Source organism: Bufo gargarizans, chromosome 6, assembly GCF_014858855.1.
Source record: "Bufo gargarizans isolate SCDJY-AF-19 chromosome 6, ASM1485885v1, whole genome shotgun sequence".
Taxonomy (NCBI): domain Eukaryota; kingdom Metazoa; phylum Chordata; class Amphibia; order Anura; family Bufonidae; genus Bufo; species Bufo gargarizans.
In genome coordinates, this window is record NC_058085.1 from 389,136,210 (window position 1) to 389,280,388 (window position 144,179).

The 144,179-nt window shown below is 46.9% G+C and overlaps 2 protein-coding genes across 3 annotated transcripts; one reads left to right on the top strand and one right to left on the bottom strand.

Annotated features, from left to right (window-relative positions):
* Nucleotides 1–316: 316 nt before the first annotated feature.
* On the bottom strand, nucleotides 317–41,267 carry LOC122942269 (M-phase inducer phosphatase 1-like). Its single transcript, XM_044299773.1, has 13 exons — nucleotides 41,101–41,267; nucleotides 36,720–36,826; nucleotides 29,782–30,029; nucleotides 13,700–13,788; nucleotides 10,904–10,934; nucleotides 10,730–10,795; nucleotides 10,143–10,295; nucleotides 9,332–9,397; nucleotides 7,886–7,948; nucleotides 5,600–5,698; nucleotides 4,516–4,640; nucleotides 1,602–1,713; nucleotides 317–576 (listed from the first exon to the last, which is right to left on the bottom strand). Exons 1-13 carry the CDS (start codon nucleotides 41,265–41,267, stop codon nucleotides 394–396), a joined length of 1,509 nt encoding a protein of 502 aa, XP_044155708.1. The 3' UTR covers nucleotides 317–393.
* Nucleotides 41,268–49,979: 8,712 nt separating this feature from the next.
* On the top strand, nucleotides 49,980–104,500 carry LOC122940158 (RRP12-like protein). Of its 2 annotated transcripts, none has more exons than XM_044296565.1 (34): nucleotides 49,980–50,180; nucleotides 60,587–60,810; nucleotides 62,199–62,282; nucleotides 62,404–62,480; nucleotides 62,570–62,675; nucleotides 63,776–63,892; nucleotides 63,990–64,128; nucleotides 64,851–64,978; nucleotides 66,188–66,286; nucleotides 66,403–66,494; nucleotides 67,753–67,864; nucleotides 68,002–68,102; nucleotides 69,715–69,829; nucleotides 69,923–70,065; nucleotides 70,141–70,265; nucleotides 74,267–74,331; nucleotides 75,537–75,699; nucleotides 77,520–77,674; nucleotides 77,792–77,853; nucleotides 80,238–80,331; nucleotides 81,226–81,384; nucleotides 85,209–85,289; nucleotides 88,143–88,248; nucleotides 88,479–88,586; nucleotides 90,954–91,111; nucleotides 92,066–92,157; nucleotides 92,466–92,627; nucleotides 94,725–94,891; nucleotides 95,373–95,480; nucleotides 100,248–100,297; nucleotides 101,547–101,625; nucleotides 102,572–102,639; nucleotides 102,980–103,062; nucleotides 104,086–104,500. In XM_044296565.1, exons 1-34 carry the CDS (start codon nucleotides 50,042–50,044, stop codon nucleotides 104,183–104,185), a joined length of 3,861 nt encoding a protein of 1,286 aa, XP_044152500.1. In that variant the 5' UTR covers nucleotides 49,980–50,041; the 3' UTR covers nucleotides 104,186–104,500. The 2 variants fall into 2 exon arrangements, with proteins under 2 accessions (XP_044152500.1, XP_044152501.1); XM_044296566.1 differs by having other exon boundaries at nucleotides 70,144–70,265.
* Nucleotides 104,501–144,179: the final 39,679 nt, after the last annotated feature.

The following is a 144,179-nucleotide window of genomic DNA, read 5'->3' on the forward strand; positions in this document are numbered from 1 at the left end:
CGCACAGACCTTCTGCAGACTATTGTGCCCATTAATATGACACCTTAAAAAAAAGTTTCCTGTAAGGTCTTCTTTTTAAGGCAGCAGGAGATAGATCTGGAGACACTAAGGTTGGGTATATGCAGCACCAGTTTCTAAAATGTAATAATTTATTTGTAATTGGACATACGCTTTATAGAGAAGAATAGACTAGAGTGGTCTCCTGAGGGAAGCCTGAGAGGCCAGCGGGAGATGGTGGGCACTACAGCAGATCCCCCACCGATAGTATCGTTTGACCCCTCTGTGATTGGTGACAACCATTTACAGTACTATGGTATAGCTTTATTTCCCTTGGTTGTCAGGTTGCCATGATTTCTGTCAGTGTAGGTCCATTCAGTCACTGTAGGCCATGCCTTACAATTTCAGTACGCTCTGCGTTGTAACAGGACTGAAGCTTTTACTGGAGGTCAGAGGCTTAAACAGCTCTTTACGGATCCTTTGGCCCGACAAGTTCTTCTTCTTTTTTTGGTAATTTTTTAATTGGTCTTGGAAATCCTTGTGAACCATTTTTATGTAACCTTGCGGTTCACACAGTTGCTGGAAGAAGAAAATAATGCATAAAAAAATCAATTGAGGGACCACAATCATCAAAAAGATTTGTAGGCAGCATTTCAGGATATAACTATTGCTGTGCAAATCCAGTCATTTGCATCAAGGAGCTTGGAAGCAGGGTTTTAAGTCTATGGCAGGGACAGACTGGGAACTTAAAGTGGCCCTGGAAAAAACTAAAAGTGGCCCCATGTTGTAGGGGGGTCCAAATTGACAGAAGGTGGAGCAACACAAGTAGGTGTGGAGCCTGCAATACCTTCAGTGGGGCTGAGCTGCAACTAGGCCATGAGACCAATGTACGGTGATGTCACATCGCCAAGGAAGAGGTCCCGGCACTCATGGAGCACCCAGCCTCTTCTAACAGCTGATCACCAGTGGTCCCGATGTCAGACCCCTGACAATCTGACATCGATGACCTATCCAGGGGATCGGTCACCAATATAAATTCCTGGATAACCCCTTTAGTGGTGGAGAATGAAGAATACCTTGGGGTCTGCACATCAGGGTAGCCGTCACTAACCTAAAAATAATTTTCTGCATTCCTGTCAAGCTTCTTCCAACGCCCTCCATTACAAATTTGTCACTTCTGTAGTGTTCCGTGAGCGCTTAGGTCTCTTCCTAGGCAAGTGACGTCACGTTTCTCGGTCACATGACCTAGACGCAGCTCAGCCCCATTCAAGTGCCACTATCAAATGTGCTTGGTGAGCGCCGTGGCTTCCTTAAATAGCTGATCGGTGGCAGTGCCGGCAGTTGGACCCCCACCAATCTTATAGTAATGACCTAGCCTAAGGATGGGCCATCAATATGAAAATCCTAGAGAACCTCTTTAAATAGTACAACCCAAGAAACCCTGGGACACTCCAGGAATATTTCAATCTGCCCCACGTGATTTATATTCCTGTTCACTATCTCTAAATTTACTCTTTTATCCCCCTGAGAATATTTTTTTAATGACCTATTCATCCTGTTTTCTGCACTCAGTCTTGTTCTCCCCTCCCCAATGAAATACTTACTTTATATGTTTCATAGAACTCCTTATAGCCACCCTTTAATAGATAGAGTTCAGGGTAGCAGAGATGTGGATACTGGTTTGCTTTCCTGTCCAGGTTTCTTAAAGTCCGACACCTTGAATGCAGAAAGAAAAGCTTTTAAAATGCAAAATAGTGATTTTATTTTTTTGCAAATAATATGCTTGGTGCACCCTGGGTGGTGCCACTGCAGTCTCGGTGCACCGGGCTTTCCCTGCATCATTGCTACCGGCTCTGAAATCACTGGGCATCTGTATGGCTGAGCGATGGTGCACCGAACAGAGCAGCCCCAACCAAGGTGCACCGAGCAGAGCAGCACCAACCAAGGTGCACCGAGCAGAGCAGCCCCAACCAAGGTGCACCGAGCAGAGCAGCCCCAACCAAGGTGCACCGAGCAGAGCAGGCCCAACCAAGGTGCATCGGAAAACTTATTTGCATAGTAAGTGGCGTAACTAGAAATGACTGGGCCCCACAGCAAATTTTTAAAGGGTCACCCCCACCCCCAGCCAGGCAAATTCTTTGCAACCCCCTCCTTCCATGAAACCCCCACTCCTGTGGGTAGTCAAGATCGCTCTCTCAGACGAGGCCCGGCAACCGCTCCGTCCGTTTTCCTACAGTGTCTCTGTATATCATGTTATTTTATAATACTGTTGAGGGGGCCCTAACAACAAAATCTTTTAGTCCTCCACCTGGGTGGACCTCTTCTGAGTTCAGGCCCCAAAGCAGCCGCTTCCCCTGCTTCCCCCATAGCTACGCCCCAGTCAGGAGTAGAAGACATAATTATGGTTATGTTTCAGGGCACCTAGCCTCCATGGTAGTAAGCTTAGTTTAAAAGCGATTTGGGAGGTGACAGACTCAATTTAAAGTGGTAGTTCAGCTTTTAGATCATTCGGATAGGTCAATATCAGATCTGTGGGGGTCTGACACCTGGCACTCCCACCGATCACCTGTCCTGGAAAATAACAGTGCATGAGGCAGAAGCAAAAGGCTCCATCCATTATGTAGTGGCTTGGTCCCGTGATGGCTGCAGCCAGTCACTGTGCTGAGGGGTCATGTGTGCTAGAATGGCACATCATTAGAAACAAGCCATTCCAGACTGCTGAGGCCATTGACTGGCTGCAGAGGTCATAAAACCAAATGGCTATGGTCTGGTGGGGACCCAAAGTACCTAAGAACATAGCCTGAGTGCGGGTACAGCAGTTCCTATAGAGACAGGTGGTGGCTCATAATTAATGTACTGGCAAAAACATTAGGGAAGGCCTAGAAGAGAACAGCGGGGGTCTCCAAAACAACATACAGGTTAGGCTACTTTCACACTGGCGTTTTAGCTTTCCGTTCAGGGCTCTCACAAGCGGTTCCAAAACGGATCAGTTTTTGCCCTAATACATTCTGAATGGAAAAGGATCCGCTCAGAACGCATCAGTTTGCCTCCGATCAGTCTCCATTTCGCTTTGGAGGCGGACACCAAAACGCTGCCTGCGAAACTGAGCCAAAACGGATCCGTCCTGGCACACAATGTAAGTCAATGGATCCGTTTTCTATGACACAATCTGGCACAATAGAAAACTGATCCGTCCTCCATTGACTTTCAGTGGTGTTCAAGACGCATCCGTCCTGGCTAAGGTAAAGATAATACAACCGGATCCGTTCTGAACGGACGCAGACGGCTGCATTATCTGAACGGATCCGTCTATGACGGATCCGCACAAAAACGCAAATGTGAAAGTAGCCTTAGCTGTCAGACAAATGCTTGTTGGCTCCAAGCTCTTCATCCAGATACCCCCATACATATGCACTCTTGTATTGGCCGAGCATGCATGTGCTCTCTGCTAGGCACCTCCAGCAGCAGCTTATCGCGCTTAGGGACCAGGTTGAATTCAAGATGTTGATCCTTCTTTCCTCTTGTTGTTGGGGGAAGAGGTCGGTGCACCACTATAAAACTTAGATGGTTGCCTATCCTGCCAAATTCTGTGAGTTCAGCTGACCTAATGTGTATGGTCATCTTCAGGTGACAATTTTCACCTCCGAACCAATTTTATTTAATCTAAACAGTTGCTGAATGCTTTCATAGGGGTCGTATATCTGTTTTTCTGAGCTCCAATACCTGCATTTATCTTCACACTTCCATAGAGCAAAGTGGTAACATTCTGTCTGTCTGCAGCCACAGATAGGGGGAGCTATGGAGCTTATTGAATGCAGCTTTATTATTGCTTTTAATAAATCCATGTCCCATGGCAATGCCCTCTGATCAAAGACAGAGAGAGAGGGGGAAATAGACAGAACTAGAGTAAGATTGGTTCTCCAAGCACTCCAAGCACTCCAAGCACTTTTTGTTTTGTTTTGTTTTTTACTAGCGCCTCACCGCCCAGAACATGGTGATGCATACACTTCATCATCTGTGGTTGAAGGCCATTCCAAAATTACTAAAGCAGAGACTGCTGCAGTCACAATAATGGTCACCATACACATTAGACAACTGTCAGCCGGGCATGCAGGTTTCAAGGTATCAGCCAACCATCTAATCTCTATGGGAGGGTCCTGACTCTACCGTCTCAACTGACTCAACTCTGCCATGACTCTACCATCATGGCAGATGTTGGGGGGGAAAAAGAATCGGGCATCTTGAATATTAGCATATCTGATTAGTTGACAGAGATGTATTGCACCGACGTATTCCCTTCTCCCCATGGAAAATACTTGCATGCTCATCTGCTATACTGTCGGCCACCAGCTATGTAAGGTGTGCGGCCACCTATAAGGCCCGAGCAGCACCTCACAACCAGGGGGCGCCTCTCCGGTGAGATCTGACTCCCAGTTTGAGAGGGGCTACCATAGAGAGTGTTGGTTTTCTTAAACGTTACGGATAATGGATAGAGGATTAATAATTGGTTATACGCACAGTTTGGGAGCTCTTTCAGAGGAGAATTCACAGTGAAAGATTACTAGTCTTCTGCCCCGGGGAAGTGATGGACTCTTAAAAAAATATTCCGAAATCTGGTCTTCTTTATATAAATTCAGGGCCCCCTGTTAAAAGCAAAGGCACATTAGAGAACATAAGGGGAGCATAGTAAAACATGTGACTGTCCACTGATCCAGCTCATTAGCACAGAAGCTCCAAAAAAATGGATATCTTTAAAATGACTATTAAAGGGTTCTTCCGCTCTTGTCACATGTATGATTAAAGGGGTTTTCTGGGAGTAAAATATTGATGACCTATCCTCAGTGGGTGTCCAACTCTCTGCAACTCCACCAATCGGTTACTTGAAGAGGCAGCTCTTTCTAGACCAATTTATGGCGCTGTGCTTGGTATGCTGTGAATAAGACGAGCTTAGTTGCCAACAGTCCCGAGTTTGCAGGGACTGTCCCTAATTTTCAGAGACGGTCCCGGAAAATCGGGGTTGTCCCAGGCCAAAAATGTGCATCACCTATGTAAGCCCTATCTATAAATGGGCGGTCCTGGTGGGTTTGGGGCTTTCCTGGGGGCCCCCCAAATTTACTAATTGCAATGTTGGAAAATATGCATGAGCACTGTGGCCCTTGGAGCAGGTGCCGGGAGTTGGACCCCCACCGATCTGATACTGAAGACCTATCCTGACGACAGATCATCAATATGGTACTCCCAGAAATCCCCTTTAATTTGATGTATCCTTCTAGAGATGCCACATCTTTATGCGCATGCCACTGGTAAATCCAATGCATTTTACAAATCCTTTGGGCCATCCTTTTGTAAAAATTTTCAAGAACTGTCTGAAGAGGTATAAAAAGTATGTAAAAAATATATATAAAAAATAAATCTGTCACGTGGCATGTACACAGGTGTTTGCTAAATCTCATCCAGACTTTCACAGCACAATGTTCTCTTCACTACTTGAATAGTGCATTCATCCATCCATCCATTCACTGTGTGAAAGCTATGTTGTATAAATGACTTTATGAATAAAATACATTATAATTTATGTCCTGTCAATGGGTCAGAATCATACCTTGATATGACCTCCAGCATATTCATAAGGATAGCGGCAGTCCACAAGATGGTACGTCTGTACAATCTCTATATATCCTCCTCCGAGTACATGCGCTAACTGTGGACAAAGCATCAAGAGTTAAAGGCTATGGACATCTTTTTTTCAATTGCAGTTTACTCATTTTGGGCTACAAATCATTTTTACTAAAAATTTTCAGCTGTTTCTTAGCCACATGGGTTAAAATTCAGTCTGTTTTGCAAACTGTGACTTTCTGTATTCTTTGAATCCGGTTATCTGCCGACTCATGCAGCTCTTATCACTGATCCACTGATCTCCTGACCTCATAAACACTTATATAAGCCATATACTTAACAGTTTGATAAGAACTGACCTATCATGAGTGTTTATGAGGTCAGAGATAAGAGCTACACATGAGCTGTACGATAACAGGATTCAAAGAAAACAGAAAGTGACAGCTTGCAAACAGACTGATTTTTAACCCCTGTATCTCAGAAACAGCTGAACATTTTTGATAAACACCAATATTTTTTAGCCCAAAAAGAGTAAAATGCAATCATATAAAATTCTCCTGAAGGTGTTATTATCGTGGATGATAGGTACGTCTCACCGAGGTTCCTGGCCTCTGTGGAGTGAGATCCGGTTTTTATGTGTCAGCAGCAGTTGCTGTTTGACACCTTAATACTTAGTATGGCTGTATAGCTGATCCGGGACGGCTCTTACTGGGAGTAGTCAAAGTGCTGGGTGGGTGACTACTCCCCATGCTCCAGGCCGGGTTTTGCCAGGCCTAAAAACCAGCCAGCACTGCCAGGTGAGGAGGATTACCTCAGTCTGACAGTGGAGCTCAGGAGGTGTGTGTGCTGGGATCTGAGGCTTGTGCCGTGCTGGAGGGCTGAGACCCGTCTGTGAGGGAAACGGGCCCCCTAAAAGCCTGCTATGGACTGCTAGAGGCAGAACTGCCAACAAGGTGATTTTTTCTATGTGGAATTTATATTGTGTGTGAACTAACACCAAGACTGCAAAGTGACGTTTTGTTTTTGCTTTATGTGTGAATAAACACGGAAGTTTGATTTAAGAACTGGTAATTTGCCTCTGTACTGTGTCCGCACACCCTGTCTACCAGATCGAATCCCCACATCCATAGCCTTTAAATGATGGACAGCAATATTGTATGATGAGCTATAGGGTGTTTTGAATGGGAATGTTTCATCAGAAAATGATCAATTTTTGTTTCATTTTCTGGGTCACTATGGTGAAAAAATCCTGACATCTTGCAGTTTGACTGTTCAGCCTCACAATTGGCTAACACGTCCTGTTCTATACAAGTCACTTCTCATTATCATCACAGGCAGGATTATAACAACAGGTAATACTGCCACAGCTCATCTCCTCCCCCTCCCTGCACAATGACCTCTTCACAGAGCATGCCGGCAACAGTCTCCCATACAAGGAAGTCAGTGAGTCATTTGCAGACTACAGGTTCCTGTGGTCCATGTGCTAAAAGCAGCTCAGGACCGATGGATGCTGTTCCATACAGAAAATAGAAAAAAAAAAAAAAAACTGTCTGGTTCTAATTAGTAAAATAAAAATATAGATAATACTTCCCCTTTAAGAGATTGAGATACAGTTATAGTACAATACACTGCATTGGAGCGGCATATACCCCCTGCCATTGAACAGCTTTAGCCTTATACATGGGATTGCTTGGCAGCACCTCCCTTGTAAACACCCGTAGGTAGTGACAATGTCCCTTGTCCAGGACTTCCGAGTCCCAAAGGTACCATCAACTAGGAGAACCTTTGCTATTAAAACCAGTAATGCCAGTACCGGTCAGACAGTACTAGTTTTGCCGGCTGCAGATATCATGGGGAGGTAATTTGTAGCTTCTCTGTGTCACTAAAAGAAGCAGAGGACACGCTATGGCGCTCACTGAGCACTGGTTGCCTCTAGGTGGCAGCATATGTCTCTGTGTGGACAAAGTATGTATGTAATATATGTGCACTGAAGTAAAGGCACCACATGGCACTCTCAGGGTATTGTGTGCACTGTATAGCGCATGTATTTAGGAACTATATGGCGGTATAGTCACATATAAATATGGCTGTTACCATGGCTGCTTTAAATATTGACTGCCCCTCTTTCTTCCCTCACAATCAGGTCAGGTCTTCATCTCATCAAAGGGCTGGCAGGACGTGTGAATGGACCCTTAATCTTCCTACCCTAGAAGTCAGGTTTTTGTACTGATAAGTGTATGTGAATATTAGCCTCACGAAGAGCATTACTTACCGTGCCGCATGTTATATATTTCAGGTCCTGATGGTTTCCCCGTTCTATAGGTAGGCTGTAAGGCTGTGAAGAGTACATTGACTCCTGTTACATTGTAATGTGTTCTGGTAACATTTAGATTTTTTGTTATTTATAAGTTATTCTACTTTATATAGAAGAGTAGAATTCCTCCCTGCTGACTGCTTCCAAAGATGAAAATTACTGTGTAAATATTAGTGTATTTTCAGCCAAACGCAGCAGACAAGCTAAGGGTACTTTCACACTAACGTTATTCTTTTCCGGTATTGAGTTCTGTCACAGGGGCTCAATACCGGAAAAAAACACTTCAGTTTTATCCTAATGCATTCTGAATGGAGAGCGATCCGTTCAGGATGAATCAGGATGTCTTCAGTTCAGTCTCTTTACGGTATTTGGCCTGCAGTATTTTCTCCGGCCAAAATTCCGGAACACTTTGCCGGAATGCCAGATCCGGCAGGAAAACCGGATCCGGTTTCCCGGTCTGCACATGCACAGACCTTTAAAAATGCTAAAAAAAAAACAAAAAAAAAACGGATCTGTTTTTCTGGATGACACCGGAGAGACGGGTCCGGAATTTCAATGCATTTGTCAGACGGATCCAGATCCATCTACAAATGATATCCGTTTGCATACGGATTTCCGGATCCGGCAGGCAGTTCCGACAACGCAAGTGTGAAAGTACCCTAAGGCTAGCTTCACACATGCAGCAGAACCGGATAGTGCTGCTTACCTGCCGGACCCCATTGGCTCTAATGGGAACCAGCGGGGATCCAGCCAGTCAAACATTGCTGCAAAAAGTCAAACGGTTTTCTGTCCGACCGAATCCCAGCATTTATGCCGGGGTGCAACCAGATCCCCGCCGGTTCCCATTATTGTCAATGGGGTCCAGCTGGCAAGCGGCACTATCCAGCTACGCCAGATCCAGAGAACTCCGGCTGCCAGAACAGCCTACCAGATCGCTGTGCTGCATGTGTGAAAGTAGCCTAAAGGACATATAATATACCCCAAAAATTGCTGATTGCTGATGATTTTGTTATGAATGAACAGCACAAACCATGACAAAAAAAGGCGTCAATTACATGTGAAAATTACTTTGGATATCACCCGGTCTATTGCAAAGGGTGACATCTGCAATTGACATGATGTGGATTTAATATCTGCACTGCAGGTCGGTTTATGCGATGTGTGGATGAAGGTTCTTAAAATCTTATCCGCTTTGTTGGCACTGTACAAGGCTGCGGATTTTCCTCAAGTTAGGTCATCAGTATCAGAAGTATGGGGGTCCGACACCCGGCACCACCACTGATCAACTGGTTTGGGCAGCCGCATTCACGGAAAGTCTACAGCGGACGGAAGTCATACTGCGGCTCTGTTCCTATTTGCTTTTATTTTGTGTTTTTCTCAATATTGTAACAGTTTATCGCCTACTTTTGAGAAGTCTCCAATGAGGTCCTCACTTTCATCTTCATTGAACGCTGGGCTGATGTCTCCCATCTAAAGAGAATAGCGGAGAAAAGGGCAAATGTTAAGATTTGTGACCATTTTTATATTTTGCATTTATTTTTCCAGTTTTTGTTTCATTTGTAAGCTGCCAGGGGTGTCCAGCAGCAACTTATTTCCCTCTTCCTATTGGCTAAACCCAGGGGATCGAAAGTAATAGCTGTTGGGCTATCTAAGGTGTATGTCCAGCTAAAAGAAGAGTTGTCACCTCGCCTGTCATGTCTGTTTTAGTAACTTGCATCCCCCTTGTAATAACATGTCATCAATGTTGTGCCATTCCTCTATTATTCATACCAGAATTTTATGCATGAAGGTCCATCCGGGTGTTACCAGTTGTGGGGGTGTCCCTGCAGAGTCTGACACTGGCAGCACTGATTGGATAGTGTCATACTGTGCAGGGACACACACCCAACTGATAACACCCAGCTGGACCTTTATTGCAAACCGCCAGCAATTCATTCATAACTTCTAGCAGGAATAATAGAGGAATGGCACAACATAGAGTCATAATAACAGATGCCCTAGAATTAATATTGCATGGGGACTGCATGTAATTACTAAAACAGGCATGACAGGGGAGGGGACAGGGACGTTTTAAAGAAGACACGTCTATTTTGTTAAATACTTGTATTCTCCAGAAAAATAATTATGGAGCACCTTTTCTTCCGACTCTACATTGTGCCATTCCTCTGTTATTCTTCCTAGAAATTTATGACATGCTAGTATAGAGATTTTTTACCGAAACCCTCTTGCTCTCAGAACATTGCGTATTTTCTATCTCGTTGCTTTCTCTGTGGACGTCTTTGTGATGTTTCTCCGGTCTCTGATCCTGGTGTCCTGTAACAAGCTCTGAGCTTTGGAACAAGTCTAGAAGCTTCAGGCGAGATTTTTTCTGGATAGACAAAGAAAAAATTAATAAAAAAAAATAGGGGGGTCATTTACAAACAGATACAGTATACGCCACTTTTGTGGCGTATATCTGTCGCACGCCATGTTGCGGCAGAATCTGCAACTTCTTCCCTGCTCACTCCAGGTCTAAAAAGGGGTCACAGCGTGGGGGCTGGGAAGGGGACGGGCCGGTAGGTCTCTCTCATTCATAATTTACTAGAAAATGGTCTACATGTAAGACAGCAAGGAAGCCGGCGTAGATTTAGAATCGGCGGTGGATACGCAGACGTTATGTAGAGGTTGGCGATCCACCGCCAATGTAGTGGCTTTATTAAGACCGGCGTCTAAAATTACGGTTTTAATAAAACGTGCCCCATAGTGATCAGTATAACCTGCACGGATCTTGGCCGCACACAGTTTGATAATTAACCATCGTACCTTTCTTGGGTCCTTACGACATTTGTTCTCATGGTCTCTCACATTGACTTTTCTAGCCGCCTTCTTCTAGATACAGAAATAAATGTTAAAAAAGTAACTTTGGATACAGGTCCCCCCCCCATCCCCCCTTCTATAATGGGTCATAGGATATTATCATAGACGGAGGACACTCACCGGCTTGTAGCTGGACTGGAAAGAAGAATCGCTGCAACATGAATGAATGAAAGAATGGATTATTGTAACATAACAAGACCCTTTAAGTGGCTTGTTTCCTCCTAAACTATCCCTTTAATCCGAGGGTGATGAAGTTGGCTCCTCGTTTTCTCTGCAATATGGCAACCATTCAGATAGATACATGGGCTGAATGAGCAGGAATAGCTGACTCCCTCTGGCTCATAGTGTGGGATGCCGAGCGGGGGATGCCCCAATAATAGGGCACCTGGACAGGGATAGTTCTGCCATGGGTTTAGGCCCATAGGTTTTATAATTGTGGGAGTTTACCAACCCCATCTCCTCTAACTATAGACATTTGCATGCACCCCACTACCCTCCAGGTTGGCAGACTTTCTAGGTCAGCTTCAGTGTCCCAGAAGACCAAGTGATCCCACAGTAAACTTTTTTTTTTTTTAGGTGGATCCCTTTACGTTGTCCTTGACTTTTATAAGAAATTGCTGTATAGAGCCCAGTACAGGACGTCAGGACATAACCCGACCACCAGCCTTGTGCGCTGGACTTTGGGGGGCGCTGCTGAATCTATGATGTCTTGCTGCTGACATCGCAACTGCACTGTAGCTTCTGCCAATGATATCCATGAATATATTTTCTTGATATCTACACTAAGTGATAAAAAGAGCATCTAAAAAACCTAATGTGATTGAGCTGAGATTGATAAATTATAAACTGCTAGTGGTGCCTGGGCAATGATCCCACAACCAAGGTGGTGCCCCCTTTATTTTTGGGTTCTGCAGCAGGGTATATATATGGAAGCAGGGTCACATTAATACTACATGCAATCCCCCTTTGCATGGTAGCGGTCATACAGATGCTGGATGTTCTCCTGTGGTATGTCACTATCAGGCACTATGCATGATGGCAGTAGGCGCTCTCCAGCCCTCCATCCTGCAAACTCTGATGCGGCCATTACCTACAGAACCTGCTTTCATCACTGAACCCAGTTGCTTTCCACGAGTCTGCAGGAGGGTGGGAGAGAACCTACTGCCATCGAGGGTGGATTGGCCATAGACCTTACAGGCAAATTTCCTGGTGGGCCGATGCCCATGGGGTCACCATCCCTCCTCTCTTCTGCTGGCCAGGTACATAATGAGCTCTCAGTGGTAATTAAAGGGCTTCTGTCACCCCACTAAACTCATGATTTTTTTTGGGGGGGGGGTACTTATAATCCCTATCCTGTGATATAGCTATACATTAGGTTATTAATCATTTTCGTTCTGTAGATATGTAAAAAAACGTACTTTTATAATATGCTAATTACCTGTCTTCCAGCAAGTAGGGCGTCTATTTTCTGGTAGCAGCTGCAAAAACCCGCCCCCTCCTCCTGTTGATTGACAGGGCCAGCCGCGATCTCCTCCTCCGGCTGACCCTGTCAGCATTTCAAAAATCCTGCGCCTGTGTTGATTTGGCGCAGGCGCTCTGAGATAAGGAGGCTCGCCTCCTCAGCACTCCCTCAGTGCGCCTGCGCCGATGACGTCTTCTCTTTCGGTGACGTCATCGGCGCAGGCGCACTGAGGGAGTGCTGAGGAGGCGAGCCTCCTTATCTTAGAGCGCCTGCGCCGAATCAATACAGGCGCGGGATTTTTGAAATGCTGACAGGGCCAGCCGGAGGAGGAGATCGCGGCTGGCCCTGTCAATCAACAAGAGGTGGGGGCGTTTTTTTGCGGCTGCTGGTAGACAGGTAATTAGCATATTATAAAAGTAAGTTTTTTTTACATATCTGCAGAACGAAAATGATTAATAACATAATGTATAGCTATATCTCAGGATAGGGATTATAAGTACCCCAAAAAAATAATAATGAGTTTAGTGGGGTGACAGAAGCCCTTTAACGTAGTGAGAATCAGAAACTCATGTATCCCACCAGCACCCCCTTAATCCATATTCTTGACCTAACCCCTTCCTTCCAGCCAGAGGTGTCACTTGACCGGCATGCACTTTCTATAATACTGGTGTCTTCTTATGCACCACAAGGGTCTTTGGGCCCCTTCAGGCTCCTGGGCCCGGTAGCGACTGCTACCTCTGCACCCCCTATAGCTACGCCCCTGCCACCAGCAACAGAACGTGCCCTCCTGAATTCAACTGATGTGGTCCACATCTCACCTCCTAAGACCCCTGCTCCATATCTTAATTAGAGACAAATGGAGGAGCACAGCAAATGGCATCTAATGATGGCCACAAGAGGAGGACAGCTTTTGGGGAAATATATTGTGCTGCACTGTGGTATATGGTTGTGCTGGGACAATATTTTGCACTATGGTATTGCTGACCCCTCCTATTTGTGTTGCCTCGCCTTCTGTCAATTTGGACACCACTATAACATGGGGCCACTTTTAGTTTTTTTTTGCAGGGCCACTTTAAGTTCCCAGTCCGCCCCTGACTGCCATCATGTATAGTGTCTCTTTAGTGACATACAACAGGAGGACATCCAGCATCTGTAGGACCGTCACCATGCCAGAGTGGACGCCTGTATCGCAGCAAGGGGAGATGCCACCCAGTATTAATGTGACCCTGCCCCAACATATGCCCAAAATATAGGGGGCACCACCTTGGTTGTGTGATCATTGACCAAGCAGCGCTAGCAGTCAGTCTCAACATATTAAGGTTTCCAAATGTTTATTTTTTCTTTTTCCACCTGTGTGTATATATATAACACAATTCCATTGTGCAAAAGTCACCCAAAAGAGGAGTTTCACTTTAAGGATAGGCATTCCCACCCGGAGTGGGTGTCCATCTTACCTTGTATTGCAGACGTGCGGTTTTAGGACAGGAGTCAGTTCACTTGGGAAATCTACAATGTAACAGTAAATATATAAAAATAGATGTAACTCCTCAATTAAAGTATAAATAGTCCCAAAGTGATGTAGATTTTAAACAACAGGAGACATAACTGATTATAAGCCGCTGCATTGCTAGCATAGACAGTGACCAACGTAGGTCAGAGCACCATAGAGATTAGTGGCGGTCACCCGCAACTTAGTAACCGCACATGCTAACAACATGGCAGTTTACAGAGCAGGGGTCAGCAACCTTCGGCACTCCAGCTCTTGTGAAACTACAATTCCCAGCATGCTCCATTTATTTCTATGTGAGTTTTTAGAAGAGCAGAGCAAGTACGGTATGCATGCTGGGAGTTGTAGTTTCACAACAGCTGGAGTTGTTAAGGGGGGGGGGGCACCTACCCCTGTTGTAGAGGACAACACCTGAAACTGTTGGATATGGACATCTGGCATTTTAAAGGCACAGAAGGTGTAAATCATCATCACCTGGAGGGGGGATAAGATGCTTTTAAGGCTACTTTCACACTAGTGGTAATATTTTCCGGTATTGAGATCCGTCATAGGGTCTCAATACCCCCAAAAAAACACTTCCGTTTTGTCCCCATTCATTGTCAATGAGGACAAAACGTAACGGAACAGAACGGAAGGCTCCAAAATGCATTCTGTTCCGTTCTCATACCGGAGAGCAAACCTGTTTTCTCTGACACAATCTGACACAATACTAAACTGATCCGTCCCCCATTGACTTTAAATGGAGTTCATGACGGATCCGTCTTGGCAATGTTACAGATAATACAACTGGATCCGTTCATAACCCTGCCGGATCCAGAAAAAACGCTAGTGTGAAAGTAGCCTTAGATCATTTAGGCCTCTTTCACACTTGCGTTGTCCGGATCCGGCGTGTACTCCACTTGCCGGAATTACACGCCGGATCCGGAAAAACGCAAGTGTACTGAAAGCGGTATACTTAAGTCCGCGCGGCTCCCGGGGCGCTCCAGAATGACGTCAGAGCGCCCCATGCGCATGGATGACGTGCCATGCAATCACGTCATCCATGCGCGTGGGGCGTCCTGACGTCACTCTGAAGCGCCCCGGGAGCCGCACGGACGGTAAGTATACTGCTCCCCCGCTCCCCGCTACACTTTACCATGGCTGCCAGGACTTTAGCGTCCCGGCAGCCATGGTAACCATTCAGAAAAAGCTAAACGTCGGATCCGGCAATGCGCCGAAACGACGTTTAGCTTATGGCCGGATCCAGATTAATGCCTTTCAATGGGCATTCATTCCGGATCCGGCCTTGCGGCAAGTCTTCAGGATTTTTGGCCAGAGCAAAAAGCGCAGCATGCTGCAATATTTTCTCCGGCCAAAAAACGTTCCGTTCCGGAACTGAAGACATCCTGATGCATCCTGAACGGATTTCTCTCCATTCAGAATGCATAGGGATATGCCTGATCAGGATTCTTCCGGCATAGAGCCCCGACGACGGAACTCTATGCCGGAAGACAAGAACGCAGGTGTGAAAGAGCCCTTACATGTATTTCGAGGGGATCAGATGACAATGACTACAATGTACCTATTTAAAAGAGTGATACATTGTTTTGCATTAGTTCTAATACATTTGTATCTTTTCCATCAACAGATCTCCTGAAGATAAGATGATCAGGAGGTGTGCACTGCATAAATTCCCTGCGATCGACTGCAATCTCCAATAAAACCTGGCAGTGAGTGTGCAGTTATCCTGCAGCGCCACCACAGGAGAAATTAGTCATTACACAGTGCCCATTAAAATCAATGGCCCAAGCCCTCCAGAACTAACATGAGCAGGTGATCCCTAGTGTGGTATTCGAGAAAATGTCGTCAAAACCAGGCATTTACCAGATTTACCCTGCCTTACCTGAAGGCAGCATAAAGTACTGAGAGAAAAACATGTGATTTATACTAAAATAAGCGCGCTGATTCCAAATATGAACTTGGAATTTGCCTGACACGTCTAGATTTTAAGTTATACATGCAAAGCCTATTAAGTTATAATATTAATGCATTATATTGGAGATATTCCGATGGACATGTCCGGACGTTCTCAGGCTGATGTCAGCAGTAAGTATATAAGGCAAGCTGGACAGATTTGGATAAAGTGATCTGTTATAGTGCTATCAGTTTTGAAACTTAAAGGGAGTCTTTCACCTAATCTGAGCGTTTTAGACCGCTCAGATCAGGTTATAGACTCTTTAACCCTCATTACGATCATACCCGTCTCTTATGTGTCCCTCGCCCAGATAATGAAAATAACACTTTTTAAACTTATGCAAATTACCTTCTGAAGGTGCCCAGGGGCGGCGTTACTGGGCGATGTGCCCAGAAAAACACACCTCCAGCCGGCGGACGTCACGAGCGGCACCAGAGGACGGCGGGCTGGGAACTGGCCCGCACCTGCGCACTGCTCTGCCCATTATGGGCAGAGGAACATCCTTTTATATTGCGCATGCGCCGGCCGGCTGTCTTTAGTTGGCCGGCGCATGCGCAATATGAAAAGCTGTTCATCTGCCCATAATGGGCAGAGCAGTGCGCAGGTGCGGGCCAGTTCCCAGCCCGTCGTCCTCTGGTGCCGCTCGTGACGTCCGCCGGCTGGAGGTGTGTTTTTCTGGGCACATCGCCCAGTAACACCGCCCCTGGGCACCTTCAGAAGGTAATTTGCATAAGTTTAAAAAGTGTTATTTTCATTATCTGGGCGAGGGACACATAAGAGAAAGGCATGATCGTAATGAGGGTTAAAGAGTCTATAACCTGATCTGAGCGGTCTAAAACGCTCAGATTAGGTGAAAGACTCCCTTTAAGATGGATAAACGCAAATGTGTTAACGATCAAGACAATTTCTGCTACATATGTGGCAAATACACTACTTATGATCAGCGCAAGAATCTGACAAAGTGAGTGCGTCTTGCTTACAAGTATTACTTGTAAAATTGGAGATCAAGATAAAAGCTGGGCACCTCATGTTTGTTGCACTGTGTGTTACTCTTGGCTAAAGCAGTGGTTGAATGGTAAAAGGAAAGGAATGGCTTTTGCAGTGCCTATGGTTTGTCGTGAGCAGAAAAATCACCATTCAGACTGTTACTTTTGCATGACTAAAATCGCCGGATATTGTCACGGGAAGTACGGGGAAGGAAAGACAACCAAAGAGAACCACAACTAAACAACAACAGACTAGGCCCCAAACCTAGGGAATAAAGAGGTCACCTCCTAGCATTCCCTGATACTCTCCCTAAGCTGCTAACAACATGTGCAAATCTCAATGGTAGAAATGTACATGCACAGGAACCTGAGACTGCTGAAACACTGCACCAAACCCTCAGCTTAGGGAACAGGGAAAGAGGCAACCTGCTCCTTCCAAACTGAAGGAGCTAGTGTCTCCCTGAGGCCTAGTCAGGACAGACACACCAAGAAAAGGGAAAGGACTTAGCTTGAGATGAAACTGGAACAGGAGAACAACCACACAAGCAGAGCACTCCACAGAAGAGCTATCAGCCGCAGGGAAACAAGTGAGAGTCAGAACATATAAAGAGCCACCTGACTGATAATGAGCAGCATCTGCGAAGGGGTGGAAACCTGTCAGCAACAATGAAAACAAGAGAGATCTGTCAAATAGACTCCTGAGCTTTCCGTCTATTTAAACTTCTAAGATCTCTCCCAGGGCCGGTGGTGACAGTACCCCCCTTCTACGGATGACCTCTGGGCACCCAGGACCATCTTTATCAGGGTGGGCTCTGTGAAAGGCCTTTAGAAGCCGACTGGCATTCACATCAGTTGCCGGGACCCACATTCTCACCTCTGGACCGTAACCCTTCCAATGAACGAGGTATTGAAGGGAACCCCGGAGGACACGAGAGTCAACAACTCTGGAAATATTCAACTCCAGATTCCCGTCAACCAAGACAGGTGGAGGTGGCAAGAAGATGGTACAGCAGGTTCACATAACTCTTTAACCAAGATTTATGGAAGACATTATGGATCTTCCAAACTTGCGGAAGTTCAAGGCGAAAAGAAACCGGATTAATAATATGCAGAGATCTTGTATGGACCAATAAATCTTGGACCTAACTTCCAGGATGGCACCTTCAACTTAATGTTCTTAGTAGACAACCACACCAAATCACCCACATTCAGGTCCGGACCAGACACACGTTTCTTGTCAGCCATACATTTATACCTATCGCCCATCTTTTTTAAATTGATTAGAATTTTCCGCCAGATAGATGATAAGGAAGAAGCAAATCTCTCCTCATTAGGTATACCAGAGGAACTATTCCCAGAGAACGTACCAAACTGAGGGTGAAACCCATATGCACCAAAAAATGGTGACTTATCAGTGGACTCCTGATGACAGTTATTCAAAGCAAATTCAGCCAAAGTAAAAAAAAAATGAGGACCGCTCCTCCTGATTCTCAGCAACAAAACACCTCAAATATGTTTCCAGATTCTGGTTAGTGCGTTCAGTTTGTCCGTTCGACTAAGGGTGAAAAGCCGAAGAGAAGGACAAACAAATCCCCAGGCGAGTACAAAAAGCCTTCCAGAATCTGGACACAAATTGAGTCCCTCTATCAGATACCACATCAGAGGGAATGACGTGTAATTTCACAATGTTATCAACAAATGTCCGAGCCAGAGTTTTGGCATTGGGTAAACCAGAAAATGGAATGAAGTGTGCCATCTTATTGAAGCGGTCGAACACCACCAAAATCACCGTCATCCCCGAAGAACTGAGCATCGGTAATAAAGTCCACGGACATGTGCGTCCAGGGACGGGATGGGATGGACAAAGGAAGGAGAGATCCTGAGGGCCGAGTATGAGTCACCTTGGCACGTGCCCAGGTCTCACAAGCTGCCGCATAGCCTCTTAACACTCTTATGTAAACCCGGCCACCAGACTCTCAGAGAAATAAGATCAACAGTGGATCTGCTCCCAGGGTGTCCAACAAAGACAGTATCATCATGTTCCTTAAACACCTTGTGACGAAGCTCAGAAGGAACAAACAACTTCACTGGGTAATCAGGTGCCTCTCCCTGAACTTCTAACACCTCCGCCTCCAGTTCAGGATGGAGGGCGGATGCAACCACCTCATCAGCCAAAATCGGACCAGGATCCTCAGTATCACGCCCAACCCCCATCCCCAGGAAAGCTACGCGACAAGGGATCCGCCTTGAGATTCTTGACCCCAGGGCGAAAAGTGACAATGAAATTAAATATGGTAAAAAACAAAGACCATCTGGCCTGCCTTGGGTTTAAACGTTTAGCCGACTCCAGGTAGGCCAGATTTTTATGATCGGTAAATACAGTAATGGGATGAATCACTCCTTCTAACCAATGACGCCATTCCTCAAAGGCCAACTTAATGGCCAGCAACTCTCTATTGCCAACATCATAATTTCTCTCGGCAGAAGAGAGTTTTTTTCGAAAAAAAGCACAAGGGCGCCATTTGCCAGGAGAAGGACCCTGCGACAGAACTGCACCAACTCCCACTTCTGATGCGTCCACCTCAACAATAAATGGCTGAGACACATCAGGCTGCACCAAAATGGGAGCAGAAGAAAAACATTTCTTTATAGTGGAAAAAGCATGTAACGCCTCTTCCGACCAGACAGAGAAATCCACCCCTTTCTTAGTCATGTCAGTCAGAGGTTTGACAACAGTGGAATAATTCAAGATACATTTTCTGTAGTAATTGGTAAACCCCAAAAACCTCATAAGTGCTTTCTGATTCTCGGGCAGATCCCATTCCAAGACCACACTGACTTTTTCGGGATCCATGCGACAGCCCGAAATCGGAAAGCGGGTATCCCAGAAAAGAAATCTCTTGAACAGCAAACACAAATTTTTCTATCTTGGCATATAACTTATTCTCCTGGAGGATCAGCAAGACTTGTATCAAATGATCCTGATGACTCTCCATGTTGGGCGAATAAATCAATATGTCATCCAGGTATACGACAACAAACCTTCCCACCAAATGATAAAAAATGTAATTGATGAAATGTTGAAATACTGCCGGAGCATTGGTCAACCCAAAAGGCATGACCAAGTTCTCAAAATGACCCAAAGGAGTAATAAAAGCTGTCTTCCATTCATCCCCCTCTCTGATCTTGACCAGATTATATGCCCCTCTTAGGTCTAATTAAGGCTACTTTCACACTTGCGCTTGATCGGATCCGTTCTGAACGGATCCGATCATATTAATGCAGACGGAGGCTCTGTTCAGTACGGATCCGTCTGCATTAATAACTTAGAAAAATTTCGCAAGTGCGCAAGTAGCCTGAGCGGATCCGTTCAGACTTTCAATGTAAAGTCAATGGGGGACGGATCCGCTTGAAGATTGAGCCATATGGTGACATCTTCAAGCGGATCCGTTCCCATTGACTTACATTGTAAGTCTGAACGGATCCGCACGCCTCCGCACGGCCAGGCGGACAGCTGAACGCTGCAAGCAGCGTTCAGCTGTCCGCCTGTCCGTGCGGAGGCGAGCGGAGCGGAGGCTGAACGCCGCCAGACTGATGCAGTCTGAGCGGATCCGCTCCATTCAGACTGCATCAGGGCTGGACGGCTGCGTTCGGGTCCGCTCGTGAGCCCCTTCAAACGGAGCTCACGAGCGGACCTATGAACGCTAGTGTGAAAGTAGCCTTAGAAAACACCTTAGCTCCAACAATCCGGTTGAACAAATCTGGGATCAGGGGAAGGGGATAAGGATCACGGATAGTGATGCGATTCAACTCTCGGAAATCTAGACACGGTCTCAATGTCCCATCTTTTTTCTTTACAAAAAAGAACCCCGCAGCCATAGGGGACTTAGCTGGTCTGATGTGTCCCTTTTCCAAACTCTAAGTAATATACTTTCGCATAGTAACTCTTTCGGGTTCAGACAGGTTATACAACCAAGACTTTGGCAACTTAGCTCCGGGAATCAGATTGACAGGGCAATCATATTCTCTATGAGGAGGTTACTCCTGATCCACACCCTCAGCGAACACATCAGAGAGAAATGGGGGCAACATCTTAGCGGATATCGGAGCAAGAGATGTGACGAGACAGTTGTCCATACAGTAATCACTCCAGCCTTTGATCTGTCTCGCTTGCCAATCAATGGTAGGGTTATGTTTGGTCAACCACGGCAACCCTAGCACCAGAGGAGCCGGCAGACCCTTCATTATAAAACAACCCTTAAATGGATATTCTGCACCATGCGAGTCAAAGATTTTTGAGAAAGGGGGGCAGAACCAATAGCGAAAACTGAGATCTCTTTCTCCAGTGCATTAGATTTAAACCCATGCATCAGGACAAACTAGTAATCCACAATGTTAACCCCTGCTCCGCTGTCCAAAAATACCTCCACATCAATATTTTTCAAATCTAGCGAACAAAACTTATTGGTAACTCCTTTTTTAAATTTTTTTATTCTCGCCTTGATATTTTACATAGGGACAAACATTAATAAAATGACCCTTTTTACCACAAAAAAAGCAGAGTCTCTTTTTAGCCCTGAAGTTTTTATCACCAGGGTCTGGAGAGAACCGTCCCAATTGCATAGGCTCATCTCCAAACATGGGCTCAGGTGTCTTCTTGTGCCTATGGAACAGTCGTGATGACAGCAATCATTACAAAATGAGACAGCGGCCTCTCAGAGTCGAGCACACAGTTGGTCAGTACAATGTACAACACAAATCCCTGGTCAATCCAGTTCAAGTTAATCTTCCACCACTTCACATTAAACTTGGTTTAACCACCTCCGGACCGCCTAACGCACATGTGCGTTCCGGAGGTGGCAGGCTGGCGCACAGTCACGCATATATGCGTCATCTCGCGAGACGCGAGATTTCCTGTGAACGCGCGCACACAGGCGCGCGCGCTCACAGGCGCGCGCGCTCACAGGAACGGAAGGTAAGCGAGTGGATCTCCAGCATGCCAGTGGCGATCGTTCGCTGGCAGGCTGGAGATCCAAATTTTTTAACCCCTAACAGGTATATTAGATGCTGTTTTCATAACAGCGTCTAATATACCTCCTACCTGGTCCTCTGGTGGTCCCTTTTGTTAGGATCGACCACCAGAGGACTCAGGTAGGTCAGTACAGTCGCACCAAACACCACACTACACTACACCCCCCCCCCCCCGTCACTTATTAACCCCTTATAAACCCCTGATCACCCATGATCACCCCATATAAACTCCCTGATCACCCCCCTGTCATTGATCACCGCCCTGTCATTGATCACCCCCCTGTCAGGCTCCGTTCAGACGTCCGTATGATTTTTACGGATCCACGGATACATGGATCGGATCCGCAAAACGCATACGGACGTCTAAATGGAGCCTTACAGGGGGGTGATCAATGACAGGGGGGTGATCACCCATATACACTCCCTGATCACCCCCTGTCATTGATCACCCCCCTGTAAGGCTCCATTCAGACGTCCGCATGATTTTTACGGATCCATGGATACATGGATCGGATCCGCAAAACGCATACGGACGTCTAAATGGAGCCTTACAGGGGGGTGATCAATGACAGGCGGGTGATCACCCATATACACTCCCTGATCACCCCCTGTCATTGATCACCCCCCTGTCATTGATCACCCCCCTGTAAGGCTCCATTCAGACGTCCGCATGATTTTTACGGATCCATGGATACATGGATCGGATCCGCAAAACGCATACGGACGTCTAAATGGAGCCTTACAGGGGGGTGATCAATGACAGGGGGGTGATCACCCATATACACTCCCTGATCACCCCCTGTCATTGATCACCCCCCTGTCATTGATCACCCCCCTGTAAGGCTCCATTCAGACGTCCGCATGATTTTTACGGATCCATGGATACATGGATCGGATCCGCAAAACACATGCGGACGTCTGAATGGAGCCTTACAGGGGGTGATCAATGACAGGCGGGTGATCACCCATATACACTCCCTGATCACCCCCCTGTAAGGCTCCATTCAGACGTCCGCATGTGTTTTGTGGATCCGATCCATGTATCCATGGATCCGTAAAAAATCATGCGGATGTCTGAATGGAGCCTTACAGGGGGGGTGATCAGTGACAGGTTGGGTGATCACCCTGATCACCCTGATCACCCCCTGTCATTGATAACCCCCCGGTAAGGCTCCATTCAGACGTCCGCGTGTGTTTTGTGGATCCGATCCATGTATCCATGGATCCGTAAAAAATCATGCGGATGTCTGAATGGAGCCTTACAGGGGGGGTGATCAGTGACAGGGGGGTGATCACCCTGATCACCCCCTGTCATTGATAACCCCCCTGTAAGGCTCCATTCAGACGTCCGCATGTGTTTTGTGGATCCAATCCATGTATCCATGGATCCGTAAAAAATCATGCGGATGTCTGAATGGAGCCTTACAGGGGGGGTGATCAGTGACAGGGGGGTGATCACCCTGATCACCCTGATCACCCCCTGTCATTGATAACCCCCCTGTAAGGCTCCATTCAGACGTCCGCATGTGTTTTGTGGATCCGATCCATGTATCCATGGATCCGTAAAAAATCATGCGGATGTCTGAATGGAGCCTTACAGGGGGGGTGATCAGTGACAGGGGGGTGATCACCCTGATCACCCCCTGTCATTGATAACCCCCCTGTAAGGCTCCATTCAGACGTCCGCATGTGTTTTGCGGATCCGATCCATGGATCCGTAAAAATTATACGGACATCTGAATGGAGCCTTACAAGGGGCGTGATCAATGACAGGGGGGTGATCCGGGAGTCTATATGGGTGATTACCCCCCTGTCATTGATCACCCCCCTGTCATTGATCACCCCCCTGTCATTGATCACCCCCCCTGTCATTGATCACCCCCCCCTGTAAGGCTCCATTCAGACATTTTTTTTGGCACAAGTTAGCGGAAATTTTTTGTTTGTTTTTGTTTTTGTTTTTTCTTACTAAGTCTCATATTCTACTAACTTGTGTCAAAAAATAAAATCTCCCATGAACTCACCATACCCCTCACGGAATCCAAATGCGTAAACATTTTTAGACATTTATATTCCAGACTTCTTCTCACGCTTTAGGGCCCCTAAAAAGCCAGGGCAGTATAAATACCCCACATGTGACCCCATTTCGGAAAGAAGACACCCCAAGGTATTCCGTGAGGGGCATATTGAGTCCATGAAAGATTGAAATTTTTGTCCTAAGTTAGCGGAAAGTGAGACTTTGTGAGAAAAAAACCAAAAAAAACAATTTCCGCTAACTTATGCAAAAAATAAAAAAATTTCTAGGAACTCGCCAGGCCCCTCATTGAATACCTTGGGGTGTCTTCTTTCCAAAGTGGGGTCACATGTGGGGTATTTATACTGCCCTGGCTTTTTAGGGGCCCGAAAGTGTGAGAAGAAGTCTGGGATCCAAATGTCTAAAAATGCCCTCCTAAAAGGAATTTGGGCCCCTTTGCGCATCTAGGCTGCAAAAAAGTGTCACACATCTGGTATCGCCGTACTCAGGAGAAGCTGGGGAATGTGTTTTGGGGTGTCATTTTACATATACCCATGCTGGGTGAGAAAAATATCTTGGTCAAATGCCAACTTTGTATAAAAAAATAGGAAAAGTTGTCTTTTGCCAAGATATTTCTCTCACCCAGCATGGGTATATGTAAAATGACAGCCCAAAACACATTCCCCAACTTCTCCTGAGTACGGCGATACCAGATGTGTGACACTTTTTTGCAGCCAAGGTGGGCAAAGGGGTACATATTCCAAAGTGCACCTTTCGGATTTCACCGGCTATTTTTTACAGATTTTGATTGCAAGGTACTTCTTACACATTTGGGCCCCTAAATTGCCAGGGCAGTATAACTACGCCACAAGTGACCCCATTTTGGAAAGAAGACACCCCAAGGTATTCCATGAGGGGCATGGCGAGTTCCTAGAATTTTTTATTTTTTGTCACAAGTTAGCGGAAAATGATGATTTTTCTTTTTTTTTCTTTTTTCCTTACAAAGTCTCATATTCCACTAACTTGCGACAAAAAAAAAAAATTCTAGGAACTCGCCATGCCCCTCACAGAATACCTTGGGGTGTCTTCTTTCCAAAATGGGGTCACTTGTGGCGTAGTTATACTGCCCTGGCAATTTAGGGGCCCAAATGTGTGAGAAGAACTTTGCAATCAAAATGTGTAAAAAATGACCGGTGAAATCCAAAAGGTGCACTTTGGAATATGTGCCCCTTTGCCCACCTTGGCAGCAAAAAAGTGTCACACATCTGGTATCGCCGTACTCAGGAGAAGTTGGGGAATGTGTTTTGGGGTGTCATTTTACATATACCCATGCTGGGTGAGAAAAATATCTTGGTCAAATGCCAACTTTGTATAAAAAAATGGGAAAAGTTGTCTTTTGCCAAGATATTTCTCTCATCCAGCATGGGTATATGTAAAATGACACCCCAAAACACATTCCCCAACTTCTCCTGAGTACGGCGATACCAGATGTGTGACACTTTTTTGCTGCCAAGGTGGGCAAAGGGGCACATATTCCAAAGTGCACCTTTCAGATTTTGCAGGCCATTTTTTACAGATTTTGATTGCAAGGTACTTCTCACACATTTGGGCCCCTAAATTGCCAGGGCAGTATAACTACGCCACAAGTGACCCCATTTTGGAAAGAAGACACCCCAAGGTATTCCGTGAGGGGCATGGCGAGTTCCTAGAATGTTTTATTTTTTGTCGCAAGTTAGTGGAATATGAGACTTTGTAAGGAAAAAAGAGAAAGAAAAAAAAATCATCATTTTCCGCTAACTTGTGACAAAAAATAAAAAATTCTAGGAACTCGCAGTGCCCCTCACGGAATACCTTGGGGTGTCTTCTTTCCAAAATGGGGTCACTTGTGGCGTAGTTATACTGCCCTGGCAATTTAGGGGCCCAAATGTGTGAGAAGTACCTTGCAATCAAAATGTGTAAAAAATGGCCTGCAAAATCTGAAAGGTGCACTTTGGAATATGTGCCCCTTTGCCCACCTTGGCAGCAAAAAAGTGTGACACATCTGGTATCGCCGTACTCAGGAGAAGTTGGGGAATGTGTTTTGGGGTGTCATTTTACATATACCCATGCTGGATGAGAGAAATATCTTGGCAAAAGACAACTTTTCCCATTTTTTTCTCATTCAAGAATTTATTGAGTTTTTCAAATAAGCATATGAAAATGCGAGGTAACATTTTGTGATGACATGCAATGCCAGATACATTAAAGAGTAATCTCCAGACAAAGGAGGTTAGAAGGTACAGCTTTCCACACGTAAAGGCAGCAAAAACATATGGCAACATATGAGTAAGAGGAATACAGTGTTTACATAAAGCAAAAAAGGCTATAAGAATCTAAGCCTAGCAAAACATGTACATAGGAAAAATAGAAATAGAGAGACAGACAAAGGGGGGGGGGGACATAACAGCAGATCACGGACAAAGAGGAGGGGTACAGGGGAAGGGGAGGATAGGGGAGTACAGGACTATAGACGGGCATTACGAAACTCATCTGATCCACGGAAAGTTTCCCAAGGGCCCCAGGTTTGGACAAATCGAGAGGTGTCCTGAGGAGAAACGCAGATGAGATCCTCCATCCGCTGATGTAGGGCAATTTCTTCAAACCATTCCTCCGGGGAGGGAGGCGTAGGTGATTTCCAGTGGCGAGGGACGACCGTTTTTGCGGCCTGTAACATATACTTAAGGAGCGAAACCTTGAAAGCAGGGATAGTTAGATCAAAAATAAACAGCAAGAGTGCTTCAGGAGCGTTGGGAATGGGTATTCCCGTCACTGCCCGCACAATGCGATGCACAAAATTCCAGTAAGGCCGCAGGACGGTGCAATGCCACCAAACGTGTAACAGGGTGCCTTCGTCAGTACCGCACCTCCAGCAACGGTCCGAAACCGATGGAAACCATCTGTGGAGCACAGACGGCACTCTATACCACCTAGAGAGGACTTTATAGTTCGTCTCCTGCGCCTTAGTGGAAATTACCGCTTTATGGGAAAGAAGAAAAGCCCGTTTCCATTGAGATGGGGTGAGGTCACTCCCCAGGTCACGATTCCAGGCATGGCAGAAGGAGGGAAGCTGGTCAGAGGTCTGGAGAGCAAGCAAGTTGTATATTGTGGAAATATCTCTGAAAACAGCTGAGGGGGCAAGACACATTTGTTCAAACACCGTAAGGCTCCTGCGTAAGGTGTGAGTGGCACGTATAGAGGAGTAAAAATGTTGGAGTTGGACATACTCAAAGTTATGCCTAGGGCGCACTAGAGAGGGCTCCATCAATTGGTTTAAGTGTTTCAATCCCGTGGTGGTGAGGACGTCGCAAAACCGGAGGGGGCGCAATTTAGTACCAGTAAGGAAGGGTTTCGAGGACAGTCCGGGGCGAAATGCCGGATTATCAGTAATCGGCGTTAGGGGGCCAGACGCATCAATGAGGAGTGTACGCCGATTAATGGATGCAATTGACGCAAGGGTATGATGGGCTGTGAAGGACAACGGGGGGATTTTAAAACCCGGTTTGCCAGCTAACCAGGGAAGGACCGTGAGCGCACATGAGGAAGAGGAGCGTGCAATATGGACCCACATTTTACCGGAATCTAAACGCAGCATATCCAAAAGTCTGGCGTATACCGCGGAGAAGTGATACAGCTTACAATCTGGCAAACCAACACCCCCAAGTTCTTTAGACCGGGTCAGAACCTCCCATTTAATCCGCGGCCTACCTGGGGCCCACACAAAACGCGTGAAACAGCGTCTGAGTTGTGACCAGAAATTGAGCGGTAATCGGATGGGTATGGTTTGCAAGAGGTAGAGCAGCTTGGGGAGCAGGTTCATTTTCAAAATGCTGACCCTGCCGAACCAAGAAAAGTCTCGGCGGTGCCAAGCATCTAGATCCTTCTGAAAACTTCGCAGAAGTGGGGCAAAGTTCAACTTAAAAAGGGCGGGCAGCTCCGCCGAGATTTTAACTCCAAGGTATTTAATCCCCGCCGTTGGCCACTTGAATGGGAACGTAGTTTTAAGCGATGAGGCTTGTGTTTGAGGTAAGGATACATTCAGCGCCTCCGACTTGGACATGTTGATCTTGAAATTTGTCCATTTACCGAAGAGTGCAATCTCTCGCAAGAGGGACGGGAGAGCGACATGGGGATTGGTGACATACAGCAAAAGGTCATCCGCAAAGGCCGCACACTTGTGTTCCACATCGCCAATCGTGACCCCTGAGATGTCCGGGTTAGCACGAATCGCGGAGAGGAGGTGCTCCATAACAAGAACGTATAGAAGAGGAGACAGGGGACATCCCTGGCGCGTGCCGTTGCGGATGAGAAAAGGCGGAGAAAGGGTGCCATTGATTCTAATTCTGGCCGAGGGCTGGTGATAAAGACTAAGTATTTTCCCTAGAAATTTTGGCCCAGACCCAGTTTAGACAGAACAGATCGAAGGGAATGCCAAGATATGCGATCGAAGGCTTTTTCCGCATCTAGGGACAAAATCATAAGAGGGGTGTTGGAGACTTTTGCATGGTGTATAATATCTAAGGTCCGGAGAGTGTTGTCGCGAGCCTCCCTTCTCGGGACAAAACCCACCTGGTCATTGTGTATTAGGGAGGGCAAGAAAGCGTTTAGTCTATTAGCTAATAATTTGGCGTATATTTTCAAATCTACATTTAACAAAGATATGGGACGGTAACTAGCACACACATGGGGGTCTTTGTCGGGCTTGGGGATAACCGCGATGTGGGCCACAGTGGATTGGGGAGGAAAGGGGACCTGGGGAGATACCGCATTGAAGACCTTCACCAAAAAGGGAGCAAGAATGGTGGAGAAAGATTTAAAGAAGCCAGCGGTGAACCCATCGGGCCCGGGCTCTTACCACCCGGAAGAGAAGCGATCACTTCCTTCAATTCCCCTTCCGAAAAAGGTGTCTCCAAGGTAGTAGCTTGTTCGGTGGACAATTTAGGGCAGTCGCTCAACGGGTAGGGTGAGCCGTCGGATTCCCTAGCAGAAAGGTCCGGAAGATTGTACAAGTCAGTATAAAAGGACTGAAAGGACGAGGCAATCTCCTCCGTCGTGTGCAATAACTGATCCCGGGAGTTTTTGACCGCTGGAATATGAGAGGCAGCAATATGACCCCTAAGCGCCCTAGCCAACAAGCGGCCACACTTATTACCATATTCGTAGAACTTACTACGACATTTCTGAACTATTCGTTTGTAGGAAGAGTCCAGTAACAAACGCGCGTCCATTCGTGCATTATGGAGGTCTCTGAGCACCGGTAGAGAGAGGGCACGCTTGTGGGCCAGTTCCAAGGAAGCCACTTTCTGCAAGGCGGCTCTAAGAGAGGCAGCTTTTTCTTTTTTAAGGCGAGAGCCATGTTTAATGAAAGTCCCCCTAAGAACACATTTGAGGGCCTCCCACTGCATAGGGAGGGACGTGGGGTCCGAGGCATGATCGGACAGAAAATTAGCAACAGTGTCAGAGAGATCCTGTGTGCATACAGTGTCGAGGAGGAGAGACTCATTTAGTCGCCATGTCCATTCACTTTTAGTTAAGAACGGAAGGGTGAGGGAGCAATACACCGGGGCATGGTCAGACCACAAAATGTTGCCAATGGATGTGGAGTCCAACCATGACAGGGCGGGTTGCTGGATTAGAATGTGGTCGATTCTACTATAAGAAGAGTGCGGAGCCGAGAAAAATGTGTAGTCTTTGTCCGAGGGATGTTGCAAACGCCACGGGTCGAGTAATTGTAGCTGCAACAATGCTCTTTTCACTTTTTTAATAGCCGTATAGGAAAGGGTTGCCCGTCCCGAGGAGTTATCAAGCGTGGGGTCAAAAGTGAGATTAAAATCCCCGCTAAAAATGACCGTTCCGCGAATTAGGGGCAAAGCCCTGTCAATTAAGTCAATTAGGAATGCAACCTGGTTTTGGTTTGGGGCATAGGCATTAATAATAGTGAATTCCCGCCCTCCCATCAGAAGCGTGAGGATAATATAACGAGCTCCGGGGTCGATTACACAGCCCAATACCTGGTGAGGGAGAGATTTATGTATCGCTATGGCGACACCTTTTGACTTAGTATCTGGATTGTCAGCAAAGTGCCAGGAGGTGTAATATTTATTACGAATGGCAGGAGCCTTACCGTGCTTGAAGTGGGTCTCTTGGAAACACACGATCTGGGCCCTTCGTCGGTGGAAATGGTAGAGCACCTGGGATCTCTTTTCTGGGGAGTTGAAGCCCTTCACATTGAACGATGCCAGCTTGAGCGACGTCATACCTGTGACAGGAGGGAGGGGAACACACCAGGAAAGAACACTAGGGAGAAGGACAAGGAGGGGAAGAAGAATCAACAAACAACAGGGAAAGAAAAAAGAAGTCAACTATCAGGGTCCAAGAGACCAAAGGAGGCAGTCGCTAGGGAGCTAAGATTCCCCAGAGGGTGCCTCAAACTACGTGGGAAGGGTGACAGCTTAGGAAGAGCAAACCAGCCACATTTCCTGACATAAAAAGATCAATGAACCAATAATAAGTCCCGCCATCCAGACGGGGTCCAGAAGAGAGAAGCAAGCATGGCTAAGCGTGGAACAAAAATGTCCAAGACCAGGAACGTAACAAAAGCCGCCTAAGGACAGTCAATCAGACGGCCCGACCAGTGTGATGTCCTCAATGACGGCCCACCTGCAAAACACTAGAACTATAATTCCTAAAACAGGGGGAGGAAACAAGGTTAAGCATTATTATCAGTGCCAATGGAAAGCAAATACAGGGCTCCAAAGGGCATTCAAGTGTCCCAATCAGCTGAGGATCTTCGGCGACGATTCATGGGGCGCCGTCTTCTTTGCCCAGGAGGAGGCAGCGTAGCTGCTATGGGCAGACCAGATCTGTTGGATTCAGGTGAACGGGGACGACCCAGTTGGGCAGGTTTAGGATTCAGTATGGTGGGCCAAGGCCCAATATTGACAGGCGGCAAGTCCAGAGCCAGCAGAAAGTCCGGCAAGTCCTCCGGGCCATGTAGAACCACCGCTTGTTTCCTGGGACCAGCAAAAAGGGCAAATGGATAGCCCCATCTGTAGGGAATTTCACGCTCCCTCAGGAGATCCAGTAAGGGTCGGAGCGCAGCCCTCTGTGCAAGGGTATGGCGAGAGAGGTCCTGTAACAGTTGCAGGGAGGATCCCTCATAGGACAAAGGCGACAACTGACGTGCGTAGTTCAAGATCCGATCTTTAAGAGCATAAAAGTGAACTCTGCAGATAACGTCTCTTGGCTTAGAGCTATCTGGATTGGGAGGTCTGAGAGCTCTGTGTACTCGATCAATTTCAATGTGAGTGCCCGGCGGTCGTCCCAGGATTTTATTGAACAGTCCGACCACAGTGGGCATGAGGTCAGGTGTCGTGACAGATTCAGAGAGGCCACGGATCCGCACATTATTGCGTCGGTTGCGATTCTCAATATCATCTAGGTGGTAATGAAGCGCGCTGAGTTGCTTGCTATGGGAATTGACCGCTTCTTGGAGAGAGGACACTGTGGCTGATAGGGCCTCATGGTCACGGACCGTGGAGTCGATTTTAGAGTCCAGTACTTTCATATCAGAGCGGACCTGAGAGAATTCTTGACGGCATTCTTGCAGTATGTTAGTAGCAAATGTTGATAAATCCTCCTTAGAGGGTAACGTGCTAATAAGAGTACGCAAGTCCGCCAGCGATGGAGGTCTGGTTTCCTCACTATGCATGGTCGCTGCTGACAACAGTTGCACGCCTAAAGGGGCAGGGGATGCAGCGTGAGAAGCGGGCCGAGCACTGGCCGAGGGACTGATTGCGGTCGCCTGCGCTCCCAGGTGGTGTTGGCGCGGACTGTCCCATGATGATCCAGAGGACCAGTGTGGTGAAGCGGCTAAGGAGTTCACTGGGGAGCGAGAGGGGATGCGGAATGGATCCGTGACCCCCCGGTGAGTGGCCTCCGGGGCGAAGGGAGTGGAGGGCAATGGAGGTGTCAGCCCATTAAGTAGCCCCATCACAGGAGGAGTTGTGGCTGCTGGCAAGCAAGATGGCACAGGGCCCGTCCCACCGTGAGTGGGCTCAATAGGGCCTAACAGAGGCTCATTCGGCCAGAAAGAAGGGGCTGTAGGCCTCAGGCCTAGTCCACATTTGGAGGCAGCTGTGTGCAGGACCAGGTCCTCATTAGGAGGCATTAACAGGTGGGTCGACGGCTGCGTTTGCGGCCCTGCAGCCGGGCCTGAGCTTCCGGTGGGGGTCCCCGATCCAGGGTCCCGGGCGGCGAGTGGGGAGGGCGCCTGGGTCAGCATAGGCGGGCGGGGAGACGAGCTCCGAGACCCACCGTTACCTGTTGCCGGCGAAGAGAGAGGGAGTGGAGGCACCGAGGAGGATCGCTGGCGGCATGAGGACCGAGTCGGGCTCTCCAGGGCGTCCGGGCGCACAGGCGGTGAGTGAAGCAGCGGCGCGGCGGCGCCATCTTGTAGGCCCATGCGGCGGTCTTGGCAGGCTGGAGACAGGGCGGCCGATTGCCTGGCAAAAAGAAGAGGTAGGTCTCCTTGGGAAGAAGCCAGGGGAGCCGATGGACGGGCTCTACCCTTTTTAACAGATTTCCCCATCAGGATGGCTGCGGATTTCAGCAGGAATGTGGCGGAGCTCACAGAGAGCACGTCCTCACTCTTCCATGGCTGGCCACGCCCCCCTTTTCCCATTTTTTTATACAAAGTTGGCATTTGACCAAGATATTTTTCTCACCCAGCATGGGTATATGTAAAATGACACCCCAAAACACATTTCCCAACTTCTCCTGAGTACGGCGATACCAGATGTGTCACACTTTTTTGCTGCCAAGGTGGGCAAAGGGGCACATATTCCAAAGTGCACCTTTTGGATTTCACCGGTCATTTTTTACACATTTTGATTGCAAAGTTCTTCTCACACATTTGGGCCCCTAAATTGCCAGGGCAGTATAACTACGCCACAAGTGACCCCATTTTGGAAAGAAGACACCCCAAGGTATTCCGTGAGGGGCATAGCGAGTTCCTAGAATTTTTTATTTTTTGTCGCAAGTTAGTGGAATATGAGACTTTGTAAGAAAAAAATAAAATAAAAATCATCATCATTTTCCGCTAACTTGTGACAAAAAATAAAAAGTTCTATGAACTCACTATGCCCATCAGCGAATACCGTAGGGTGTCTACTTTCCGAAATGGGGTCATTTGTGGGGGTTTTCTACTGTTTGGGCATTGTAGAACCTCAGGAAACATGACAGGTGCTCAGAAAGTCAGAGCTGTTTCAAAAAGCGGAAATTCACATTTTTGTACCATAGTTTGTAAATGCTATAACTTTTACCCAAACCATTATTTTTTTGCCCAAACATTTTTTTTTTATCAAAGACATGTAGAACAATAAATTTGGCGAAAAATTTATATATGGATGTCGTTTTTTTTGCAAAATTTTACAGCTGAAAGTGAAAAATGTCATTTTTTTGCAAAAAAATCGTTACATTTTGATTAATAACAAAAAAAGTAAAAATGTCAGCAGCAATAAAATACCACCAAATGAAAGCTCCATTAGTGAGAAGAAAAGGAGGTAAAATTCATTTGGGTGGTAAGTTGTATGACCGAGCGATAAACAGTGAAAGGAGTGTAGTGCCGAAGTGTAAAAAGTGCTCTGGTCATGAAGGGGGTTTCACCTAGCGGGGCTGAAGTGGTTAATGAAAATTTTTGTAATTGCACTTGATCGTGATGGAAATGGTTTCCAGTATTTGAAGGAGAAGTTTAGCACACTGAAAACTGATGCTAAAAAAAAGGCTGGAATTTTTATTGGCCCCGAAATCAACAAACGAATGCATGATGACACATTCAGAACAAAACTCAACCCTCTGGAACTCGCAGCTTGGGATGCATTAGTCCTTGTAGTGCAGAACTTCCCTTTTTCCCACCCAATTTGGGACACGTAAGTGACGAACATGGAGAGCGGTTCCATAAAGATATTTCTACAATGGAGAACAGGTATCAAGGCCACTGTAATCCCAACATAAAGGGGACTACTGCTGGTGTTTGCAACGGGAAAATATGACCGTTCACAAACGCAAAAGCAGAAGCCTGAAGCCCCTATAACAGTACTGGGCCTCGCTCAAGTAAGACTTTTAAACTGAAAAACAAAACTTTTAGAAATGTTGTTATTCCATTACATTTCCATACACTGTTTACTACGCAAACTTTGCTGTAGATCAGGTAATTGTTGGAGTAAAACTCGTTCTTTCATTTAGGTATACTTATTTCTTATGCATAGCAACATTTCGTGACGTGTTACAACAATTCTGACTTCGGATTTGTAATCCGCACACTCGATTTAGTATAGGGCAAAGGGTTTTTGCCCAGTAGCAGACGAAAAGTTTTTTTTGTTGCGTGCTGTACAGCGCTGGGTCATTTACTTCGATATGCAGCCATTTTCATGAAATTACCTTTCAGTGATAGGCACGTACAGTGTAGTCCTTGATATTGGTGAGTGATGGTCTTCCTCCACCCTCCCACCACTGATTGATAAATTGCTCCCTATTAGGGCTAATTTAGACAGCCGTATGCTGTCCACAAAAATGCGGATCCGTTTTCTTTTTTGCGGACAGTTCAGCATGTCCGCAAATAAGAAACGGAGTGTCGGAGGTTTCTGACCCCTGTTGTAGAGGACGACACCTGTTGGATATGGACATCTGGGATTTTTTAGGCACAGAAGGTATCAATCACCTGGAGTGGGATAAGATGCTTTTCAGATCATTTAGGCCTCTTTCACACTTGCGTTGTCCGGATTAAAGTCCTGGTTGCCATAGTAGGAGTGGGGGAGCGGGGGAGCGGTATACTTACCGTCCGTGCGGCTCCCGGGGCGCTCCAGAGTGACGTCAGAGCGCCCCATGCACATGGATGACGTGCCATGCGATCACGTCATCCATGCGCGTGGGGCGCCCTGACGTCATTCTGGAGCGCCCCGGGAGCCGCACGGACGGTAAGTATGCTGCTCCCCCGCTCCCCACTACACTTTACCATGGCTGACAGGACTTTAGCGTCCCGGCAGCCATGGTAACCATTCAGAAAAAGCTAAACGTTGGATCCGACAATGCGCCGAATCGACGTTTAGCTTAAGGCCGGATCCGGATTAATGCCTTTCAATGGGCATTAATTCCGAATCCAGCCTTGCGGCAAGTGTTCAGGATTTTTGGCCGGAGCAAAAAGCGCAGCATGCTGCGGTATTTTCTCCGGCCAAAAAACGTTCCGGTCCTGAACTGAAGACATCCTGATGCATCCTGAACGGATTTCTCTCCATTCAGAATGCATTAGGATAATCCTGATCAGGATTCTTCCGGCATAGAGCCCCGACGACGGAACTCTATGCCGGAACAGAACAACGCAGGTGTGAAAGGGCCCTTACATGTATTTCGAGGGGATCAGATGACAATCACTACAATGTACCTATTTAAAAGAGTGATACATTTTTTTGCATCAGTTTTGATACATTTGTATCTTTTCCATGAAGATAAGATGATCAGGAGGTGTGTGCACTGCAACTGCTGTGACAGGTGACATTCTCCACTTTAGACAAGGATCCATCATCTTTCATACATTTGTTTATCCCTCATTTATTGAAGTCGGTTGGGTTGACGTGATGTGACGGATAATAAGTGATGTCATCGGTCACCTCCCTGCTTACATCAGTGGTTGCAGATACACTATAAAGGAGTCTTTCCGCTGTCTGAAGTAATGGCATATCTGCAGAATATACCATTCACTTTGGCTTACTGGGCCCTGTTCTCGTGATCAGTGGAGGTTGCAGAGGTTGCAATAGACCTGTGGATGACCCCCTATAACCGCAGGACCCCTTTAGGCGTTGGAGCTCCTTCGCGGCATTATCCACCACAGCTACGGATACCGTCCGTGTTGCATCCCCTTTTTTTTGCGGACCCATCGACTTCAATAGGCCTGTGGTTGGCCTTTTGCTTCCAAGTGCAGGACACGTTCTACCCTTTTGCGGAATGCACATACAGATGCAGAAAGTACACGGATCATCCATTTGCTTTCCACATCCGTATGTCCGTTTGGCAAACACACAGAACATGTCCGCAAAATGCGGGCCACGGACTCATTGACGTCAGTGAGTCTGCATAAAATAATGTAGACGGTGCACAGACCACATCCGTATTTTGTGGATCCGCGATTTGCAGACCGCAAAATGGATGCGGTCGTGTGCATGAGGCCTTAGGATCATGGGAGCCCCGGAAATCAGATCCCTACTGATAATAAAGTGATATGAGATAGGCATACCCCTTTACATCTCTCATAGACTATGGGTTTCGATTCTTCACTGCTTGTAAGATCTCTGCTTGCTGTCAGTAAATGGGAACATTTTAGTTTCCATTCAGAATACAATGTGCAATCCCCCCCCCCCCCCAGTTTGTTACATTTGTATCTGGTCTAAACATTGTAATCTCCAGGCTCATGCCTTGGACCTGCGCTGATACATTGTAACAGTTCTCTGCTGCCAATGTACTTATCTCACTGAGGATTGCCTAGATTGGAGATAAACTGCAACCCCCTCAGATGTCACGACACGAGTATTAGATCTCTGCCGGATTTCAAACTCTGAACTTGTATGTCCCTGACAGCAAGCGGAGATCTTGAAAACGAGCAAGCGAAGGCGAATTCGAAAGCTGCATGACGTTTCATCATCCAGCGATTTATTTGCCGAAGACTGGACAATCCCTTTAAAGCCAATCAATCTGTAAAAAGAGGCAAGCACTTGACTGGAGAGCAGTAGCCGGGGCGTGCAGATCAGTGCCACCGCACGCTGGCAGTGCAGTCAATAGACGTGACAGCAACGCATTGATTGCTCCATGACGCCGGCGCTGTGACTCTGCACTGCCTGGTGACACAGTGTGTGCATTTCGTCGTCAGCCGGCTTTGTGTGGGAGTGATGCGGCTGACCTGAGAGCGCTGCAGTTCCCATGGCAGTCTGTTGCAGGCTTGGTGCCTCCGTCGGGCTTGATTGCTGGGAGTCTGGGGATAATTTCAGCTTCCTCCTTGGAGTGACACTGAGCAAAGAGAACAAAGGGAATTAAGCGTCTATTGTTGTGGCTTCAGCCCAAACCAATGGCAACCGATCAAACAGAAATGAATGCAGGCGTGAAACCACAAGATGTAGCCCGCGCAGAGTTTGTTTTACACAAAAAGGAAGTATTACAGCAATTTAATCCAATAAAAAAAATTAAAATCCAATGGATATAAATTCTCGAGTCGTCCTCTAATGCCTGCAAAATATTCCTTACTGTTATCTGCTTCTGGAAAAGCTGGGTGTCAACCAATATCTTGCATTGCAGCTCTCGGGGGTTGTCACCCAGCTTTCCGTGAGTCCTGATCAGCATGAGGCTACATGCACACGACCGTATTTGTTTTGCGGAACACAAATTGCGGATCCGCAAAAAAACTGATGACGTTCAGTATGGCATCCGTTTTTTTTGCGGATCCATTGTAATAATGCCTATCCTTGTCCGCAAACTATAAAAAAAATAGGACATGCACTATTTTTTTGCGGAGCAACGGAACGGACCTACGGATGCAGAGAGCACACTGTGTGCTGTACGCGTTTTTTGCATCCTATCCGCAAAAAAAGCGGATCGGACACGGAAACTAAATACGGTCGTGTGCATGAGGCCTGAATGATTAGTTGTGCAGTAATAAGGGAGTTCAGGATACACCACTTCTTAGCTAGGCAGGATTTCTTTTCAGGAGTCTGGGAAAGATAAGTGACAACCAGATTAGGAATTCTAATGACAACCATATTGGTTGTCACCCAGCTTTCCTTGAATCCTGAAAAGCAACTCTTCTTAGTCATACAGTAATAAGGGAACATATTGCTGCACACAAAGGCAGATTTGACATGGAGGGGATCTAGTAAAGCTATGTGACAACCCAGATTAGGAATTCTAATGGCAGCTACCGTATATTGGCTGTCACCCAGCTTTTCCTGAGTCCTGATCAGCATAAATGATTACTTATACAGTAATAAGTGTGTGCAGGAGGTACCTGGGAAACATGGGTGACAACCAGATTAGAAATTCTAATGGCAACCAAATTGGTTGTCACTCAGCTTTCCTTGAGACCCGAAGAGCAAATCTTTTTATTGAGCAGTAATAACTGATTTGGGGATATAGAGCTGTTTAAATAGGAAGATTTGCCATCCAGAAAGCTGGGAAAGTTGGGTGACAACCAGACTAGGCATTCTAATGGCAACCATATAGGTTGTCACCCAGCTTTCCTTCAGTCCTGATCAGCTAATCTTTGTTAGGGCTCGTTCACACGACCATGTGAAGCCCGTGCCCATTTTGCGGACCTCATTTGCGGATCCGCAATACACGGGTCCCTTTCCGTGGCCATTCCGCATCACGGATGCGGACCCATTCATTTCAATGGGTCCGCAAATCCGGAGATGCGGAACGGAACCATGGAACGGAACACTACAGAAGCAGTACGGAGTGCTTTCTGAGGTTCCGTGCTTCCGCACCGCAAAAAGATAGAGCTTTCTCTATCTTTTTGCGGAACGGAGGGATCGCAGACCCATTCAAGTGAATGGGGCCGCGATCCCTATGCGGCTGCCACACGACATGTGCCCGTGCTTAGCGGACAGCAATTTGCGGTCCACAGCACGGGCACGGGCTTTACACGGTCGTGTGAACGAGCCCTTAAGCAGTAATAAGAGAATTTTGGGGTATATGTCACTGCATAACTAGATATGCCATCCACCAGGCTGGGAAAGCTGGGTGACAACCAAATGGCTGTCACTTATCTTACCTTGAGTCCTGGATAGCAAACATAATTAGTTATGCAGTAAGGGAGCATAGGATGTATAACTTCATATTTCAGCAGATTTGACATTCTGGGAATGCTGAGTGACAACCGATATAAGAGTTCCCATATTGGTTGTCACCCAGCTTCCCTTGAACCCTGTAAGGTAAATCTGATTAGCTTTGCAGTGTGAATAGCGGGCAGGACACATCACTGCATAACCGGGGCGCAGACTGGTCATTCAGGAGTCTGGGAAAGATAATCCAAAGGATTGCAACCATATTGGCTGTCAGCCAGCCTTCCCAGAATGAAGTGTAACTAGACAGACGGTATTATTTAGCTACTGAATGGTAGTACTGTATGGGCTTTGTATGGCCATATAAACTTTAGGGCTCATGCACACGATCATATGTATTTTGCGGTCCGCAAATCATGGATCCGCAATACACACGGGTGACGTCGGTGTGCATTCTGTATTTTGCGGAACGGAACAGCTGGCCTCTAATAGAACATTCCTATCCTTACCCGTGATGGGGACAATAATAGGACATGTTCTATATTTTTGCGGAACAGACATAAAGAAACGGAATGCACACGCGGTAACTTCCATTGTTTTGGAATGGTTCTGCATACAGTCTTAAAAAAAAAAAAAACGAAAGGACATGGAAAGAAAACACGTTCCTGTACATGAACCCTTAGTGTCCGCAATGCACGGGCACCGACAGTGCGGCCGCCGTATGCGGTTCACAGACACATTCATTTGAATGGGGTCCGCGATCCGCATCCGATGGTCTGCATTGCAAAAAAAGTAGTGCACACACTAATCTTTTGCGGTGCGGAGGCACGAAGAGAAACCCCACGGAAGCGCTCCGTAGTGCTTCCGTGGGGTTCCTTTCCTCCATTCCGCACCGACCTTCTGGATTGTGGACTGTTTGCCCGGTCGTGTGCATGAGCCCTTAGGGTGACAGTTCAGGAGCAGTGGTTGGACCTAATATTAACATCCTATGTCATACTTCATTTACAAACTTCCCACTTGAATCCTATTGTTTACTAAACCAAAACCAGACGATACAACATAATACAATACAATGTAAGGCTACTTTCACACTGGCGTTTTGAATTCCGTTTGTGAGATCCGTTTCAGGGATCTCACAAACGGTTCAAAACGGATCAGTTCAGCCCCAATGCATTTTGAATGGATAAGGATCCGTTCAGAATGCATCAGTTTGGCTCCGTTCCACCTCCATTCCGCTCTGGATGCGGACACCAAAGCGCAGCTTGCAGCGTTTTGGTGTCCGCCTGGCGATGCGGAGCCAAACGGATCCGTCCTGACTTACAATGTAAGTCAATAGGGACGGATCCGTTTTCACTGACACAATATGGTGCAGTTGAAAACGGATCCGTCCCCCATTGACTTTCAATGTAAGTCAGGACGGATCCATTTTGACTTAGGGCTCTTTCACACTTGCGTTGTCCGGATCCGGCATGTACTCCACTTGCCGGAATTACACGCCGGATCCGGAAAAACGCAAGTGTACGGAAAGCATTTGAAGACGGATCCGTCTTTAAAATGCTTTCAGTGTTACTATGGCAGCCAGGACGCTATTAAAGTCCTGGTTGCCATAGTAGTAGTGGGGAGCGGGGGAGCGGTATACTTACAGTCCGCGCGGCTCCCGGGGCGCTCCAGAATGACGTCAGAGCGTGCCATGCGATCACGTCATCCATGTGCGTGGGGCGCCCTGACGTCACTCTGGAGCGCCCCGGGAGCCGCACGGACGGTAAGTATACTGCTCCCCCGCTCCCCGCTACACTTTACCATGGCTGCCAGGACTTTAGCGTCCCGGCAGCCATGGTAACCACTCTAAAAAAGCTAAACGTCAGATCCGGCAATGCGCCGAAACGACGTTTCGGTGCATTGCACGACGTTTCCGGGCATTCATTCCGGATCCGGCCTTGCGGCAAGTCTTCAGGATTTTTGGCCGGAGCAAAAAGCGCAGCATGCTGCGGTATTTTCTCCGGCCAAAAAACGTTCCGTTCCGGAACTGAAGACATCCTGATGCATCCTGAACGGATTTCTCTCCATTCAGAATGCATTAGGATAAAACTGATCAAGATTCTTCCGGCATAGAGCCCCGACGACGGAACTCTATGCCGGAAGAAAAGAACGCAAGTGTGAAAGAGGCCTTAGACTTTTTTTAAAAAGAATAATGCAAACGGATCCGTTCTGAATGGATACAAGTGTTTGCATTATAGGCGCGGATCCGTCTGTGCAGATACTTGACGGATCCGCACCGAACGCAGGTGTGAAAGTAGCCTAACATAACACAAAATCAGATGATGCAACATAATGCACAATACAGAACAAAATAATACATTACAACGTAACATAACACGAGAAAGGACAGGACAACATAACACCATACGCTACACAACGCAATACAATGTAACACAACATGAGATAGTACAACATGACACGATGCCATATAATACATCACAATACAATGTAACTTTCTCAGCCCGGTACCTGTCTCCGCAGTGTAGATGCCCCATGTTCCCAGAGAGGCAGGTGACAGGTGAGAGCCCCAGATCTGGAGAAAAGCTCAGCACTTCATCCAGGCTGCTGTCACAGCTGCCAGGGTCCTGGTCACTGCTGACCCTTGGCAGGACATCCACCTCCAGAGCACAGGACATTGCAGGGCTGATCTGCACAGACTGGATGGATGCAGGGCTGTTTATGTTTAGATGCCCTGCTCTAACAAAGGCTTTGATCTGCTGCTTGTTTGAATGTCCCTCTCTGTCACAGCATAATAGTGCCTGGTGATGGTATCTACAACAAGCAGCCAGAGAACAGCTGACTAGTCCTCAGGAGGCTTTGAGAAGCCAAGTGTCTCCCAGGTCCTGTTTGTGGGCAGAGCCGCCTCTTGTGAAGCTCTAACAGTCTGGATCTGATGCTTGTAATTAATTCTTGCACAGTTGATCACCGGCGACCTCATAGCTTCTGGTATTAAATGGAAAGCACCATATTTTTTTTTAATTATAGGGTTCATGGTAACATGACGTTGTTGCAAAATACTGGAAACCAAGTCCAAGCAACCCCTGGAAATATTGCAGTAGTTGAGATGCTACATGCCCCTTTTTTGTTCCCGTTGAAGTTGCACTGCCCCGGTGACTAAATGTCACATGAAAATGACCATAATTATATCAATTTTTGGCTAATATACAGTATCTCTATGTGTTTGTATAATAATTTTTTTTTCACCATAGGAAACTAATAAAGGGGTTGTCTGGTTTGCATTATTGATAACTGATCCTCAGTACAAGTCATCAATATCAGATTAGCGGGGTCCGACGCCGGGCACCCCTCAAGATCAGCTGTCTGAAGAGAACGCAGTGCTCCTGTGAGCGCCGCCTTCTCTTCGCTGTTTACCCGGTCACCGTCGGCATTGCAGCAGTGAGCAGGGTAATGACAGCGTAACACAACTGCTCCTGCCTATTGAAGTGAATGGGACGGATGTAGATGGCGAGCAGTAAAACAGTAAAAAGAACACATCGCTCACATAGGTGCATGCCGTCTCCTCATACGGCCGATCAGCGCTGCTGCCGGGTGTTGGACCTCCACTGATCTGAGATTGATGACCTATCCTAGGCCTAGTCAAAAAGATATGTAGGAGCAGCACACAAAGGTCTCAGCGACTGCACCAGCCACGCCGCAACCGCAGATCCTAGATAGATAAATAAGTAAAAGGCGACGGCAGCATCTCCGTCTCTTCTTTATTGATAGTACTTCAGTCATTTAAACTAGCCAATATACAACCAGATATATTCAAGTCTTTATTTACATAGCATTATATATTAATATGGGTGAGCTGGTGGTTATAAAGTATAAATGAATATGATCGGACTCAGTTATACAGCATCTATGTTTTTAGCCTTGTTTTAACTAGTCACTTTTTTCTCTCCCTCCTTTTTATAGATTCTGGGTATAATGCGATGGTGTGGACCGAGATACCTGGACTCCACTGCTATTAGATTGGGCATTTATACATACATTTATGTATGTGTTATTATCGATGTAGCCGAAACGTTGCATCTGTCGCTGTGTGTGCACATTTACTGAAGTACTATCAATAAAGAAGAGACCGGAGATTGCTGTCGCCTTTTACCTATTTATCTATCCTAGGCATAGGTCATCAATATTGGAAACCCATGATGTTAGATAGGCTCGTCACCGTCTGCCATTGGCTGCCCCCCCCCCCCCCCCCCTCGACACCAGAAATTTTCATCTGCGCATGGGGCACGGGGAGAAGCAGCTGCGGCCGTGCGAGGACCAGGAGCGGCACAGGGAGCGGGGAGCCAGGTAAGTAGATTCAGTTTGAGGGGCACGGGTATATGGGGGGCATTTTTTAGTCTCAGAGAACCCCTTTAAGCTGGGGCTGGGGATTTGGGCTGCGACACCCCTCACATGACCAAAGATTGCAGCGCAGCCATTGGGTCACAAGTTGTGACGACCATAACCCCAGAATTGCAAAAAATCCAGGATTGTTCCAGTGTCATAATTATGTAATTACAATTTTACAGAATAGCCAATGCAAATTGAAAAATAAATTTCCTACCCTAAGGGGTACGTGTCTCATCCACATGAATGTCAAGACCCAAGGTTACTTAGCAGAACATTGCCCAGAGCACCACACTGCCACCGCTGGCTTGTCTCCTTCCCATGGTGCTCCTGGTGCCATCTCTTCCCCAGGTAAGTGACCCTCACACCCCCGGCTGACCGCGTCATGTAAAAGAAAACGAGCAGTCTGCCTTCTTCCATTGCTTCATGGTCCAATTCTGATGTGTACTCATGTGTCCACTGTAGGCACTTTCGGCAGTGGTCAACATGGGCGATCTGACCGATCTGTGGCTATGGAGCCCCTTACACAGCAGGCTGTGACCCCCTGTGTGCTCTGACATCTTTCTATCATATGCAGCAGTAACTTTTTAGCAGTCTGTGCTATAGTATCTCTTCTGTGGGATTGGACCAGGCCGGCGCCTTCACCCCCCATGTGCATCAATGAGCCTTAGGCACTTGACTAAATGGATGTTGCCAGTCTTGTCCACCAGATCCCACCACCCCCAGCATGGCTACTTTTTAAATATAAAAAAAACCTTAAAATCTTGCAGCCAAAACAAACTCTAGGCATTACCCACCCAGCCCCAAGATGTCTAAATGAATGGAGCAGAAAGTAAAATTCATTTTATGACTTCACTTTACAGTAACTCAACCCTGGTAACAATTAAATGAGTAAAACTATTAATTTGTTACCTTTTTCTTCCCATTCTATGCTGAAAAAGCTTAAAAAAAAAAGTTTATTATATTAAAATGGGAGAGATATACAGTACTGTGTAAAGTCGTAGGCAGGTATGGAATACTGCAAAGTATGAAAAATGCTTTAAAAAAAATAGAAGTATTAATAATTAATTTTTATCAACATGCAAAGTGAATGAACAAAAGAGAAATCTGAATCCAATCAATATTTTATGTGAAGCCTTTGCCTTCAGAGCAGCATCAGGTCTTCCTGATGTACTTGGAGGAACTCGGCATGTAGGTTGTTCTAGACATCTTGGAGAACCAGTTACAGATCTTCTGTGGATGTAGGCTTGCTCCACAAGGCTGAAGTTGGTTTCTTATTCACATCATTTGTATTATTTTTTTGTTATAAATTTTGAGGAGACCTAATCCCAAGTAGTAGAAAAAGTTGCAGTGAGCTGTCCTTAAAGGGGTTGTCCAGGTTCAGAGCTGAACCCAGACATACCCACATTTTAACCCAGGCTACCCCCCTAATATGAGCATTTCATGCTCTAATGCTCTCCCTTGCCCTGTGCTAGATCGGCAGGCTTTAGGGAAGTGCTAAAGCCAGCCCATTAGTGGTGGTGACGTCATCGGGCTCACTGCTGGGTGGCTGCCTCCGCCTAGCAATCCCTATGGAGAGCCTGGTACGTCACTGGATCTCCTACAAATGCCTTCAAACGCCGGACAAAGGAGAGTATCGGAGCATAAAATGCTCTGATGCTCATATTAGGGGGCTGACTAGGTGAAAATGTGGGTATGTCTGGGTTCAGCTCTGAATCTGGACAACCCCCTTAAAGTAAATCAGTAGAAAGCGACATTAAAATACGAATGACGGGCACAAAAAGGGCATAAAAGTGGGCAAAAAAAGTGTGATTTAAAAAATCTATTGAATTTGGGCCAGTGATCTTACACTGCCAACATACCGAGGGTGATGCCCCTCATCAGATACAGTTCTTGTGCCAAGAACCTGTTCGGACCAGGCTTAACTCACATCTATCTAATGCCAGGCATTGCCCTCTGTATGTTGGCTTGGCGAGATCATTGGTCCGAATTCATTTAATTCTATAAATCACACTTTTTTGTACCCACTTTTATGCCCATTTTGTGCCCGTCATTTGTATTTTAATGCCGCTTTCAACTGATTTACGGTACTTTAAGGACAGTTCACTGCAACTTTTTCTATTACTTGGGATAAGGTCGCCTCAAAATTCATTAAAAAACAAAAATAAAAAAATACAAAGAAAGGCCTCATGCACACGACAGTTTTTTTTCACGGTCCGCAAAAACGGGGTCCGTGGGTCCGTGATCCGTGACCGTTTTTTCGTCCGTGGGTCTTCCTTGATTTTTGGAGGATCCACGGACATGAAAAAAAAGTAGTTTTGGTGTCCGCCTGGCCGTGCGGAGCCAAACGGATCCGTCCTGAATTACAATGCAAGTCAATGGGGACGGATCCGTTTGATGTTGACACAATATGGTGCCATTTCAAACGGATCCGTCCCCATTGACTTTCAATGTAAAGTCTGGAGTTCTTTTATACCATCGGATTGGAGTTTTCTCCAATCCGATGGTATATTTTAACTTGAAGCGTCCCCATCACCATGGGAACGCCTCTATGTTAGAATATACTGTCGGATATGAGCTACTTCGTGAACCTCAGATCCGACAGTATATTCTAACACAGAGGCGTTCCCATGGTGATGGGGACGCTTCAGGTTAGAATACACTACAAACTTTGTACAAGACTGCCCCCTGCTGCCTGGCAGCACCCGATCTCTTACAGGGGGATATGATAGCACAATTAACCCCTTCAGGTGCGGCACCTAAAGGGGTTAATTGTACTATCATATTCCCCTGTAAGAGATCAGGGCTGCCAGGCAGCAGGGGGCAGACCCCCCTCCCCAGTTTGAATATCGTTGGTGGCACAGTGTGCGCCCACCATCGCCCCCCCCTCCCTCCCTCTATTGTAATAAATCGTTGGTGGCACAGTGTGCCCCCACCATCGCCCCCCCCTCCCTCCCTCTATTGTATTAAATCGTTGGTGGCACAGTGTGCCAACCACCATCGCCCCCCCCCTCCCTCTATAGCAGTAACATTGGTGGCAGTGTGCCAACCACCATCGCCCCCCCCATCCCTCTATAGCAGTAACATTGGTGGCAGTGTGCGGTCTCCCATTCCCCCCCCCCATCATTGGTGGCAGCGGAGTTCCGATCGGAGTCCCAGTTTAATCGCTGGGGCTCCGATCGGTAACCATGGCAACCAGGACGCTACTGCAGCCCTGGTTGCCATGGTTACTTAGCAATAGTACAATTGTAGAAGATTCATACTTACCTGCTTGCTGCTGCGATGTCTGTGTCCGGCCGGGAGCTCCACCTACTGGTAAGTGAAAGGTCTGTGCGGCGCATTGCTAAAGAACTGTCACTTACCAGTAGGAGGAGCTCCCGGCCGTTCACAGACATCGCAGCAGCAAGCAGGTAAGTATGAATCTTCTACTGTTGTACTATTGCTAAGTAACCATGGCAACCAGGGCTGCAGTAGCTTCCTGGTTGCCATGGTTACCGATAGGAGCCCCAGCGATTAAACTGGGACTCCGATCGGAACTCCGCTGCCACCAATGATGGGGGGGGGGGGGAATGGGAGGCCGCACACTGCCACCAATGTTGTTACTGCTATAAAGGGAGGGGGGGGCGATGGTGGTTGGCACACTGTGCCACCAACGATTTAATACAATAGAGGGAGGGAGGGGGGGCGATGGTGGGGGCACACTGTGCCACCAACGATTTAATACAATAGAGGGAGGCAGGGGGGGCGATGGTGGGGGCACACTGTGCCACCAACGATTTAATACAATAGAGGGAGGGAGGGGGGGCGATGGTGGGCGCACACTGTGCCACCAACGATATTCAAACTGGGGAGGGGGGGGGGGTCTGCCCCCTGCTGCCTAGCAGCCCTGATCTCTTACAGGGGAATATGATAGTACAATTAACCCCTTTAGGTGCCGCACCTGAAGGGGTTAATTGTGCTATCATATCCCCCTGTAAGAGATCGGGTGCTGCCAGGCAGCAGGGGGCAGTCTTGTACAAAGTTTGTAGTGTATTCTAACCTGAAGCGTCCCCATCACCATGGGAACGCCTCTGTGTTAGAATATACTGTCGGATCTGAGGTTCACGAAGTAGCTCATATCCGACAGTATATTCTAACATAGAGGCGTTCCCATGGTGATGGGGACGCTTCAAGTTAAAATATACCATCGGATTGGAGAAAACTCCAATCCGATGGTATAAAAGAACTCCAGACTTTACATTGAAAGTCAATGGGGACGGATCCGTTTGAAATGGCACCATATTGTGTCAACATCAAACGGATCCGTCCCCATTGACTTGCATTGTAATTCAGGACGGATCCGTTTGGCTCCGCACGGCCAGGCGGACACCAAAACTACTTTTTTTTCATGTCCGTGGATCCTCCAAAAATCAAGGAAGACCCACGGACGAAAAAACGGTCACGGATCACGGATCACGGACCCCGTTTTTGCGGACCGTGAAAAAAAACTGTCGTGTGCATGAGGCCAAACTGACGAATAAGAAACCAACTTCAGCCTGGTGCTTCCTCCAATCCTTCTGTCTCTTCATCTAATCCCAGACTCCATGATGTTAAAGGGCTTCTGTCACCCCACTAAAGTCATTTTTTTTGGGGGGGGGGCTAGTTAAATTCCTTATACTGAGATATATGAAAATATAATGGTGTTACTTACTTTCCTTCAGCAGTTTCTTATAAAAACGATGACGTCTTCTCTTTCGGTGATGTCATCGGCGCAGGCGCACTGAGGGAGTGCTGAGGAGGCGAGCCTCCTCATCTCAGAGCGCCTGCGCCGAATGAACACAGGCGCGCAATTTTTGAAATGCTGACAGGGCCGGAGGAGGAGATCGCGGCTGGCCCTGTCAATCGACACGACGAGGGGGGCGGTTTTTTGCGGCGGCTACCAGCAAGTAGATGCCCTACTTGCTGGTAGAGACCTGATTTACATATTATAAAAGTTTGTTTTTATAAGAAACTGCTGAAGGAAAGTAAGTAACACCATTATATTTTCATATATCGCAGTATAAGGAATTTAACTAGCCCCCCCCAAAAAAAAAGACTTTAGTGGGGTGACAGAAGCTTTTTAAAATCAGAGCTGTGGGGGCCATATTATCACTTCCAGGACTCCTTGTTCTTCTTTACCCTGAAGATAGTTCTTAAAGGGGGTTTCTGATACTTTTATACTGATGACCCATCCTCTGGAGCGCCTTCTCCGTGCTCACCACACACAGCGCCGTACATTGTATAGCGGCTGTGCTTGGTATGGCAATCAGCTCCATTCACTTCTATGGGGCCGAGCTGCGCCTAGGCCATGTGACCAATGAACGTGACGTCACATGGCCTAGGAAAAGCTGCAAGAGGCCCCGACACTACTGTGAGTGCCGGTACCATCTCAAACAGTTGATCGTGGGGGTCCCAGCTGTCGGACCACTATCGATCAGATATTGATGACCTATGTATAAAATAAAATAATAATAATAAATAATAATAATATGACCAATATTAACGTCTCAGAAAACCCCTTTAATGACATTGGCCGTATGTTTGGGGCTGTTGTACTGTGGCAGAATAAATTGCAATTGTTTTTCACTTTGCGACAAAACTAAAAATATTTTAGAAATCATAACAAACATAAACAAAGATTTAACATATAAAATGTTTAAAGGGGTTGTCTCACGAAAAATATTCTACAGTTTTCAAATCAGCATCTGGATCTGAATACTTTTGTAATTGCATGTAATTAAAAAATTAGCATAGCCTCTGAGCTATTTAGTAAAATGTAGCTGTATAGCGCCACCTGCTGATTGTTGTTTGTTTTTTTTCTTAATTCTTTGGCTCACTGAGAAGGCCGCACATGCTCAGTTTCATCCATGAACTGCCTTCTGAGCTGTGATAGGGAGAGCATGGACACGCCCCCTAAGCTGTGATAGGGAGAGCATGGACATGCCCCCTGAGCTGTGATAGGGAGAGCATGGACACGCCCCCTGAGCTGTGATAGGGAGAGCATGGACATGCCCTCTGAGCTGTGATAGGGAGAGCATGGACATGCCCCCTGAACTGTGATAGGGAGAGCATGGACATGCCCCCTGAGCTGTGATAGGGAGAGCATGGACACGCCCCCTGAGCTGTGATAGGGAGAGCATGGACACGCCCCCTAAGCTGTGATAGGGAGAGCATGTACACGCCCCCTGAGCTGTGATAGGGAGAGCATGGACACGCCCCCTGAGCTGTGATAGGGAGAGCATGGACACGCCCTCTGAGCTGTGATAGGGAGAGCATGGACATGCCCCTTGAGCTGTGATAGGGAGAGCATGGACACGCCCCCTGAGCTGTGATAGGGAGAGCATAGACACGCCCCCTGAGCTGTGATAGGGAGAGCATGGACACGCCCTCTGAGCTGTGATAGGGAGAGCATGGACATGCCCCCTGAGCTGTGATAGGGAGAGCATGGACACGCCCCCTGAGCTGTGATAGGGAGAGCATGGACACGCCCCCTGAGCTGTGATAGGGAGAGCATGGACACGCCTCCTGAGCTGCAGCAGAATGGACACTCCCCTTGAGCTGTCAGCTTGATATAAATCTAGCAGATCAGTGAATGGGGAGATCTCTGGATCCATGTGAGGTACAGGGCTGGTTCTAGCTGTGTTAGAAAGAGATTGTCATTTACTATATGATGTCTGATTTTCATTTTTTACATTTGCCATGGGAGAACCTCTTTAAATCCTATAAAAGGGTTCATTTTCTTGATGCATTAAAAACACAATGCAAAACTCTGACTAAAAGAAAAATACTAAACTCAGGGTAAAAGACCTTGTATAATGTGAGGCTGTTGCGTTCTGTTTTTATTTATGTGTTTATTTTTGGGGGGATCCAATCCGTGCAGAATCTTCCAGGATGACCTCCCCCTGCAGTACCATTTCTGGCCACCAGAGGCCGCTGCTCCGCAGTCCCGTCTACTGGCCGCGCTGGCACCATAGAGCTGGTGCCCGGAAGTGAGCGCTGTGTGTTGGAGGCCGCACGTGGATACGGCGTGGACAGGTAGCCCTCAGAAATCATGGGGAAGACGGGGAAGCTCCGCTCCGGTACCGCCGGGAAAGTAAAGCGCTGGAAGAAGGGACACAGCAGCGAATCCAACCCACAGGCCAAGCGGCACCGGGAAGCTGCGAGAAGCCGGTTCTTCAGCCGCCCCTCAGGTGAGGACAGACAGCCGTGCTGGGACAGAGACTGGCACCGGTCCGCAAGATAGATGGGACTTTCGTCAGCTAATTTTCCAGATCACTGCTTACTGTCAGTGAATGGCAACATGGATTGTTTACATTCAGAGGTGCCCTGATGATCTCACGCTGGTACAGCTGGCACACAGAGGGTGCTTTGGGGATAACACTGGGGGTCTGATCACTGGGACTCTCCATGATCATGAGAATGGCGGTCCCATGTCCCCCCATTGGAGAGGCGGGTCAGGTCCAGCAAGCACACCACCGCTCTATGGCTCTGCTGGACATAGCCGGGGACAGCGCTCACAGATGTCCCATAATAGAGTGCATGCAGGTCTGTACCACCCCAGTCATACGTGGCATGTGAGACCTCCGAGGCGGTTGCATTGTTAGGACCCCCAGTGGTCCGGCAGGTATTTCCTATCCAGTGCATAGGGAGGAAACGGGTTATTGAAACACCCCTTTAAATGGTTTATCCCTCGTGGGGGATATGAATGCTAATGTGTGTGCTGGGGGTCTCCCGCTTGGGACCTGGTTCTGTTAGCGAGAGTGGACGTCTGTAGAAGACTGCGTCTGTTCATTCCTTTCTGTAGAGACTTAGGATCACCTGGAGTTCAGCATCCGGGCCCATAGCGCTTAGCAGCTCGAAGGAAGAGCGCAGACAGCTGGCGCATGCTGCCAGGACACCGCGCGGGCAGGACCAGTGTAACCAGGGAGCATGGGCAAGATTACAATGCACTGGAAGAAAAAAAAAATAAAGTGAGGAGATGAGTTAATAATTAAGAGAGGGGCGGTGCTGGGCTCCGAGATAATGGGCGCGGTTGGGCTCCAACGGACAGAGGGACAGCCCCTTGGGCTCCTTATAGAGGTAATTTGCATATTAATAAAAGCGATTTTTACCCTAAATGACAGGACAGATGGGAGTAAGACTAGTAGATTTTAAACTAAATCGTGGAGACTGATGTGATGGTGTGAAAATCGCTATCGCTAAAATCCAGGAGACAGAATCCCTTTAAAGGGGTTGTCTCATCTTGGACAATGGGGGCATATCGCTAGGATATGCCCCCATTGTCTTTTAGGTGCGGGTCCCACCGCTGGGACCTGCACCTATATCAAGAACAGAGCCCCGCAAGGTGGTGGCTGGAGGACTCCGATCTGGCCACCCCCAAGCCGGCTCCCCCTAGAAGTTTATAGGAGTGTACCGCGCATGCGTGGTCCACGCTCCCATTCATTTCTATGGCGTCGACGGAAATGGCCAAGCCAGTGTTTGTCTATTTTCGCCGGCCCCATAGAAAATAAATGGAGGCCGGCTGCTCATGCGCAGTGCTCCTTCCTTCACTTGCGGGGCTCCGTTTTCGATATAGGTGCGGGTCACAGCGGTGGGACCCACACCTATAAGACAGTGGGGGCATATCCTGGCGATATGCCCCCATTGACCATGATGAGACAACACCTTCAAGAGCTACACATGAGCTGTCGGATGACATGATTCTAAGAAAACACAGTCACAGCTTGCAAACGGACTGATTTTTAACCCCTGTATAGGGATGAGCGAACTTGTGTTTTCAAAATCATTTTTATTAAAAATATTCAGCTGTTTCTTAGAACAGGGGTAGTGTTGAGCGAACCTGCGTTTTCAAGTTCGGCGTACAATGGTCGGGTTATCTAAGAATTCTGTTATGGATTCCGCTACCACGGACCGTAACTTAGGGTCCGTGGTAGTGGAATCCGCAACAGAATTCTTAGATAACCCGACCGTGTATGCCGAACTTGAAAACGCAGGTTCGCTCAACACTACCCCTGTTCTAAGAAACTGCTGAATATTTTTAATAAAAATGATTTTAGTTCGAAATGAGTAAAATGTAATCCGATCAGAATGCCCCAGAAAGTTTTCATGGCCATTAAGGTGTAGCTATAGTTTACAAAAATATTTCCTTGTCGTAGTGACCTGTGAAAAGTTTTGATCAGTAAGGGTCCGCGTGTTGAGACCACCCCAGATTATTGAAGGAAGGAGGAGGAGTGCGTATTCACGAGCAGAAGATGGGTTTATAGACTTTCTCTGAGCCAGTCTTCAGCTAGCGCTTCTGCCACCGCGTTACGGTGCTCTGTGGGGGTCTCAGCAGCTGGACCTTTACCGATCAATGGTTTTGACGGGTCACTATGAAATGGCAAAGGTTTTTGAAGATGATAGTTAAAGGGGTCGTCTCTCACTTCGGCAAGTGGCATTTATCATGTAGAGAAAGTTAATACAAGGCACTTACTAATGTATTGTGATTGTCCATATTTTCTCCTTTGCTGGCTGGATTCATTTTTCCATCATGTTATACACTGCCCGTTTCCATGGTTACGACCACCCTGTAATCCAGCAGTGGTCGTGCTTGCACACTATAGGAAAAAGTGTTGGCCGACACTTGGAGCGCACATGGGCTGGTGCTTTTTCCTATAGTGTGCAAGTACGACCACCACTGATGGATTACAGGGTGGCCGTAGCCCCTGGAAAAAAGAGCAGTGTATAATGTGATGGAAAAATGAATCCAGTCAGCAAAGGAGGCAAAATGGACAATCACAATACATTAGTAAGCGTCTTGTATTAACTTTCTCTACTTAATAAATGCCACTTGCTGAAGTGAGAGACAACTCCTTTAAAGGGCTCCTGTCACCCCCCAAACAGCAATTTTCAGTATTGGACTTAATATAGTTGCTAATGTACGCAGAGTCCATATATACCCCTCTTACCTCTGGCTGTGCTTTAAATTCTTTAAAAAATAGTACTTTTGTGATATGCAAATTTCTTCACTACCAGCAAGTTGGGTGGACTTGCTGGTAGCCGCCGCATCCTCGGTCTAAAAAAACGCCCCCTCCTCCACTTGATTGACAGGGCCAATGAGCGCTCTCCTCATTCCGCTGGCCCTGTCTGCAGCTCAAATCCCGCGCCTTTGCCGTACTGGTCCTCATTCGGCGCAGGCGCTCTGAGAGAAGGACGCTTGCTTGCCTGCGCCGATGACGTCAGCCCTACACCCGGAAGACTCTGCGTACATTAGCAGTTATATTAAGTCCAATACTGAAAATTGCTGTTTGGCGGGTGACAGAAGCCCTTTAAACTTGAAGCCGCCCAGGTATCAACTGATTTACATGTCTGACTTCTCAGACCGCCTGATATCAGCTGTGATCTCTGGAAGGGGGGGCTTACAATTCTTTAAGAAGACATGATGTTACACAGCACCCGCTGGAGTAAATGATCACAGTGTGTCCTCCACACGGTGGAAGCTGCTCTTTCTAGCGGTTCTCCACTCTGACTAATAGAGGGGAGGTTTGTCTCCCTGTGACATCTATAGGCCCTGTACACTATATGTACACCGACAGGACCTTTTATGACATCCCCTTCTACATCTTTAGACCTTTTAATAAGGAGTTGGTTAATAAAGTTTTGGATGGCGTCTGTGGGAAATTTTGCCCATTCATCCAGAAGATCATTTGTGAGGTCGGACACTGATGTTGGAGGAGACGGTCGGGCTCGCAGTCTCTGTTCTGGCGTTAGATGGAGTTGAGGTCTGGGCTCTTTGAGGCCAGTCAAGTTCCTCCACACCAAACTCATCCAACCATGTCTATGGACCTCCCTTTGTACACTGGGGCGCAGTCATGCTGGAACAGAAAATAACCTTCCCCAAACTCTTCCCACAAAGTTGGCAGCAACAATTGCCCAAAATGCCTTGGTGCTGAAGTGTATGCTTAGTATGCCGACCCCTAAGAAACACCCCACAGCATTATCCCTACTCCACCAAACTTTACAGCCGGCACAATGCCGTCAGGCACATAAAGTTCTCCTGACATTCACCAAATCCAGACTCGTCCATCAGAACAAAGAAGTGCGATTGCTCAACGGAAGACGTTTCCACCAGTCCAGTGTCGACTTGCTTTACACCATTACATCTGACGCCTGGCATTGTGCTTGGTGATGTAAGGCTGGCATGCAGCTGCTCGGCCATGGAAACCCGTGCCATGAAGCTTCCGGCACAGCACACTTTGTGCCAGAGGGTGCACCTAATTTATGATGCACGCGCCGACCGGGGTAGATTTCCACCATCATTGACTCCTGTTTCCAGGTGTAAATGGTAAATTTGCCAGGGTCACGCTATTCCCCAGTGGCGAGGATGGCAAACAAAGGCCTATCCTTTTTTTTTTTTTTTATCGCAGAAAGGGGCCTTGCAACAATTTTTTATTTATTTTTTTGTTTACCAAATTGGCATTATTAAATGGCCCTCTTTTGTGTTGATGTTAAAAGGGGATTTATCCTCTAGATAAGTGATCAGTATCTGATCTGCGGGAATAAGACACCCAGAACCCCTGCTGATCAGCTGTTTGAGAAAGCTTCGGGGGTCCTGCGAGTGCCGCAACCGTGTCTCCGCTTTTTCTAGGCCGAGTGACACCTTCATCGGTCATGTGGCCTAGGAGCAGCTCAGCCCCATAGAAGTGAATGGGGCTGAGCGCGATACCAAGCACAGCTGCTATACAATGTACGGCGCTGAGAGAAGGCCGCCGCGCTCACAGAAAAGCTGGTGCCTTCCTAACAGCTGATCGGCGGGGGTCCCTGGTGTCGCACCCCCACCGATCAGATACTGATGATCATCAGTAAAAGAAGATCTCAGAAAACCCTTTTAATGACCGAGGAGTGTTGGACTCGACAGTTCTTGGGGGGGTTATTTACGAACATCCTTAAGACAGTTTTTGGCCTAAAAAAAAGATGTAAGTTGCAATTTTTGAAAAGCCTGTGCAACGATATTTAATTTATGATGGGGCCTGATCCTTGTCATAAACTAGGCGGCTCCTCTGGCGGTGCACAAACTATCAATGAGAAGAAAAAAAGAGGTTGTGGCGCTCGCCAGACCTGTTTCACACGGGAAGCACGGATTGCGCTGGGAACCAAGCGCCGATTCCAAACTATGGCAACAAAGATTTGTGCAGGTATCCAGCTTCCATACAGTGACAGCCTTTATTCTTAAAATACAGTGGATTCACATCTACGCGTTTCGGATCGATTACTTCTGATCCTTCCTCATGACAAAAGTGAACAGTTGCACTGTGGTTAAGGCCTCATGCACACGTTGTTGTGTTCCGTTCCGTGATCCGTTTTTGTTTCCATGTGTCTTCCTTTATTTTTGGAGGATCACCAGACATGAAGGAAAGTTAAAAAAAAATCTAAGACAGGTTTGTTACGCAAATGGTAGGAAAAAAACGGACACGGATGACAATCTTGTGTGCCTCCGTGTTTTTTAGCGGTCCCATTGACTTGAATGGGTCCGCAAACCGTTTTCCGCGAAAATAATGGGATAGGTTATATTTTTAAAAACAGCACAACGGACACGGAATAAAACAACGGTCGTGTGCATGAGGCCTTAAGTAGACGCAGCTACTGATTGCCAGATGAGCACAATTAATCTAGAACACGCCCAACGTCCATTCAGAAATCCATTGTTATAATACAAGACCATATAAAATGTATAATACAAAATAGTGCAATTTATGTAGAAATATAATATTTAACATATATATAAAAAAAATCAATAGTGCAGAGTCAGAGCATGTCTGCGATTTTAACCCTTGCGGAGCCGAAGTACCCATAGAAAAAATCCAAAAGACTTCCCTATTCAAAAGCTTACGTCTATGGTCCCCCCCCAAACAGGGGGATTAACCCTTTCCAGACCTTGTACTTGAAGGCCTACTACGTGGCCCTGGTGTACCGCAGCATAGTGGAGGCTAACAGCTGAGACATGGTATATCTGATAGATGCCTCCGAATTCTTGTCTTCAAGCTGTTAGTTGTGCAACCAACAACCTGCAGACGACAAACAGAGCATGTGGTGCAATATACAACGTAGCTGCTATTGCAATTGATATAGTGTTTAGGCACAAAAGAGCGTTGCATGGAAAAAGAAAAGATGGAGGAACCGACTTGAATGTAGCTACAGCACGTACAAATGTGATGGCCACACTTGTATGTGCCCTTATAGTTCAAACAGGTGGATACATTGTGGGTTTTTTCCTCTCAGTGTATAAACTAAGACTGAATTTCTGAGCCAAAATGGGCGAGCGGCGCGCAATACACTTGATACCAAGTCGGGCGATACCGGTCCATTGTTCATCAAAAGTTAAAACTGCATATTTCTTGATATTCAGGACTATAACTTGTAACAAAAGATACGGTATTCTCCTTTTTGCTGTCAGTGCGTCTCCGCTTGCTTCTGATAGGTAAGTGCCTATCAGGAACAACAAGATCAGTTCTGGACTTTGATGCAACAAATTTCTGTGCCCGATCTATAGTCCATGATGGATAATCTCGAGGCAACCAATGCCATCTCTTTGTTAAAGGCTTGATCACCAGAGCAATTGCGTCTCGCTCTGATATTGTATGTCACATGTGGCAAAAGGTAGCAAAAAAAGTAGTGTTGCCAGCGATATCCTTGCCATATGTATTTGACGAAACAGTACTGGTAATGACCTCTCCCGTTAAAGTGAGGTCCTTTAAAAGGGAATGGCGGAAGCATCACCAAAAAAAGAGAATTTTAGATGGCATTTATTATCATTGAGGAAATCGCCAAAAAGTGGGACGGCTGCCACACAAACAGTAGGTCGTCGATGTAGCGACCGTACCACCTCAGGCAAGTCCCCCAAGGGTTATGAGCTGAAAATAAGTAGTGATGCTCCCACCATGCCATGTATATATTCGCCATAGATAGCGAGAATTTAGCCCCCATGGACACAACAGTCCGTTGTAAAAAGAAGCACTGATCGAACATAAAAAAAAAAAGTTATGTTTTAGCAGAAAAGAAACCACCTGGCAGATTAATTCCTGAAACTCCATAGAAAAATTGCCATATATTTTAAGAAACCATTGCAAAGAATCTAAAGCCAGATTATGAGGGATAACCGTGTAGAGTGATAAGACATCGGCAGTAACCCATAAACGCAAGTCTCCCTTAGGCCCCTTTCACATGGGCGAGATTTCCGCGCGGGTGCAATGCGTGAGGTGACCGCATTGCACCCGCACTGAATCCAGACCCATTCATTTCTATGGGGCTGTTCACATGAGCAGTGATTTTCACGCATCACTTGTGCGTTGCGTGAAAATCGCAGCAAGCTCTATTTTGTGTGTTTTTAAAGCAACGCAGGCCCCATAGAAGTGAATGGGGCTGCGTGAAAATCACAAGCAAGTGCGGATGCGGTGCGATTTTCACGCACGGTTGCTAGGAGACGATCGGGATGGAGACCTGATCATTATTATTTTCCCTTATAACATGGTTATAAGGGAAAATAATAGCATTCTGAATACAGAATGCTTAGTACAATAGCGCTGGAGGGGTTAAAAAAAAATTTAACTCTCCTCGCCACTTGCTCGCGCAGCCGGCATCTCTTCTGTCTTCTTTGCTGTGCACAGGAAAAGGACCTGTGGTGATGTCACTGCGATCATCACATGGTCCGTCACATGGTCCATCACCATGGTAAAAGATCATGTGATGAGGGAAAATAATATAAAACGCATTACAGTGTTTTGCACTCGCGCAGAAAAATTGCTCATTTTCCCGCGACGCAACCGCATCTTATCCAGGCCAAAAACATGACGCCTGTGTGAAAGAGGTCTTATGTATTTTAGGAAGTGAATGGAATATAGGAGTGATGGGATATTTCACTATAATATAATCCAACTGTTTTTGGTTTATAAAACCTTTCTCCCGGCCATGAGACAATAGAGACAGAAGCTCCTGCTGGTAAAGGGGGGGTGGGGTCGCGATGCAATTTCATATAAGTATTTTTATCCTCTAACATGGATACATTTTGTTATATATTGATCTATCACGACCACAGACCCGCCCCCCCCCCCCCCGCTTTATCAGCCTGTTTAATGACAACATCCTGCTAATTCTTCAGTTCCCTTATAGCCTTGCGCTAACAGTGTGTAAAATTATCACATATCTTATTCTTATTTTTATTAGATATATATACTCTGCGTCATGCAAGGCAAAAAGGTATTTTTCAATTAAATCCTAAAAGCGGTCCAAAGCAATAGATCTAGATTGTATAGAGTAGAAATCGGGATAGGAAGTTTGGAAATCATAAGAAAAATCCCTCATAGGACTTGAGTCCTGTATGGGACAACATTGTTGCATGTAGGATAAATCGGATAACTCTTCAAAAGATAAAGAGACAATATTTTGTGGAACTGAAGACGCATCGTGAGAAACCGGTGCAATGTCCTCAGTCATCACAAGCTATCAATGACCAGTATATTAAGTCGATCTTTGACCCGCATTGAGTCTGCAGAATGTTGGTGACTTTTATCCAAATATGCGCCTCCGCACTCGGCGATCCTTCACTGGTACAAGCACGAGTCACGACACTGCTCCGTTGCTGCAAGCGAGACGATGCGCAGCGTAATATTGAGGAGGAAGTAAAGCTCGCACAAACAGCTGGCCATCAGGGGTGCCGGGAGTCAGACCCCCACCAATCAGATATAGGTGACCTATCCTGAGGATAATCCATCAGTATTACTGGCTGCACGACCCCTTTAAGAGGTGCGTCCCGGTACTTTCCTCCATACAGTAGATCTAGTCCTGCTCTCGGCTGAGAAGTGCGCACAATTATATCTAGTGTAGCAAAGGCTCAGTGCGCTGAACAGCCTGGACTCCATTGTACCAGTGAGATTTGTACAGTTGCGAGTCCCGAAGCAGTGAATGGAGAGGACACGGCACATGCCCAGCCGCCCCTCCATTCACTGGTATGGGACTTCCGAAAATAGCCAGACACGCTCACTCGTCTGTTTTCCAAAATCCCATAGCAATAAATGGAGAAAGTGGCACATGCACAGTAGGGTTGCATCGGGTATCAAACTTTCAATACCCAATCAGTACTTTTGTACCCAGATCGATCCGATACCAGGATTTGCTATTTTCCAATACTAGGCTGTGCTACTGCGCAGCCTAGTATCTTTGAGAGAACATGGCACGTCCCGCCCTCAGCGCGCACCCTGATCTCCTGAGCCGGCACAGTGGAGTAGGAGGGAGTCCCTTCCCACTGTGACGCGACTGCCGCTGCCACCAATGAAAGGATTAAGGGGATGGTGGGAGAGGCCACCGATGCATATAATTAACCTCTTAATCAAATGTACGCGGTGGGTGCCGGCTCTATCACACAGCCGGCACCTGCCCTCAATGACAGGGCGCGGTGATAGACACGGTTCGGCAGATTGCCGTGCCCTGTCATTCGGGGCAGGTGCTGGTTGTGTGATAGAGCCGGCACCCACCGCGTACATTTGATTAAGAGGTTAATAACGGATCCGTTTGCATTATTCATAAAAAAATAATCTAAGTTAAAACGGATCCGTCTTGACATATTGAAAGTCAATGGGGGACGGATCCGTTTTCAATTGCACCATATTGTGTCAGTGAAAAACGGATCCGTCCCCATTGACTTGCATTGTAAGTCTAGACGGATCCGTTTGGCTCTGCTTAGTCAGACGGTCACGAAAACGCTGCAATCTGTCTTAAAAAACGCAACGGAGACCAAACGCAGTCAATTTGATGCATTCTGAATGGATCCTTATCCGTTCAGAATGCATTGGGGCTGAACTGATCCGTTTTGGGACGCTTGTGAGAGCCCTGAAACGGATCTCGCAAGCGGACCAAGAAACGCCAGTGTGAAAGTAGCCTAAGGGGGGAAATAGTTATTAAATGAAACGAAAAAAAAAAGGAAAAAACAAAGCAAAATATTTAAAGTTTGAATCGCCCCCTTTCCCAATTTGACATATAAAATATATAAATAAATAAATTAACATATTGGGTATCGCTGCGTCCGAAAAAGTCTGAACTATTAAAATATTAAATATATCTCCTATGCGGTGAACACAGAAATAGAAAAAAATAAATTAATCACAATTTGCCTTCCCCCCCCCCCCCCCCCCCCCAAAAAAAAAAATATAGGATAGGACTGTTCTATTATGGGCCGGACGTTCCATGAAATGCACGCAGCCTTTTTGGTGTTTTATTTTTTTCGCGTGGTATCGAGTATCGCAGTACTTTTTTATGGTATGAAAATTGAATCAAAATTTTGGTATGGTGACAACCCTAATGCCCAATGTCCTCTCCCACTTTGGGACCCTTTTCTGGAGACAGGCGCAGGTTTCAGAGGCAGGACCATGTTTAGTTTTTCGATGCATTGGAGCAATGACGTTGCTTGTGAAGCCGTGCATTGCCCCCTCTAAATGTTCCAGCGCAGACTGTCCTGTTTTCAGCTCGCACAGTTTTAGGTTTGGGACGCGCGCATTTTTAAGCATGTGAAATCATCCGTCCATCTGTGTAGTCCTGACCTTGTTCTGATTTGCCGCCCTCCTTCCAGGTAAAAGTGACCTGACGGTAGACGCGCTCAAGCTCCACAATGATCTCCAGTCCGGGACGTTCTCCATACAGAAGAAACCTGATGAAGACATGGAGGAGGACGCCGAAATGGGTGTGACAGAAAAGTCAGGTGCCACCTTCCTGAGTGGCTTGTCCGACTGCACCAATGTTACTTTTGGCAAAGTGCAGAGGTACTGGGAGTCCAACTCGGCGGCTCATAAAGAGGTAGGAACGTCCTAGATGAGCTCTTTGTGGCCCACTAGCGGTTTCGTGCTGTATAAAAAGCCCTGCTCTGATTTTACTACACATGCGATAGGCCCTGAATGGAGAGATGCCTTGCTGACTCTCTCCATCAGGACAACCTTCTCCGTATGCATTTATAGGCCATATCCTGCTGTGGATCACTCTTTATCAGTGGCCTACACTTCTCACAGCTGAGGGTCTTCTACAGTAGTGTGAACAATCCTTTTGATTTAGGCCACGTGCACACAGATGTATCAGTTTTGCAGTCCACAAACCACGTATCCACAAATTTACGGATTTCAGCCACGTGCATGCTGCAATTTTCTCACTCCCTTCACTTGAAGTGGCTGTTCTTGTCTGCAAAATGGAACGGCAACTGCATGTGGACAGCACACAGATGACATCAATGTGCTGTCCGTATTTTTAGTGGCCCCATAGAAATGACTGGGTCTGTGCTCAAAAAATGCAGACCCAAAATACGGTTGTGTGCATGTGGCCTTATACGTACCAACAGCACAACCCTGACTCCTGTCCTGATAGTTTGTTGCAGTGTGTACGTCCTGAATGAATCTCAATGTAGGACAGTCTCTGCCTGGGTTATCCACGTTATGTCCAGTGAAAGGAATAACCTACGGACATCTCAGCACTGCTTTTTTTTTTTTTTTATGTTTATTTGCATCCTTAATGTGAAATTAAGCATTTGTCCCCATTTTGCTTCTTCAGAGTGTGTGTAAGTCCTTCAGCTAGCCGGCAGTGCTGCTGAATCTGGCAGACATCAGTGCTGTTTGACAAAACAGAGTGGGGGGGGGGGGGGAAGCAGAGAGCTGTCAATGTTAGAGATAGGTGCAGTACACAGCAGATCAGACTGTGAAGACAAGGCCGAGGATACAAGGAAAGCAAATCACACAGAATGTAAACGTGGAGGAAAGCACACACAAGGCAGTTTCAGGGAGAAGGCAGCAGCATCCTGGACACACAGATCTAGCATGTATTACTGGGAGGGACACAAAGTTTGAAACTTGAAGCAGGGTGCAAAAATGAATATTAGGGTGCCTGGAAATGAACAGCATGCCAAAATGTCTCAGTATTAAGTACTCAGATTACAAGAAAGTACCCCTGATGCTATGAGCATGCACTGTGCTGCCTGTTAAGATGGACACTGGTCAAGCACCACGTAGACATGTTGTGTGCCCCCTCGGGTGCATGTACTAAAGGTTGAAATTGCTAGCCCTTACAGCATCTAACTTGCATGCATAGTAATGTTTTCTCAGTCACTGCAGCGTGTCGATGGTACAGTGATAATGGCTGCGTCTGCGCCATGCGATGGTGGGTGACACTTTCCACTAACGTCTGATTTTTCCCTGCCTCAGATCTGCGCTGTGCTGGCAGCTGTGACTGAAGTGATCCGCTCCCAGGGAGGAAACGAGACAGAGACAGAATACTTTGCAGCCCTGGTGAGTCTTTTTCTCTTGCATCCATGAGGGGCGGGGGTCAGCTGTGTAACGTCTGGGTAATGTTGCAATGTGTCGGTGTGATGCAGAGGTGGTTCTGATCTGCTGTGTGTTTTGCTCATAGATGACCACCCTGGAAGCAGTCGAGTCCTCAGAGTCTTTGGCTGCCGTTGCCTATCTGCTCAATCTGGTTATGAAGAGGTCCGTGGGGTTATCCTTAAATCTTTGCGACACTATAATCCATTGCACCTCATCAATATTTTGTGCCTTGACGATATGTTGTCTATCAGGCTTCCAGGTCCGGTGCTGATCAAGAAGTTTTCCGACACATCCAAAGCTTTTATGGACATCTTGGCGTCCCAAACCAACACTGCCAGTGTCTCTGCTGTTAGATGGGTAAGTAGTAATATATACCAGATTCCGCACTGGTTTTCCCTGCACAGTGTTGCTTCTGGCCATTCAATTGAATAGTACCACTGTGCAGGGACCAACGATTGAGCGGACCCAGTGCTAAATCGGTGCGGCAGGCCTTTCCCAGGATTGCTGGGGGGTCCCAGCGGTTTGACAACTCCCACCGATCTTAATGATGGTAGTTCTATATCTGCTTCTAACGCTGGGTTCAGACCTGAGCGTTCTGAAACGAGCGCTCTGTATGCGCGATTGTACGGGCGTTTACAATCGCGCATACAGAGACTGGCGTTCACAAATTGTCGCGCGTTCCCGAATTTCTATGTGCGGGAACGCGCGACAAACGCCCAAAAAAAAGCTCAATCACTTGTTTAATCGTCGGGCGTTTTACAGCGCGATCGTACGCGCTGTAAAACGCCCAGGTGAGAACCATTCCCATAGGGAATCATTGGTTCTTGCCTGTTGTGCGTTTTACAGCGCGTAGGAACGCGCTGTAAAACGCTCAGGTGTGAACCCAGCCTAAGGGTAAGGACAGATGCAGTGACTATTTTCCACTGCAGATTTGCAGGCTTGGCAGCAGGTATTTTTTTTTTTAACCCCTCCAGCGCTATTGTACTATGTATTCTGTATTCAGAATGCTATTATTTTCCCTTATAACCATGTTATAAGGAAAAATAATAAAGATCGGGTCCCCATCTCGATCGTCACCTAGCAACCGTGCATGAAAATTGCACCGCATCCGCACTTGCTTGCGGATGCTTGCGATTTTCACGCAGCCCCATTCACTTCTATGGGGCCTGCGTTGCGTTAAAAACACACAAAATAGAGCATGCTGCGATTTTCACGCAACGCACAAGTGATGCATGAAAATCACCGCTCATGTGAACAGCCCCATAGAAATGAATGGGTCTTGATTCGGTGCGGATGCAATGCGTTCAACTCACGCATTGCACCCGCGCGGAAAACTCGCCCGTGTGAAAGGGGCCAAATACTCTGCTTTTGTGGCAGATGTGACACTGACGCCAAAGTATAATTTTACCGTTTCTGTTTGCAGCATAGGACTGACATGTTACATTTCTTGGTTGCAGATCATCTCTTGCCTGGCTGTATTGCTACGCAAGCAGGACCTCTCTGTGTGGAGTTACCCGTCCACTCTGCAGGTGTACCATGGGTTATTGAGCTTCACTGTCCATACAAAACCAAAGGTAAGATGATGCATAGGGTGACCGTGCTCTGTGACGCCAAAACAGGGGACAAGAATGTGTGTGGTTTACTAAGTTGTGTCTTTTGTGGATTTACTAGATTCGCAAGGCTGCCCAACTTGGTGTATGCTCCATCTTAAAGGGCAGCGAGTTCATGTTTTCCGATTCGGCCCCCGCTCACCACCCAGCCGCATCATCCACAGCTAAATTTTGTATCCAGGAAATTGAGAAGTCTGGAGGTAAGTGATCTGGAGAATGAGGGTTATGATTCCTAACTTTATCACAGGCGATAATGCAAAATAGGAACTGGGCGCAGCTGACGCCTGTCGTACATGACTCTCAGCTTTACTCATCTTTGAAACTCATTTAAAGGGGTTATCCAGGAATGGATGATGATGACCTATCCTCAGGATGGGTCACTATTATCACATCAGCAAAGGTCCGAATCCTGACAGCTCTCCAAGCACAGCGCTATACGTTGTGTAGTGGCTTTGCTTGGTATTGCAGCTCAGCCCCATTCACTTCAATGGGGCTGAGCTGCAACTAGTTAATGTGACCGATGTACAATGACGTCACATGGCCTAGGAAAAGGCTTCTAACACCTGATTGGTGGAGGACCCCTGCGCCAATCTGATATCGATGACCTATCCTGAGGGATAGGTCATCAGTATTTAATTATTGGATAACCACACTAAGGGTTGCCCGCAGACATTGCCGCTGAGCCATGGTGTGCTGCGAAAAGCTGTATAATTACATGGCAATTAGATTTAATGTACTGTAAAGAAGACGGTAAGGACGACATACTGGGACCTGGCATGCAGTTGGAAAGGACATTGGTACGCATTTTGAGAGGAGGGCAGCTGCTCCTGATCAGACGCCCTGGCTGCACTTTACGGCTCATCATCTCGCATTATAGAAGTTGCTGTGATAAACTTCAGCCTTAAATTTTCATTGTCTTCAGGCAGCAAAGAAGCCACCACCACCCTGCACATGCTGACCCTGCTGAAGGACGTGCTGCCGTGTTTCCCTGTCAGTTTAGTGAAGTCTTGTTGCGAGACCCTGCTGAAAGTCATGACCCTGAGTCACGTGGTGAGTCTCCTCCAGTTAAGCCTAGCCTATGACAATGGGTTCCCCCGGAGTCTTTCCGCAGGTGCCCACCCTTCTACTTGCGCACACAAAATAAGTTTCACAATACCCCAGCGCCGGACCCAGTGATGTGCAGTCTCCTTGCATGTTAGGGGGAAAACATTAACCCTTTCAGCCGTTTTCGGTTTTCACTCCCTGCCTTTCCAAGGCCATTTTTTTTATTTTTATTTTTCCGTTCACTTAGCCGTATGAGAGCTTGTTTTTTGCGGGACAAGTTGCACTTTGTAATGCCGTTATTTAATATTGCATATAGTGGGGAGCTGGAAAAAAATTCCAAATAGGGTGAAATTGGAGGGAAAAAAATGCAATTCCGCAACAGTCTTAACGGTTTGGTTTTTACGACGTTCCCTATACTGTAAATCCGACCTGTTAGGTCTCGTTCACACTTCAGTGTTTAGTCAGTGATTTCCATCAGTGATTTGTGAGCCAAAACCAGGTGCAACTCTAAACACAGAAAAGGAGCAGATCTTTCCCTTCTACCTCATGTCTGTGGAGGCTCCACTTCTGGTTTTGGCTCACAAATCACTGATGGAAATCACTGACCAAACACTAAAGTGTGAACGAGGCCTTACTTTCATTCTCTGGCTCAGTCTAATTACGACGATAACGCATATTTATAGTTTTCCTTGTGTTTTAATACTGAAAAAAAATAAAAACCTTGAAAAAAATTGGGGCTCATTTTTTGAGGGGCAATCTGTACTTTTTATTCATACCATTTTAGGGTGTGTACGACTTTCTGATAATTTTTTTTTTTTTTTGGGAGGTGAAGTGACCAATCTATCCATTTTGACATATTTTTTTGGGATAAATATTTTTATATTTTAATAGTATGTGCGTTTTAGCAGGCGGCGATGCCCGTGATATGTATTATTATTTTTATTGTTTACATAATTTTATTTACATTTTGGGGAATGGGGGGGTGATTTTAATTTTGAAACTGGGGAGACCTGGAAGTAACACATCAAATCCCTATTTACATTGTGTCCCTGTCAACGGCGTCCGGATGATATGAAGGGCCCGGGAATGTTCTTCTGTGGGAAGAATGAATGCTGACTGCTTGTGGGAGCCATTGTGTCTGCGTATTGCGGTATACAGTGTGGAGTATCCACACATTACTATAATATATGGTCTTTTATTTTCTCCATTTTGCAGTTCATCACCGCCTGTGCAATGCAAGCTTTCCATGCCCTCTTCAGCTCCAAGCCCAGCACCCAAGCACTGACTGCAGAGCTCAATGCCCAGATCATCACGGTCAGTATATTCAGTGCTCGCTCATCTCGTGTAACGCGTGCAGTTGTACAGAAGCTAATGGTGTGTGCTTATTATTATACAGCCTGATCTATAGGTTCATTTTACTTTTCTGACAGGCTCTGTATGACTACCTGCCCAATGAGAACGACTTGCAGCCCTTGCTTGCATGGCTGGCGGTAATGGAGCAAGCTCACGTAAACTTGTCTCGGTAAGGGGGCTAATTATGTATGCGGGATAGTCCCATAGATACCGATGGAAGACTAACATTAGGAAAAGCCATTAACTCCTTCCTGACATCCCCCGTTCATGTGCGCCGGATGTCTGATCTTTAAAGATGGCTCCCAGGGCAGAAAAAAATCCTAATTTATTCTCGTAGTTGTGTTGCTATCTAGTTAAATGTCACGTTCTGTAGTTTGGTGTTTCACCACTAGATGGCAGATACCACGTGCTGTTAATACACAGCAGTGGTGACCACGAGTCACATTTTGAATGATTCATCCCTCTTTGACAAAGGCAAACAGCATTTTATTTTTAGGGAGCAAATGGTTAAAATACTTGACACTGACTCAGTTACACACTTTAAAGGGTTTCTACCACTTAGGCGTCACATATTTGGCTGTCAGACACTAGCGATCCGCTAGTGTCTGCTCTGGCCAACCATTCTAATACAATTGCTTTTGGGACGGTGGTTTGGCTAAAAAAACTACTTTTATTAATATGCTAATGAGCCTCTAGGTGCTATGGGGGCGTCATTAGCACCTAGAGGCTCCGTCTACCTTTAGAAACTGCCGCCCCCAGCGCGTCCCTCCAGCCCGCCCATCTCCTCCTGAATGCGATCCTCGTATGTATTCTGCGCATGCGCAGTAAATGTCTGACAGCTTCCCTGCTCAGACATCTCCACTGCGCCTGTCCTCGGAGCACTATGGCGTCATCGCGCAGGCGCAGTGGAGATGTCTGAGCAAGGAAGCGATCAGACATTCACTGCGCATGCTCAGAATACATACGAGGATCGCATTCAGGAGGAGATGGGCGGGCTGGAGGGACGCGCTCGGCGGCGGCAGTTTCTGAAGGTAGACGGAGCCTCTAGGTGCTAATGACGCCCCCATAGCACCTAGAGGCTCATTAGCATATTAATAAAAGTAGTTTTTTTAGCCAAACCACCGCCCCAAAAGCAATTATATTAGGATGGTTGGCCAGAGCAGACACTAGCGGATCGCTAGTGTCTGACAGCCAAATATGTGACACCTAAGTGGTAGAAACCCTTTAAGACAACCACATGTGCCAAAATTTGCAGAAAGACTGTAGATCTTGGGGTACGGCGACACATGTAGCGACCTGGTCCGCACAGTAGCGGCGATCCCACAGGAATGAGGCCAGTCACAAGAAATGCAAAAAAAAGTGAGGTTGGACTGATGGATGTAGCATTTGAGCAATGTCTGCTGTGCTAATGTCTCATTTGTTTGCAGATTGCAGAGTGACTTGTGTTTTGGTCACCTTTCTCGTCTTTTCTCTACGTCCATGAATTGCCTCCTGTCCCCCCACAAGCAGGTCGTGTCAGCAGCTGCTGGCACATTGAAGGTATGTGCTCCGTCATAGTTTTGGGTTAATAACGCAAGCGGGTTCATGAGGAAGATTGTTTAACCGTTTGACTGCTGGTCAATAATGGTTCTGCCGTTTGCCTTTCATGAACTCTTCTGTGTTTGCCCTTTCCCCAGTCTCTTCTTACAGAATGTGTTGCGCCCCACATTGCAGAGATCGGAACGGTGTCTTCCTCTTCAGTAGCCGGACCTGCTGGGCACATCTATAAAATGTTTAAGTGAGTCCCCCAGCCCCATATAAGCCTGTTCTTCGTCTTTTTCACATCTGACTGTATATCGCTCCCTCTGCTCTTAGAGTGAGTTCACACATGAGGCAGGTTTGTTTGCTGAAGGTTCTGCAAATGACAGTTCAGCACATATTAATGGGGACCCATCGGGAAGAAAAAAAAGCTTGGAATATTTGCCATGGTTTTCGGTGGAAGTTTCACCTGTAAAAACTGCATTAATATAATGCAATATCTAATCGGAGGGCTCTAACTCCTGTTTGAAGAGGGTAACGGTGCTCTGGTGAGCGCTGGGGTCTGCTCACAGCATGGTAAGCACAGCGCCGTACATTGGACAGTGGCTGTGCTTAGTATTGCAGCCCAGTTCTATTTACTTGAATGGGACTGAGCTGCACCTAGGCCATGTGACCAATGAATGTGACGTCACCAGCCTGGTGAGCAACGTGGGCGATTGAATCGGGTGAGCGGCGGGGGGGCTTGTCATCTATTGATGAGATATAAGGATAAGTCATCAGTATCCTGCTCCCCTGAATATGCCTTCACTGCAGCTATACACCCATGTCAGTGAAATGTTCTGAATGTGAACAAGAACCGCTGTCCTTTACTGACAGCAAGCAGAGATGTTCAGGACTTCCAATGTTCTTAAAGGGGTGGTACAAGATTGGGAAAAACATGGCGTTTTTTTCCCTTCATAAACGGAACCGCAGCTGCAGGCTGTTTGTAGTATTGCAACTGAGACCTGTTTTCTTTAATGGGGTTGTCCGGGTTCAGAGCTGAATCCAGACGCAGCCCCTCTGTTATAAGCATCGTTGCATTTCACGCTCCGATGCTCTCTCTTGCCCTGCTAGGCGGAGGCTTCTGCCTAGCATTGTTCCTGGTGACATCACCGGCACTAATGGGTGGTCTTTAGTGCTTCCCTAGCGTGTTGCTGGTGGCTAGCCCACCCATTAGTGCCGGTGATGTCTTCTCCCTCACTGCTGCGGAAACCTCCACCTAGCATTCCCATGGTGAGACCCGGTACGTCACAGGATCTGCTGAAAAAGCCCCTGCGGACAGGGCAAGGAAGAGCACTCAGAGGGGCTGCCTGGGTGAAGGAGATATGTCCGGGTGAGGAGCTGATTCTGGTAGAAAGCAGCCATGTTTTTGGTACATTATTTCTTATTATACACCCCTCAGAGCCAACTGAACCTCATTTTAAAGACAAAGCAGGGACTTGGTTTCTATGTGAGTAGCTTGCTTCTTTAAAATGAGGATTTGCGGTGTGTAATATGCTGCCAGACACCATCTCCTTCCCCACAGTGTCAGTAATAGTCCACCTCCCCCATCCAATGGTCAACCAAAATTTCCATTTAATGTAAGCACAAATCGTCAGCCAAAGCCTTCCCATTGCATAGCCAGAAGCCCCCTCCGTTTTTGCTACAATGCCTCCCCTCCTATTGCACACAGCCGCAAGAAGTAACCTTCCCTGTGCTGCCTTCTCTATAAATATATAGTACAAGCCGTATACATTTCAAGATGGTCGCTACGTATAACGGGAGCCGCCGCTGTGACATGTGCTCTCTGAGATATGGAGTAGATCACTGGTTATCTGTGTGTATCTTTTCAGGTTTGTGGAAGAAGGCCTCTCGTACAAATTTCATGCCTCCTGGGCCTTCGTCCTCCAGGTCATGCAGACCTTTTTTGAGGTTGCTGGGAAGTTTTGCCACCCAATTATGAAGAAGGTAATCAGCGGTATCCAGTGACACGATGAGATGGCGATGCAGTAACATCTTCTCCCATGTGCTCGGTGACCATCTGACCATTGTCCATTGCAGTGTTTGCAGACGCTCGCTGACCTGCGGATATCTGCTCATTTCCCTCATACCGGAGAGCTGGATCGTGCGGTGGGAGCGGCCGTGGAGAGCATGGGACCCGAGGTGGTCCTGAGAGCCATCCCGCTGCAAATTGATGGCACCGAGTAAGCGTCTTCTTATGGTCTTGGGAGGGTTAACAGCAGAAATGAACTCCTGTGTATAAAGATCTGTTCTTTCAGCAGGGACAACTCCGACTTCCCGCGCAGCTGGCTGGTGCCCGTGATCCGGGACTACGTGAAGAACACGGAGCTGGATTTCTTCGCAAGATATTTCCTGCCCCTGGCTGAAAAACTAAAGAAACGAGGTGCTTCAGAAATGTCTTGATCTTGGTGCATGTTGAAAACTTGAACATTTTAAAATGTAATCATTGAATAATGGAAAATTTAGCAACTTTGGGGGGAATTTATGAAGCTCTGGACTCCAGAATTCTTTCTTTAAGAAGTGTTCAAAATAGGGCTTTGTGAAGTTTGGGGGGTTTATTTGTGCAGCGATGTTGGGGCATTTTTCTGCCTCTTGCTCCAGTTGGGAAAGTGAGGGGGGGAAAGTGAGGGGGTCCAGGTGACTTAAAAAGTTGTGGATGATAAATCTGGCTTCAAAGGGTCACATAAAGTGTCACAAAGTAAAGGAGTGTTGTAAGATCTGAAGACAGAAATGTTACACTTACAGATGCAACATACATTTGGTGCAAAGTACAGTAATGGAGACTCAAGCAAAACGCGCCTAAAAAAAATCCCCCTCATGATAAAGCTCCCTCCGTGGGTTTTAAAGGGGTTCTCTGAGTGTTAAATACCAATGATCTATCCCCCAGGATAGGTGATCAGTATTTGAATGGTGGGGGCCCAACTCCCGAAACTGGTGAGCTCTACTGCTTCTTCCTAAGCCGGTGTTGTCATGTTCACCGGTCACATGGCCTAGGCTCAACTGAGTCCCATTCAAGCGACTGGGCTGCAATACCAAGCACAGCCACTATACCATGTATGGCGCTGTGCTTGGTGCGCTGCAAGAAGGCCGTGGCGCTCACCTGAACACCACAGACTCTTTAAACAGGTGTCGGACCTCCACCGGTCACATACTGATGACCTATCCTGAAAATTATTAGTGTTAAACATTTGGACAACCCGTTTAATTTAGTCTCTACTTAAAGGGGTTGTCCCACTTTGCTTTTTTAATCTTACCAGCAGTAGATGTCCTGATAACTTCCTGGTTCGGCTCCTGTAGTTGAGTGAAGGCCGGCCACGCCTCCTCATGACTCACCCTGAGAGCTCAGTCCTTGCGTGCTCGTTCATGTGGATGAGTCATCCACATGGAGCCGTATGTGAGGTCCCGCCCCCCCCCCCCCCAGTATAATATACATTTAGTGCGCCCCCCCAGTATAATATACATTGAGTGCGCCCCCCCAGTATAATATACATTGAGTGCGCCCCCCCAGTATAATATACATTGAGTGCGCTCCCCCCAGTATAATATACATTGAGTGCGGCCACCCCCCCCCCCCAGTATAATATACATTGAGTGCGCCCCTCCCCCCCAGTATAATATACATTGAGTGCGGCCACCCCCCCCCCCCCCAGTATAATATACATTGAGTGCGCCCCTCCCCCCAGTATAATATACATTGAGTGCGGCCACCCCCCCCAGTATAATATACATTTAGTGCGGCCACCCCCCTCCCCAGTATAATATACATTGAGTGCGGCCCCCTCCCAGTATAATAAACATTGGTGGCGCAGTGGGAAGTGCCAATGAGGGTTAAAAAAATAAATAAAAAATTAACTCACCTCCACCTATTGATCGCGCAGCTGCCGGTCTCCTGTTCTTGCTTCAGGACCTGTGGTGACGTCACTGAGCTAATCACATGGTCCATTACCATGGTGATGGATCATATGATGTACCATGTGATGACCACAGTGATGTCACCAAAGGTCCTTTCACAGGTCCTAAAGAAAGAACAGGAGACCGGCATCTACGCGATCAATTGGAGGAGGTGAGTTAATTTTTTATTTATTTTTTTAACCCTCATTGGCACTTCCCACTGCGCCACCAATGTTTAGTATACTGGGAGGGGGCCGCACTCAATGTATATTATACTGGGGGGGGGGGGGGGGTGGCCGCACTCAATGTATATTATACTGGGGGGGGGGGGGGGGTGGCCGGCCGCACTCAATGTATATTATACTGGGGGGGGGGGGTGGCCGCACTCAATGTATATTATACTGGGGGGGGGGGGGTGGCCGCACTCAATGTATATTATACTGGGGGGGGGGGGGGGTGGCCGCACTCAATGTATATTATACTGGGGGGGGGGGGGCGGCCGCACTCAATGTATATTATACTGGGGGGGGGCGGCCGCACTCAATGTATATTATACTGGGGGGGGGGGGGGCGGCCGCACTCAATGTATATTATACTGGGGGGGGGGGTGGCCGCACTCAATGTATATTATACTGGGGGGGGGGGGGGGCGCACTGCGCCACCAATGTTAATACAAATGCAGGAGGTGGGTGCCGGAGTGAAATAGCCGGCACCCGACCTCTATGATAGGGGGCTGCGATCAGCGGCAGTTAACCCCTAAGGTCCCGCTCCCTGTCATAGAGGTCGGGTGCCGGCTATTTGATTCCGGCACCCGCCTGCTGTATTTGCGCATGCGCGGGCGTGCGCGTACTTGTAAGAATGGAGAGGCGGCCCGAGTACTTGTTCAGCTGTTGTGCGCAGGCGCGGCACAGCGATGCGGCCGGACGAAAGAGGCCGTATCCATGGGATACAGAAAACAACAAAGGAATCGCTTTACATGATTTTTTGAATGAAAGGTAGCTTTTGGATAATAACATGGATAGGAAGATATGTTGTGTGGGGGTAAATAGATTAGATAAAACCTGTTTTATGAAGTGGGACAACCCCTTTAAGTTCTGTGCTTGCTCTCAGTGATTGGTAACATTCTCGTTCATAGGCATAGGCTAGATTCTAGAACCAATATGTCTTACGTTGAGCATTTGCTACAATTGTATCCAGTCTAGACAATTATTTGTAAACTAAAGGGCTGCTACTTTCTACCTGCACTGATATATTGTAGCAAGGAAAGAGAAGGCCGTGTGTGTCTTCAGCTCAATGGATACAATTGTAGAAAATCTCAACTTTGAGCAGTGTTGGGTCAGGGTTAGTGTTCAGCCTTTGGATGAAAGAAGAATGTTCTTTTCTGTTGACAGCAAGCCGAGATCTTAGAAATGGCAAGAAATAGAAAAGCTTTGTTTATTTTCGATGATGTAGAAAACACCCCACGTGTTGGATTTCTTAGTATAGAGATGGTTGCAGGTCCCATACTACATGCCTAAAAGGGGTTGTCCAACAGTTTGTGAGTGAATAGTCTTATAAAAGAAAGGAAAAAGCTTAAAGGGGTATTCCAGTAGTTAAGTTATCCTCTATCCACAGGTCAAGGGATAACAGATTGGTGTAGCTCCTACCACTGGGACCACCACCAGTCATGAGAATGGGTACCCTTAGCGGGCTCTGAGGGGAATGGGGCCCCTGTTCGCTTGATCAGTGGGGATCCCAGCTGTTGGAGCTCCACCGATCTAATAATTATCCGGGATAACTTTTAACGATACAAATATAGGCTATAGGCAGAATCTGAGCTGCACCTGAGTGGTTAATTGCTGCAGATCACAGCGCTCTGTCATAGACGTTGGGTGCCGGCGGCAGAATCAGACGGCACCCAGCTTCTATGACAGAGCGCTGCGATCCTCGGCAATTAACCCCTCAGGTGCAGCTCAGATTGTGCCTATATTTGTATTGTCTCCTGTATTTGTGTTAAACGTTTGTTATCTTCATTGGTGGCGCAGTGGCCACAGCCCCTCCCCTCCTCCGCCCCTCTCTCGTCATTGGTAGCAGCGGCACACGGGGGAGGGTGAGAGACTGCTGAGGAAAACATGGCGTGCGCTGAGAGCAGCGGGCTCCATGTTCTCTGATACTAGGCTGCGCAGAAAAAGGCAAATCCTGGTATCAAATCGATCCGGGTACAAAAGTATCGATTGGGTATCGATAATTTGATACCCGGTGCACCCCTAGTCCAGTCGGACAATCCCTTTAAATTAAGGGGATCTAGCAGTTTGTGGAGCTCTTGTTTCATTAGTTGTAATGAGAAATCGGCAGAAATGATCCTCTGTGTTAATGTGGGACAGAGTATATACTATATCTGTATGTGACATTTTTGCTCTTAAAATGAATTTTGATGGTATATATTCCTTAGGAATTAATAAGGACCTGGTGTGACTAGCTCTAATGTGTATCTGCCCTGTTAACTCTTCATAGCCAGTGAACTTGCTGAGGCTGGGAGAAACCTCGAGGCCAAGATCTATGAGACACTACAGTGGCAAGTAAGTATGTGGATGCGCTGTGTACAACATGGCTGAAAATATAGAAGCCAGTGATTGCAGACTGAGAAGCCAGTGGGTATCTGATCAAGGTTATTGGATCGGGTCCCATTTGTGATTCCTTTTAAAGGGGTTGTTCACCCCTGGGGACCTTTTCTGCAGACCCCCCATGTGGGAATCATACTTGCCTGATTCCTCTGCTGGATTCCAGCTCCTTTCCATGTCACTACTGCGGATAGTCATTGGGTGCAGCCGCTGCATGACCCATGTCAACCTGGATGTTGACGCATGGAGGTCTGACACCTGCGGCGCCCAAGGAGGATTGATGGAGTCAGAACCTAGTGGTGGAACCAGTTAAAGGGGTTGTCCAAGTTATATTTATTGATGACCTATCCTCAGGATAGGTCATCAATATCAAATCTGCGGGGTCCGACACCCAGCACCCCCTCCGATCAGCTGTTTGAAGAGAAGGCGTGCGCGGTGTCAGCGCTGCCTCCTCTTTACTGTTTACCTTCTAGCCGTTGCATCTGCAGTGGTGAGCAGGTGTAATTACACCCAAGCCTTCCTAATGAAATGGCTTTGGTGTAATTATACCTGCTCACCACTGCAGATGCAACGGCTAGAAGGTAAACAGTGAAGAGGAGGCAGCGCTGACACCGCGCACGCCTTCTCTTCAAACAGCTGATCGGAGGGGGTGCCGGGTGTCGGACCCCCGCCGATCTGATATTGATGACCTATCCTGAGGATAGGTCATCAATTAATATAACTTGGACAACCCCTTTAAGTATGATTCCAACTGTCTCAATCATGCTGGGAGGGGGTGTGCAGAAAAGGTCTCCAGGGGGTGATCCACCGCTTTAAGGTGGATGTTATGGGATTGCTGCATGTGGCAGTGAATTCCCTTATAGGATAACTAAACGTGATCCTAGTCTAATCTGGTCTCATGGCTGCTTGTGTGGTAGGGATTTTCCAGCTTCACGCTAGTGATGGTCTATCATCGGGATAGTTCCTTAATATCAGATTGTGGGGGTCCAGCTCTCAGCACCCTCACGATCAGCTGTTTAAAGAGACCACAGCACCTGAGCAATCGTGGCAGCTTCTTCACTTCGGCATAGTGGCAGTGGTGCAGGGTACTTTCAGATTTGTCTCATTTAAGGGAATGGGACCCCAAACGATCTGATCCTTGAATTGCCCTGACTGTTTTCCAGATCTGGACAATGTTACCGGGGTTCTGCATCAGGCCCACAGATGTTGCTGCCTGCTTCAAGAACATTGCAAAGACTTTGGGAATGATCATCTTAGACCAGCCAGACCGCCGTCTCACCGCCTGTCAAGCTCTGCGCACCTTAATTAGCAAAGGATGCGAAGCAGGTACCAGAAGACTGACGCATATGTGTGATGTCTGTCTGTCCCAGATCGTCGCTTGTTCATGTAGCATCTCTGATGTGTTCGTAAAGAACTGTCACCTCTCCTGACATGCCTGTCTTGGCAACTACATGCAACCCCCCTGTAACAATTCTGGAGCTGTTGTGTGTTTCGTCATTCCTCTATTATCCCTACTAGAAGTTTATGAATGAATTGCCAGTGGTCTGCAATAAAGGCCTATTGGGGTGTTACCAGTTGGGGGGGGGGGGGGGTGTCCCTACACAGTATGACACTGGCAGCACTGATTGGATAGTGCCGGACTGTGCAGGGACACCCCCCCAATTTGTAACGGGTAATTCATTACGTCTAGCAGGAACAACAGAGGAACGAAACAACTTGGTCATAAAAATAGATGCTCCAGAATTGTTATTGCATGGAGAATGCAAATAGTTACTAAGGCCTCTTGCACACTAACGTGTTTTATTTTCCGTGTCCGTACTGTTTTTTGTTTTTTTTGCGGTCTGTATGCGGAACCATTCATTTCAATGGTTCCGCAAAAAAAGTGAAAGGTACTCTGTGTGCATTCCGTTTCCGTATATCCGTTTCGCTAAAAGATAGAACGTGTCCTATTATTGTCTGCATTACGGACAAGGATAGTACTGTTCTATTAGGGGCCATATGTTCTGTTGCACAAAATACGGAATGCACACGGACGTCATCCGTATTTTTTTCGGATACGTTTTTCGCGGACCTCAAAATACATACGGTCGCATGCAAGAGGCCTAAGACTAAGGAGAGAGGGCAGTTCTTTAAGGTGTCACATATTATGCCCTCTGTACATTGGGGATTACCCCTTTCTTTGACACTTGGACCTTCTCGTCTGTTGTCGTACCTTTCCATTGAAGTTAGTGTAATCCTCAAGCAGCTCTATTGACCTCAGTAAGAAAATCTGGTGATAGACTTTTAGGGTCCATTCACACATCTATATGTCCGCAAAACACTGACACCGGCAATGTGCGTTCTGCATTTTGCTGACCGCACATCATCGGCACTATAATAGAAACTGCCTAATCTTGTCCGCGGACAGGAACAGGACATGTTCTATTTTTTTCGGGAACGGAATTGCGGATCCGCATTTCCGGATAGCACATAGTGTGGCCTCAAAGAAATGAATGGGTCCGCAATTCCGTTCTGCAAAATGCAGAACAGAATTGCGGACGTGTGAATGGAGCCCTAGAGATGGGTAGGTCAGAAGAGCACTGCATAGTCTTGCATGTGTTGTATTGCAAAAAGCAGGAGGCGGTGTGTTTGTCCTGCCATATTGGCTCAGTGACTAAAGGGCCTTTTACACGGTGTGAGTACCAGCTGAACGCTTGGTCCTGTGTAGATAGCTATGCGATCCTCAAACACTTTTCAGCTGATGGCATCTTTTATACAACTAAACAGGGGATGTGCTGCCCATCATAATGGAAAGCAACAGCCGCGTGCACAATTGACATTACGAACAACTTGTCCAGCAAAAAAACAAGGCCTCATACTGCTAGGTGAACGAAAAAAATAAGTTATGGCTCCAGGAAGGCAAGGAATGAATAATGAAAGCGCAACAAGGGAAATCGCCATGTTCTTAAAGGGTTAAATGAACAGAGTAAACTCCCAGTTCGTCTTGATCTTTACATTGCTCATTCCCTATTGTCACTTTGCAGCGCGGTGTGGGGAAATTGCCAAATATGCTGAAATCCTCTCTGACTAATCCGCAGGGATTAAGCCTCATGCGGAACGCAGACAATCCGCCGCTCGAGCTAACAGTCATTTTTATTTTGGGACAGAGGCAGATAAAGCTGAAGTGAGCCGACTAGCCAAAAATTACCTTCCGATATTGTTCAACGTGTACATTAAAGCACCTGCGCCAGGAGAGGGCGCCGCACACAAGGCGCCTGTGATGGAAACCATCCGTGCTTATCTGACTGTGACAGACCAGCAGGTGAGGGGTTAATGTGTGTGGGGGGTTTATCATTGCACAGAAGGCTTTTTGCTTGGGGCGCGGGGGTTCTGATTTATGTCACCTGTTTTTACAATTTGTCTTGTGCTTCATTGACAGCTGGTCTGTGATTTATTAGCGAAAGCCAGTGCGAAGGTGGCGGAGAAGACGGAGGCCGAGAAGTGAGTGGCTGTTTTTATGGAGATTTTATTTGGTGCTTTTTAGGCTGGGTTCAGACCTGAGCGCTTTACAGCGCGTTCCTACGCGCTGTAAAACGCACAACAGGCAAGAACCAATGATTCCCTATGGGAATGGTTCTCACCTGAGCGTTTTACAGCGCGTACGATCGCGCTGTAAAACGCCCGACGCCCCAAGAAGTACATGAGCTTCTTTGGGGCGTCTTGTCACGCGTTCCCGTACATAGACTTCCGGGAACGCGCGAGAATGGGCGTTCGATTGTCTCTGCGCGATTGCAAACGCCGGTACAATCGCGCATACAGAGCGCTCCATCCCGAACGCTCAGGTCTGAACCCAGCGTTAAAGTGGATATTCCCCACTCATGGGTGATGGTAGGTATAAAGTTTTTGACATTTCGAGGACCCCACACTTCTCCTGACAGGTCTTTTTTAGTAACTGCTTGGCTTCTCTATGCAATAACAAGTCTGTGCCATTCCTCTTTTATTCCTACTAGACGATTAGGAATGAATTTTGAACTGGGTGTTGGGGGGTGTCCCCTCCTCCAAACTGGTGACACCCACTTGACAGTTTGGTCGAATGCAGTTGTTTATTAAAACAGACATGACAGGAGTGGTGACAGCTCTACCCTGGTCTATATCTCCTGTTTGGGCTATTTGGTCTCCCCACTCCCCCCCCCCCCCGCCCCCCCACTATGAGCTATACTATGCAGCCTCTGTGGCAGACACAGGTTGTCCATGTCTTGCTGGCCTCCCTCCCCAGCAAAATCATCTGGGGGTGTCTGCTATATGACTAGGGTTGACTGTGAGCAGGTAATTTCTTCAGCTTGCCTTCACCCTTTTTTTTTTTTTTTTTAGGGTTTTTAAACACTTGATAACAAATCCTCAAAAACGTTAAAGGGGTTTTCTCATCTCGCCGTTACTAAGGTAAGTTGAGACACATTCCTGACCACCTCCCGGCCAGGAACCACAGGGCGCTCTGCTGTTTCAGTAGCTCTCATTGCCGTGCATAAGCGCTACTGAAACGGTGTAGCAGCACAAGCGATGGTGTTTCTGAGTTAAGGAAACCGCATCGCTTGCCCTGCTGCACCGTTTCAGTAGCTCTGATGCACGGCAATGAGAGCTACTGAAACAGCAGAGCGCCCTGTTGTTCCTGGTCGGGACTGTGTCTCAACTTACCTTAGTAACGGCGAGATGAGACAACCCCTTTAAAAATAATATAAATATATATATATATATATATATATATATATATATATATATATATATATATATATATATATATGAATTTTATTTTAATTTTTTCATTGCATTTAAAACATGTATTTATTATTATTATAATTATTTTTTTTTGCTGTCAAAAGTTCTCTAGAGAAGCCTGTGTGAAACCCCTTAAAGTCAGATCCAGAACATGCTGGGTTTTTTTTAAAAATAATTCCAAACACAAAAAGGCTGTGTATGTGGACTTTGCAGTAATTGGCTATAGACATCTGACCGCAGCTGTTAAAAAATGAAAAAAAACAAAACATGAAAATGCAGTGAAAAACACTGTATGAATCCAGCCTTAAAGGGGTTGTCTCATTTCAGCAAGTGGCATTCATCATGTAGTAGAGAAAGTTTAATGAGGATCCCCACTTGTTAGACGGGTTCCTTGACAATGAAGTCCTCATAAACTGTCTTGCTGGGACCTCCAGTGGTCAGCTGTTGGGGGAACCTGACAGTCAGTGTTAAATTTCCCTACAGCGCCACCATAGGTTAAATCAAGCATCGCACAGTGTCCATTCTCATCAGTGGGATGTTTGTGTAACGCAGGACGGGTCCTCCAGAGGGAGAGACGCTCTCTAACCGCTCTCCACTCCGTCCAAGAGATGAGATTTCTGAACAGAGGACCCCGCTCGATTTACTCAGAATTCTCTAATAGGGTGTATGAAAATGGTTTTGTTTTTTTTAAACTGGACAACCCCTTTACAGTGGGGAAAAAATGTCCCAGACAACAACAGCAAAAGTCCACGATTCTGTGACTTCCTGGATTAGGATTGCAGTGAAACCACCCTCCATCCAGGCCTGATTTTCCTTTAACATATTCTCAGTTCCTCCATCTTCTGTGTATATCAGTCTCTTCTTTTAAGAAGCCCCCCCTATAGAAGACCATTTTTCGGTTTCAGTGAAAGAGAAGGCCTTTTGAAGAGGTTTCATTGTAATCCTATTCCAATTAGTCTCAAACTCTAGGACTTTTGGTCCTGTGGTCTAAGAGTTCCTGTAGGTTCCTGCTGGGCATATACAACGTCTTTCGTATTGTATGGCTGTACTAGTAAAGGCCGGCCTGATAATACTTAATGATTAACTTTTGGTCCTGTCCTTTGTTTTTGCAGGCTGTATGTTCTGGATCTCATATCAGCGATGGCACCTAATGCCGATGAACCATCAATGACCAAGGTGTATCAGACCATCCTGCCATTACTTGAGGTCAGTACGAAGTTATTACGCGTATAGACAATTTCCATTTTTGCATAATGACAGCGCAGTCCTTGTATTGGGAGAGTTTGTCATTTTCTGTCCAACTTTGAGGCAGGTTTGCGAACATTAGGGTTTCAAGAGTCGGTCTTGGTTAAAAGACTGCTGAAGTAGGGCTAGGGCTACGCGACAATTTTTATAATGATAGTCTTTTTGGTGAGCGCTCATCATTTAAGCCTTTTTGTTTCCTCCATAAAGTGGCATAAGAACATTAATAACTCTGCCCCATTGGTAAATTTCCTGTGCCAAATTTAATGGGGGTTGTCCAGGATTAGAAAAAACATGGTTTCTCTCTTCCAAAAATGGCCCCACTCCTGTCCATGGGTGCCGTTGGGTATGGTAGCACCGCTCTATTTACTTCAATGCAGCTGAGCTGCAGAACCAGACACAAACCATGGACAGGTGTGGCGCTGTTTTTGGAAGAAGGAAGCAATGTTTTTCTAATCCGTGACACCCCCTTTAATGTAAAATGCCAGAGTAAAAATGTGGCGTAGATTTTAGTTTCTGTTTGCACCAGATTCTCACCTAAATCTGTCTGGCTGTAGCCGGCCCTGCCCCCTCCCGCTAAATCCCACTTTTGAAAAGTGTTGAGGTGTAAAGCGTTGCAAATTATAGTGCAAATAGGCCGTGCCACAACTCACTGTGTTTTTTTTATTTATTTTTTATGGCACAAATGTGGTGGTAATGCTTTGGTAATTTGCCCCCTTTGTCCTCTACTTTCTCACTTGTTTGTAAGGTCTCTACTTGCAGACAGTGAATGGAAACTGTGAACGAGCAGCAGAGGTTCTCTCTGTTAGAAATCAATTAGCAGTGTCCTACAAAGTCTGTTTCATTTGATTACATCAGGAGAAAAACCACAGCATGCAGAAAAAGGCATACCGGATCCTGGAGGAGATCTGCGGAGGGGAGAGGTCCCCGTGCAAAGATTTTGTCAGCAACAACTTGGAGGAGCTGAAGACCACTCTGCTGGGTTCTCTGAAGAGCGCCTCGTCTCCTGCCAAGAGGGTGAGTCCATGCGTAGTGATACCTACACCTGTGTGAGGCAAAGCAATCCAGCCGGCTGTTCCAGCAGAGAAGAGCCCGCCGGTGTGCTCCGGATGGTGCCGCACGCCTGCCGGACCCCGTTAACTAGAATGGGATCTGAATAAATTCACGCAGCGGTTTTTGTCTGGTCAGGAGAGACGGATCCGTATGACAAATGCCTTCAGTTTGCATGTGTTTTGACGGATCCGGCAGGCAGTTCTGACGACGGAACTGCCTGCCGAATCATCTGCCGCAAGTGTGAAAGTAGCCTTATTGGGGAGAGGAGACACAGAGAGGGGAGTTCATGTGTCATTCTCATGGCTTTAACCTATGACTTGCTGGTTGCAGTCTCAAAATTGTAAAATGTTTGTAAGATGCGTACAGGGCGTTTCTAGATCCCTGAAGATAATGTCTGTAGATGGCTTTGTGCATACGTTTAGTACAAAACCAAAAAGGAAAGTTGTACTTATCTCATAGTGTTATCCATCAGGTCTACAGTATGGTCGGGTTCACATGTACCCGGCCATCCTTTTCAGTTTCCCTCCGGAGTACTACAGATACTCATTCCAGGACTTATTTCATTTTTCCACCATATTAACTGTGTAACTGATCCCTTAGATTTCTGTGGGATCATTTGTGGCGTCCAGTGCATCAGTTTTTACATTTCCTAATGACATTGCATGCAGAGGTTTTCTGCACTTTCAGGCTACGGACGCCAGACTGGTGCACTGAAGTGCACATACATCAGTTGTGTCTGGCTCCTACTGGCCAGAAACAACTAATCTCTGTGTGGACCCAGCCTGTGTTTGGATATCAAGCAGGCTTTAGTGTGGTATTTAGTAGGGATCGACCGATTATCGGTTTTACCTTTTATTATCGTCCGATATTCAGGATTTTCAAAGGTATCGGCATCTATTTTGCCGATAACGTATCGGGAACAAGGATGGCGCTGCTGTCAACGCTCTCCGTGTTCTCTCAGCAGCACAGGGGAGAAGGAAGCAGTGTCTACCTCCCCCTGTGCTGCTGCTGCCGCTGCCACCAATGTTGACTCATTCTATCAAATTCAACAGGAGGCAGGTGCTGGCTGCAGAATCATATATCCGCACCCCCTGCCGCACCTCAGGGGTTAACTGCCGCGGATCGCAGCTACCGCTCATAGAGGTCGGGTACGGCTATATGATTCTGCAGCCAGCTCCCGCCTCCTGTATATGAATTAATGGGTGAGTTATCTTCACTGGTGGCGCAGTGCACCCACCCCCCCAACCTCTTAGTATTAAAAACATTGGTGGTGCAGTGTGCCCCCCACCACCCCCCACCCAAGTCCCCCATCCAAGTCCCCCATTATTAGTCATTGGTGGCAGTGGCCACAGAGTCCCCTCCCCTCTTCTCATTGGTGGTGCAGTGGCAGTTCTGATCGGAGCCCCAGCAGTGTAATCCTGTGGCTCCGATCGGTTACCATGGCAGCCAGGACGCTACTGAAGCCCTGGCTGCCATGGTAACCTCCCTGCTGCTGTGTGTACTATGTACAGGGCAGCAGGGACAGTGTGAAGTCCTAGTCACCCTGATAGAGCTCTATTAGGAGGAATAGGACAAGGGTTCTAGCCCCCTAAGGGGGATAATAGTTAGTATAAAAATAAAATTAATATTAAGTATAAATAAAAAAGAAAGATTTACAAAAAAAAAAAGCTAAACGTTAACTATAAACATTTTCATTTTCAGCAGATTTGTATAGGAATTTTTCATTTTTTTAATAAAAATGAAAATGCACAGAATATCGGTATAAATTATCAGCTATCAGCCTGAAAGTTCACAGATTATCGGTATCGGCCCTAAAAAATCTATCTGTCGATCCCTAGTATTTAGCACCTTGCGTCTTGACCAGCAGTTTTACATAGGACTTGCGGGTAAACCGACTCTGCTCTTATGTTGTGCAAACATGACAGTCCCAATACAGCCCGGCCAACACAGTCCTGCTTTACTTAAAGGCAACCAGTCATCAACGTTATGCTGACCTCAATGAGGGCAGCATATAATAGTGACAGAAATGCTGATGTCAGCGGTGTGTCACACATCAGCTAAATGTAAGTGGTTGCTGAGAACCAGCATCATAATCATTGCAGCCCAGGCCTGGAAAAGAGTCACATCTACTTAAGTCCTGGTTATTCATAATCTTCTGCTCTCTCACCCATCTGCTGATGATTGGCAGTTCTCTCCTAGAGAGAAAGGGAGAAAACTAGGTATTAGACTGTCAGCCATCAGCAGGTGGGCAGGAGAGCAGGAAGTCATGAATAACCAGGACTCTTCTCAGGTGGCCGTGACTCTTTTCCAGGCCCAGTCTGCAATGATTGTGATGCTGGTTCTCGGCAACCACTTACTTTTAACTTATAAATGACAGATCGCTGAAATCAACTCACCTGTCTCTACTTTATTCTGCCGTCAGTATGGACAGCATACAGTTGATGACAGGTTCCCTTTAACTTCTGCTCTACGACATCTGCCCATTGTATTCTCCCTTTAATCTTGAGCAGTACCGCTTGAACTGCAGGGCACCCCATGGTACGTGATGAGGCGTATCATGTCTTGCCAGCTCCCCTCTTACTGCTGGACCATTCTGCTCTCCGAGGACATGATGTTTCTATCCCGCAGAGGTTCTCTCTCTGATTGCCCCTTCCCAAAAAAATCAGCCCAAGAACTGGAAGCTTTAAAGCTAGCCGTAGACACATTAGTCTTTTGTCACACTAAGGGTACTTTCACACCAGCATTGTTGGCAACGGAACTGCCTGCTGGATCCGGAAATCCGTATGCAAACGAATAGCATTTGTTTTTCCGGATCCAGATGCGGAGCTGTCTGACAAATGCATTGCAATACCGGATCCGTCTCTCTGGTGTCATCTGGAAAAACAGATCCGGTATTTATCTTTTTCACAGATTTAAAGGTCTGCGCATGCACAGACTGGGAAACCGGATCCATTTTTCCGAAACACTTTGGTACCGGATCCTGCAATCTGGCAAGTGTTCCGAAATTTTGGCCGGAGAAAACACTGCAGCATGCTGCGGTATTTTCTCTGGCCAAATACCGTAAAAGGGACTGAACTGAAGACATCCTGATGCATACTGAACGGATTGCTCTCCATTCAGAATGCATTGGGACAAATCTGAAGCGTTTTTCTCCGGTTTTGAGCCCCTAGGACGGAACTCGACACCGGAAAACTTTAACGCTAGTGTGAAAGTAGCCTAATGTGTTTGAGGAGCTCCCCACCCTCCCCTGAAGGATGACGTCATGGGAGACGAGGATGAAGCAAAATTTTTATTTTCACCCAATCCTTTTGTTCTTCCGGGAGGTAAGTCACCCCCAGAAGTGTGTGGCAGCGGTTTTCCTCAGTCTTAGGGGCACTGCTGGACCCCAGAAGCACATTATCCACACCACGTACACCTGTCCTCTTCCTGTCAAGGCCACAGAAGAGACGTTTAGAAGCTCTGATGATGGAGACATGTACCTCGCAGACTTTATTTTATTTAGATCTTTCACCCGAGCTGAAAGGTTTCTATTGATGCTGATTTCCCCAGAATGGACGTCCCCCTGTGGCTTCACTTTATTAAACAATTTCTTGTTTATTCCTGCCGCTGCTTTATTACGGCCGTCAATTGAGCTGTAATAATTGGGAGCATTTGCTTCTTCATTGTCGGAACAAGATGCAATTATTTCTGATTTGTGATGTCTGCGGCCGTCGGCCCAGGTCCTGTGTACACAGTAGAGAGATGTGATTTATGTGACTTTGAACTTTCTCTTTGCTCTTTTTTGGCAGCCGCGTCTGAAGTGCCTGATACATATCGTCAAGCAGCTCACAGCCGACCATGAGGAATTCTTGACATCTATTATTCCTGAGGTAGGGGCTGATTTTAATGTATTGGGTGTAGGGGCAGCAGCTTATTCTATAGACTGTCCTGGGACCCCTGGGATTGTCCGTCCACGGCTTTTTAAATTTTCATTACTGAGGGTTATGGTCCCAGCTTCTTTCTATAAATGGTATCTATTTTAATAAAAGCTTCTGCTTTTTAAAGGGCTTGTGTCCAGGATTTTTATATATAAGGACAGGCCATCGATATCAGTTTGAGTGTCTGATACCGCATTCCCCTGCTGATCACAAGTGGCTTTGGAACGACGCAGCTCCGTCCACCGTGTAGTGCATTGTGCCGTTCCTTTGTTACTACTCCTGGAAATGTATGAATACATTGACTCCTGAGCATTACCACTCCCCATGGTCAATCTGTTGTGTCCCTGACACAGTCAGCACTGATCAGAGGGAACCTCTTTCTAGGGCCTCTCTGCTCTGACATAGGGGTTGCCATAAGCAATGTACCCCAGTTTTTCACGCTGTCCTGGCCCTTGCCCCATAGAAATTAGTGGGATCTGTGTGAAAAACGCAGTTGCTAGATGTTGTGCGTTAGGGCTCACACACATGACTGCGATCGTCCCCGGAATCCTGGAACAGTGAGTCCAGTATAAGAGATCCGCTATCAGATATGAACTGACTCCAAAGGGATTGGACATCCCCTTTAAGTCATCCTCTTCCATCAGATTATTAAAGTGGTTTACAAAGATCGTAAACCAATGGGGAAAGAAGGGGATAAAATAATAACTGCTCACCTGCTAAATCCCCCCCCCAGCCATGACTGTGCTGCCACTCCCAGGCTGCAGCCAGTCACAGGCCACGGCGGTGTGCATCAAGAGACCGCAGATATCCATAATTGGCTGCAGTGGTAATGTGTGTAGACACGGTGATGCTTTAATAGCTGGGGATTTAACAGGTAAGTTACAATTCTTTTTGTCGTGTTATGCCTTTTCTCTTTGGCTAGTTTTAAGATGATATCAAAAAACCTCTGTAAATATTCTGTATATTCACAATTTTGTTGTGAAGATGGGGTGACGAGCCATATTGCTGTCGTTACTACTTGATTAATGGGAAGAAAGGGATGCAAATGAGCTCTTAACAAGCTCTGCTTCCAATGCCACCAGATGTAAGGTAGCTATCCTATAAGTCTATGTTCGACCCTTTTACCCTTAGGATACTGGAGGTTTTTTCGTTTTTGAGTTTAGATTTTTCTTTACCATCTTCCTTGAGACAACTTTTTTTTATATTTTTCCGTTCACATAGCTGTATCAGGGCAAATTTTTTGCATAAAGTTGTACTTTCTAATGCCACCATTAAATAGGGCATACAATGTAGTGGGAAGCGGGAAAAAAATTCAAAATGGGGTGTAAGGCTGCGTTCACACTTCAGTTATGTGATCAGTTATGTGATCTGGTTTTGGCTTACAATAACTGATCAAATGATTACACCTGATCTCTGGTTTTGGCTCACAATAACTGATCGAAATAACTGACCAAATAACTGAAGTGTGAACGCAGCCTGATCGGAGAAAAAACCCCACAATTCCTCCACTTTTTTACGAGTTTTGTTCCCACGGCGTTCCATTTGAGGCAAACTTTGAGAATTTTATTTTTTTACATCACCATATTCTGACCCCAAAACTTAGTTTGTAGTTATATCTACTGAGCTGTGTGGGGGCTCATTTTTTGAGGGACAATTTGTATTTTTTATTAATACCATTTTGAAGTGTGTGACTTTTTGATTACATTTTATAAAAAAAATTTGGGTAAGAAAAGTGATCAAAAAATGGCAAATTGGTGATTGACCCTTTTTCCATTATGCCATTCGCGGTGTTGAAAAAATATTAGTACAGGCTCTTCAGTCGCGGTGATACCCATGATATGTTTATTTTTTTATTCTAGGGAAAGTTTTTGTTTTGTTTTTTACTTTTAAAAATTATTTTAAAGCTTGTATTTGAGCCTACAAAATCCATTTTTTTTATTCTGAACAATCATGGATTTTTTACATCCATTAATTAAGAATTGCTAATTTTTTATGTTGGCCTGTAACCTGCTGGCTAAAATAAGAATTGCAGCTTAAATGCCCTTGGTCTCTTCAGCAAGATCCAGCGTATTAAAATCAATTACCGGCATCGACCGCAGAGATGCCATTAAGAAGCCCGGAAGCGCATATGCCATGATCTCACTTGATCACAGCATCTAAAGGCTTTAATGACCATGATCGGCATTATTGCCGGTCGCGGTCATTAGCTGTGGAGACCCGCCGACCATAACGCCCGCTACATGTGCGAGCGGGTGCCATGTTTGTACTTTGCTCCAGCGCCGTACATGTATGGCGCTGGAAGCGATGGAGTTAAATAGGACTTGAGACATGACTGATATTAAATAAGCCAGCACCTCATCTGCAGCCCGCTGTTTCGAGGTGATTGCCCCTGCTCAGTGCAGAGAGTACTGACTTAACTGGATGAGAGGCCTAAGTCAAGATTCGAGGGGTACTTTCTCTCCTTGGGGGAGAGAGCGCCTTAATAGGCGTGAGGAGACTTATAGGCCATACATGCTCCTCTGGAATTCTGGGAAGAAAGGGATGCAAACAGCTGTCTGCAGATGAGGTGCTGGCTTATTTATTATCAGTCATGTCTCAAGGCCTAATTAAAGGGTGGAACATTGACGTATAGGACAGCTGCCTGCCTTACATCTGGTGGCATTAGAGGCAGAGCTTGTTAAAAGCTCATTAGGCATGTATGGCCTATAGGTTACAGCTTGTGCCTTTCTAACAGGTCAGAGAACTACAAAATATTTTGTAGGAGTGCTTCTTTAAGCAGATGTTGTTATATTTTTTTGGTATAAGGTGATGATTTGTACCAAAGAAGCATCTGTGGCAGCGAGGAAGAATGCGTACACCCTTGTGGCGGAGATAGGTCATGCCTTCCTGCGTTTCTTCAGTGATCCAAAAGGTAAAACTGGTGACCAAAAATAATGTACTGTAATTGTACTATCGGAGTGCAATTCTCGTTGTATAGAAATGTAACACAGAGGGGTTACAGTGTAACTAGAGGAACCACCTCTAATGTCCGTCTGCTGCATCTAAAGCCTGCAGATTAAGGTGCTGGGAGCAGTATGGGTTGGTATGTATTTTAGTTTTTTTATATCTGATTACATCAGGAGCATTATTTTCCTCTTGCAGAAGCCCTGGAAAGATACCTAGCGGTTGTCTATGCTGGATTGGCTGGTTCCGTCACCATGATTACCTGCACAGTCCTCACCCTGACCAGACTCGTATTCGAATTTAAAGGTAAGCAATGGATCCTGGACATGTAAAATGTCTGGGCAAGTTTTTTACAAAGGTCTTTTATATGTTAATCACATGGCCTAAGTGTTACATTAGTGGGGATAGAGGTCGCAATAACACCTGCAAATACGTCCTAGACGACTATACAGGCAGTTTTACTCTTTGCAAACCGTTTCATGCCTCTCTCTACAGACAATATTGGGGTCCATTCACACGTCCGTAGTGTATTGCGGATCCGCAATACACCCGGCCGGCACCCCCATAGAACTGCCTATTCTTGTCCGCAATTGTGAACAAGAATAGGACATGTTCTGTTTTTTTTTCCCCAGAGCCGCGGACCAGAAGATCGTCGGCGCACTCCGGAAATGTGTACTGTCTGCATCCATTCCTGCCCATAGAGAATGAATGGGTCCGCACCCGTTCCACAATTTGTGGAACGGATGCGGACCCATTCTGCGGATGTGTGAATTGACCCTTAGTCTGGAGCGCTGTGTTAATGCAACCTGTGAGGTGTGTGCAGTCCTTGCCGACTGCAAAATTAATCCTGGTGCAGGTAGCAGGAACTGAAAAGAGCTCACTGGCTGCATGAATAGAGCTCTTTGCTTCACCATGGGACAAAATGGACAAGAATAGGACATGTTCTATTTTTTGCGGAACAGACCTATGGATGCAGACAGCATACGGGTGTGCTGTCCCATTGAGATGAACGGATCCGCATCTGATCTGCGAAAAATGCAGATCTGTTGTGGACCAAAACTACGGCTGTGTGCATGATCCCTAATAGGCTGTCACAGTTACAGTGGTAGGATATAATGCAGTGGTATACAAGGTGTACCACTGCATTATAAAAGCAATGTTCCCTAGTGGGCGTAAAAAATAAAATAAAGGGTAACAAAGCTTATTTACAAAATAAAACAATTTTTTCCATATTATGTCACACCATGCTTTCTGGAACCTGTTTAATAAAGAAACCATGTTATTTAAACCCGCCCGGTCAACAATGTAAAACAATAAATTAAAAAAAGCTGAAATTATAGAATTGTTTCTTTTCTAATTCACCCTTGCTCCAAAAAATACTAAAGATGAATCAATAACTCCCATGTGTCCATAATTATACTGACTCCGAGAATAACACATGCTAGTTATACAGCACAGTGAATGTTGTAACACTAGTTATGTCACACGGAGAACGTTGTAAATTTAAAGTGCAAAAAACACTGGCAGAACTATTAGCCGAATTACCACCCCCCAAAAAATAGTAATAAAAGTTAATGTTATATGTACCCCAAAATGGTGTCACTAAAAAAATTCACCTCACAAAAAAGCCCTCATACACCCACATCAACAAAAATAAGTTCTGGCCAGAAAGCAGGACCCCAACACAGGTTGTGAATGAGGGTAACCCTATCCTTATAGTAGATTAGTGATCATCAGATCTCCTCAACCTAAAGCTAGCCACACACACTAGATTAATATAGGCTGAGTTTGCCCGGATCGGACGACCATCTGACTTGTATGCGTACATCGAGGGGAAAGAAGAATCGGGCTGATCGATTTCAACATGCTCGATTCGAGTTGCTGCCAGAGGGATTTCACAGAGGCTTCGTCCTCTCTCCCCGTTCAGAACATATGCACACAACCAAGCGTATGGTTGGGGCTTAACGGGGTTGTCCGGGCTACAGATATCGGTGACCAATCCTTAGTATAGGATATCAATATCAGATTGGTGGGGGTCTGACAACTGGCACCCCCGCTGATCAGCTGTTACTGGCAGCCATGTCTCCGGAAGCTATACAGTGTACACATGGAGCAGAAGGCGGACAGCTCCATACACTGTGCAGTGGCCGTGCCGGGGTACTGCAGCTCAGCTGCCGATCCATGCACGGTATAGTTTCTGGCACCTGGCTGAAACAGCTGATTGGTAGGGGTTCCAGGTGTGAGGCTTTCATCAATTTGATATGGTTGACCTGTCCTTGAGGACATCAATATTTGTAACCCAAACAACCCCTTTAAGGGCTCATGCACATGACCGTATGTATTTTGCAGTCCCCAAAACACGGATACGCAAAAAAAAAATAAACACGGGTGACATCCGTATTACATTTGTTTTTTGTTTTTTTCCGGATCCAGTGTAACAATGCCTCCGCAAAACGGACAAGAATAGGACATGTTCTATTTTTTTTTGCAGAACTTGCACACGGAAACGAAATGCACAGTCAATTCATTTTTTATTTTTACGGGCTGCAAAAAAAAAAAAACGGAATGGAAACGGAAAAAAATAATTAGTTTGTGTGCATAAGCCCTAAGACTCTGGGTACTGTTGTGGAGTGGACGCGGTGACTGATGTAGGGTATAACTTTCCCATTCCAGATCACACGGGGGTGGCGGTGATCGAGCAGCTGCTGCAGAACGTCTGCCTCTTGTTAAGTGCTAAAACGAGGGAGGTCGTGAAGGCGGCCCTGGGCTTCATAAAGGTCATTATCTTTACCATGGAGCTGAAAGTTCTCACCAGGCACCTGCAGATGATGGTAAGTCATGTTGTAGTGCAGTAATTAAATGATACAGGCATTTCGCTGGAGTTGCGGGAAGACACATGGACCATGTGTTTCCCGGGCTGATCGCAGTCGTGTTCATGAGCCCTTATTCAGTTTTTCTTCACACCTGTGAAAAATGCATGCAAAAAAAACGCTAACTCTGAACACAAGACAAAACTGATTGAACTTGCGTGCAGAACTATCCGTTTTTTCTTGAACAGATCCTGAAACAATCCATATCGCTCCTGTGAAAGAGCCCTTAATGATAAAGTCTGCGAAATGACAGACCCTCGAAATACACAGAGAAATACGTAATAATGCAAACTATAAAGGCGCATGTGATGAATAAGTACGTCCGTACGATCTATATTACATGACAAGAGCACGTATAGAGGCCGCTGGGTCAGTATGGACCTCCCAGACTACATGGACGTATGTGTTAGAAGATGGTCCTGTTGTAGGGCTGTAGCAAGGGTGCCCATACCATAGAGGCAGACCATGCATATGGGTTCCTACTCTGATTAGTCGGGAGAAATTCCCGTAGGATTATGCACCTACAAAGAACAAAGTGGTGGGTGATGGGAAGTGCTGAATGCTCCAGACCTGGGAGGACAGGGTGCTGCGGTGTGAACAAGCACCAGCAAGAATTCGGATGTTGATATTGCTGTGGAACGCCTCTGCGCTTTATATATATATATATATATATATATATATATATATATATATATATATATATATATATATATATATATATATATATATATGAACTTGGGTAGGAGTCCAGATGAACTTCCTGCTGGAAGAACAAGTGGAATGTATTCTATGTATTCTATAGGTGTGTTTTACATGAGTAATCCGTTACCTAAGGAGCTGGACCTGGTTTATCATAGTGACCATGTGAACCTTTTTTTTCCTTATGAATCATTTTGTCTCCCGATCAATCTGTAGATAGAAGCCATCGGCAATATAAACAAGGACATGAGGCGCCATTTCCGCGTGAAACTGAAGAACATCTTCACAAAGTTCATCCGCAAGTTTGGGTAAGCTGACAGGATGCGGTAGAGGTGTATGGTGAGAATAGGTGTTATTGGTGGGGGGACATAAAGTATAGGAATACAGGGGAAAGGTACAGATCCATAGAAAGTGTATGGGATCTGTATTCCACACACTGGAAAAGCAGAGCCGATGGAAGCTGTTGCACCACCGTGGTTTCAGTAAAGGGTTAGTTACCCTTTAAGATGTTTGATAAGTTGTAAAACCGTTTCTTCAGTGGCCTCTTTGCTGGATTATCTGCACTTTTATGTCGTTCTTTCTGGCCTGCATTAACAGTATCATTCTTTACTGCCAGGTTTGAGTTGGTGAAGGACATGCTCCCAGCAGACTATCACAAGGTCCTCGTCAACATCCGGAAGGCTGAGGCTAAAAACAAGAAGCAAAAAGCACTAAAACAGGCCGCATCCAAGGAAGATGAAGATGATGAAGATGATGGCGCTAAGCCCAAGGGAAATGAGTAAGTAATAGAAGGTTACAGGGGGTGTTTGAGTAAAGTTAGGCCCCTTGCAGATGAGCGTTCCTCCCGCAGCGAGTCCACAACGCAGCACCCGGCCTGACCTCCCAGCACTGCAGGGGGTCACATAGCATTATATTGATTTTATGATGCTATGTAACCCTTATAGTTCTGGAATGTATTGGATAACACTGGCATAATGCTGCCACTGTTATCCAATACATTCCAGAACTGTAAGGGTTACATAGCATCATAAACCAATATAATGCTATGTGAATCCCGTCAGTGCTGGGAGGTCAGGCCGGGTGCTGCGATGTGGACTCACTGCGGGAGGAACGCTCGCCTTACACTCTCCTATTTTATTACCTGCCCAGTACTGCCGGTCTGATCCTGGCCACTGCTGCTATGACGTTATCTTCTTGGCTGTGGTGATGACTTGCCCATATACTTCTGGCTGCAACGGTCATGTATGGTATACAGGTGCGTTGTCACTGCAGCCAAACCCAGCATGGAGAACTGAAGCAGTAGCGCTGGTATATATTTTCTTCATGGTATACATTGTTTTATTAGGGCTCTTTCACACTTGCTTTGTTCTTTTCCGGCATAGAGTTCCGTCGTCGGGGCTCTATGCCGGAAGAATCCTGATCAGTTTTATCCTAATGCATTCTGAATGGAGTGAAATCCGTTCAGGATGTCTTTAGTTCAGGACCAGAACGTTTTTTGGCCGGAGAAAATACCGCAGCATGCTGCGCTTTTTGCTCCGGCCCAAAATCCTGAACACTTGCCGCAAGGCCGCATCCGGAATTAATGCCCATTGAAAGGCATTAATCCGGATACCACCTTAAGCTAAACATCGTTTCGGCGCATTACCGGATCCGACGTTTAGCTTTTTCTGAATGGTTACCATGGCTGCCAGGACGCTATAGTCCTGTTTGCCATGGTAAAGTGTAGTGGGGAGCGGGGGAGCAGTATACTTACCGTCCGTGCGGCTCCCGGGGCGCTACAGAATGACATCAGGGCGCCCCACGTGCATGGATGACGTGATCGCATGGATCACGTCATCCATGCGCATGGGGCGCTCTGATGTCATTCTGGAGCGCCCCGGGAGCCGCACAGGCGATAAGTATACTGCTCCCCGCTCCTACTATGGCAACCAGGACTTTAATAGCGTCCTGGCTGCCATAGTAACACTGAACGCATTTTGAAGACTGATCAGTCTTTAAATGCTTTCAGTTCACTTGCAGTGTTACGGATCCGGCGTGTAATTCCGGCAAATGGAGTACACGCCGGATCCGGACAACGCAAGTGTGAAAGAGGCCTTACTTTATTAAAATGCTGGGACATTTTTTTTAAACTTCTTTAATGAGCAATGAACACTAAGGGTGCTATTAAATATGCAGCCGGCCAAGCTAACCACACGCAGTTTACCAATGGTTACCGGGTTGGCACCTATACTTGAATCCGCAGCAAGAAGAGGCACAGCCTTTCAATTAGTGGTAATCCGCAGGTGCCTATAGTAGCTTGGCCGCAAACATGCTGGCACCCTAAATATTATCTTTAATCCATCCGCAATTGCCCTCAGTGACAATTGGACAATCAGACCTTTTGGTATCTGTAGTCTGCAGGTATTCAGAGAGTTTGGATGCCATGTAGCACTGCAGGCACATTGTAAAGTGAGTACAGTTTGGGCTGTAAGAATCTGTACACATGACTCATTATTAAACGTTGTTATTATTGTGTCCAACTTTATGTGCTGATTTAATTTAATTTTTTTTAAAGAAATTTTTTTAAAGACTGGACTGCAAAATCTGGATAGATAAATCCTAAGGTTCTGCAGCCACCACTAGGGGGAGCATGCTGCATTCGGTTTTACTGTAGAGTTCATTAATACATTATGCAGTAAGTTGATAAGCTCCCCCTAGTGGTGGCTGCTGGAATTTAGCATGCTATTCTTTTATTTGTTTATCCTATGCAGGGGATTTGCACTCCTCATAGAGGTATAATCGGTACAGAGTTTAAAAAACTTTAGAACATTTTTTTGGAATGGGAAGTGCACCTTGAAGAGCTGTGACTCACTCACTGGGATTCTTTCATTTTTAGCATAGAGGACATCTTGGCAGATACAGATGAGGAGGAGGAAGAGGATAAGAAGCAGACCAAGCAGCAGAAGAAACAAGTCAGGCAGATGAGCAAGGCCTGGCTCAAGGAAGGAGAAGGAGATGAGCCGCTAAATTTTCTCGATGCGAATGCTGCTCAGCGCGTACTAGGTGAGTTATAAAATGAAAATAACCTGTGGGGGGTCTGTCTGTGCATCGTAGGGTTATAACACGCTGTTATTTATGTGCTGTGGCCTAGATAGCCATCTGTCCTAGTTTAATGGCTATTGACACCGTTTGGATTTTTTTTGTAATGATTGCTTTTTATTCAGTTTGGGCTAAAGATCATTTTTTCAGCTGGTCTTTATTAAAAGTTTTCAGCAGTTTTTGTGATACGTGTGGTTAACAATCAGTCTATTTGCAGACTGCTTGCCCTGAGTTCCATCTGTCAAGCCTTATCTCTGCTATGGCTACTGATCGCCTGACCTCATAAACACTCATTTAAGCCGTATTCTTATCAGTTTAATAAGCAAGTTCTCTCCAAGAACACAGTGTACTAGCATTAGCGTGTCCTATTACTCTTCCATGGTCCGCACCATCAGAATAACTACGTATTATTGTACCTGACATATGAAGTATTTCTCTTTCACAGCCACAAAACCAGGTGTGAAGAACAGCAAGAAGAGCCACGACTTCAAAGTCACGTCAGACGGCCGGCTCATTATCAAGGACGATGAAGCTAAAGAGGAGAAGTCAAAAGGTACGTGCGCTACTTGTGTGACCTGGACACATACCAGAGGAGATGTCGCTAGACCTGCGGGGCATTGCCTATACCTGTATGTGAACTGTAGATGTCTCTAGCTGAAATACTGAAAGGGGTTGTTTCTCACTTCAGCAGATGACATTTATCATGTAGATTAAGTTAATACAAGGCACTTACTAATGTATTGTGATTGTCCGTATTGCTTCCTTTGCTGGCTGGATTCATTTTTCCATCACGTTATACACGGCTCGTTTCCAGGGATTACGGCCACTGCTGCAGCAGCAGCACAAATGCGAGCTTACGCCTATGTGCACGCCCCCGGCCCCGGCATCCAGAGAGTCTGGGGCTTTTTCCTATAGTGATCAAGCACGACCACCACTGGATTGCAGAACCCCAGGCGCCTAGATCTTAAAGGTGTTTTCTGGGAATAAAATATTGATGACCTATCCTCACGCTCAGTCATCAATATTGGATCTAGGATGATTGGCCACCTCTGCTGATCAGCTATGAAGAGGCTAGTGAGCGCTGCGGCCCCTTCCTAGGCCGGTGAAGTCACGTTGATCACGTGGCCTATGTGTTGCTCGGTTCCTTTCAAGTGAATGGGCTTGGGCTGTAATACCAAGCACAGCCACTATACAATGTATGGCGCTGTGAGGAGACTGCAGTGGCCACCTGTCTGCTGCAGTCTCTTCAAACAGCTGATTGGTGTCGGACACCTAACGATCACATATTCTAATCCTGGAAAACCCCTTTAACCACTTCAGCCCCGCTAGGTGAAACTTCCTTCATGACCAGAGCACTTTTTACACTTCGGCACTACACTACTTTCACCGTTTATCGCTCGGTCATGCAACTTACCACCCAAATGAATTTTACCTCCTTTTCTTCTCACTAATAGAGCTTTCATTGGGTGGTATTTTATTGCTGCTGGCATTTTTACTTTTTTTGTTATTAATCAAAATGTAACGATTTTTTTGCAAAAAAATGTCATTTTTCACTTTCAGCTGTAAAATTTTGCAAAAAAAACGATATCCATATATAAATTTTTCGCCAAATTTATTGTTCTACATGTCTTTGATAAAAAAAAAATGTTTGGGCAAAAAAAAAATGGTTTGGGTAAAAGTTATAGCATTTACAAACTATGGTACAAAAATGTGAATTTCCGCTTTTTGAAACAGCTCTGACTTTCTGAGCACCTGTCATGATTCCTGAGGTTCTACAATGCCCAAACAGTAGAAAAACCCCACAAATGACCCCATTTCGGAAAGTAGACACCCTAAGGTATTCGCTGATGGGCATAGTGAGTTCATAGAACTTTTTATTTTTTGTCACAAGTTAGCGGAAAATGATGATGATTTTTTATTTATTTTTTTTCCTTACAAAGTCTCATATTCCACTAACTTGCGACAAAAAAAAAAAAATTCTAGGAACTCGCCATGCCCCTCACGGAATACCTTGGGGTGTCTTATTTCTAAAATGGGGTCACTTGTGGCGTAGTTATACTGCCCTGGCAATTTAGGGGCCCAAATGTGTGAGAAGAACTTTGCAATCAAAATGTGTAAAAAATGACCGGTGAAATCCGAAAGGTGCACTTTGGAATATGTGCCCCTTTGCCCACCTTGGCATCAAAAAAGTGTCACACATCTGGTATCGCCGTACTCAGGAGAAGTTGGGGAATGTGATTTGGGGTGTCATTTTACATATACCCATGCTGGGTGAGAGAAATATCTTGGCAAAAGACAACTTTTCCCATTTTTTTATACAAAGTTGGCATTTGACCAAGATATTTTTCTCACCCAGCATGGGTATATGTAAAATGACACCCCAAAACACATTGCCCAACTTCTCCTGAGTACGGCGATACCAGATGTGTCACACTTTTTTGCTGCCAAGGTGGGCAAAGGGGCACATATTCCAAAGTGCACCTTTCGGATTTTGCAGGGCATTTTTTACACATTTTGATTGCAAAGTTCTTCTCACACATTTGGGCCCCTAAATTGCCAGGGCAATATAACTACCCCACAAGTGACCCCATTTTGGAAAGAAGACACCCCAAGGTATTCCGTGAGGGGCATGGCGAGTTCCTAGAATTTTTTATTTTTTGTCGCAAGTTAGTGGAATATGAGACTTTGTAAGGAAAAAAGAAAAAAAAAAGAAAAATCATAATTTTCCGCTAAATTGTGACAAAAAATAAAAAATTCTAGGAACTCGCCGTGCCCCCCACGGAATACCTTGGGGTGTCTTCTTTCCAAAATGGGGTCACTTGTGGCGTAGTTGTACTGCCCTGGCAATTTAGGGGCCCAAATGTGTAAGAAGTACCTTGCAATCAAAATGTGTAAAAAATGGCCTGCGAAATCCGAAAGGTGCCCCTTTGCCCACCTTGGCTGCAAAAAAGTGTCACACATGTGGTATCGCCGTACTCAGGAGAAGTTGGGCAATGTGTTTTGGGGGGTCATTTTACATATACCCATGCTGGGTGAGAGAAATATCTTGGCAAAAGACAACTTTTCCCATTTTTTTTATACAAAGTTGGCATTTGACCAAGATATTTTTCTCACCCAGCATGGGTATATGTAAAATGACACCCCAAAACACATTCCCCAACTTCTCCTGAGTACGGCGATACCAGATGTGTGACACTTTTTTGCAGCCTAGATGCGCAAAGGTGCCCAGATTCCTTTTAGGAGGGCATTTTTAGACATTTGGATCCCAGACTTCTTCTCACACTTTCGGGCCCCTAAAAAGCCAGGGCAGTATAAATACCCCACATGTGACCCCACTTTGGAAAGAAGACACCCCAAGGTATTCAATGAGGGGCATGGCGAGTTCCTAGAAATTTTTTTTTTTTGCATAAGTTAGCGGATATTGATTTTTTTTTTGTTTTTTTTCTCACAAAGTCTCACTTTCCGCTAACTTAGGACAAAAATTTCAATCTTTCATGGACTCAATATGCCCCTCACGGAATACCTTGGGGTGTCTTCTTTCCGAAATGGGGTCACATGTGGGGTATTTATACTGCCCTGGCTTTTTAGGGGCCCTAAAGCGTGGGAAGAAGTCTGGAATATAAATGTCTAAAAATGTTTACGCATTTGGATTCCGTGAGGGGTATGGTGAGTTCATGGGAGATTTTATTTTTTGACACAAGTTAGTGGAATATGAGACTTAGTAAGAAAAAACAAAAACAAACAAAAAATTTCCGCTAACTTGTGCCAAAAAAAATGTCTGAATGGAGCCTTACCAGGGGGGGGGGGGGTGATCAATGACAGGGGGGTGATCAATGACAGGGGGGTGATCAATGACAGGGGGGTGATCACCCATATAGGCTCCCTGATCACCCCCCTGTCACTGATCACCCCCCCTGTAAGGCTCCATTCAGACATCCGCATGATTTTTTACGGATCCATGGATACATGGATCGGATCCACAGAACGCATGCGGACGTCTGAATGGAGCCTTACAGGGGGGTTATCAATGACAGGGGGTGATCAGGGTAATCAGGGTGATCACCCCCCTGTCACTGATCACCCCCCCTGTAAGGCTCCATTCAGACATCCGCATGATTTTTTACGGATCCACGGATACATGGTTCGGATCCACAAAACGCATGCGGACGTCTGAATGGAGCCTTACAGGGGGGTTATCAATGACAGGGGATGATCAGGGTGATCACCCCCCTGTCACTGATCACCCCCCCTGTAAGGCTCCATTCAGACATCCGCATGATTTTTTACGGATCCATGGATACATGGATCGGATCCACAGAACGCATGCGGACGTCTGAATGGAGCCTTACAGGGGGGTTATCAATGACAGGGGGTGATCAGGGTAATCAGGGTGATCACCCCCCTGTCACTGATCACCCCCCCTGTAAGGCTCCATTCAGACGTCCGCATGATTTTTACGGATCCATGGATACATGGATCGGATCCGTAAAAATCATGCGGACGTCTGAATGGAGCCTTACAGGGGGGTGATCAATGACAGGGGGGTGATCAATGACAGGGGGTGATCAGGGAGTGTATATGGGTGATCACCCGCCTGTCATTGATCACCCCCCTGTAAGGCTCCATTCAGACGTCCGTATGCTTTTTGCGGATCCGATCCATGTATCCGTGGATCCGTAAAAATCATACGGACGTCTGAACGGAGCCTAACAGGGGGGTGATCAATGACAGAGGGGTGATCAGGGAGTTTATATGGGGTGATCATGGGTGATCAGGGGTTTATAAGGGGTTAATAAGTGACGGGGGGGGGGTGTAGTGTAGTGTGGTGTTTGGTGGGACTGTACTGACCTACCTGAGTCCTCTGGTGGTCGATCCTAACAAAAGGGACCACCAGAGGACCAGGTAGGAGGTATATTAGACGCTGTTATGAAAACAGCGTCTAATATACCTGTTAGGGGTTAAAAAATTCGGATCTCCAGCCTGCCAGCGAACGATCGCCGCTGGCAGGCTGGAGATCCACTCGCTTACCTTCCGTTCCTGTGAGCGCGCGCGTTCACAGGAAATCTCGCGTCTCGCGAGAAGACGCGTATATGCGTCCAGGAGGAATAAAGCAACCACCTCCCGGACGCATATACGCGTACAGCGGTCGGGAGGTGGTTAAGGAAGATTCTAATTTTCTCAAATCATATGTACTGCTGGGTCATGGGGGGGGGGAAGCACTTAACATAATATGGCATTGATACTTCAGACTCTTGTTGTACATCTGTAATCTTTATGGCCGAGGCTTTTTTTTTAAACTATTTGTGGTCTTGATTGACAGGCGTGGATGAGGAGATGGCAGATCTCATGGAAGAAGTTGGGCTTCGAACTGTAAGTTTTGGCACACAGTCACTTACCATTTATTGAACAGTAATGTGCAGGTATCGATTAGGTAACTCTACTAGCGGTGAGATCCACAACCACGTTCTCATATAATGTCGCCATTACGTTACATCTGGATGTGCTCAGATCAGGCCAACTAGAAATACGTCTGTGCATTAGATGCGGTTGTACTCACGATATGTGGGAACACAGTCTCCAGTAACATGTCGCGTCTAGGCTTGTGCCAAGTTTATATAGTATCTCGTATCCAAAGGATAGGCGATAAGTGTCCGGCTGCAGGGACCCTGGTCACAAGAATGGGAGTCCTGCGTGCCCCTGTATGATTGGAGCGATGGCCGAGCGTGCACACTCACTTCATCTCTATGGCACCGCCTGACATTGCCTAAGGCTACTTTCACACTTGCGTTCGTCGGTCCGCTCGTGAGCTCCGTTTGAAGGAGCTCACGAGCGGACCCGAACGCCTCCGTCCAGCCCTGATGCAGTCTGAATGGAGCGGGTCCGCTCAGACTGCATCAGTCTGGCGGCGTTCAGCCTCCGCTCCGCACGGCCAGGCGGACAGCTGAACGCTGCAGCGTTCAGCTGTCCGCCTGGCCGTGCGGAGGCGTGCGGATCCGTCCAGACTTACAATGTAAGTCAATGGGAACGGATCCGCTTGAAGATGACACCATATGGCTCAATCTTCAAGCGGATCCGTCCCCCATTGACTTTACATTGAAAGTCTGAACGGATCCGCTCAGGCTACTTGCGCACTTAGAAATTTTTCTAAGTTATTAATGCAGACGGATCCGTACTGAACGGAGCCTCCGTCTGCATTAATATGATCGGATCCGTTCAGAACGGATCCGATCAAGCGCAAGTGTGAAAGTAGCCTAATACTGTACCGAGCTTCTCTTCGTAGTTTCACAGAGCGTGTGCACTCTCTCTCGTCTCATTCATACAGGGGGTATCCCCGATCTCATGATTGGTGGGGGTCCCAGCAGTCAGTCTGCGTGGATCAAACGCCTACCCTTTGGTTAGGGGATACTTTTTTTCAAAAATGCAACACAACCCCTCTAAGGATGCAACATCACCGGTATCCTAGCACATGGTATAGGGCAGCGGGTCGCTTCCAGTACAGACGTAGCGTTAAGAAGGATGTTTGTTTGTGAAACGGATTAATGACCTGCTGCCTTTATCTCGACTCTGTTCCCGCTTTCTTTGGAATACTTGATGACCTATTTCTTATCGGTGTCCACAGAAAAAAGCGCAGAAGAAGAGATTCCGGGAAGATAATGATGAAGATGGCGAAACTGCAGAGAAGACGGCACAGTATAAAGGTAAACCGACCTAAAGATGGCTGCTGGTAATCCATGACACGCATGTATGTCCTCAGGACTAATGACATGTGAGATAGTCGCCATCAAGGGCTTTGTCATTCCATAGGGAAATCCTACTGAACCGACTGATAACGGGGAATAGTAGATTGGATTTCACGTCACACAAGAATTTAAAGGGTCTGTACCAGATTTTAAATGTATTTCCTATCCACCGTATGGGGGATAGGCTTCTGATAGGGTCCAACCACTGGGGCTCTTGGCTTTCACAAGAACAGGATCCTACTTCCTCCTGTATATATGGAGTGGCGGGCGAGCATGCACACTTGCGGGTTAGGGTCCCATTTTATCACCATCAGTCAGACACTTATCCATTTCAATGTGAACGTTCCTGTTTACACCCAGAGCCTCTACTTGCCCTGATACTTCTCACAGCTAAGGACTGGGGGCAATTCAATCCAGTCTAACTACATACAGCAGTAACAACAATCTGTTTCAATGCAGGTAAAATGTTGGACGTTGTAGTTTTTGCAACTTTTTATTGTTTTGAGACGACCATTGTATAGACCGTTGTCCATGTTTATTGCTTACAACTGTTACTGGTGAAGTTCTCCCCCCGGGAGCTCCATTCAGATCTATGTTCCTTGTCAGTTATGTGGAAGATTTGTCAGCGTAGGCGCTAGGATACATTTACTGTAGGAAATAGTGAATTTCATGCTGTGTTTAATCCTGTGCATTGATAGCACACATCATGCGGAAGACTTTTCCCCTGGGATTTAACTCGCTTGGCCTGACCTTCATTATATTACAGCTTTATGGTCTGGTAGATACAGATAATTTACCTATAAGCAGGGGATTACAGCTCCTTTCATGTCGCGTACCCGCTCTGTCATGTCATTGTATTCCGCATCAGCCATGATGATAAATTCTTGTTTCCTCTTCTCAACAGCTGGTGGTATGGGAATACACAGACCTCTTTCCAAAAAGCCTGAGTTCGGAAGAGCCTACAAGTCGAAGGTAACTTCCATAATGCAGCAGCTATCTAAATGTATAGGCTTATATTCAACCTCTAGTTTTATAAGTTTTTCCAGCAGAATTCCCTGGTGAGGAGGGGATTGCCATGCTCTATCACATTCCATATCATGGAGGTATTCTTCCCTAGATGCATTGCCCCCTCCCCCCAGGGAATAATATAGTCTATATCTTCATAGTTCTGTCCTGAATACTGTCCACGGGCCCTTTATGAATGCCCCTCGTGGCTCAGTATAATTTGTGGTTTGCTGTTGATTGCACTGTCTATGTTGAGGGTAGTAGTTCTCACTTTGGCTGTTTTTTTTATTTTTTTTTCTCTTTCCAGAAAGGAAAAGGTGACATAAAACAGAAAGGCAAACACGACCCTTACGCCTACATACCCCTGAACAAGTCCAAGCTCAACCGCAGGTGAGACACGCGTTACCTTTAAAGGGCAATGACCATATTGTATACCAGTATTGTGCATCGGATCGCCCCTTAGAAGCCAGGCTGCTGTGACTTTATGTACAGGTGAAACTCGAAAAATTAGAATATCGTGCAAAGTTCATTTATTTCAGTAATGCAACTTAAAAGGTGAAACTAACACATGAGACTCCTTACATGCAAAGCGAGATATTTCAAGCCTTTATTTGCTATAATTTGGATGATTATGGCTTACAGCTTCTGAAACCCCAAAGTCACAATCTCAGGTCCCCTTTGCTCAGGGGGTATGGATTAATTAGCTGACTAGAGGGTGACACTTGGAGCCTAGAATATTGAACCTTTTTGCAATATTCTAATTTTAAGTTGCATTACTGAAATAAATGAACTTTTGCACGATATTCTAATTTTTCGAGTTTCACCTGTATTTCTCGACATTCATGCTATTCACAATGCCAGTGTATGACCCAGTAAAGCCTATGTAACATGATATCTGAGTAGGGTTGGAAGCAGTGGATAAACCAAAATGCAACCCTTAATGAACTATACCAGTTATCCACAGACCTACAACTTCCAGCAGGCTGTGCTGTGGCTGTCATAGCATGCTGGGTGTTGTAGTTTTGCAACAGCTGGAGGGCCGCAGTTTGAGGATGCCTGCTTTACTCTCTTTATGTATATAAGAAGCATCGTAAACGAGTGTTATTCCATTCAGTTGTAATAATCTGGACTTGGAGATCTCTTCACACCAACTGTTGCAGAACTACAAGTCCAGATTATTACAACTGAATGGAATAACACTCGTTTACGATGCTTCTTATATACATAAAGAGAGTAAAGCAGGCATCCTCAAACTGCGGCCCTCCAGCTGTTGCAAAACTACAACTCCCAGCATGCCCAAACAGCCTACAGGGCATTGTGGGAGTTGTAGTTTTACAACAGCTGGAGGGCCGCAGTTTGAGGATGCCTGAAGTAAAGGGTTAATGATCATTGACTTTTTTTTGTCTCCTGCAGGAAAAAGGCAAAGATGCAGGGTCAGTTTAAAGGTCTGGTAAAAGCAGCACAGAAAGGAGCCCTGAGCGGGAAGAAAAAGAAGAATGCCAGGAGATCATGAGAGCATCACACCCATCATCTCCACAGCGCTGTATGGACTGTGTGCAATCGTCTGCCTGGTCTGGTGCCCTGTGTATGCGCGTTCTGCCCATGGACAGACAGTTATGGTTTGAGGTTGACTTGAGCGGTGATAGTTCCAGAGCATGAAAGGGACATCTTCATCACTGCTGTGAGGAGGAGCAGTGAGGGGAACTTAAGAGCGTTGGCAGAAGTTCCTCCCCTCTGCTCCTTTGCTCTTTGTTTTCAAGGGACACGATTTCATGTGGTTCAATAAGACTGTGCCGTTTGTTGTGCTGAATAAACCTTGATCACTATGGGACGTCTTCTTCAATGGATCCTTGCATTAACACCCGGCTGCCACATCCATTCCACTGCTGTGTTCCTGGAGGCAGGAGGATACTGCTTTAACAGCTAACTACAGACACTCATTTCTGCAGAAAACCATCACCATATGGCTGAAGTTTGTGGCTAACTTTTAATAATGTTTAGTACAGTATTTCTATGGAAGGTCTTGGTTGTCCTTGTGGGGACCGAGCAAGCATAGGAAGGTCTTACAGACAGCACTCTCTATTACAAGTACCCAAATTAGATTTCCCCCAGAAGTAAATGGTCTCGTTAAAGACACCTATGGCAGGGGACCACCATTCTCGTGATTGATGGAAGGTCCGGTCCCAGTTACCAGTGATCGGTGATAACTTGTAACCAGAATAACCCTTTAAGGCTCCATTACGGGTCAAACATGGACTTATGGGGTCGGCGGCACTAGAGTCAATTTTTTATCCTTCTATATAGTATATCATAGAGTATGTAAAAGATGTTTAGTTACAAAACAGGAGTTTTTTTTTTTTTTTTTTTTTTTTTTTTCCTTTTCTCTTTGACGTGAATACCTCCAGCTCAGTTCTTTTTATCTGAATCTATTAAATATTCTCTGCTAATAATTTCTTCATTTTTCTTTATATTGGGCAGAGCTACAATTCTCCTATATAAACCTTAAAGGGAACCTGTCACCAGGATTTTGGCCATAATTCTGGGGACATGGGCTGCTAGATGGCCGCTAGCACATCTGCAGTACCCAGGTCCCATAGCGCTCTGCGCTTTTATTGTGTTAAAAAAACATTTTGCTCCATATGCAAATGACCTGATATGAGTCCTGTATCCGGAGATGAGTCCAGCGGAAATGAGCCCAGCACCGCCCCGCGTCCTCCGAATCTCCTCCTTGCTGGCTGACGTCACAGAGCTGGAGCGCCTATGATCAAAACTTTTTTTTAACACCATAAAAGCACAGAGAACTATGGGGACTGGGTATTGCAGATGTGCTAGCGGCCATCTAGCAGTTCATGTCCCCAGCTCTATGGCCAAAATCCTGGTGACATGTTCCCTTTAAAGTTAAATCATATAATTCTTTCTGCCTGCAGCTGCCACTAGGGGGAGCTCACAGCGTACTGTGTTGTCATATGTCTGCATGCTGTGATAAAATAACAGCTCTGAGCTCTAAAGATATAAGGAAATAATCTAACCTCTAAAGGGAAGTTGAGAGCTGGACATTCACAAAAACGAGTGCTAGCATGCTGTATATTGTGGAGAGATTTTGCTGTGACATTACTAACTTTTACAATCCGCAATTTAGGGAAAAGAAGCCTAGATCTTATAGCTTCTCTGACACACCATGCACATTCTTGCTTAGTGCTACATCTTCTGCACTTTCAGGATTACAGCTTCAGACATTGCATGGTGAACTGACGTCCCCTGATCCCTAAAAGGAAAAATCTTTGAACATACTAAACTGCTACCAGCACTAGGTTGGCAGTTGGGAAAAGCTGGGCAGACATACCTTTTCTGGAGCTTATATTATCAGGAGTAGTGTTAATACACAGCTTTACTCTTCCAGATTCTGCCCATGCAAGTGCCCAGGTAGTGGAGCGTCACTGAGGAGTGCTCTCTGCCCTAAACTGCTTCACAGCCTCTTGCCTGTTGTGAATGCTGTAGCATCCAAGCAGGAGACCAGTACAGCTGAAACTTAGACCAGTGGGCACTTGCAGGAGCAGAATGAAAGTTCATATTCCCACTGCTCATGATAATGAACTTTTATTTTTGCAGATTCTGCTCCTGCAAGTGGCCAACCAGTCAAGTAATGATCTGATGCTCTCAAGAGTTAATTAAAGCTCGGAGCCCCAATACTTATGCACTTGGCTAGCAGCTGCAGGTTTCCTCTTCACTCCTGAATTAAACTTTATTGCCATCCTGAGGACACTGAAAGGACAAAACGTGCTAGCTGGAGCTGACCAACACCGAAGGGCAGCTTCTAGGGAGGTCTTTTGTTCTGCTTAGAAATTATTTTGTGATGCACTGCGGTATTTGACACTGCTGGGGCGGTATTTTGTCCCTCAATATTGTATTGTTGGCCCTAACTTCTTTCAATTTTGACCCGCTTACAACATGGGGCCACATTTAGTTTTTTGCCCCCCCCCCCCCCCCCGGCCCACTTTAAGTTCCCAGTCCGCCCCCTGATGTCAGTTTATGATGCTGTTTACTCCACAGATTTCACACTTTGCAATGCAGAGAATGAAATCTGTGGCAAACCAGGAGTGGAATTTCTGTTGCGTAATCATGGAAATTCTGGTGTGGAAAAATTGGCCCCCGTGACTGTTACCTTAAGGATGAATTCACCCAATGGGAGTCATTTTTCAATAAGTAAATCTACATGAAATTCCACAACAAAATCCACTTGTATTACATGTGGACTTCATTGAGGATTTCACTCTTTGCATGGTAATGAATGGAATCAGCAGTGAAACTGCAGCATTTTTCCATATGCCTCCCCAACGGCACTAAACAGGAGGGTACCCCGCCTCCCAGGGACAGGAAACAACATGGAGAACAGATTTAAAAGCCTCCTCCCCTTTACCTTCTGCAGTTGTTTCCTGTCTCTTGGGATGAAGTGGAGACAAGCAGGTGTTACCTCCTGCTTAGATACCGCTCAGCCTTTGGTAAGTTGTCCCTGGCTATGTTCAGGATGGCTGATGCAGAGCGGCGGCATCCGGGACAAGAGACTGCTCCCTCCGTCTGCTTTGGCCTAAGTCCTGTGCTGCAAGCAGCCCTGGGCAATTACGCTCCTGCAGGGTCTATGGGATGAAGGTATGCCGGCATTGCGTCTCTCCTGGAGGGGCGGAGTCTCGCAGGAACTGGTCATGTGGGCGCGGCTTGTGGAATGCACATCGGCATAGCGAGCAGCCGCGTACCACGTGACCCGGAAGTTCAAGTCTTGAGTTCAGAATCGGACGCATCCTGGATCCAGAAGGAAGCATGTCCCTGCCTCCAGAGAAGTCTGATGATCCTCCCAAGGTCCTCAGCCCGGTAAGCCGCCTCCTGGGTGAAATGATTGCTTTCTCGCCCAATTCCTTGGGGGACACAGGAACTCTTGGGTATAGCTTATCTCCATAGGAGGCGTGACACTAAGTAAAAGACTGTTAAGCCCCTCCTCCAGCAGCTATACCCTCAGCCTGGAGAGAGAGACTTCCAGTTTTTTGCTTAGTGTCAAGGAGGCAAGACACTCTCTGCACTGCAGAGTTGTCTTGTGAAGATTTTAGAGTTTTTAATTTTTTATTTTACTTTTTTTCACTTGGATTTTTCCACAGGGACAACAGAGTCGCAGTAGACTTCTCTGTTTTCCCGGGGTTGAGCTGCACCAGGGCCGGTTATCCGCCCTGCTGCCTCCCCCACAGAAGAAAAGGAGGACCAGGGCAGCTCATGCTCCCCTGCATCCCGCCAGCACTGGGTCGCCCACCTGCAAGCCCCTCTCCAGCTACTATCACTCTGTGCCAGTGGCTGAAGGGGCGTCCCAGCTGGATGGACTAGAGGGTGAAGACGTCGCAGGTGAGGTGGCTAGTGCAGCCGTTCCGCCCCCCTCCCCCTCCCTCCCTCCCCTCTCCTCTCCGGTTCACGGCTCCCCTTTACTGATGGCCTCGTTGCATAACGTTCTGTTGGCGCGATTCGGCGGCCTGGCGCCCTGTTTTGTACAGTCTGGGACAAGTCCCAGGAGAGCTGAGCGGCGCTCATGGGGGAGACTTGTTTGAGGGCGGCCGGGTATGCGACCGCTGTGCCGTTGCATGGCAGGACGCCGACACCCGGTCCTCCTCTTTGGGCTTCCTACCTCGCTTCCGCTGCGGCGGGGGCCATTGGGGAGACCTGTAATGGTCCTGATCCTGAGAAATAAGCGCGGGATTTGAATCGCGCGCGCGCGCGATTATGTTTTCGGTGGGGGGCGGAGTTTCGGACCGGCCCAGCGCTGGCTTGGTCTTCATTCAGGGGCCGGACGCCTTTCTTCCCGCGCCTCTTTAGTCCCGCCCACTCTCGTGCCTGCGTGCTTCTGGGAGCTCACTGCAGGACGGACCATTGCTCTGATTGCACACCGCCGTTCTTCTGCTGCTGCCGTTCAGCTTCCTTCTGTGACCTGGTAGGACTGTTGACCCTTCCTCACTGTAGCCCCCTGGCCTGGACTCGGGTTTTTTTCTTTGCTCCTACCAACATGTCTGACCCCTTAGTGCCGGTGGGACCTTGGTATCATACCTGCACCGCATGTAAGGCGCCCTTTCCTCAAGGGCAGTCTGACCCGCATTGCTCGCTTTGCAAAGACCCATCGCAGGGTCCGCCATCTGTTGTGTCACCCCCTGGCCTCTTGGATCCCCCTGACTGGGCTAGATCCCTCTCCCAGGCTGTGGTTAGTCTCACTAGCGTTGTGGGCCGACTTGCAGATGTGTTGCCCTTGTCGCAGCCGGATGATTCCCCTGCTGGGCCCTCCGGGTCCGCTGTCCTGGCCGACCCGTCTGAGTCTCTCTCTGCAGGCGATTCCTCTAGAGCCCGCCAATCCCAGAAGCGGTCTAGGGCGGATCACCGGTCATCCTCGGATGCTTCGGTATCCCCCCCAAGGGTGCGTTCTCAGTCGGGCCCTTCCTCCTTGCAGGATTTGCCCTCTGAAGGGGAGCTGGTTGATTCCGATTGGGATATGGATTCGGCGCTGCCTTCAAAGCTGGCTTCCGCTGTGGGCCACCTTATAAACAGTATCCGTGATACCTTTAAAATTCGCGATGATCCTCCTGATCCTGAGAAAACCAGTGTTTCCTTTTTTCGCCAGAAGCAGGCTTCTGCGGTTTTTCCCCTCCATGCTGACTTTTCGTCAGTGGTTTCTAAGGCCTGGGCCCGTCCTGATGCACGGTTTACCCCGCCAAAAAAGTTAGATGTTTGTTATCCGTTTCCGGCGGATTGCGTCACAAACTGGGCGTCTCCTCCTAAGGTCGACCCCCCTGTGGCCCGTTTGTCCAAGAGCACGGCTATTCCCATCGCAGATGGTTCTTCCTTACAATCCACTGAAGATCGCCGTATAGAGGCCCTTACAAAGGGTATCTTTTCGGCCTCCGGATCCGCGCTTAGGCCAGTCTTTGCTTCCGCTTGGTCGGGTAAAGCGGTTTCAGAATGGGCATCTCAGCTGGATCTGGAGCTTGAATCTGACGTCCCTATTCAAGACCTCCGTGCCCTGGCTCAACTTATCGTTCAGGCTGGAAAATTTGTATGTGAAGCATCCCTGGATGCAGGGGCTCTTATTGCCCGTTCGTCTGCTCTGGCCGTGTCGGCTAGGAGGGAGCTTTGGTTGAAGGTTTGGTCGGCGGACGCCGCGTCAAAGCGGTCTCTTACTAGCCTTCCTTTCTCTGGTGCTCGTTTGTTCGGAACCCGTTTGGATGAAATCATCTCGGAAGCCACGGGGGGGAAGAGTACCCATCTTCCCCAATCCAAGGCTAGGAGCTCCACTCGTGGTCGTCCCACCTTCTCCCGTTTCAGGTCTTCTCGTAGGGCTTCCGCTCCTCGCTCCGCCTCTGGTCCGTCCGCTAACCCTGTCCAGGACAGGCGTAAGAAACCCTTTTTTCGGACCCAGCCCTCCTGGCGCAAATCTCAACCTGCTCGCGCTCCCGCGACCAAGCAGCCCCCCGCCTGAAGGTGCGCCCCCACCCACCCGGGTGGGGGGACGTCTCCTCCTGTTCAGGGACTTCTGGCAGGCGCACGTCTCCGACGCCTGGGCTCTCGAGGTTGTGTCTTCCGGGTACAAACTCGAGCTTGCGTCCCTTCCCCCAGTTCGGTTCTTTCGCTCTCGGGTTCCCCGGGATTCCCGAGGGGCGGCCGATTTCTTTGCTGCCGTTCAGACTCTTCTAGACAAAGGAGTCATCACCCCGGTTCCTATGGGAGACAGGTTCAAGGGGTTCTATTCGAACCTTTTTGTGGTCCCCAAGAAGGAGGGTTCGGTGCGACCCATTCTGGATCTAAAACGGCTGAACCGCTTCCTTCGTCTTCAGCGTTTCCGGATGGAGTCTCTCAGGTCGGTGGTGGCCTCTCTGGAACAGGGGGAGTTCCTGGCCTCCATCGACATCCAAGACGCCTACCTTCACATTCCAATCGCACGGTGTCATCAGTGCTTTCTGCGTTTTGCAGTGGGGTCCGAACACTACCAGTTCGTTGCCCTTCCCTTCGGGCTGGCGACGGCCCCTCGTGTTTTCACGAAGGTCCTGGCCCCGGTCCTCGCCTTACTTCGTTCCAGGGGAGTTTTTCTGCTTCCATATCTAGACGACCTCCTAATCAAGGCGCCTTCTCTGTCACTGACTTCAGCCAGCGTGGATCTCTCGCTGCAGACCTTGCGCCGGTTCGGTTGGGTTATCAACCTACCCAAATCCTCTCTTGTTCCTTCCCGGCAGTTGGTCTTTCTGGGGATGCTGCTGGATACCGATTCAGCGGTGGTTCGACTTCCGTTGGAGAAGCGCCTGCTCCTCCATCGGTCGGTTCGGAGCCTTCTGTCCCACCGCCGTCCTTCTTTCCGGTTCAGCATGCGGGTCCTGGGTCAGATGGTGTCCTGCTTCGAGGCGATTCCTTACGCGCAGTACCACTCCCGCACCTTTCAGACGGCCATTCTGTCCGCTTGGGACAAGTCCCAGGAGAGTCTGGATCGGCATTTTCCCCTTTCCCCCCAGGTTCGTTCCTCTCTCCTCTGGTGGCTGCGGACCCCTCTTCAGGGGAAGTCTTTCCTGCCAATGACTTGGCTGGTGATTACCACCGATGCCAGTCTGCGGGGTTGGGGGGGAGTGTTTCCTCCTCGGTCCGTCCAGGGCACTTGGTCTCCGTCGGAGTCCAGACTGCCGATCAATGTTCTGGAGCTGAGGGCCATCCTCTTCTCGCTCCGACACTGGACTTCGTTGCTTCAGGGTCGCCCTGTTCGGGTCCAGTCGGACAATGCCACGGCTGTGGCGTACATAAATCACCAGGGGGGCACTCGCAGCGCGGCGGCGATGAGGGAGGTGTCTCTGATCCTTCGCTGGGCGGAGGTTCATGTTCCGGCCCTTTCGGCTATTTACATTCCGGGGGTGGACAATTGGGCGGCGGATTTCCTCAGTCGGACGACGATCGACCCGGGGGAGTGGTCTCTGCACCCCGACGTCTTCGAGTCTCTTTGTCTCCGTTGGGGTCGTCCGGACGTGGATCTCATGGCCTCCAGATTCAACTACAAACTTCCCATCTACGTGGCCAGGGCCAAAGATCCGGACGCTTACGGCGCGGACGCGCTCGTCCTCCCCTGGACGGAGTTTTCGCTCCTCTACGTGTTTCCGCCCCTGCCTCTTCTTCCGCGTGTCCTTCGGAAGATTGCGGCGGAGGGCACGCCAGCAATCCTAATCGCCCCGGACTGGCCGCGTCGTCCGTGGTACGCCGACCTTATGTTGCTTCTGGCAGACGCTCCCTTGCCTCTGCCTCTCAGAGAAGACCTCCTCTCTCAGGGGCCGATCTTCCACCAGCATTTAGGGTCGCTACGTTTGACGGCGTGGCTATTGAAACCGCGGTCCTGACGCGGCGGGGGTTTTCGGCTGACGTGGTCCGTACCATGATTCGTGCACGAAAACCGGCCTCGGCCAGGATTTATTATCGTACCTGGCGGGCCTATTTGGCTTTCTGTGAGGCCTTGGGGACTCCCCCTCTGAGGTTTTCCCTTCCTACGGTTTTATCCTTTTTGCAATCTGGTCTGGTTCTGGGCTTGGGTCTCGGTACCCTGAAGGGTCAGATTTCGGCTCTTTCGGTCTTTTTTCAGCGTCCACTGGCTCCGCTCGGTCCGGTTTAGACCTTTCTTCAGGGGGTTGCTCACTGTGCTCCCCCCTATCGCCCTCCTGTTCCTGCTTGGGATCTCAACGTTGTGTTGGCGGCTCTCCAATCTTCCCCTTTCGAGCCTCTGCGCAAGGTTTCCCCTCGCTTGTTGTCTTGCAAAGTTTTCTTTCTCGTCGCTATCACGTCTCTTCGGCGTGTGTCTGAGTTGGCGGCTCTTTCTTGCGTGGAGCCCTTCTTGGTTTTTCACCAGGACAAGGTGGTTCTCCGCCCTGTTCCGGAATTTCTTCCGAAGGTGGTGTCCGCCTTTCACCTGAATGAGGATATTGTCCTTCCTTCTCTGTGTCCGTCCCCGTCGCATCCTCGGGAGCGGGAGCTTCACCGTCTGGATGTTGTTCGGGCCCTCAGGATCTACCTGGATGTGACCAGACCCTTTCGACGCTCGGATTCTCTGTTTGTGATTCCGGAGGGTCCGCGCAGGGGGCTGGCGGCGTCTAAGGTGGTTGTTGCCCGCTTCCTCAAGATGGCTATCGTTGAGGCTTACCGTGCTCGGGGCAGGGATCCGCCCTTTGGTGTTACCGCTCATTCTACCAGAGCGGTCGGGGCTTCCTGGGCTCAGCGTAATCGTGCCTCGGCTGAACAACTGTGCAAGGCGGCCACCTGGTCTTCTTTGCACACGTTCACCAAGTTTTACAGGGTGAACACTTATGCCTCGGCGGATGCTGCTTTGGGCCGCTTGGTCTTGCAGGCGGCGGTGCCTTGATGTTTACGGTGCCTGGTTCGCTTTTGATTGTGGTCCCTCCCTGTTTGTGGACTGCTTTTGAACGTCCCAAGAGTTCCTGTGTCCCCCAAGGAATTGGGCGAGAAAACGAGATTTTTGTATAACTTACCAGTAAAATCTCTTTCTCGCTCTTCCTTGGGGGACACAGCGCCCGCCCATTGTTTTTTTGTTGGCCTTCGGGTGTTTTTTTCTGACTTGTTGGTATTGGTTTGGTTACTCCTTGCCTTTGTCTTGCACTACTTGGGCACATAACTGGAAGTCTCTCTCTCTCCAGGCTGAGGGTATAGCTGCTGGAGGAGGGGCTTAACAGTCTTTTACTTAGTGTCACGCCTCCTATGGAGATAAGCTATACCCAAGAGTTCCTGTGTCCCCCAAGGAAGAGCGAGAAAGAGATTTTACTGGTAAGTTATACAAAAATCTCGTTTTTTATATGCACAATTGGGTGATATATATTCACTTTTTTTCTCTCCCTGGTAAAGGTTCCCCATATAAAAATTAGCTCCTTACTAAGGAGTAATTCTTAATTTTCAGGGCAGGGATGTTGGTAAAAGCGGGGAACCTACACTAAAGAAGAAATGTGCTATCTGCAAGAAACAATTACCTGGTCATAGTAAAAAAAAAAACTTTGTCAGAAGTGAACAGAATAAAATGTCAGAAGAGGCACCTTCGCTGGTGGATAGCCTGAAAACTTTGATTAGAGAGAAAGCTAAAATAGCCACTATGCCACAGAAACCCTCTACATCCAGACCAAATCCAGAAATGCATATGGACTTGGATTTTGATTTTGACGAGAGAGAAAATTCTTCAGACTCTGACTCTGCCTCTTCTGAAGATGAGTCGGGAAGACCCTCATGTTCTATTGAGGAGACTGAATCGCTTCTCAGGACTATTAGGGCTACTATTAATCTTGAAGAATCTAAAGAAACTCATAAGATTCAGGACCAGATGTTCAGGGGGTTAGGAGACCAGAAAAGGCAATTGTTCCCGGTCCCTAATAACATAAAAACACTCATTGCTGAGGAGTGGAAAGACCCGGAAAAGAGATCGGGGTCTCAAAATTTTTAAAAGGAAATATCCTTTCAATGAGGCCGACTTAGCCCTCTAGGATAAAACCCCTAGAGTAGATGCCCCCATAGCTAGTATATCCCCAAAAAATTATTTACCATTCGGAGACGTGGGTTTGAGAGATGCCGTGGATAAAAAAAAATGTGAATCTGTTCTCAAGAGATCTTGGGAGGCGAATACATCTATGCTAAGACCCAGTATAGCTGCCACATACACTGCTAGAACCCTTTCCTTGTGGTTGTCCCAGCTTGAGGAACTTTTAGTATCTGGTACTCCTAGAGAAGACATTTTTTCCTTCTTGCCGGTCTTAAAACAGGCCTCAAATTTTCTATCTGACGCCTCGGCCGACTTAGTTCAACTTTCCGCTAGGTCTATGACTCTTTCCAATACTGCCAGAACGTCTGTATGGGTGAGATCCTGGTCAGGAGATGCTACTTCTAAGAGTAGGCTATGTGGCTTTCCCTGTGAAGAAGACAATTCGGTTTAGTATTGGACGATATATTAGAAAAGGTGTCTCGACGTTCCTTTCGGAATAAAAAAAAAAGGAACAGACCGGAGTAAAAGAAAATTCAGGTTCTTGGCAGCCCTCAAAAGGAAGAGGTAGGCGTTTCCTATTTAACCCAGATATATGGCCCCAATGACTCTAGCGATGTTTTTTATAGAGCAGTACTGGAGAGGTTGCTAGGGGACCAGATAGAAGACAAAATAGTGGGGGGGGGGGGGATTTAAATTTAGTAGCGGATTGGGGGGCGGACAGAAGGACAGATAGAAATGCTAACCCTCCTAAGCAACGCAATTCTCATATTTTACAGGATCTAATGGAGACTTTAGGTTTGGTGGATGTCTGGAGAACGTTGAATCCGGAGGGATGTGACTATACATATTACTCCTCAGTGCACAAATCGTGGTCGCGCATCGATTACTTGCTGGTTTCAAGGAGTATATTCAGGAGATGCAAGTCTTCCTCTATAGAAGACCTAGTGATTTCAGATCATGCGCCGATTGTTATTGGATTGCAGGACTATACGCCTAGGGGAACCGACTACATATGGCGCTTCCCTTCGGATTTATATGAAACTCCAGACTTCCACAAACTGCTGATAGGTTGGTGGGGTGAATACATTAGCAATAACGACCAGCCGGATAATGCTCAATTAACCTGGGATGCTGGGAAGGCGGTGCTGAGAGGGAAGTTAATTTCGTATGTGGCGGGTCTCAAAAAGAAAATAACAACTGAGTTGGAGTCGCATGGGACAAAACTCAGAGAGGCTTACAGAAACGTTACTTTAAATCCAACGGACAGGTCAGAAACGGCGTGGAAGGCAGAGAAGCGGGAGTATGAGTATTGGTTGCAGAGGAAGGAGCTTTTATACAGATCAAAAGCGGACGCGCAGCTTTCTAAGTATGGAAATAAAACGGGGAGATTATTAGCGAATCTGGCTAAGGGAAGCCAACATATGACCCCGATCCTAGCCTTAAAAGATAAAGATGGATTATTAAAATATGACCCCAGGGTTGTAAATGAAATCATCAGGGATTATTATAGCAGCCTGTATAAAAATGAGAAGGAGAATGTGGAAGTTGGAGAAAAATGACTAGATTCTGTCACCCTCCCGAGTATATCCCAAGAAGACTTGGACACCCTTAATGCCCCTATATCGGTTCAGGAAGTACAGACGACCATCTCAAATCTAAAATTAAGGAAAGCCCCAGGTCCAGACGGATATACGGGAGAATTTTATAAAATTCTGGGGGGGAAGAACCTCGGAGCTTTTGTCAAAAGTTTTTCATTCCCATACTTCCGGAAACTGCTAATACGGCCCATATAAAACTAATCCCGAAACTGGGTAAAGACCCCCTACAGGCCGCTTCATACAGGCCGGATGTCAAAATCCTTTCCAAGATATTAGCGGAAAGATTAGCACATATTCTCCCTTAGATCATATCGGATTCTCAAGTTGGTTTTATCAAAGGTCGCTCGGCAGTTACGAACATCTGGAAGGTATTAACTGTATTGGATGAGATAAAAATGAGGCCTGAATCGCCTCCATCCCCAGCTTTGCTAGGAATAGATGCGGAGAAAGCGTTTGATAATGTAAGCTTGGGATGGATGAACAGGGTTTTGGATAGGATAGGGCTAAAAGGGAATTTCAAAACGTTTATCCAAGTGTTATACGCTAATCCTTCAGCCAGGATACACACCCCGGGCTTTCTCTCATCGACATCTGCCATAGGCAAGGGAACTAGACAGGGATGCCCACTTTTGCCGTTACTTTTTAATATTGCCTTGGAACCTTTATCCCGTTATCTTACCATCACCAAGGAGATAGAGGGAATTAAGGTAGGCTCCAGGGAAGTAAGACACGCTTTATACGCAGATGATCTTTTAGTTTTCTTGGCAAATCCCCAGAGAGACTTGCAGCCCCTGATTAAGGGACTATCAGATTTTGGAAGCGCATCAGGCTTTAAAGTCAATGCGGACAAAAGTGAACTCCCAGACATGTCAGACCAGAGACTTAGACCATCGCAATTGTCCGGTTAAAATCGCCAAACATACGGTCCGTTATTTGGGAATCAATATAGGGAAAACCCCGGAGTCGATCTATTCATTAAATTACCCCCCTATGATGCAGAAGATTCAGAGAGACGTTGATAGGTGGTTGCACCTCCCACTTTCTCTAATGGGCAGATGATATTTATTGAAAATGGTCAGTTTTGCACGCCTATTATATCCTATGCAGACGATACCGCTGTTAATTAGACATGCAGACGTACAAACTTTAGAGTCGGCGTTACGCTACTTTATATGGAGAGGCAAGCGCCCGAGGATTTCTCTACGAAAGCTCCAGCTTCCAAGGGAAAAGGGAGGTGTGAATTTCCCTGACATCAGGAGATATAACCTAGCTAGCAACCTCAGACATGCCCTAGATTGGCTCTCAGGAAGAAATAGTTACTCCAACTATAATCTAGAGTCGGCACTAGCTGCTCCGTGGACTTTAGTAGCACTCCTCCACACGAAATACGCTAACTTGCCACCTTCTATGAAAAAGAGTCTTATAATAAGAGACACGGTAGCTACGTGGAAGGCGGTACGTAAGGAGTATGGGCTTCCGTTTACTCTATCGAAATATGACTATCTGGGACCACCCCGAATTTGTGGAAGGCAGGCATAATAGGCAATTCCGTGAATGGAGGATGCAGGGAATACAATCAGTAAATGATTTATTGCATAATACCGATCATCGATACCTTAGTTTTGAAGAAGTATGTAACAAGTTCACACTGACCTCAGGGCGCTATTTGGCGTATCTCCAGGTCTACAATTTTCTGAAACCTAGGTTGGAAGATCTTAGGAGAGAATTCCCCAAAAATAGGTTTGATCTGCTAAGAGGCACAGCTTCTACCCCATTGTCTTTATCGGATTTACAAGGTAGACTACATGAGACGCGACAGGAAATCTCCCCTCTACAGCCATTTATGGTGTGGGATAAAGAGCCTCCTGGGCAAGGGACTCATGAAGACATATTGAAGGGTTGGCTATATCTGAGGAAGGTCATGCCCCGCGAAGTTTGGAGGGAAACTCAGTTTAGAATTGCACACAGAGCCATATATGGGTTTTATAATTCGCAAGCGTCCATACTGGCAAAGAAATTAACGCAATGCCCAAAATGTGGTCTGGAGGATTCCAACTTACTCCACGGAATGTGGGCATGTCCAAAAATAGCGGAATTCTGGACAGCCTTTTCAGAATGGCTTAAAAAATACTTTAAACATCAAGATGACATTAGCCCTAGGGCTTATCTTGTTCCACTATTATCCCTAGGGCACGAGGCTAGCTCAAATCGTACATGTATGTATTCTAGTGGTAAAACGGTGCATACTCAAGAACTGGTTACAACAGATTACCCCCTCGATAGGGGAAGTAATCATTCAGGTAGAATGGTGCTTGCATAGGGAGCTTTATTCGGCAGAGCAAAACACAGATAAAGCTCTGCAGAGATTGATGACCAGGTGGAAGGGCTTTATTAACGTTTTAGATCCCACTGAGATTAAAAGGCTAATGGATCCTTTGAAACAAACATCCTGGTACTTACTGGAGCAAATGAAAGGCACTTTAGGTAAATTGGAACAGTAGGACTTTTATTAGCGTCAATTCAGTCTCTAGGGTGGAAGTTAAATTTGGACAAATCGGACATGGTTCCCAGCAAGAGAAAAATATTTCTGGGAATTTTGTTGGACTCATCAGATGACATCCTTTCTCCCAGAGCAAAAGAAGATAGACATGGTATCATTTTATAAAAGTATCTCTTCGAAAGATCGTGGTGATTTTAGGGCTGATGACTTCAGCAATAGTGATAGACAAACATCGGCCAAGACGATTCACGATCACATGTTCGCGAACTGCAAGTTCGCGGCAGGCCCATTTACTTTAATGGCAGGCAAACCTGAAAAACCGTTGGGTCATATTTGCAGCCGCCACATACTTACGAAGTGCAAAAATCGTCCCACAAGATGGACCGTGACATACCAGAGGGGGATCAATGGCAAAAATTCCCACAAAAAATGTATTTTAATCAGGGGCAATTTTTATGCATCTTAAAGGGGAAACTGTCAAAAATGTGCCATGCTGGAGCCTAGAAATTTTTTATTTTAGACCACGGGAGTACAGGCCCCAAACATTAGGCATTCACCGGACAGAAAAGAACTATTGATAATGTGGCTAGAGGTACCGTATTTTTCGCCCTATAAGACGCACCGGCCCATAAGACGCACCTAGGTTTTTGAGGAGGAAAATAAGAAAAAAAAAATTTGAACCAAAAGGTGTGCTTTTGGTGGGTTTTGAACTAATTGTGGTCTGTGGATGGCGCACTGTTATGGGGGATCTGTGGGTGACGCACTGTTATGGGGGATCTGTGGGTGGCTCTTATTGGGCTCTCTGGATGGCACTGTGTATGACAGTTATGGGGGGATCTGTGGATGACACATATATAGCATCTTATGCTATGTGTCATCCACAGATCCCCTCCATAAGTGTCCCTGTAGTGAATGACCCTCAATACACGCTGGGGGCCGGCATCTGCTTTTATAATGACAGCGGGGCCCGTGCAGTGACTGTATTCCACTACACGGGCCTAGCTCACTGTATAATCCTATGTCTTATAGTTAATTGTAATTGTATATAATCGCATAAGGAGCGCTGAGTATTACGGTACTTACAACTACAAGCGCTCGCCGCTCGGTAGGCAGAGAGGAGGGAGGAGGGAGGCCGGGAGGACAGGCGCTGGCAGCGTGAGTCATACGTCATGCGCCCACGCCGCCTGCTTCATTCATAAAGTGGGCGGCGCAGGTGCGTGACGTATGACTCACACTGCCAGCGCCTGTCCTCCCGGCCTGCCTCCTCCCTCCTCTCTGCCTACCGAGCGGCGAGCGCTTGTAGTTGTAAGTACCGTAATACACAGCGCTCCTTATGCGATTACATACAATTAACTATTAGACATAGGATTATACAGTGAGCAGGGCCCGTGTAGTAGAATACAGTCACTGCACGGGCCCCGCTGTCATTATAAAAACAGATGCCGGCCCCCAGCCCCTCCTCCCTCACAGCTGATACACCCGCCGCGCGGCATCGCGGCGGGTGTATCATTGAAAACGCAGCAAAATCAGCATTCGCCGTATAAGACGCAGTGCTATTTTCCCCCCACTTTTGTCTTATACGGCGAAAAATACGGTATATTAGATGGTCAATTGATATTAATTTTACTACAGGCCCCAAAAATTATTCATTCAACGTACGGAAAAGAACAAGTGACTATGTGACTGGAGGTATATTAGACGGTCATTGAATATCAATTTTACTGCATTTTAATTGGATTAAAAACATGGCTAACGAAATCCCCCCCCTCTTGAAAAAAACAAAACAAATGATGATAGTTGAAATTCGATAACACGTGGTCGTCACAGGTGTTAAATTCCTCCGAGATCCATGCTTCATTCATTTTAAGGAATGTGTGGTAGTCCACACTGTCATGAGCTAGGCGAGTGTGCTTATCGGTCACAATCCCCTCTGCTGCGCTGAACGTGCTGTGCTGAACGTCCTTTCGGACAGGACACTCAACGAGGGGCAAGCCAAGAGTTTCATGGCAAATTGTTCCAGCTCTGGCCACAGGTCAAGCCTTTACACCCAGTAGTCAAGGGGTTCCTCGCTTCTCGGAGCGTCCACATCGGCTGTTAACCCGATGTAGTTGGACACTTGTCGGTCTAGGCGTTCCCTGAGGCTGGATCCGGAGGGCGGCTGTCGATGGGTTGGCTGCAAGAATGATCTCATATCCGAAGTGACCGACAAATCTTCAAACCGCCCTCTTGCATGAGCTGTAGGATTGGTTCCCGCAGCGGTTTTTCTGTGGGTGGAAATTCCTCTGCCAGCGCCCGCAACAGCAGAATGCAGCATCTCTCGAAGCAAGGCATACAAATGCTGCATTCTGACAGCCCTCTGAGATGCTGGTAACTTTTCTGCCATTTTGTGTTTGTATCGGGGGTCTAAGTACTTTGCCACCCAGTAGGGGTCCTTGGCCTTTATGCAGTCCAAAACTGTGATTTAATAAATATGTACACAGGGTTCAATATGCTTTTTATATGGGGGTCCCTCTTCAGACACTGGAGCATGAAGGCCCCCATTTGCACTAAATTGGAAGCGGTGGAGCTCCCTGGCTCCTGCTGATCGCCCAGTACAATGTCATCCTCTGTCTCCTCCACCCAGCCACGGACTACACCAGGGATCCCTGAAAAGTTTAAAGCATGCTCTTCTTGATCCTCCTCCTCCGCCCTGGCACCATCCTCCTCTGACTCCTCTTCAGACTCCTGCTGACTTGTCTTAGATGGAGTAGCCCCCCTGGGAATTCATTCAGCATTGCGACTTCCTCATCTTCCAGCTCCTGCTCCTCGACGGCTTGATCAATGATATGATGCAATGCACGCTCCAGAAAGAAGGCGTAAGGTACGATGTCACTGATGGCGCCCTGGCTATGACTGACCAGTTTGGTGATCTCATCAAATGGCCGCAGAAGTCTACATGCGTCGCGCATGAGCAGCCACTGGCGCAATGAAAAAAAACCAAGCTCCCCAAAACCTGTCCTGCCGCAGAGTTCATACAGGTAGTCGTTAACGGCCCCTTTCTGCTGGAGCAGCCTATCAAGCATATACAAGGTGGAGTTCCAGAGCGTCGGGCCGTCCCAAATCAGACATCTGACGGGCAAGTGGTGTCGCCGCTGAACGTCAGCAAGGCGAGCCATGGCCTTGTAAGATCTTCTAAAATGGGAGAGATTTTGCTGGCCTGCCGCAAGACGTCCTGGACCCTGGTGCATTTGGCAACAAATCGCTGCACGACTAAGTTCAGGACGTGTGCCATGCACAGCACGTGTGTAATTTTGTCCAGTTTTGGCGCGCTCAGCAGATTGGCACCGTTGTTGCACACCACTTTACCAACTGTCAAATTGAGCGGGAATAGCCACTGATCGGCCTGTGACCGCAGAGCTGAAAGCAGTGCAGGACCAGTGTGGCTCTTGGCTTCCAGGCACAACAGCCGCAGCACAGCATGTCAACGTCTCACCTGGCACGTCAAATAGGTTCTGGGGGGGGGGGTGCAGTGGAAGAGGCGGTAGCAGTGGAAAAGGAGGAGTCAGTCTAGGAGGAGATTGAGGATGGAGGAGGAGAAGAGGCAGGCTGGCATGCAATCCGTAGCGGTAACACCAAATCCACACAGGTGCCACGGGTTGCATGCTTGCCAAGCAGCAGAAGGTTCACCCAACAGGCATTAAAAGTTATGTACCTTCCCTGCCCGTGTTTGCTAGACCACATGTCTTTAGTCAGATGTCTCTTGGCACCGACACTGTGTGCCAGAGATGCATTCACTTGCCGCTGAACATGGCCATATAGCTCTGGGATACCCTGCTGGGAGAAATATTTCCTTCGGGGGACCTTCCATTGCGGTGTACCAATGGCCACAAATTTTCTAAAGGCCTCCGAGTCCACCAGTTTATATGGCAGTAGTTGGCGGGCTAGCAATTCCGACAAGCCGGCGTTCAGCAGTTAGGCAAGAGGATTATCCAGCATCATCAACTTTTTACATTCAAACATTTGGGCCACGGAAGCCTGCCTTTTGCCAGATGAACACGACGACTGCATGGTGGAAGGTGGAGTGAAGGACAAATGGGAGGAGAGAGGAGGAGAAGAGGCAGGACGTGGAGCGCCGGGTGTGTGGCTTTGTGGGTTCTGACGGCTTCGCTCCCACTGGGCTTGGTGATGGGAGGCCAGGTGCCTTCTTAAGACGGTCATCCCTAGGTGAGTGTTGGGCTTATTGCGACTTATGCGTTGACAGCAAAGGCTGCAGATGGCAACACTATTGTCAGCAGCTGACCCGTTAAAAAAATAAAAAGCCCACACTGCGGAGCCATGTGCCGGCATCCTGGGAGCGCCAGATGAGACCGTGCATGGTGAATGGCTCGTTCCAGATACAGTTGCAGTCTGCTATTTGCCTCCTGTGCACTGCGAGTTCTGCCTCCTTCTCCTCTCTATCTGCTGCTCCGGTTCTCCCTCTGAACTCCCCTCCTCTTCCTCTCTTGTGGGCACACTCGTGACTTCCATCGACACATCATCATAGTCACTTTCACCACCACTGACCTTAGACATCTCAGAGCAGGCAGCAACAGAGGGGACCACCCTCCTTGCCCCTCTATCTAGCTGCGGTATCGCAGCAGAACCGCGCACAACTGCTGCACAATACAAATGCACTATAATATACTTTCTATGTTAGAAAGTATATTATAAGTATATCACACCCCTCAGTATATCACACCTATTCAGTGGCGCACCTACAGGGGGGGTCCAGCGGGTCTGGACCCCCCCTAGAACAACCAGCCCCAATTTTTTTTTTTTCATCACAGGCGGCGCGGCCCTGGATGTAAATTGCGGGCATTTGCGGCGGTGGTGGTGGGGGGCCGTAGGAGATGAGCGCTTCCATTGTGGAAGCGCTCATCTCCATATCTAATGCATCTATATCGCTGTCCTTAGGACAGCGATATAGATGGCTGTGCTGCGGCAGAGCAGGGGAGGGAGAGGCCGGCTCTAGCAGCGCGATGACGTCATCATCGTGCTGCCTGAGCCGGGCAGCACACAGCAGGGACACAGACCGGAAGAGGCTGCTGGAGGTAAGTATCAGTGTATTTTTTGTTGTTGTTTTTTTGGAGGGGGGGAGCTGGCACTATGGGGGCACCAAAGGGGAGCTGGCACTATGGGGGCACCAAAGGGGAGCTGGCACTATGGGGGCACCAAAGGGGAGCTGGCACTATGGGGGCACCAAAGGGGAGCTGGCACTATGGGGGCACTAAAGGGGAGCTGGCACTATGGGGGCACCAAAGGGGAGCTGGCACTATGGGGGCACTAAAGGAGAGCTGGCACTATGGGGGCACTAAAGGGGAGAACGGCACTATAGGGGCACTAAAGGGGAACTGGCACTATGGGGGCACTAAAGGGGAGCTGGCACTATGGGGGCACTAAAGGGGAGAACGGCACTATGGGGGCACTAAAGGGGAGCTGGCACTATGGGGGCACTAAAGGGGAGAACGGCACTAAAGGGGAGCTGGCACTATGGGGGCACTAAAGGGGAGAACAGCACTATGGGGGCACAAAAGGGGAGAACGGCACTATGGGGGCACTGAAGGGGAGCTGGCACTATGGGGGCACTAAAGGGGAGAACGGCACTATGGGGGCACTAAAGGGGAGCTGGCACTATGGGGGCACTAAAGGGGAGAACGGCACTATAGGGGCACTAAAGGGGAGCTGGCACTATGGGGGCACTAAAGGGGAGCTGGCACTATGGGGGCACTAAAGGGGAGAACGGCACTATGGGGGCACTAAAAGGGAGAACGGCACTATGGGGGCACTAAAGGGGAGAACGGCACTATGGGGGCACTAAAGGGGAGAACGGCACTATGGGGGCACTAAAGGGGAGCTGGCACTATGGGGGCACTAAAGGGGAGAACGGCACTATGGGGGCACTAAAGGGGAGCTGGCACTATGGGGGCACTAAAGGGGAGAACGGCACTATGGGGGCACTAAAGGGGAGAACGGCACTATGGAGCATCTGGTGGTACTTTTTTTTGGGTGGCACTTCTTACTGGCACATTATGGGGGAGAGGAGCACTATGGGGCATCTGGTGGCACTATAGGGGCATTATTTGGGGGCACTAAGGGGAAGTGGGGGCTCTAAAGGGGCCTTTATTCTTATTGGCACATTATGGGGGCATTATGGCATCTGGTGGCACTAAGGGGGCATTTTTTACTGGCACATTATGGTAGGCACTATGGGGGAGAGGAGCACTATTGGGGCATATGGTGGCACTTAGAAGGGGCATTTTTTACTGGCATATTATGGGGGACACTATGGGGAAGGGGGAGAGGAGCACTATGAGGGCATTTACTGGGCACTATATAGGGGTATTTTATACTGGCATACATTATGGGGACATTAGCTCAACAGCGGGCACTAAGCGGGGGTATTTCATGTACTGTCATATTGTAGGGAGAATTATTAGTACTAGGAGGTATTATGCGGAGCTTTGCTAATACTGGGGGGCTATGAGGAACATGATTACTAGTATGGGCACTATAGGGGCATTATTACTACTAAGTGTGCTCTGGCAGAGAATTATTTCTATTTTGGGGAGCCCTGTTACTTTGGGGGCACCCTGCCACGTTTCAGCTTAGCACAATAATTTTTGGGGGACATTATCTTTATACTATTAGTGTCTGGGCGCAGTTATTTTTTTAGAGCACTGTGTGCCAATAATTGTTGAAGGGGGCACTATCTGTGTGGTAGCAGTATTTCCAGGGGGACTGTTTCTGCAGTATAGTATTGGGGGCACAGCGGGCACAGTATTGGGGGTGGCAGGAAAGGGTGTTCAGAAGATGATGGAAATGTGGGAAACTAATGTCTGTTTGTTAATCTCTGCAGAGACGGGAGATGGCTGAAAAATCATCATGGCGGTCTGGTCTGAATGGAGAAGATGAGGAAAGAGAACGTCTACAACAAAGGTGACATCACTGGATGTAAGAGGTATGAGGCGCTATGTAGGAGATAAGATGCTCCGGGTCCTCCCCCTGCCATTTGCAGAAGGAGGATTCAGAGCTGGGTGAGGACGGCCAAAGGGGGCAGCAGTCCACGGGCGGGTGGCAGATGGTGGGGGGGGGCCACAGGCCTTGAGCAGGGTCTGGGGAGGGAGGAGAGCGGAGGAGCTTTCTGGCTGTAGTCTGCTGTTTATTGTATAATGTGAAGCAGGCAGTGCAGCCAGGACAGACCCTCCCCCTCTCTCCATATGATGTGTAGAGACAGGCCGCAACTATGTCAGCTGTACAGTGTTTGTTGGGAGTGGCCTATTATATGTAGGAGGGGCTTTTAATAATGGGCGGGGCCAAAAAATTATTGATTTCCTGCTGAGCTTTTAGGATCGCCAAGTAAAAGAATCAGCACAACACACTACACCCCCTCCCTGCAGTTTTAAATATAAAGGGGGCTTTGAAAAATTGAATTAGCACAGCGCACTACACATGCCACATTTTTTTTGCCTTTCGGACCCCCCCTAGACAAAATTCCTGGGTGCTCCCCTGCACCTATTGATAGCACACCTATACCAGTCCTTAAAAGGACTTATGTGGCCCTATTAGCTAGCGTTTGGTGTCCCTAACAGCCTGTCCCTGCTCCACACAGCAACCTCTCCCTACACTTGCAAAAAACTGAATGTAAAATGGCTGCCAGATCAGGTATATTTATAGGGTAAGGGGTGTTTCCATGTGCTGAAAGGTCTCAATTGGCTGTCCTGTCCCACCTAATGGATGTGTCAAGGGTCAGAGTTCTGCACAATGCAAAGAATACGGCACCGGCGGACATCGCCATATGTTCACCTGTTCAGCGAACCGCGAACTAGCAAAGTTTGCCACGAAACGACCGCCGGGCCATCTCTATTCAGCAATTCCAGCGATTAAATGGGCCCAGTTCCACGGGGGGATTCTTCAGAGCTTTCTTCTAGAATCTTGGAACCGAAGTCCACTTTCTCTAGACAAAGTAGTGTCTCTTCCTTCTCAAGTAAAGAACTCTCTATGGTGGTGGTTAAATCCGAAGAACCTATGCCAGGGTGTTCAGTGGCGTACATCAGATCAGATTATCATCACAACAGACGCAAGCGGTTCAGGCTGGGGGGCCCACTGCGAAGGTCAACTGGTGCAGGGAGCCTGGAATCCGGATCTCTGTTCTATTTCTTCAAATTCAAAGGAGCTCTTGGCAGTATTTCTAGCCCTAAATGCCTTTCTTCTAATCATCCATTCACAGAACGTCAAAATTCTGTCAGACAACAGAACCGCTGTAACATACATAAACAAACAGGGATGCACAAAAAGCAGGAATCTGTCACACGGCATTCCAGATCTTTTCCTGGGCTCAGATACACATAAATTCAATTTCCGCAGTCCATCTGAAGGGGGAAGATACCCTGGCGGATTTCTTGAGCAAGGAGAAGCTATATTCAGGAGAATGGAGCGTGAACAAGATGATCTTTTCAGAAATCTGTAAGAGATGGGGTCCTCCAAGCCTAGATCTATTTGCCTCCAGGAAGAACAGACTAATAAATCAATTTTATTCCCTCTCATACAAGGACAATCCAAAGAGAGTGGACGCATTTTCATGTCCCTGGCCGGCAGGACTTCTGTACACTTTTCCTCCAATCCATTTGATTCCAAGAATCCTGACGAAAGTATCGGAAGAAGGTTCTCAGCTGATCTTGATGGCTCCATACTGGCCAAGAAGAACATGGTTCCCTCTACTTCTAAGCCTCTCAAAAGGGGATTTTTGGACTTTTCCTCAAATCCCGGATCTTCTGCTGCAGGGTCTGGCCTGGCACCCAGAGATTCATCAGTTGAATCTAACAGCTTGGAGATTGAGCGGTCTGTCTTGAGATCAAAAGGGTTATCTGATGCAGTCATTAACACCCTTCTATGCAGTAGAAAACTGGTTTACGTCCAAAATCTATTTTAGGACATGGAATGCTTTTCTCCGTTTTGTTGGGGACTCTTGGTCTCCCACCTTATCTCGACGTCAAGGTAATTTTAGATTTTTTGCAGGAAGGTCTGTTTAGTGCCGTTGTGGAGGCTTTATTATTATTTATTATTAAAGCGCCATTCATTCCACAGCGCTGTACATATGATAAGGGGTGCACATACATAATACAGACAATTGCACTAATCATAAACAAGACAAGTTACAGACTGGTACAGAAGGAGAGAGGGTCCTGCCCGTGAGGGCTTACAATCTACGGAAAATCCATTTACCGGTAAGAGCCATTATCATCTTTTGCAATGGGTAGATCATTCTTTGGATTTGAGAATCTCGCGTATGGCAGAAATCTACTTTAGATTTGTATACTCTGTATGTTTGTGCTGTGCAGATTTCACAACTTAAATTCTGGACAACAAAAATGCGTTGTGTGTACTCAGACTTAAAGGGGTTGTTTCATGCGGAAGTGCTCTGTTATTTTGTTTCTTGATACAGCAAAATCAAACTAGTGCTGGAACATGTCCAGATGAACATAGAGCCCTTATCATGTCATTCAGGCTGGTCCCCCTTTTTTTAAATTTATTATTGTGTTGCTTGAGCAGAGGGGGAGCCCAGGGCCCAGGCCTCACGGTCCAGTAGCCGGCAGGTTGGCACTATTTGTTCACATCTGGCTAGCTACCTCCACAGGTGCTTGGGTCTCCTCTCTCATTAGAAGAGGACACTTGTTAACATTCAAAACAGATGTCACCAGACAGTTTTCTTTTTTTCCAAGGGGTATTCAGGTAGGTAAAAGTTATCCCCTATCCACAGTATAGGAAATAACTATCAGATTGGTGGGGGTCCTACTGCTGGGACCACACCAATCATAAGAACAGGTGCTCTATACCCCCTGCAGGCCCCCTCAAATGATCGGAACAGCCGATCGCACATGCCCAATTCTCGATGATTGGATGGTCAAGGCCTCTTCAAATCTCCAGCTGCAATCCCATCTTCAGAGCACCCTGGGCATGCTGTCCAGTCATGGTCTTCTAGGCAACAGAAGGGACTTCTCTTGGTTAATAAGAGTTGAGGGTATATAATCAATTTTCATCTAATGACCCTCAAGTTAACTGTGCAGAAACTGTGAGAAGGTGTCAAGCAGCTTATCTCTCACAACAGCAATGAGAGTATTGGGAACCTAGACTTCCTTTATAGATGCGGTCACTTGTGCCTATTTCAGGCTGCTTCTGGGCAGAATATTGACATGCTAGGACAAGAATCCGGCCTTACTAGGCAAACTTAGCAAAGATCTCGCCATCATCGAAAGTTTATCTTCAATGTTGTCTAGCTCCGCAGGATTTGTCGCCAGGGATCTACTCGATTCATCAACCACCATTTATCCTCACTATGGATGTGCCATGTTGGGGTTGGAGTGCCCATGTGTAGAGTATGCTTGGATTCAAGGAAGATGGTCCTCAGAGGAAAGCTGTTTCTTCCAATATGAGGAAATGGAGGATGGTGAAACTTCATGAGGTCTTAGTACAAGCAAACGTGGCGATTGTGTTTTATATCAGCAAACAAGGTGGCACGTGAACTGTTACCGTAGCCAAGGAGTGTCAGGAAATTTTTAGGTGGGCGGAGTCCTCAGCAGTATTGGAGCAGTACACCTTCTCTGCACGACCACTGTGGGAGCGGATTGGTTGAGCTGAATTCTTATTCACCCAGGACAGTGGAGTCTCCAGAATCGGGCATTTCATCTAATATCACTCAGAATGGTGAAACCGGAAATAGATGTAATGGCAACCAAACACCACAGGAAGGTTCCCAAGTTTCCATATTCTCAAATGACCAATTTTTCTATGTGTTTCCACTTTTCCCCTAGTAATGTGAGTACTGAACACGATACTGAAGGATCAAGCAGAAGCTATCACTAATTCCATTTTGGCCACGCAGAGCCTGGCATTTACAATGTCCTTAAGACAATTCCTGGAAAACTGCCAACAATTACGCTTCTGATAGCACAAGGGCAATTGCTCGTTCCAGAAGTTTACAAGTTACATATAACTGTCTGGAGAATCAGCAGAGGTTATCAGACAACCGTATATCAACTCTGCTGTCATCTGGAAGGCCCTTCAAAGTTACCATCTATTCTACAGCCTCTAAGATATATTGTGCCTGGTGCGCTAATTCTTAGCTTTCACATACTTGTCTTACATCTTAGGATTGGAGAAAGGCTTGAAATTAAATACTTTGAAATCCCAGTTTTATAACAAGACACGGAGGCTCCTATTGCATCAACTCCTCTTTACTGATACCATAGCAGCAAAGAATGAACAATCATTCATAAAGAGAAAACCATAGCAACCAACTCCTCCCCTCCATCCCAGTATATCGTGGCTCAACCCCTGGGATCTTCCTCTTTCTTTGCTGCTACCATGGCAGATAAGTACCCTTGTTCTTAGATTGTACCTGTATGACGTATGCATTCACCTATTTCTTTCAGACCTCGTGGTTAAAATTACCCTGGTGTTTTTCTTATTAACTAATTGCCTTGCCCCCCTTCTGGCCGGGCTATTATTCCTATTCTATATTTATATACACTACGTGCAGAATTATTAGGCAAATGAGTATTTTGACCACATCATCCTCTTTATGCATGTTGTCTTACTCCAAGCTGTATAGGCTCGAAAGCCTACTACCAATTAAGCATATTAGGTGATGTGCATCTCTGTAATGAGAAGGGGTGTGGTCTAATGACATCAACACCCTATATCAGGTGTGCATAATTATTAGGCAACTTCCTTTCCTTTGGCAAAATGGGTCAAAAGAAGGACTTGACAGGCTCAGAAAAGACAAAAATAGTGAGATATCTTGCAGAGGGATGCAGCACTCTTAAAATTGCAAAGCTTCTGAAGCGTGATCATCGAACAATCAAGCGTTTCATTCAAAATAGTCAACAGGGTCGCAAGAAGCGTGTGGAAAAACCAAGGCGCAAAATAACTGCCCATGAACTGAGAAAAGTCAAGCGTGCAGCTGCCAAGATGCCACTTGCCACCAGTTTGGCCATATTTCAGAGCTGCAAAATCACTGGAGTGCCCAAAAGCACAAGGTGTGCAATACTCAGAGACATGGCCAAGGTAAGAAAGGCTGAAAGACGACCACCACTGAACAAGACACACAAGCTGAAACGTCAAGACTGGGCCAAGAAATATCTCAAGACTGATTTTTCTAAGGTTTTATGGACTGATGAAATGAGAGTGAGTCTTGATGGGCCAGATGGCTGGATTGGTAAAGGGCAGAGAGTTCCAGTCCGACTCAGACGCCAGCAAGGTGGAGGTGGAGTACTGGTTTGGGCTGGTATCATCAAAGATGAGCTTGTGGGGCCTTTTTGGGTTGTGGATGGAGTCAAGCTCAACTCCCAGTCCTACTGCCAGTTTCTGGAAGACACCTTCTTCAAGCAGTGGTACAGGAAGAAGTCTGCAAGGTAAGAAAAACATGATTTTCATGCAGGACAATGCTCCATCACACGCGTCCAAGTACTCCACAACGTGGCTGGCAAGAAAGGGTATAAAAGAAGAAAATCTAATGACATGGCCTCCTTGTTCACCTGATCTGAACCCCATTGAGAACCTGTGGTCCATCATCAAATGTGAGATTTACAAGGAGGGAAAACAGTACACCTCTCTGAACAGTGTCTGGGAGGCTGTGGTTGCTGCTGCACGCAATGTTGATGGTGAACAGATCAAAACACTGACAGAATCCATGGATGGCAGGCTTTTGAGTGTCCTTGCAAAGAAAGGTGGCTATATTGGTCACTGATTTGTTTTTGTTTTGTTTTTGAATGTCAGAAATGTATATTTGTGAATGTTGAGATGTTATATTGGTTTCACTGGTAAAAATAAATAATTGAAATGGGTATATATTAGTTTTTTGTTAAGTTGCCTAATAATTATGTACAGTAATAGTCACCTGCACACACAGATATCCCCCTAAAATAGCTAAAACTAAAAACAAACTAAAAACTACTTCCCAAAATATTCAGCTTTGATATTAATGATTTTTTTGGGTTCATTGAGAACATGGTTGTTGTTCAATAATAAAATTAATCCTCAAAAATACAATTTGCCTAATAATTCTGCACTCCCTGTATATATATCTATATATTTTTTTCCAGAGCGCTTTTTCGCGATTCCGTTTTGGGTGCGGCGTTTTGCGCCATCACCTTATCACCTTCTCCCCTGTCGCGCTTTCCGTTATGTTTTAGCTTACCGGCCTTTGTCTGGCTTTCTCCTGTGAGGGTCCGCCTGTCCCGCGCTTCATCTTCTTTCCCGCGAGAGCGAGACTTTGGGCGCCATCTTAGGTCTCCTTCTTGATCCGACCGCAGTATTGCGAGAATTCGCGGTATTGCGGCGGCCATCGTTATGAGCTGAGATCTCGCGAGATCTCGGCGCCATTTTTCTCTCTGATTGTACTCCAGTCACATTTACCGCAGGAGTACTGATCGATTCTCCGTTGTGCTCCTTGGTGAGTCCCCTTCCATTTCCTTCCTTATTGCTCTCTTATGTGTTTTGGTTTAGTTCCTCATTAGGTTTTCTTTTCTCCTTTGCCTTTCAGGTTTCTTTTGTTCCTTCCCTGCACTGTGCTCTTGTGGTCTGGGGTGAATTACTCCTGCCACAATTCATCATGTCTGTCCGTAGCACTAGTACTACCCCTAGACGGAATAACCCCTCTACTGTTCAGGTTTCCCCTACCTTTAGGTAGCAGAACAGATGTCCCACCAACTGACATGCAGAATGCCTTCACTGCATCAATCCATTTCTAACGCTATCATTTCGGCTATGGGCTCTATGTCCTCAGCCCTGACACAGTCCATCTCCCAGGTTTTGTGTTCCCAGCCAGGCATGTCTACTCAGGGTTTAGGTATTGATATTAATATCCCCCAGCCTCCAGAACATCTATGACTGATGGTCAAATTCCATCGCATGATCACGCGGTTGTCCCGTGTAAAAGAGCCTGCCCGCGACAGGCAGAAAAATCTCGCGCTTGGAAACAGGCCAGGACCCAGCCTGAGCCACTGTCTGATTCAGAAAGGGAATCTATAGAGGAGGCACAGGTCGAGTCTAACTATGACTCAGAAGAGGAGCTGGCAGACGTTACAGTTGACACCCCCCCCCCCCCCCGGGCATGGTAGCAATCCCCATAGCCTCTAGAACTGCGGCCACTCCTCTGGAGGGACAGACAATGCAGGAAGACCTTTTGATTGACCCATTGGGGGAACCCTTGTTCAACCCCGACGAACTCCATCACCCCCGCTCTGCGGAATGGCTCCCAGCCACTCACGTGGCTCGGTATTTAGAATCTAAGATCCGCACTCCTCTGAACAAGGAGTCGCGTAACAAGTTACGAGCAGAGTGCCCACGCCCACTTATCCCTCACAAGGTGTGTGAAACACCCACAGTGGACCCAAAAATGGTACAGTTTCTGTCCAAAACTGGTTTCAACCCCAAAAAAGGGTTAGATTCGGCTCTTACAGGCCCTCTTGCCAGAATTTTTGATATAGCGGAGTCCGCCAAAGCAGAAGGTAAATCAGTGGATCCCATAGAATTAGGGGGGTGGATCCAGAGGGCCATTTGCATTACAGGGAATGTGAACACCTCCCTGGCCATAGAAAGACGCAAGGCCATTCTAATGAAAGTGGAACCCAAACTGTCAAACCTGGCCTTATCTGAGGCGGGCAAAGATGCCCAAGGCCTTTTGTTTGGGAATCATTTATTAAAGAATTGGGCAAATATGTCGGGGCTTTCACAGCACTGGACAAAGCCCAGACGTCCATGAGAAAGGTCTTTCAGAACCGTTTCTCCAGTAGGGCCGGCAGCTCTGGCCGTTCTAACTTCCATCCCCGCAGCACGGGGAGAGGCTCCTACACCTACAGATCCTCACTTCAGGATCCCAGACACCAGCCTTCCTTCTTTCCCTCAAGAGGCACCTCAGGACGTTCCAGAGCTTTTCGTGGGGCTCCCACCTTTAGACGACCAGTCGGTAAGTCCCTACCCTGCTCCTTCTTTACCTTTTTCAACAAGTTGTCGGGGGCAGGCTCCGTTTCTTTTTTCATGCCTGGTCCGAAATCACCTCAGACCTGTGGGTGTTGAACACTGTCAGGGGTTTCATAATAGACTTAGTAGCCTCCCCGAGCCTTATACCTACCCCCTCCCCGCCAATACGTTTATCCAGTCCAGTCCAAGCAGCAGCTTCACTCGGAAGCTCAAGGAACTGTTCCACAATAGAGCAATAGAACACACCACGACCCATACCACGGGTGTCATCAGCAATATGTTTCTGGTGCAGAAAAAGGGAGGCCAGATGCGCCCAGTCATCAACTTGAAACCCCTCAATGCGTTAGTCCAATATCGACATTTCAAGATGGAGGGCATCCATCTACTGAGGGACATGCTCCTCCCAGGCGACTGGATGGTCAAATTAGACCTAAAGATGCGTATCTCACTGTTCCGGTGGCTCTGACCTCCAGGGATCTGCTCAGTTTTCGTTGGGGAGAACAGATTTGGCGTTTCACTTGCCTACCATTTGGCCTTTCTTCCGCCCCTTGGTGTTTCACCAAGGTGATGAAACCAGTGGTGGCCTGGCTACGCAGCAGGGGGGTGCGCATGATAATTTATCTAGACGACATCCTTATCATGGCGCAAAGTCCGTCCCTCCTTCACAAACACCTCTCTATGTCCGTCAATCTCCTTTCGGGCCTGGGGTTTATCATAAACCAAGAAGAATCTTGCCTCACGCCGTCAACCTCGATAGAATTCCTCGGGTTCAGGATAGATTCCAATTCACTGACCCTCAATCTTCCCCTGTCCAAAACCCGGGCGATCCGCAAGGAACTACGCCATGCCTTGCAACGACCACAATTAACTCTACGGCACTTGGCGCGACTAATAGGGCTCCTGGCATCTTCCATTCAGGCAATATTTCCGAGTCCTTTACACTACCGGGCCCTTCAACGGCTCAAGAATGCCCATCTGCGGGCCGGAACCACGTATGCAGATTTTGTCGTATTGGACAGAGAGACGAAGGACGAGTTGCGGTGGTGGATCCAGAACCTCTCTGTTTGGAACGACAAAGCCATATTTGGTCCGCAACCGGACCTTGTCATAAAATCGGACGCCAGTTTACACGGCTGGGGGGCACACTGCAATGGGGTGTCCACATGAGGTCCTTGGTCCCCAGAAGAGGCTCACCTCCATATCAACGGCCTGGAGTTGTTGGCAGGGTCACTGGCGATACGCAGTTTCACCAATGGCACGGTCACAACTTGTATCAGACTGCGGATGGACAACATCTCTGCGGTCCGATACGTCAACGGTATGGGCGGAAAACGTTCTTCAGTTCTGACCTATCTAGCGAAGGATTTTTGGGAGTTCTGTCTCGCCAGGGGTATTGTGGTAATAGCGGAACATCTCCCTGGCCTCCACAATGTGTTGGCCGACTGGAATTCGCGTTATATCTCGGATTCCAGCGACTGGAAGCTAGACGAGAGGGTGTTCCTAAGTTTGTCATCACGCTGGGGTCCACCCTCTATAGATTTGTTCGCGACCCGTTTGAACACCCAGCTACCCAGATTCTTCAGCTGGCGACCGGACCCTCTGGCGGAGGCGGTGGACGCGTTTCTACAACAGTGGGGAGGAGCGTTGATGTACGCATTTCCCCCATTTGCTCTGATCCCTCGGGTTCTCCTACAAGTTCAGCGTCAATCAGTGGAACTAGTCTTGGTCCTGCCCCTTTGGAGGTCACAGCCTTGGTTCCCGCAGGTACTGGAACTGTTAGTGGATTTTCCACTTCTCCTTCCAGACCATCTCTCTCTGCTCCAGGGCCCGTCAGGGGAATCTCATCCTCTGCTGCTGGCGGGGTTGCTGCGCCTTCTAGCATACAGGATCTCGGGAGTTCCAGCACGGTGTCAGAAGTTTCGGAGACAACTGCTTTCTTACTGGAAAGCGCATGGGCCCCTGGCACCAGATGTGCTTATAGAGCCGCCTGGGACGCTTGGGCTCGTTGGTGTGGAGAGCGCTCTCTGGATCCCTTTCGTGCCCCTGTAACCGCGGTTTTGTCTTTTTTGTCTTCCCTCTACGACACGGGGAAGGCCTATCGTACGATCAATCTTTACAGGTCGGCGATCTCATCTAGGCACGAGGGTTTTGAGGGTTGCCCGGCGGGCCAACATTCCCTTGTGTGTCGTTTGCCTAAAGGATCTCGTCTGTCTCGGCCTCCCAGACCACGTTTTTCTACTACCTGGGATGTCGGGTTAGTGTTGAATTTTATTTCTACTTGGTCCCCTAACTCACAACTATCCCTACGCCAATTATCGGCGAAGCTGGTGACATTGTTGTGTCTAATTTCTTGTAAGAGGGTCTCGGACGTTCGGGCCCTAGATTACAATGCACGCTCGTTCACCCCGGAGGGAGTCCAATTCAACATCTCTAGGCGGACGAAAACCAATATCCGCTCAGTGTCTTATCCTTATTTCCAACACTCGCCTCAACTTTGTCCTGTGGCTTGCTTACAGGAGTATGAGTCCCGTACTGCTGCTCTGCGTTCCCCTGAATTTCCTCATTTGTTTATCTCTTTTCGTAGACCCTACAGACCCGTCTCCAGTGTAACTCTGTCACGCTGGGTTAAGTGGATTCTCGACCAGGCGGGCATTGACACAGGTATTTTTACAGCTCACTCGGTCCGCAGTGCTTCAGCTACTTCCATGGCTGTCTCTGGGGCGCGCCTGGAGGATGTCATGCGCTTAGCGGATTGGTCTAGAGCAGGGGTGCACAACCTTTTTTGGTCTGGGGGCCGCATTGTCACATCGCTCTATTTCAAGGGGCCGCAAATAAAAAAATGTTGATTGGCGCTCATCTGCCTATTACACAAGCCAGTGCAAAGTGACTGGGGAGGAGTGATCGCTGCCACAGTCATGCTGCAAATAATCGAACAGCTTTCATCCTGATAAAATATGCAAATCAGCCGACAAATGAGCAATTCCTTGTTTATCGACTGATCAGCTGCACGATTATACCGGCCAGATATGAGATATGAGCGCTCCTATGAACACTTGTTCCCAGTAATTGTCCCAAATATCGTGCTGCAGCATAGCCCCTGGAACCGAAGAGTTATACTTACCTGCTCTCCGCCTCTCCGGTTCTTCGAACTCCCTCCGCTGTTTACACCTGGCAGTGCATGGACATGGTCATACACCACTCCAGACAATGACTGGCTTAGGCCTCTTTCACACGACCGTTTTTTTTTTCCGTTTTGCGGGCCGTTTTTTGCGGTCCGTATACGGTCCGTATACGGAACCATTCATTTCAATGGTTCCGCAAAAAAAACGGAATGTACTCCGTGTGCATTCCGTTTCCGTATTTCCGTTTTTCCGTTCCGTTTAAAGATAGAACATGTCCTATATTTGGCCGCAAATCACGTTCCGTGGCTCCATTAAAGTCTATGGGTCCGCAAAAAAACGGAATGCATACGGAAATGCATCCGTATGTCTTCCGTATCCGTTCCGTTTTTTGCGGAACCATCTATTGAAAAAGTTATGCCCAGCCCAATTTTTTATATGAAATTACTGTATACTGTATTTGCCATACGGAAAAACTGAACGGAACAACGGAACGGAAACGGAACCACAACGGAAGCAAAAAACGGAACAACGGATCCGTGAAAAACGGACCGCAAAACACTGAAATGGACATACTGTCGTGTGAAAGAGGCCTTAGGCGGTGATGTGGTTACAGGCAGTGTGTCACTGCTGAAGCCAGTCATTGACTGGAGCCGTGCAAGTGACCATGGTCATGCACTGTCAGGTGTAAACAGAGCAGGAATCGGAAGATGGAGGCAGCGGGGGCAGCGCAGAGGACCAGAGCGGAGTGGAGCAGGTAATTATGAATTTTCTATTTCAGAGGCCATGCTGCAGGAACTTGTTAAAAATCATTTTTACCAGAAAAGTGGCAACATTTCCTTCCATCCTGCCTCCTATTTATAAATCAGCGTTTTCCTTCACTGCAGAGGACGGAGCTCACTGGTTACTACCATCTCCTGCCAATCCAGTTATAGGCACCCTGCAGTAACCAGTAAGCACATTACCTTGCTAGTGGGGAAGGCGCCTATTGGTTAACGCTTGAATGACCAGGCCCGAAAAGGCCTTAAGGACCAGACACTTTTTTGTGATTTAGCGCGCATGGTGGTTCAAACGATTGTAACTATCTTATTTGTTGGACTACCAAGATCATTTTTGCAACTATTTTTATTTAGGGGAAACTGTACAAAACGTTTTTAAAAAGTATATATTTTTTCAAACTATAGCTCCTTATTCTTTATATGCAAACTGACACCAAAATAAATTATTATAATTAGTTCTCTATTTTGTGTAGGCCGTTTTGCTATATAATATGAAAAGTTTCACGTGAATGGGGCTGTAATGGTGACGGTTTTGATTGGTGTGCTACATAATATGTCCCCCAAGAGGTCATAAAAGACCTTGGGGCACACTGTCACTTTTTTACATTTTGCACTTTTTCATAAAAAGACTGTGGTGGGACACTGAACACTCTTTTATTAAGCACTTTTTCCTTTTTATTTTATTTTTTAATTTATTTAGTTTCCACATTTTTTGGAATAATTTTTTAACTTTTTTTATATAGTTTTACCACGTAATTTGTCCCCAAGAGGTCACTGAAAGACCTTTGGGAGACAATAAGTGACTTTTTTTTGTACTATTACCACTGTAACTGGAGCATCCAAAGAAGTCCCAGTTACAGGGAAACCAGCCTGCTGCGGAGGCTTTGTACCAGGGCAGCGCTCCTCTGTTCCCGAGACACCCAACGATCACATGATCGCTGGGTCCACACTGCAGAGTGCTCATAGAGGAGAAGGCAGAAGCGCTAATAAAGCGCTTCTGTCTTCTCCTCGGCTTCCCTGCTCTCACTAATAGCCGGGGACCCTTTCTGCTCCTGCTACAATAGAGGAGCAAAACCTGTGATCCATCTGCTGTGCGGCGCTCTGTGCAGAAACACAGCTGATTGCAGGATCAGCTGTGTTTCTGCCCAGTAGGGTGGGGGCCGCAAACCATGGCTCTGGGGACCGCATGCGGCCCGCGGGCCGCAGGTTGTGCACCCCTGGTCTAGAGTGTCCACTTTTCGGGAGTTCTATTTTCGTCCCGTCGCATGCTTTTGCTTCTGTTGTTTCTCAGCTTTAGGCCTCTTTCACACGACAGTATGTCCATTTCAGTGTTTTGCGGTCCGTTTTTCACGGATCCGTTGTTCCGTTTTTTGCTTCCGTTGTGGTTCCGTTTCCGTTCCGTTGTTCCGTTCCGTTTTTCCGTATGGCAAATACAGTATACAGTAATTTCATATAAAAAATTGGGCTGGGCATAACTTTTTCAATAGATGGTTCCGCAAAAAACGGAACGGATACGGAAGACATACGGATGCATTTCCGTATGCATTCCGTTTTTTTGCGGACCCATAGACTTTAATGGAGCCACGGAACGTGATTTGCGGCCAAATATAGGACATGTTCTATCTTTAAACGGAACGGAAAAACGGAAATACGGAAACGGAATGCACACGGAGTACATTCTGTTTTTTTTGCGGAACCATTGAAATGAATGGTTCCGTATACGGACCGTATACGGACCGCAAAAAACGGCCCGCAAAACGGAAAAAAAAAACGGTCGTGTGAAAGAGGCCTTAAACTTGCAATAGGAGCCTCCGTGTCTTGTTATAAAATTTAATGATTTTCCTATTCCATGACGTAAAGTCATGATTTTATTAAAGACACGGAGGCGAGTATTGCTCTCCCTTCCCACCCTTTGCTTTTAAGTCCGTATTATAGATGTATTGTAGGATTTTATCTTCATCTTTTGTTTTTCATATGTATTTGTCTAAGGGTTCAGATGTCTCTTTAGCGCTCATGTACACCTTGTACAATCTTTTGTTCTCTATTTCTGGATTCCTTTTTCTACTCCACAGGTTGAGATGTCGGTTCGGGTGTGGATTCACGTCCAGACGCACGTCCAAGTTCGTTTTCAACGCCAGTTGGTGTCCCCTTCCGTTGAGGGTTCGGTTGCCTGAGGTTTTCTAACGTTGTGGGGTCCAAGCCGGAGTGACCAGTTTCGGAATGTTCTGCAGTTTGGAGTAGCTGTACAAAGAAAGAGGAAGATCCCAGGGGTTGAGCCATGATATACTGGGGTGGAGGGGAGGAGTTGGTTGCTATGGTTTTCTCTTTATGAATGATTGTTCATTCTTTGCTGCTATGGTATCAGTAAAGAGGAGTTGATGCAATAGGAGCCTCCGTGTCTTTAATAAAATCATGACTTTACGTCATGGAATAGGAAAATCATGAAATTTTCTGCAATCAACGCACATTGTAAGAGTCCATTCACACGTCCGTTTTTTCTTTCCTGATCTGTTCCGTTTTTTGCGAAACAGATCAGGACCAGTTGTGGACCCATTCATTTTCAATGGATCCTGGAAAAAATCGGACAACACAATGTGTGCTGTCCGTTTCCGTTGTTCTGTTCCGCATGTCCGATTAAATATAAAACTTGTCCTATTCTTTTCCGCAAAAATCGGATCCTGGTACAATACAAAGTCAATGGTTCCGCAAAAAACGGAAGACATTCGTATGTCATTACGTATGTCATCCGTTTTATGCGGAATCCGTTCCTGGAAATTAAATCCTGCCCACAGAAATCACTTATTCATTTTTTTTTTCCAATTTTTTTTCAAAGAAATCCAAACAACTTTATTTGCTTTGTGAAATTTAGAAATGTTTCCGTTTTTTGCGGATCTGCAAAAAACGGATGACATACGGATGACATACGGAAACATTTTCAGGAACAACGGATCCGCAAAAACGGACCGAAATTCGGGATATAGAAAAATACTGACGTGTGAATGTAGCCTAAGGCCCCTTTCACACGGGCGAGATTTCCGCGCGGGTGCGATGCGTGAGTTGAACGCATTGCACCCGCACTGAATCCTGACCCATTCATTTCTATGGGGCTGTTCACATGAGCGGTGATTTTCACGCATCACTTATGCGTTGCGTGAAAATCGCAGCATGTTCTATATTCAGCGTTTTTCACGTAACGCAGGCCCCATAGAAATGAATGGGGTTGCGTGAAAATCGCAAGCATCCGCAAGCAAGTGCGGATGCGGTGCGATTTCCACGCATGGGTTCTAGGTGACAGTCTATTCACTGTATTATTTTCCCTTATAACATGGTTATAAGAGAAAATAATAGCATTCTGAATACAGAATGCATAGTATAATAGTGCTGGAAGGGTTAAAAAAAATAAAAAAAAGTTAACTCACCTTATCCCCATGATCGCCTAGTTCCCGGTCGGTCTGTTCTTTAGCTGTGACTAAAGGACCTGTGGTGATGTCAGATCACATGCTCCATCACCATGGTGATGGACCATGTGATTGGAGCATGTGATCTGACATCACCAAAGGTCATTCAGTCCACAGCTAAAGAACAGACCGACCGGGAACTAGGCGATCATGGGGATAAGGTGAGTTAACTTTTTTATTTTTTTTAACCCTTCCAGCGCTATTATACTAAGCATTCTGTATTCAGAATGCTATTATTTTCCCTTATAACCATGTTATAAGGGAAAATAATAGAATCTTCAGAACATCAATCCCAAGCCCGAACTTCTGTGAAGAAGTTCGGGTTTGGGTACCAAACATGCGCGATTTTTCTCACGCGAGTGCAAAACGCATTACAATGTTTTGCACTCGTGCGGAAAAATCGCGGGTGTTTCCGCAACGCACCCGCACATTTTTCCGCAACGCCCGTGTGAAACCAGCCTAAGGGCTCATGCACACGACAGTATTTTGCGTTCAGTATACTGGACGTTTTTTGAGCTCAGTATACGGAACATATACTGAACCATTCATTTCAATGGTTCAGCAAAAAATACTGAAGTGTCTCAGTGTGCATTCCGTTTCAGTATTTCAGTATTTCCGTGCCGTGAAAAGATAGAACATGTCCTATACTTGTCCGCAAATCACGGTGCTTGGCTCCATTCAAGTCAATGGGTCCGCAAAAAAAACGGAACACATACGGAAATGCATCCGTATGTCTTCCGTTTCCGTTCCGTTTTTTCCTGAACCATCTATTGAAAATGTTATGCCCAGCCCAATTTTTTCTATGTAATTACTGTATACTGTATATGGCATATGGAAAAACGGAACGGAAAAACGGAAAGGAAACGGAAACACAACGGAAACAAAAAACGGAACAACGGATCCGTAAAAAACGGACCGCAAAACACTGAAAAAGCAATACTGTCGTGTGCATGAGGCCTAAGAGTTTATTTTCAGGTCATCAGCTGAGCCACAGATTTTTTTAAAGCAGTGAACACTCTTAGACCTATTGTTCATGCTCCAGTACCTACCTGGGATTTGGCTATAGTTTTGAAGAAACTTATACTTTCCCCCTTCGAACCAGCTGAGCCTGCTCCTCTAAAGTATATCTCGTATGGGACTTACTTTCTGGTGGCCATCACCACTGCAAAAAGAGTAGGGCAAGTTCAAACTTTCTCCGTCAAAAAGCAATAGAATTTTGCCTGACCAAGTTTTATCAAGGGCCCATTCAGACTGCCGTATGAACGGGTCTGCACTCGTTCCGCCATTTTGCAGAATGGGTGCGGACCCGTGGTTCCGTTCCACATCAAAAAGGATACAACATGTCCTATCCTGTACACAATTGCAGACAAGAATACGCATTTTCTATTATGGTTGCGCGAATTGCGGAACAAACAAGTCCGGTATCTGTGTTTTTCAGATCCGCAAAACACTACGGCTGTCTGAATGAGGCCTAAGGCTTATGCCTGGGTTTCTTCCAAAAGTGAATTAATTCATGTCAGTCAGGATGTGTACTTGCCAGAATGATCTGTCCCTGCAAATAATTGTAAATGAAACTCAGTCTTACCAGGAAAAGATTTCTGGGACTCTTCTCCAGTGTCACACATGCTCTGTGGTAATGAAGCCAGGGACGGTACACATTGGGCACATACGCAGTGACGCTAGGTGCATTAGCGCAGTGCGCATGTGCCCAAAGCCACTTGAGAACTGGACTCATCTACCAGTAAGTTCAGGTTTCATTTTCTGTTCTTTGCAGGAACAGATGGATTTGCTGTGGGTAAGTTTAGGACTCTGAACCCCAGCTGCTGGTCGTTTAGTGGCCCCAAACTGGGTGATAGGTTTCCTTAAAAGGGGTAGAAAAACTATGGAGTGCATGAGTTTACTACCTGTTCCAGGGTATATAGATACAGGGCAGCAAACAGATTGTTGCCCTTGGTAAGTAAAAGCCTAGCAACATCTCTGGTTTAGGAGGCACAGATGATTTTTGGTGGAAAAAAAAAAAAGTAAAACATTAAAAGCAAAAAACAACTTTCACTAAATGTCTTGAATGTATTGGCATGCTGTGAGAAATGTTCTGCAATAATCATTTCACTGACTGCCAAGTAAAAAAAAAATACCTTCATATATTTTAAGCAAAAACAGTAAAAAAGAAAAAAAGGCATAAAAAGCTGCCTAGTACACAAAAGAGCCCCTAAGATTACCAACCTGATGACGATTACTCCTAGATAAAGACTTTTTGCTGCACAAATAAAGCGTTTGGAGAGGATAATTGCAAGCTCTCGACAAACGTTTCCACGTAATTGCTGGAACTGAGTGTCATAAGAGGAAATTATTCACTGTGTAAAAAGAAATAAAAAGTCAGGATAAGCGTCGCCCGCACTTTAGGTGTCCATCTGGATGATGATATAAAAAAATAAATAAAAAATTTGCAAAAATTTAATGAATTATACCGCCTGAATACAGATTTATTTTTAGAAACCTTGCAGAGATTTGACACGATCTTAAAAAAAAAAAAAAAAAAGGGTCAAATCTCTGCAAGGTTCTTAAAAATCAATCTGTATTCAGGCGGTATAATTCATTTAATTTTTGCAAATTTTTTTTATTTATTTTTTAAGATAAAGGGGTTGGGGATTTGGTTGTCTATCCTGTCGTGTGCCAAGAATAAATAAAAATTTGACATTTCTGACGGGTGAAAGGATTTGTACTTTATTTCTCCAGCGATGGAAATTCAATGTAATATTCAACAAATAAACGCCACATAAAATGTTCCACTTTTTGACTATATAATGTTTATTCTCCAGTCGCACAGAAAGCCAAATCTAAAATTTTACAGGTCACATGACCGGGATGAGCTGAAAAGAGCGCCATTGATATCCTGGTACCTGAGGCTTGTGACCACATGAACGGGGCCGTAGGGTGTATGGTGCCTGCCACATGGGTGACAAAATAGGTTCACCTGCTGAATGGGGCTTATAGAATGTTACTTTAGTGAAAAGAACACACCCGATGACATTGTAAGGTCCATTCCTTTCTCAGAAGTAATTGATATGGGCCCTGAGTAAGCAGAGAGACCACAGCATCTCTGCTTAAGGCCTCATGCACACGACAGTTTATTTTCACGGTCCGCAAAAACGGGGTCCGTAGGTCCGTGATCCGTGACCGTTTTTTCGTCCGTAGGTCTTCCTTGATTTTTGGAGGATCCACGGAAATGAAAAAAAAGTCGTTTTGGTGTCCGCCTGGCCGTGCGGAGCCAAACGGATCCGTCCTGAATTACAATGCAAGTCAATGGGGACGGATCCGTTTGACGTTGACACAATATGGTGCCATTTCAAACGGATCCGTCCCCATTGACTTTCAATGTAAAGTCTGGAGTTCTTTTATACCATCGGATTGGAGTTTTCTCCAATCCGATGGTATATTTTAACTTGAAGCGTCCCCATCACCATGGGAACGCCTCTATGTTAGAATATACTGTCGGATATGAGCTACATCGTGAAACTCAGATCCGACAGTATAT

Coding starts and splice junctions, on each gene's coding strand:
- LOC122942269 (XM_044299773.1), bottom strand. CDS start 41,267: ATGTCCTGTGCTCTGGAGGTGGATGTCCTGCCAAGGGTCAGCAGTGAC. Junction 7,949..9,331: donor TCATTGGAGACTTCTCAAAA/GTAGGCGATAAA, acceptor TACTCTTCACAG/CCTTACAGCCTACCTATAGA. Junction 577..1,601: donor AGTTCTATGAAACATATAAA/GTAAGTATTTCA, acceptor TTCTTCTTCCAG/CAACTGTGTGAACCGCAAGG.
- LOC122940158 (XM_044296565.1), top strand. CDS start 50,042: ATGGGGAAGACGGGGAAGCTCCGCTCCGGTACCGCCGGGAAAGTAAAG. Junction 50,181..60,586: donor GTTCTTCAGCCGCCCCTCAG/GTGAGGACAGAC, acceptor CCCTCCTTCCAG/GTAAAAGTGACCTGACGGTA. Junction 80,332..81,225: donor CCATCCTGCCATTACTTGAG/GTCAGTACGAAG, acceptor TGATTACATCAG/GAGAAAAACCACAGCATGCA.